Raw genomic sequence first — 115311 nt, 5'->3', positions numbered from 1 at the left:
CGGCCTTGAGCCAGTGTCTTAAGACTGAAATGCCTGGGCCTTTTTCCTCTTGGAAACAATCCAAGCTGATGAGGAGCTTAAACAGTCCTGTCTGGCGAGAGAGCTTTAGACCCCCATCCTTGGACCTTATCAGAGTACTTGCCTCTCTGAAACATTTGCCGTACGAGTGTAGGGCATTGGACAGGTGTCTTACACGTAACAGTGTTTGTTCCAACACGGAGTACTTACCTCGAACTACTTTCTTAGGAGTATCTGGGATCTCCTCCCAACCGACCAGAATTTTGTGTAGTTTACCCTACTCCCGTTTTCTATGCGGGGTAACCTCTGGCGGAGTGATACGCGCCATGAGGCGACCCGGGGTCAGAGAGCATGCTTGCTCAGGTCTCGAGCTCCAGTAAGTTTTCTGGTCGCATCGCGATAACATCTCGACGCTCTCTCCTTACCCAGTGCGACCCTTTGTGTCTTACGCGGTCCCCACGTGGTCCCATTGTGTTCATTCCATACCCTTTCCCTCTGTATTTGTCGTGTAGGGGCAGCTTATGTTCTCCTACAGCCACGTGTCCGGAGTGCGAGTCCTGGAACGAGGTACAGTGGGTCCGCTACGGCACCAAGAAGAAGAAGGCGTCCAAGAGGTTACCAAGGAAGCCGAGCCTCTCCTCGCCGCTTGCTTCTCCCGATGCCTCGTCAGATAGAGCTTCTCAGCCGCCTTCCCCTACCCAGAGTAGGGGACGAGGTAAGTCAGTTGCGGGGAAGAGGCCCATTGCTCTTCCCCAGGAGTCTGAGATTTCTGCTAGTGGGGATGATTGTCGGTCCAGGCAAGTGGGGGGCCTGAGGGAGGGACGGGAGTGTGTTCGGAGGACGGAGTCCTGGTGCCAGCGGGGCCCGTCTCTTCCGATGATCCTATGTGGGGAAAGGCTGCTGCAGCCTCCTCAGTGGCCGCTGGAGAGGCCCCCCGCATCTTTGCCCAGTGTCTCTTCGGCTCCATCCGCCCGTCGGATGTAGACGTTGGCACACGTAATCTTTACCTCGCCTTGCCCCCCCGTAGAGGAGCTTCGACAGTTAATCTTCACACCGTCCTACTCGGGCTCCAGGAGAGGGCGTTCAGGCCGTGCCTCTCAAAGGAGGTAGGAGGGGAGGCCCCCTACTCCGGCTGACGCCTCATGTGGGGGGATGCCTCAAACGATCTTGGCAAGCATGGCGGGACCACGGAGCGGATCCGAGGACTGTAGCAGTACTGAAGGAGGGGTACAGGTTGCCCTTCCTAGCGGACCCCTCCACCCCTGATCCCAGATCAACAGGCGGAGTGGTTGGCACCCAAGGACCCCTTGAGAGTAGTAGCATTGCAGGAAGAAATCTCGGCAATGCTGGTGAAAGGGGCAATAGAACCAGTCAAGAACCCGGGTCCAGGGTTCTACAGCAGGCTCTTCCTGGTGGAGAAGGCGACAGGGGGCTGGAGACCGGTCATGGACCTCTCAGCCCTCAACAAATTCGTGTACAAGATGGACACTCTGAAGTCGGTCCTAGCGGACTTGAAGGAGGAGGACTTCATGATGTCCATAGACTTCAAAGACGCTTACTTCCAGGTCCCTGTCCATCCCTCCAGCAGGAAGTACCTAAGGGTAGAAATGAGGTACCCAAACGTTGCAGTTCAAAACCCTCTGCTTCAGACTGTCGACAGCCCCTCAGGTCTTCGCAACAGTTTCGGCCTGGGCACATGAACAGGGCACCCGCCTGATTCGGTACCTAGACGACTGGTTGTTGTTTTCAGCCTCAGAGGAAGTACTGAGGGAGCAAGGCGCGAAGTGCCTGCAGTTCTGCAACGTCTTGAGTATCATCATCAACCTGGAGAAGTCCCAGCTGATACCCTCCACCAGGATGGCCTACCTAAGGTTGGTCCTAGACTCCCAGTGGGAGAGGGCCCTCCCCTCCGCGGAGCGACTGGACAACCTAGAACAGATACTCTGGCCCTTCCTGTCGGGCCAGCCCAGGAGAGCCAAGGACTGGCAAAGACTGATAGGACTCCCCGCACAAGATAGTCCCGGTGTCCCCGGAGACGAAGGAAGTTCTGGAGTGGTGGCACGTCAGAACGAACACCCTCAAGGGAATGCCCTTCGCAGCCGACCCTCCGGAGATGCTCCTGTTCACGGATGCATCCAAGGAAGGCGGGGGTGCCCATTTTCTTGACAAAACGGCAAAAGGGAAGTGGGAAGTCGAGGAGACGAACCTGCACATAAACGTGCTAGAGATGATAGCCGTACAAAGGGCGTGCCTAGAGTTCATCCGTCTACTCCGGGGAAACACCATGGCTCTGATGTGCGTGGTGGCCTAAGTGAAAAAGCAAGGAGGACTTAAGTCGAAGGAAGTGTGCAGTCTCACGTTGGAGTTCCTAGAATGAGCCGAAGTGGAACAAATCAATATTTCAGCCAGGTTCATTCCGGGGAAGAGGAACGTCCTGGCCGACGGCCTCAGCAGGATGGGTAACGTGGTCCCTACACCCAGAAGTGGCCAAAACCCTCATCCTGAAGTGGGGCTCGCCGGTGATAGACCTCGTCGCCACGAGACTAAACGCACAGCTCCCCATGTTTTGTTCTCCTGTGCCAGATTCAGCAGCAGCGTTCGAGGACGCCTTCCAACACACTTGGGACAACCTCGGCGTCCCTCCCTTCGGGATGCTCAGACAGGTCCTCAACAGGGTGAGACGGGCGGCCAACCTGTGGATGGCTTTGGTAGCGCCCTGGTGGCCGGAGAGAGTGGTTCGCGGATCTAAAGGAACTGGCACGCCTTCCACCTTGGCCACTTCCAGACAGACCAGACCTTCTCCGGCAGCCGCACTTCCAAAGGTTCCACGAAAACCTTCGGTCCCTCCGCCTTCACGTGTGGAGGTTATCGAGCGTCTCCTGAAAAAGGAAGGATATTCGTCGAGGATGGCATCGAGGATGTCAGGGTACCTGAGACATTCGTCAATCGCAGTGTACCAGGCGAAGTGGGCTACCTTTACTAAGGGGTGCTCCTCGAAGAACATCAGGCCGTTAGGGGCCTCCATTCACGAGATAGCAGACTTCCTGGTCTATCTCAGGGACGAAGTGGGCACGTCCATCCCAGCCATTAAAGGAGTCCGGGCAGCACTGGGCCAAGTCTTCCTCCTGAAGGGCATCGACCTTGGTACCTCCAGACATATCTCGATGCTCATCAAGAGCTTCGAGCAGTTGTATTCCCCCCAAGCCGATAGAGTGCCCCAGTGGGATGTGGGTAGGGTACTGAAGATGCTTTCGGAACCTCCCTTTGAGCCTCTCAAAGACATTCTAGACAAGGAGCTCACCCTCAAGACAGTCTTTCTGTTAGCTCTAGCATCAGCAAAAAGAGTAGGTTAGATTCATGGCCTGTCTTACGAGATCTCACACCCGAAGGGCTGGCGAGAAGCTACCTTCAGATCCTTACCCTCCTTAGTAGCAAAGACTCAGAATCCAGCTGTTTGGGACCCCAAGTTTGAAGGGTTCTCAGTGCCAGCTATCCCGCGTTCGGACAACCCGAGGGACTTGCTTCTGTGTCCAGTCAGGGCAGTACGGAAGTACCTAGAGAGGACGGCCAAACTTCGCCCCGAAACCAAGAGTGTTCGTCTCCTCAAGACTAGTGAAGAAGCCGGTCTCCAAAATACGATCTCCTTCTGGCTACGCCAGGTGATCATTTAAGCCTACAGCAGTGCAGGGGACCCCTTCAAGGAAGGCATAGACCCCACGACATTAGAGGACTGAGTACTTCGTTGGCCTATGAAAGAAACATGGCAGTGGGCCAAATCCTGAGGACAGGTACATGGTCTAGACAGTCTACCTTTACGGCTCACTACTTAAAGGATTGTTCTGGGAGATCCTTGGACGGGTTCTCTCTCGGTCCCATGATTTCCACGCTCCAAAAGATTCAAAGGTGTATCCCGGGAAGCCGCAGGCGGTAAGGCCAAGATACACAGGATCCTTCCCTACCCCTTTTTTCCCCTATCACCTTCCCCTATATGACCCTTAAATCCTTTAACTACCATGAGATACACTGTCAGTGGAAGAATGCATCTCCAAGGTTTTTTGCAGAGGTGGGTTACTTAGACACTGGAGGAGTTTTTTGCGTAGTTTTCCCTATTTTCTCGTGTTTCCTTGGGGGTCAGCAGAATCTAGCCTCCTATCTAGGTTCCTTTTCTCTCCTCATCACGGTCTCTAGGTCCAGAAGGCCACTCCCACCTCCTAAGGTGTAAGTCTCCTAAGAAAGTAGTTTGAGGTAAGTACTCCGTGTTGGAACAAATCACAAATTTTAAGTAATTTGTATTGCTTTCGGGTTATGGCCCGCCCATCCTGCCCCGAATGCCTTGCAGAACTTCATAGAAACCTATCAATCAAAAACTTACTGGAGCTCGAGACCTGAGCAAGCATGCTCTCTGACCCCGGGTCGCCTCATGGCGCGTATCACTCCGCCAGAGGTTACCCTGCATAGAAAACGGGAGTAGGGTAAATTACACAAAATTCTGGTCGGTTGGGAGGAGATCCCTGATACTCCTAAGAAAGTAGTTCGAGGTAAGTACTGTTAGGAAAAATACAAATTACTTAAAATTTGTGATTTTCTGGCACTTGCCTTTGTGAAAAGGGAAGGCAAACTTCATGGTATACCAGTCATTCCGAGAGATGGAAGAAGGTCTTGACATCCTTTGTGCCGGAGTTTGTGGCCAAGACAAAATCCAGCAACGTATGACCCTGAGGTTCAAATCCTTCTCAGTTTCTTCCCTTAAAGATACAACTAAGCAATTGAGATGACCTACTAATCAACCTGCAAGGGCGCTAAGACGACGCTACCTCAAGAGAACTCAGGTCTTTAGACCAGAGCACATGAAGCTTTTCCTTGGGATGGTCAAGATGAAGCCGCTGATCTCCAAGAACACCATCTCCTTCTGGCTTTGTGAAACCATTGAGTGTGTTTATCTTTCCTTGATAATGCAAGCCCACAAAGTCAGAGGAACTGGCTCCATCCCCCCCTTCAGGAAGAATCTGTCTATGGCACTAGTGCTGAAGGCAGGAGTTTGGAGACGCCAGATAACCTTTACCACCCAATACCTGGGGGAGTATACCTGCTCAACAGGTTGTGTAGCAAACCTAGCTCCCTCACAAAACAAGAAACATCTTGTCTAAGATAGTGGTTGCGGCATAAGTACAGGCATGAGAGTTAAGTGTTCGGCCCCTTTTACTTCATTCTTCCCCTCTCTTGGGCTTGTAGAAGTTGCAGCGTTAGAACTGGAACAGACGAGCATTGAAGGTAAGCTACCCAATAGAGCAAGTTTCTTGACATTGGTTTGTATTGAAATATCTCCTCCATCCTTCTTATAATGCAGTATTTGGACACAATCCATTAGGATTGAGATTCTCCTAAGACCATCCACTTTCCTTAGTGGAGGTCTCTCTTAACACTTCCTACATCTCTATGCTCATGTAGTTATGAGGTTGAACAGGTGTCCTGATGTTTGCTCCTCTACAGGACTAGAGTACATTGAAATTTCCTAGGCCAGGAAAACCAGCCAGTTTCTTTTTATAGGAATTTCCACACCTCCTCAGGATAATTCTCCTATTAAAGGTTGAAGGTTTGTATTACGTATGGGAACAAATCAGAAATTTTTATATCGATTTGTATTTTTCCTAACCATACAAATCAGAGATCTTTTAAGTTGCATTACCTGCCTCAAGCACCTTGCTAGTCCTAGGCCAAAGTGGAGGTAGTAATACCTGTTGGGTGGGGAGGGCTACTTCGCCACCCAACAGCCAGCTGTGTTTACCTTGTTAAAAGCTTAACGGTCAGTTCCAGCTTCTCTTAAGTCATACTCCCCTATTAAAGGTCTCGGGTTTGTATGGTTAAGGAAAAGAAAAATAAAAAGATTTGTGATTTCATGATTAAACCTGGAAATACAGCTTTGTTTCCTGGAATATGCCTTGTGGCTAGTGCATTATTTGCCAGTCAAGTCTTCAGATGCGTTGCATATGTCACAGAAAAATGGCTTTCTATGCACCCACTCAATCTAAAACAAAATGCTTGTGAATTTCTTTCAGTGCAAATGCTAAATGAATGAATATGCACATTTTCTTGCAGGAAATTGAGACGATGAATAAATGAAGATTTGTATCTACAATAGAAGTAACAGCACACATTCTTTGAAAATGGAAAAAAGGGCAAAATCAACCTGAGGAATCACCAATGTCTGGCTAGGAAAGAGTGACTGTAGATACCCTTCATATTTGGATTGAATGAGGTAATTTGTAAAATGGGAAAACACTTGTTCCTTCAAGAACACAAACCATCGCTCTTTAATATGATTATGATTTTGGCTTAGCTAGAAACAGCCATTTAACTTTTGATGAGTTAGCAGTAGTTGCCGGCGTGTGGAGAGTAAGCTCCCAACAGTCAGCTCTGTACCGACTTTGATTTTGGCTACAACCAGTACATACGTGCTCTTGTTGCCTCTCCGATTTTGACTTTTAATAAGTGTGCAGGTAAATAGTCATGTTCTAGGTGTATAGATTAAACGAAGACGACAAAAATATCGAGCTGCTTCCCTACAAATGGTAAATGTTTGACAGTTTTATGTGTAAAGCTGCCATTATCCACATCATCCTTGTTCCTCTTGGGCTGGATGACTGTTTGGTGTAATTCCCTTGTTAGTGTGGCCCTACGATGTGAACCTAAAGAATTTGCTATTCCCTTTATATCACAAGGAGTGTTAGAAGAAGGCTGTTATAAGGAGGTTTTGCTGCCACCGAGTGTTAAATGGGAGGGAGTCTGCTGCCCTTCTACTGCCCCTGCAGTGTCTTCCCAACCCTGGGGAATTTGTCAAGTGTGTAGCACCTGGTAGTGTTGTCCTTGTTTTAAAGTCTGTGGTCTTCTTTCCCGTGGGAGCATCGTCATTTGCTTGAAGAACCCCATAGAAGGTGAACTTACAAGTTCCTCCTCCTCTGCCTCATCTTCGTTAGATTCTTCAGAGGCTGCTACTTCTAGAAGACAAAGTAAAAAATATCATTGAAGAACATCAGTCAATAGTTGCCTACCCATAACGCTGATGTATCTCTCCCCGCATGTATGTGGGGAGAAGATACAAAAACGAGAAGCAATCCATCCCATACAGGTGTCTCTGTACTGTACGTGGTACAGGTGCTCACATTCTCATTACCCGTGCTTAGTCTCATACCGAATTGAACACACTGTCTGTCTGGATGAAGGGTGCCACATTCCTGGAGGATCGAAAGATTTCTTGGAGAGAGAGAAGGGGGAAGGCAGTGTGCCAAAAACTATCCCACCAGCAAGAAGTATTGGATCGTGGTTCAAGTGTACGCAACTACAGTACTAATGAAGGGTTCCAACAGCTGGACCTGCTAATACTGCTACTTCTAGCCTGAAGGATTAGATGTTACGAAAGTTCATGAAGACTAATAACCCGGAGTCTGGTGTGACTTGACCGAACTCTCCATGTACGCGAGGGAGGGACGATGCGAAGAGAACTTAACCATCCGGGAAAGTTGTATATGTACATGGTACAGGTATTCATATGCTTGATACCGGTGCTCGGCCCTGCACTGGACTGAACACTATCGCTGGAGATGAAGGGTACCGGCCTCTTACCCCCTTGCCTCCTCGACAATCAAGGTACACCTCAGGATCTGACCCCCTGGGCTTTTGGCCATAAAGAGAGAGAAGCTCGTTAATTGTGGAAAAAGAGCCCTCTACTATTGTTTTTGCTCATACGAGCGACGGGATAATCATGCTCACACAAGCATAAATGCAATCCAAGGTCCCTGTAAGATTGTTCACCACTTGATTGGGTACATTAAGATGGTTTCATCACGTGAGAGTCTTCATCAGGAATGTTCCCCAACGCTTACTCACACGAGATCCGAATCACTCGTTCCTTCCCAGCGAACTTGTATAAGCAACGAGATCCCCTACCATTGCATACATGCCATCGACAGCAAGGTACTCTACACTACTTGGTACCAGCGTCTCCTGCTTGCTCTTCAAAGTCTAAAGTATGTAGTAATGCTTGCTTTTCAAAGTCTAAAGTATGTAGTAATTCGTCAAAAGATCGAACAAGATCCTGCCTCCTGCAATCTATTGACAATGGAGACTCTACGTACAAGAAAGTGCGAACCTGTCTCTTCTACCCATTGATCCTCAGTGGATGTGCCGACGGCATGGACACCAGTGGAGAGACTCGAGTATAAAAGATACTTGCTCTAAGCACTTGGGTCTACTTCACGGGCAGCCTCAAAATGACCTGTATCGACCAGTAGTGTGTGGCAGTTGCCTACTATACCACAACCCAGGATTCGGCAAATCCTGAGATGCAAGCAAAGTACAGTACACCAACTTTGGCATTCAAGCACGAAGGCCAGTGGGCCAACGGTGTACTGATAAGGGAGGACTCTGTTGCCCCGCTTTGCCAAGCAAGTTCAGCGAGAGGCGTTTTACCTGAGGAACGCCCCAATGCTGAAGGTTCCAGGCCTTTTCCCACCAAAAAAACACGGAGGAAGGCAAACTATGATACCCTTATTCATTGTACAGTTACCTTTAAGGGTCCCGGCCTTTCAAAGGAAACAGGGATGAGAGCTTTTAAACTAACCACGCTTTTCAAATCAGCATTGCAGAGATGTCTGGAGCCTGATCTGCCTCGAAGAAATGTGTGGACAATGTTCATCCTGGCCAGTCCAGGAAGGGTAGTAGAGGTAGGAAGGGAAGCTTTGATAATTCTCATCAATTGTTTGGAGTTATGAGTTCTTCCTTCATGTGCTGAGATTTCCTTTTACAGTACTCTTTCCATTTGTGGTTCAAGCTTCTTTGACCAGCCCAAGTAATCCAAACAACCTAGAATAAAATAAATTTAGTGCATGGCACCCAAAGAGTAATCCTACTTCATGACTTCTACTAAAATTTTGCATAATTAAATAAAAAAGTAAGCACTCGCAAAACATCATAGTAACAAAATCAAGAAATCTAATCCAAATAAAACACTACCGATATTTGACCCTCTTCTTGCCATCTAACCTTGTCAATTTGATTTCTTGGTGGAACTACAGACATGGCAGGGTTGGTCGCTCGAATCGACTTTCTCCATCAACCGCTACTAGTTGAATCTCCTTCCCCATCTACTGTATATCCTCACCTCACCACATATATCTGATCTGCTGATGCCAAATACTCCTTCCCATCCATTGCTTGGTTCCACATCTTCTCTTCTTATTATATGGCCATAGTATCTCGGACAAGCTTCCCTAGCCTTATCTTTTACATTACATATACCACACATTCTTCTTAAATATAGACTTTCTCCTTTCCAGTAGTGATATTCCAGCAATCCATCTCACCATCCTCATCTTGGTTCTTTCCAACAGTCACTCCTCTCCTTTTAACTGCTTTTAATGCTCATGTTAGTTACCCACATAATAGTACAGTCCTGATAACAGTCTTATATTATTATTACAAGCTAATCTACAACCCTAGTTGGAAAAGCATGATGCTATAACCCCAAGGACTCCAACATGGAAAAATAGCTCAGTGAGGGAAGGAAATAAACTACAAAAGTAATACACAACTAAAATATTCTAAGAATAGTAACATCAAAAAAGATCTTTCATATATAAACTATAAAATCTTCCAAAAAAAAACAAGAAGAGAAATAAGATAGAATAATGTCCCCGAGTGTACCCTCAAACAAAAGAACTCTACTCTAAAACAGTGGAAGACTATGGTACAGCCTTAATGAAATTTTCTAGTATAACTCTGGTTACTTATCTCCAGTTTTTGCCATGGTGCTTTCACTCTGTCTTACCGCTTTCTCAGTACAAGAGCTCAGTCAGTCATATGGCCTAAACTCGTAAATTGAATAGGGAGAGCTAAACATGAAACACCAAGGAAAACAAAAATACAGTCTGAAAAGAAAAGACACTAGAACAAAATGAAATTCAGAAATTTGCCTTTTATGTAGAGGCTTGGAAAAAGAACCTTAATTTTGCAGAGCATTAGTTTTTAACTGTATATTAACATTCAGAAATATTGTTTCGATAGTTTGTGATGCACTGGAATGCTTTTCAATAAAACAAGCACCTCATGCTGATTGTTACATCTTGTTTTTCATATAACCTTTGTTATTTTATTCTTGTCAATTAATTTGTATTTATTAATTTTGATTTCAAGGTCGTAGTTTGTAATTATAATAGTTACTGATTCTCTAGGTTTTACCGATTGCTGTACAACATACGCCCACCTTTTCTCTCTTGGGTCACATAATGAAATCCTGTTTTCTTATAAAGATGGCATACACACTTTAATAAACTATCATATTAGCCGATATAACATTTTCTTAACATGCAAATTGCATGATTATTTACTTTTTTAATTCAGCAGAAAAAAAACCCACAATGAAATTTTCCTTCAATTGATGCAAAATCAACCACCGTAGTTTCTGCTACTTTGTTGTCTTTCCAGCCTTTTCTTCTATTTGACTAAGAATTATTTTGTGCTCCTTCTTCATTACCAACCTCTTAAGCTTTGGCTTGGGCCGTCTGAAATGAGAAATAAGTGACAAAATATTGAGTTTAATGCTTGATAATTCGCAAAGAATAGAAAAAAAGGCTCCAAATTAACATTATTCAATAAAAACAAGCATGCTGTCCTAATGCACTAGCATAACATAATATTACACTAACACACTCGTACAGTACCGAGCATGATGGTACCGTAAGACTATCACTACGGAACATAACGCAGTCACTTTTTCAAAAACATGTAATGTTCTTTCAAGTGCTGGAGACCATAGATTTAGAGGTAATTTTTCAGCTGATACACTCATGACTTCACTGTTAACTTGGCAGGACAAAACCTTCCTAAAATGTATTAGTCCCATTTTTGGTGCCCTACAAACTACTATAAGCTAGATCTTTTTGACTGGTTTGTTTCACTTTTGATCTTCTCTTTATGTAATACCAATTCTGCATATTATCAGGTATAGTATCACAATATAAATATTCAAAACCTCTCAAGAATGATACAGATCCTTCCAATTTGGTAAAGAATTAGCCTATAGTGTAATTCTCAAGAAAATGCTTCTGAGAACAAGTAGGGCAAATTTTCTTTTTAAAAGTACACTATAGAAGATTCTAAGACCTGTCAATAAGAAAATTCAATGTTGTACTTACTTGGCTTTAAGGCGAGGTTCAATCAGGTTTCTTCTCTGTAAATCCTTGAATCTTTCTTCAATCAAATTGCAACCAGATCGGGCTAATCTCAATGAGCCCTTCAACTCTGAGCCTAAACTGACTGCGATATCTTCAGCCTGGAACCTAGGATGTAATTGACAGAATACAATGTTAGTTTACATTCTGACTTGGTGTTGTATAGTCATTGCAATTACTTTCAAATTTAGCATATAAAAAACTAGAAACAAAATACCTTTATATATAGTCTCAATGATCTTACTTCAACAGCCTATAAAGAGAATTATAAGGAAAAAATCAAATTGAGAATAATAATGATACCACAACCAAGTGACTTACTTCTCTTTACCAAGTCGAAGAGGTTTACTTTTCTTTTGCTCATGGTATGATTTCCTTGCTGCCTGACGACACTTCAGTATTTTTTCATTTTCGTCAATTTCTTTGTTGTAAGTTTTGATTCTGTAGGTTGAGAAAAGGACATATGAAAATATTTATAGTAACTTATATTACAAACCCATCAATTATGAATAGCCCTAATTTGCAATCTTGAAAATCCTTTCCAGTCTTGGAGGCAGAGTAACCAACGATTAACATTAGAGGCACAGGCTCTATTGGTAAGTATGAACTAAAAGCATCATTCTATTACATGCTGTAATAACAGGTCAAAAACGAAGGACAGTAATTTCTTGATATCCAGAAATAAAATCATCATTAAGAAAACGAACTTGATTTCTACTCCATGTTATAAATAACAAGGCTGATTAGTTTTAGATACGGCTGTACATGCTAATGGCCCATCAGCTAAGTTACTTCTGCTATGACATACTGTAATTCTGTTTACCTTAGGACATTACAATTCAAAGCTCTTTAAATGTTATATTGTAATATAAATTGGTGTTTTTACAGTTTCTCTAACTGATATTGATTGATCATCTTTGCATTTTGTAATAAGATCAGTCAAAAATGGAAATTGTTATTTTTTCTTTTACCAATGTTCATCTGATCTCCTTTGATAATTGTAATGTATGTTCTGATACTGGATAAAACAAAGCTTTAAAAATGCTATTTTGCTCAGTAAATTTATGATGATAGGGAATAAAACCACCTCCTTCACCATTCTATCTTGTGGAGATTCACAATACAAGAAGCTATTTAGAACATCCCTTGTGTAAATCATGAAGTTATTGCATCCAAAAAAGTCTCATGAGATTCTTCCATCTTTCTAGTAGGGTAACAAACAGAGTGAAGTACTGTAACAGACAGTCCTTTCGTTACTTCAACAGCAGGGGCAAGGACCACAAACCATGGTGCAGTACATCTTCCGCTACAGATAAAATATAACCCACAGTCACTGACTGTCCTAACCCTTGTGCATAAATTTGTCTATGCGCAGATTGTTAGTAACTCTCACCTGTGAGGCTTCTGCTTCAGACGCATAAGATTAAGACAGCAAAATAAATGACAACAGCCATGACAGATTCTTGGAGACATATCCTTTGCTTATTAATTGAAATGAGTGTTACCTCTTGACAAATTTCATTCTTCAAAGAAATGTTGAGAAGCTCTCACAAGGCAAAAAAGACACCAAAGCTGGAATGGGGGCGATTAGATTGGCTGTACGATCTTTATATCCTGGTGGTAAAATATGGAGCAAAAGAAAAACCATAACTATCCGTCAATGTGTGGCTTATATTCATACACCTAGAGGGGGAAAAGACTAACAAATTGGATGTCCTCGTGGCTAGGTGACGAAGGAAAGACTCCCTAGTCAATTCGTATGGAGCCCTAGTAACTAATCTAAGAATTAAGGTATTCCATTTTGGGGGGCTAAAGAGTCCTATTATGACCCTTCTCAGTGTTGGAAAAGTTATGTTTAGTCCATGGAAGCTGTTGCCTGAATCCAAGCAATGGAATACTACACCAAAAGCTACTATTAAAGGCATAGATGAAAGGCGAAAATCTGCTTTATGTGGTATACAGAAACTACAAGGATCAATATCTTTCTCACTACAAAACCCAATAAATCTACTCCACTTGTAATATATTGGAATAAGTGATGACTGCAGTAGATGCTCAACAGTTTCCAGGTGTGAAGGCAAGCAGATTACTATGAAATTTGTGAAAGAGTGGGACTTTAATAGCTTCCACTGTGAAAGTGAGGCACTCCTATAATGGAGCTGCAGGAGATTAAAGCAAACAAATCTTGCTGAAGTGACAAGCCATTGATTTACACCGTCCTCGTCTAACTGGATGATTTTGTCTTCATTACAAGCTTTATGAATGAACCTCTATGCTGTCCCAACTATACATCAATGGAAGTCTATCATCTTGGGCTTTTTATGATTTCTTGGGTTTTTCTACGTCTTCGAACCACTTCCTTTATATCTACAGCTTCCTGACCAAACATTTCCCATTCCCTCACATCACATGTCCAAACCATCTCAATGCTTAAATTCAGTTTGTAATACTTAACTTCATTTACTTTCAAGAAAAAAATTAAAAAGCATACCTAAAAATCTATGGAAACTAAAACTTATCATTAGCATTACAACCTTACGTTGAAAAGAGGAATGCTATAAGCCCTCATAGAACAATGACAGTATATTTGTGCCACACCAAAAGTGAAAACTACTTTAACCCTGGATAGGTACGGTCCTCGGACACCCCTTTAAGGGTATACTCGGACGCGAACGACCCCGACGCCAAAAAAAATTCTTGAAAAATCAGTTTTTGCAGTAACCTCCTTTTTTCTTTTGCCAAAAAAAACTTCAATGAATGCTTAAAACAACTGTAAAGATAAATACTACTCATCTGCAGAAAAACTATTTATTATAAATATTTTAAAAAATTAAGTAGAAAAAAAAAAAGACCTGACATAAAAATTCATAAAAAAAAAGTTTATACATATATACACAAATCCTTTTAGGAATTGATTCTTGAATGTTTAGGACACATCTTGATGTATTTTGGATGAAGTCAGACCCATGGAGGTGAAGATCTGAAATGAGAAAAAAAGGGTAACTTTTTTTGGCCAAAAAAAATTGTCCAAATTTCATGAATTTTTTTGGGTACCCAAATGAAATAGGAAGTGGCTAATTTTTTTAGGGAATAAACATATGTTATCCTAAAATAGAAATATGTAAAAAAATCTTCATTATTTTGTAAATTACATTTATATCAGGGGCCATATCTAAAGGTAATTTTTTGAGTACTTGGAAATTTCGTAAAAAAATACATATATTTAATATATAATATGATATTTATGCAGGAAAAATATACCAAAATATCACAAATTCTATAGGGAACAAGAATATATATAGATAGGGCAGCTTACGCTTCGGATATGTCCACAAAATGGCCGCCAACCACACTGACTCAGACTCCCTAATCTGCCACTTGAAATGTAGGAAGGGTATGTCAATTTCAAGGTGTTATTTACTAATCTAATTATTATTGGATATGCATAAAAATTGTATGGTGGGTTGCTGGATAATTGTCGATTATTTTACGTTTATAAAATTAAAATTCTGACCCAAAAAAATTTTTTTGAAGGGAAATAAAATCGAAAAAAAAAATGTAAAACAATATTTTAGCTAAAAAAATTTGATGATATTCAATCAAAAAAAAAGTAAACAAAATTTTCCGACAAATAAACATCTAGAGGAATCATTACTCTGTGATAGTTCCTTAGTACGTAGTAATTTTGAAAGAATTGAGAAAAAACGAAAAAATGGCAATCACCGGAAAATCGAACACATACCTATATATACGCCATATCTGGCTAAAAAAAAGATAGGCATGGGTAGCCAGATCATCTAAAAACACTTTCCAACACTATAAAAATATAAGTTTTGCGACACTACTTGCCAATTCCTTACGGTAACATGACTAAGCAAAAAAATGCAAAACAAATAAAAAGGGGGACTCGTGGAAAAATGGCCATTCTAATATACGGCATTTCAGAAAAAAAAAATTTCAGCCACGTGCTAGGCAAACCATCAAGGCATATTTTCCGACAAATAAACATATAAATGAAATATTACTCTGTGATAGTTCCTTAGTACGTAGTAATTTTGAAAGAAATGGGAAAAAACGAAAAAATGGCAATCACAGGAAAATCGAACACATACTTATATATATGCCATATCTGGCTAAAAAAAAAATAGGCATGGGTAGCCAGATCATCTAGAAACACTTTCCAACACTATAAAAATATAATTTTTGCGACACTACTTGCCAATTCCTTACGGTAACATGACTAAGCAAAAAAATGCAAAACAAATAATAAGGGGCACTCGCGGAAAAATGCCCAACATTCTAATATACGGGATCTCAGATAAAAAAAAAGACATGCACGTGTTAGCCCAACCATCAAGGCACACTTTCTAACACATAAACATGAAAAAAAAATCAATAATATACGGCAATTCCTTACTACGTAGTAAATTTTTACAAATATTGAAAAAAAAACAGAAATTGGCAACCGCAGTTAAATACCCAATATACCAATAACTACGTCGTATCTGACAAAAACAAAATCACGCATGGGTAGCCAGATCATCTAGACACACTTTCCAACACTAAAAAAGCAAAAGTTTTACGACACTATTTCGCAATATCTTACGGAAAAATGACTTGGCAAAAAAATGAAAAAAAATGAAAAAGGGACACTCGCGGTAAAATGCCCGACATTCTAATATACGACATCTCAGATAAAAAAAAAGACATGCACGTGTTAGCCCAACAATCAAGGCACACTTTCTAACACATAAACATGAAAAAAAAATGAATAATATACGGCAATTCCTTACTACGTAGTAATTTTTACAAATATTGAAAAAAAAACAGAAATTGGTAACCGCAGTTAAATACCCAATATACCAATAACTACGTCGTATCTGACAAAAACAAAGTCATGCATGGGTAGCCAGATCATCTAGACACACTTTCCAACACTAAACAAGCAAAAGTTTTACGACACTATTTGGCAATATCTTACGGAAAAATGACTTGGCAAAAAAATGAAAAAAAATGAAAAAGGGGCACTCGCGGTAAAATGGTCCTCGTGGTGATGAACGACATTTTAACTAAAAAAAAAAACATGCACATGGTAGCCAAACAATCCACCAAGACTTTCCACAACTGATAACCTATACAAGTTGCACCATTCTACGACAATTTCATAATACGTAATAACTTTGATAATTATGCAAACTACCTCAGAAGGGTAAACTCGGACGCGAACGACCCCGATGCGTCTCAGAAATCGGGGAAGGAGTACAGCTACAGCAATGCACATCTGGACACTACTAGAGCGTGTAGGGGAGACACCTCCTGCAGGTCGATCACCCACAAATTCAGTCACAGGGGTGAGTCACGTGAGAAAAACCTGTTTTTTTTTGACGCTCGGGGTCGCAAACGACCCACCGTACCTATCCAGGGTTAATGACTGGTTTCTAATTTTTGCCAGAAACAAAACAAAATACAATATCACTTCTTCAAACATGAAAATCATTTAAAAATATACCAATGCTTGCATTATATTGTACAGTGAGTTAATTCTTCTAAGAAAGACCTTTGTGATATCTCTCGACTACCTGTAGTTTGAAGAAAGAATTCTTACCTGTAAACATTACTCTCTCTTATACGCCTTTCCTTTGCCAACTGCATCTTCCTTTCCTTGAACTTTTGATTAAATTCTTTCTTCCTCTGTTTCTGTGTCTTCCTTTCCGTCGTTCTCTTTCCAGTTACGGTTGCTTCACCTTCTTCTTCCTTAAAAGATATTTAAACAATTACTTTTGGCCTAATCAAGTCCTAGGTTATTAATGTTAACCCTTTTACCCCCAGGCTATTTGGAAATTTCCAACCCTTAACCCCCATGGGGTTATTTTTTTTCAGGCATATTTTGCAGTATATTTTTTAAAAATTGCTCTAACAGCCTTAACTTTTGACATAGAGAGGTCAGGTTGGTCTCATTCCCTTGGAAAATGCCTGAAGTTTCTCAAAAAATTATCAAAAATATGCAAAAAAAATTTTAAATAGCATTTTTTTGCAAGGACGTACCGGTACGTCCATGGGGGTAAAGGGATGAGTTTTGTGAAACGTACCAGTACGTCCTTTGGGGGTAAAAGGGTTAAGACAGCGAACATAATCTGAAATTGCATGTTTTACAATTTGGGAAGTGAAAAACACAATAGAGAAACATTGCTGCTTACTTTCTTGACAAAAATTAAATTTAATTTCAAGATTTCCAGCATTACATTTACTATTTTATGATGTTTTTTCTGTTTTCACATACATCTAGGATTTTCACTTACAAATCAAAACCCTAACCACTTAATCAAAGAATATTGAAATGATATTTTCATAATAAAATAAATTTTTGAATATACTTACCCGCTGGTTATATAAAAGAGCTGAAGTCCCTGACGCCAGGGCAGAAATTCAAATCTCGCGCTATCGAAGATACGCCAGGTGTACCAACCGCACCCTAGCGGTAGAACAGGTGGAACTACACACCAACTCCAGTTCTTCCATGCCTCATAGCCATACCATAGGTAGTCTCTAGAGGGGAGGAGGGTGGGTGTTAAATTTATATAACCAGCGGGTAAGTATATTCAAAAATTTATTTTATTATGAAAATATCATTTTTAAATATAAAACTTACCCGCTGGTTATATAAAAGAGCTGATTGACACCCCTTGGTGGCGGGTCAGAGACAGCTACATATAGAAAATTCACTTAAGGGTTACATACAATAAACTTAAGCAGTTCTCACCTGATAAGGAAGCTGACAGCAATGATACTCTGCCTCATTTCGTCCGCTATCCTTAAGAGATCCAGTAATCCACTCGGGCTGAAAATCTCTAGGAGCTGTCAAACGGTACAAACACCTATAACATGACAGAACCTCAACCAATACCCTTGTTCCGGGTGCACTCAAGGAACAAATTGACCACCTAGCCAAATCAAAGATTGCGGAAGACTGACGCCCAATCTCCACAAACAACCATAACAAACGAGTTCCAAGAGATAGAAAAGGGGTATTAGGAAAAAAGGGAACGTAGTGGTAGATCATTCACCTACTATCGCATTAGCCGCTATAAAAGGACCCAACGTAAAAAAGTCCTCATAGCGAGTCTGAACATTCTTCAAATAATGGGATGCAAAAACAGACTTACTTCTCCAAAATATTGTATCCATCAGACTTTGCAGAGAACGGTTCTGTTTAAAGGCCACTGAAGTCGCTACCGCTCTGACTTCATGTGTCTTGACTTTGAGGAGCCTCTGATCCGACTCATCACACTGAGCATGAGCTTCTCGAATCAACAATCTAACGAAAAAAGAAAAGGCATTCTTAGACATGGGCATCGAGGGTTTCCGGACTGCACACCACAGAGCGTCTGAGTTACCTCTCAGATTCTTAGTTCTGTCCACATAAAACCGTAGAGCTCTAACTGGACAGAGAACCCTTTCCAATTCACCGCCAGCCAAATCAGAAAGGTTAGAAATCTCGAAGGATTTGGGCCATGGTCGAGAAGGGTTTTCGTTCTTGGCCAGGAACCCCAGTTGCAAAGAACAAATGGCTTTCCCATTCCGAAAACCAATGTTCTTGCTTAAAGCATAAACTTCACTAACTCTTTTCGCAGTGGCGAGGGTAACTAGAAAAAGGGTTTTCAAGGTTAAGTCCTTAAATGAAGCCGAGTGTAAAGGCTCAAATCTGTCACTCATGAGAAATTTAAGGACAACATCCAAATTCCAGGCGATGGGAGCTGTTTGAATCTTCTTGGTCGTATCAAAAGACCTAAGTAAATCTCGTAGATGTTTATTATTAGAAAGGTCTAGGTTCCTGTGTCGAAAAACCGTCGCCAACATACTCCTGTAACCTTTAATAGTCGATGACGAGAAGTTATGCTTAACTTTAAGGTCCAAGAAAAAATCTGCTATTTGGGAAAGCGATGTACTGGAAGAGGAAATCGCGTTAGTTCTACACCATTCCCTGAACAACTCCCACTTGGACTGATACACCTTGATGGTTGAAGACCTTCTTGCCCTTGCAATTGCCTTGGCGGCCTTCTTCGAAAATCCTCTAGCTCTAGCGAGTTTTTCGATAGTCTGAAGGCAGTCAGACGTAGAGCTCGGAGGTTTTGATGATTTCGGGCCAAGTGAGGTTGTCTGAGAAGATCGGGTCTCATGGGAAGGCTTCTCGGAACATCCACCATCCATTCCAGTACCTCTGGAAACCAGCTCCTTGACGGCCAGAACGGAGCTATCAAGTGTCATTCTGGTCTCCTCGTGTGAAATGAACTTCTGAATCACTTTGTAAAGGATCTTGAACGGAGGGAAAGCATAAACCTCCATGTGTGACCAGTTCATCAGAAAAGCGTCTATGTGTAAAGCTTCGGGGTCTGGAACCGGAGAGCAGTAACACTCTAGCCGTTTGGTCTTCGCGGTGGCAAAGAGATCCACGAGAGGTCGACCCCATAACCGCCACAGACTCTTGCAGATGTCCGGGTGCAGAATCCATTCTGTGGAGAGAACCTGACCTTTCCTGCTGAGTCTGTCTGCGCTCACATTGTTGACCCCCTGGATGAACCGCGTCAAAAGAGTCACCTTCCTTTCCTCCGCCCAGATGAGGAGCAGTCTTGCAATCTCGAACAGAGGCCAAGAGTGGGTCCCGCCTTGTTTCACAATATAGGCCAGAGCTGTCGTGCTGTCCGCATTGACTTGGACCACCTTGCCCCTGATCTGCTTTTCGAAGCCGATGAGAGCTAGATGAATAGCTAAAAGCTCTTTTTGATTGATGTGGAGAGAGGTTTGCTCCACCGTCCAAGTCCCCGAAAGTTCCTGCTTCTCTAGAGTGGCTCCCCACCCCGAATTGGAGGCGTCGGAACACAACACGAGGTCTGGGTTCCTCTGAAGTAAAGACAAGCCTTCTTTCAGTCTGGGCTCGTTGTTCCACCATTGAAGATGAGACTTGATGGAAGTCGAGATGGGAATGCAATCCCTGTCGAGGCTGTCCCCTTTCTTCCAATGGTGGTTGAGATGAAACTGAAGAGGACGCAAGTACAACCTCCCCAGGGTCACGAACTTCTCTAACGACGAGAGAGTCCCCAGAAGACTCATCCAATCTCTGACGGAGCAAAGATCTCTCTTCAGGAACGTTTGGACTTTTAGGAGGGCTGCTTGGATTCTCACCGACGACGGAAAAGCCCGAAAACTCCGACTGTGAATCTCCATCCCCAAATAAAGAATCTCCTGGGATGGAATGAGTTGTGATTTTTCCGAGCTCACCAGGAGACCCAGTTCTCTGGAGAGATCCAAAGTCATCTTGAGGTCCTTCAAACAACAATCGGCTGAGGAGGCTCTTATCAGCCAATCGTCCAGATACAGAGAGGCCCTGATTCCCCTCGAATGCAGCATGCTTGCCACGTTCAGCATGATCTTGGTGAACAATAGAGGAGCCGTGCAGAGTCCGAAACAAAGAGCCCTGAACTGGAAGACCTTGTTTCCGTCCATGAACCTCAGATAACGTCTGCAGCTGGGATGAATCGGAAGGTGGAAATAGGCATCCTGAAGATCTAAAGAGACCATCCAATCGTCCTTCCTCACAGCTGCCAGAACTGTTTTCTGAGTCTCCATAATGAACGTCGAGTTCTGGACGTAACCATTTAGCACACTTACGTCCAGAACCGGTCTCCACCCCCCGGAACTCTTGGGTACTAGAAAAAGGCGGTTGTAAAACCCCGGAGACGTAACATCCTGCACTTCCTCTATTGCTTGTTTCTCTAATAAAAGAGACGTCTGTAGAAGCATGGCTTGCTTCTTGGGACCCTCTCTGTATTTGGGCGAAAGATCCACTGGATCTGTGACTAAAGGAGGATTGGTCAGGAAGGGGATCTTGTAGCCTTCCTTTAACACCTGGACGGACCAGGGGTCCGCTCCATTCCTCTCCCAAGCCTCCCAAAAGTGAGTCAACCTGGCCCCCACTGCTGTCTGAAGGAGAGGGCAGTCAGACTTTACCTCGGCCGGACTTGCCCCCTCTGCCTCTAGGCTTCCTTCCTTCTGGTTTAAAAGAGCCTCTTCCAGAGGACTTCCCACGAAAGGACTGAGGTCGAAACCCAGAAGAAGATTCCTTAGGTTTACGAGAGGAGAATGACGGAGGCAAAACTTTCCTAGTCGAATGAGTAACTAAGTCATGTGTGGCCTTCTGCGTGAGAGCAGTAGCCACCTCGCCTACCAATTCCTGAGGAAATAAGGAATTAGACAAAGGTGCGAAAAGAAGGCCCGTTTTCTGATAGGGAGACACTCGTGGCCCTTTTCTTGAGAATTCCAGCTGTAAACAAGGCAGCAACTTCGTTGGAGCCATCCCTCACACCTTTGTCCAAGCAGGACATCAAATGAACCAAACCACTAGTGTCCGTTTCCGTCATATCAGAGACCCTCTTACTCAAAGCCCCCAAAGCCCAGTCCAAAAAATTAAAAACTTCGAAGGCCCTGAAAAGACCTTTAAGCAAATGGTCGAACTCTGGAATGGACCACCAAATCTTCGTCTTCCTTAAGGCAAGACGACGAGAAGCATCTACCAAACTTGAAAAATCCCCTTGAGCAGAAGAAGGAAAACTCAAGCCCAACACTTCACCAGTCTCGTACCACACACTAGATTTAGAGGCTAACCTAGCGGGAGGAAAGGCAAAGGCCGTCTTGCCAAAAGATTTCTTGGAGTCCAACCAAGAACCCATTAACTTCAAGGCCCGCTTAGAGGATCGAGAAAGAACCATCTTGGTATAAACTGGAACCTTAGTAGCTTTACCTAAGATGAATTCAGAAGGCGGAGAATGAGGGGCCACAGGGGTAAAAGAATCCGGGAAAATTCCAGTCAGAATAAGCATAAACTTGCGAAGGTCCACAGCATGCTGATAATGCTTCTCCTCCTCATTCTCAGAGACTTCCTCAATAGGATTATCCTCATCCGACTTTTCCTCTGGTTCGTCTTCTGGCAGTGCAGCAACAGCCGCAGCCTGAACCGAAGGAACAACGTCTGGATGGGACTGCCTGTCAAGGCCAACATCTGTGCCAATCTGATGGGGAGAAGTAGAAGTAGATTGATGCGAAACACGGACGTGTAGACGATCATCCTCAACCAACAACTGCCTAGACCGCTTAGAATCCGACTGCTGTTGAACAGAAGAACGCTTGAAATCAGAAGGTAACTGTTGAAGATCGCCGCGAGGTCGCGTAAAGTCCGAGGACTGTTGCTGCGAACGATCAAAGTAGTCAGGATGTCGACGCTGCAAACCAATGTTTTGACGCGACGCGTCCAAAAGTTGTTGCCGCGGGCGATCCACTACTTCAAATTGTTGACGCGTCTCGTCCACTTGTCGACGCCGATGTTCTTCCCCGCGACCAGAATACGAAAACTGGTCAACCAAAACTCTCTGACGCGACTCATCAAAATCAACCTGGCGTTGAACACTATGACTGGGAGACCGCCTAAGTGATAACTCGTCAAGACCAGATACCATCGAACGTTTGTGCGATAACTGGTCTGACATCGAACGCCCAGACACAACGCCAACACCTGGTTGATAAGAATCCATCAACGACGAGAGTTGTTCCTTCATAGACAAAAGCGCAGACCATTTCGGATCAACAGAACTCCTCGGAAAAGATAGTATTTCTATCGGCTGCTAAGGACTCAACTTTCTCACCAAGAGACAAAATAGCAGTAAACATGTCCTTCATAGTAGGTTCCTGATCTACCACCACAGGGGAAGGAACAGGATTAGGAACAGGTAAATTAGGTAAGGCTCTATCCACATATCGGGAAGAACTACGCCTAACTCTATCTCTCTCTAGTCTCCTAACATAACGATCGAAAGTAACAAAATCATCATTAGTTAAGGAAAGACACTCATTACACCTATCATCTAATGAACAAAATTTACCCCTACATTTTACACAAATAGAATGAGGATCAATAGATCCTTTAGGAAGTCGTGTACGACAACCCTCACTAACACACCTACGCTGAGCAGGGGAGGAGTCGGCCATTTTTAAAGCTAACGTGAGAGACCGACAAGCAAAAAGTAAGGGAAAAAGCAATAAAGAAAATCTCAAACAAAAAGATTTCAAGATAAGAACCAAGGAAAATTAATCAACGATAGCTTAAACTCAAAAAAGAACGTTGTACATCACCAAACAACTTCCCAAGAGAGTAAAAACACGAGAGCGAACTTCTATATGTCAGTCAGCTATGACGGCAGAGAGAAGAACTGGAGTTGGTGTGTAGTTCCACCTGTTCTACCGCTAGGGTGCGGTTGGTACACCTGGCGTATCTTCGATAGCGCGAGATTTGAATTTCTGCCCTGGCGTCAGGGACTTCAGCTCTTTTATATAACCAGCGGGTAAGTTTTATATTTAAAAATACTGTACTGTACTGTACTTCACGCCAATGGCTATAAAAATCACATATTCTTAAAACAATTTGTATTTTCCATAGCTATACATATCTGTGAAAGAGTGGGACTTTAATAGCTTCCACTGTGAGAGTAAGAGAAACTGGTAATTTAGAGGAGGAGTGGAAGTTAGCAAAAGAAAATTTTGTTGGGATTGCAAGTGATGTATGTGGCAAGAAGGTTGTTGGAGGCAGCATGAGGAAGGGCAGTGAATGGTGGAATGAAGGAGTGAAGGTAAAAGTGGAAGAGAAAAAGAGGGCTTTTGAAGAATGGCTGCAGAGTAATAGTATAGAGAAGTATGAAAAATATAGAGAAAAATGTGGAAGTAAAGTGCAAGGTACGTGAGGCAAAGAGGGCAGCTGACCTGAGGTGGGGTCAGGGACTGGGTCAGTCATATGAAGAGAATAAGAAGAAGTTTTGGAAAGAAGTGAAGAGAGTAAGGAAGGCTCGCGCAAGAATTGAAGAGACAGTGAAAGATGGAAATGGAAGGTTGTTAAAAGGAGAGGAGGCAAGGAAAAGGTGGGCGGAATATTTTGAAAGTTTGCTGAATGTTGAGGATAATAGGGAGGCAGATATAATTGCTGTTCCAGATGTTGAGGTGCCAGTGATGGCAGATGAGAATGAGAGAGAGATTACAATAGAGGAAGTGAGGAGATCACTAGATGAAACGAGAGTAGGAAAAGCCTCTGGTATGGATGGTGTGAAAGCTGAGATGTTGAAGGAAGGGGGTGTGACTGTACTTGAATGGTTGGTGAGATTGTTTAATATGTGTTTTGTGTTGTCAATGGTACCAGTAGATTGGGTTTGTGCATGTATTGTACCACTATATAAGGGTAAGGGAGATGTGCATGAGTGTTGTAATTCAAGAGGTATTAGTTTGTTGAGTGTAGTTGGAAAAGTGTATGGTAGAGTAATGATTAATAGGATTAAGGATAAAACAGAGAATGCAATCTTGGAAGTACAGGGTGGTTTTAGAAGAGGTAGGGGTTGTATGAATCAGATTTTTACAGTTAGGCAGATATGCGAGAAATATTTAGCAAAAGGTAAGGAGGTGTATGTTGCGTTTATGGATCTGGAGAAAGCATATGATAGAGTTGATAGGGAAGCAATGTGGAATGTGATGAGGTTATATGGAGTTGGTGGAAGGTTGTTGCAAGCAGTGAAAAGTTTCTACAAAGGTAGTAAAGCATGTGTTAGAATAGGAAATGAAGTGAGCGATTGGTTTCCGGTGAGAGTGGGGCTGAGACAGGGATGTGTGATGTCGCCGTGGTTGTTTAACTTGTATGTTGATGGAGTGGTGAGAGAGGTGAATGCTCGAGTGCTTGGATGAGGATTAAAACTGGTAGGCGAGAATGATCATGAATGGGAGGTAAATCAGTTGTTGTTTGCGGATGATACTGTACTGGTTGCAGACACAGAAGAGAAGCTTGACCGACTAGTGACAGAATTTGGAAGGGTGTGTGAGAGAAGGAAGTTGAGAGTTAATGTGGGTAGAGTAAGGTTATGAGATGTACGAGAAGGGAAGGTGGTGCAAGGTTGAATGTCATGTTGAATGGAGAGTTACTTGAGGAGGTGGATCAGTTTAAGTACTTGGGGTCTGTTGTTGCAGCAAATGGTGGAGTGGAAGCAGATGTACGTCAGAGAGTGAATGAAGGTTGCAAAGTGTTGGGGGCAGTTAAGGGAGTAGTAAAAAATAGAGGGTTGGGCATGAATGTAAAGAGAGTTCTATATGAGAAAGTAATTGTACCAACTGTGATGTATGGATCGGAGTTGTGGGGAATGAAAGTGATGGAGAGACAGAAATTGAATGTGTTTGAGATGAAGTGTCTGAGGAGTATGGCTAGTGTATCTCGAGTAGGTAGGGTTAGGAACGAAGTGGTGAGGGTGAGAATGGGTGTAAGAAATGAGTTAGCAGCTAGAGTGGATATGAATGTGTTGAGGTGGTTTGGCCATGTTGAGAGAATGGAAAATGGCTGTCTGCTAAAGAAGGTTATGAATGCAAGAGTTGATGGGAGAAGTACAAGAGGAAGGCCAAGGTTTGGGTGGATGGATGGTGTGAAGAAAGCTCTGGGTGATAGGAGGATAGATGTGAGAGAGGCAAGAGAGCGTGCTAGAAATAGGAATGAATGGCGAGCGATTGTGACGCAGTTCCGGTAGGCCCTGCTGCTTCCTCCGGTGCCTTAGATGACCGCGGAGGTAGCAGCAACAGGGGATTCAGCATTATGAAGCTTCATCTGTGGTGGATAATGTGGGAGGTTAGGCTGCGGCACCCTAGCAGTACCAGCTGAACTCGGCTGAGTCCCTGGTTAGGCTGGAGGAATGTAGAGAGTAGAGGCCCCCTTTTTTGTTTTGTTTCATTGTTGATGTCGGCTACCCCCCAAAATTGGGGGAAGTGCCTTTGGTATATGTATGTATGTATGTATACAAATCTGAGTCCTTTAATTCGGTCAGCGCAAGCTGGAGGCGGATATTAGACCTTTGTTAACGAGTAGTCAACTAGCTGGTGAAGGGTGCAGGTGAGAAGATCACCCTACTGTTACTGCCAGAATAGCTTCACTTTTGACCTTTCAGCTCAGGACTGAGATTGTTGGTTGAGGAGGGAAGTTAGCTTAAGGACTCTGGTTTGTAAAGCTAGGGAAAATACAAATTACTTGTAAAAATTTGTGATTTGTTCCTATGAGGCAAACAAACCCTCATCCTTTAACTAGGGAGACTCAATGCTTGGTGGTCTGGAAGCCCCCTTAGAACAGAACTGGATGGTTCATTTAATTTACTGGAAGTGACAACTACCTGGTCATGTACAGGAGCTTGGTGGTGCCTCCAGCAACCTCCTAAACGTCTTTCATAGGGATGGAAAGACTGCTAGGGCCTGGCCTGTACATGGATACACATACTCAATCAAATAAAGAAACCCTTCCCCCTATGGTGATATCAGTAATAAATCATATATCTGTATGATGATCAAGGGGTTGGTATAAAATTTCACCATCCTCCCTCTCGTTTAAGGGAGATGGGGGAGATACTTATTTAGCTCTAAAGAAAGGATCTCTGGAGTGAAACTTCCCAGCATCAGGTCCGATCCAGCATGTAACGATTTGACAGCTTTGTCTCCGAGAGGGGGACAGAAGAATGAAGAGGAGCCAGTTATTCTTCCATTCATTTCAAACTTACATATACATATTACCATAGATGAGATGCTTTCAGTCCTGTGTAGGAGCAAGGCTGGTTACCCAACTAATCACACAGCCACCAAAAGACCAAGTACAAAGGTGTCTAGAGACTTGTGGCCCATACAGTACTCCCGTGGGTAGAAGGCCTTGAAGGTGGGCAGTCTTTTCTAGACCCCAGCCTTCCTCACTTTAAAAGCTATAATGGGCCCTATCCCTGACTTTGTGAGCTCTAGCTCTAGCTGGTACCTTGACCATCTCGTCAGGTGAGGCATACGCTTTACAGATCATCTCACACAGCCAGAAGGACACTGTGTCCCTTCACGTCTCTTTGTTAGTCCTTCCAGTGGGAAAAAAAAAGTAAAGACTGCCTCGGTACTTTCTTGGGCGTTGCTAAAACTGACACCGGAGAAGGCTTAGCTCTCTTCTTCCCATCAAAGCAGACAGTTGCCACTACACAGAAGACAATGATCTGTACATGGTACATGGGGATGATTAAAAACAATCACAGCCCCTACAAGAAGCAGAGAGAGAGGATCTATAGCCAGTTTAGCCATAAACCAATTGCAGAATCCACTCTTTCCCCAGAAAGTATGAATCTCTTGCATGATCACATCCATCATTAAAAGCCGTCACTTACTTTCTGGGAAGTAAAAGAAAAAGATCAAACCCTATGGATACGCTGCATCAGCTTCTCACCTGTGCACACCACCTGTTGTTAACTACCTCATTAACAAATTCAGCGGCCATTCCAACTCCACTGTAGACATTTCCCTATTTCAAAGGACGAAAGGTTTGTGCACATGTTGGAACTAATCATCTTAATCATCATTATTGTCTTCATATTCAGTTCAGTACTGTATAAGCTTTAATATAACATGCACAGTATGCACATGTTCACTGTACGTACTGTATATATTTGTACATATATAGTATACATTTATAAAGTACTGTACTATACAGTTATTTCAATAGTGTATTATACAGTGCACTATCTTTGTGTTTTTATACTACTGTATACTGAATATATACGTATACAGATATCACTATATGCAGTAGGTGCATATATACTGCAAAGCATATAGAAAATGTGTATAGAGTGTAGGTACAATTGTATTTTGCACATACAAATCCGATAATTTATATATCTGGAATTTACATCTCATATTATCGGCAGAAATCCATATCCATGGTGTGTTTTGGGGTCCTCTGAACATAATACACGTGGATAATTCACGGCAACTGTATTTCATTGCCTATAACTTTATATATTCAATAAAACTTGCATCTAAACCCTACATTTTCAAAATATGACACACTAAAACCTACCTCTTCTTCCTCCTCACTTTCCTCTTCATTATTATCATCTGCTGTTGGTAATCCTTCAGACATTTCAGCAAGCCAAGATTCTTGTGTTGGGGCTTTATCTATTGTGGTATACATCTTTTTAGTGGCACCATCGTACCTCTCCTCTATACGCTTATTTTTACCCTGCTGCCTTATGGCTTTTTCTAAAACGATTTGATGGTCCTCAAACGTTGGATTGTATGACTGACCTGTAATTAAGAAAATATTTTACATATTAATTCATTCATTCCTTTTTTCTGGGAACTATTTTTTGTGTAATATAAAGTATGGAAACATTGTATAAACAGTAGTACAGGTGTTCTTTACAGAGACCCTTCAGCCCCAGTTACATTGACTTCTGCCTTTAACCTTTCCTTCATTCCTTTGAGTCTCTTACCACTTACCTCATCAACATCTTCAACTTTACTTCATAGGAATTCCAGTTTTCGTCAAATAACAAATCTTTTGGATGTGCCCCACAAGTCTTCAAGTAGGACTCTGGTCTTATTAAAATATTTATGGAAAATATATCTTATTCCATGATGTAGTGTTGACAAAGTACATCTAACTGTTGCAAATCTAGTTACGCTGATATTTTTAATTAAACCACTTCACAACACTTGGTGTAATTAAGAAGATTAGACCATGTTAATGATACTATTTAGTCAACAAGCTTTTAATTATTCCAAGTACGAAGAACCAAATTTTTCATACTTTGGCTCTATTCAATACCTAAACCATCTTCTGACCTACAATATCAAGCTTTCTGGTATGTCTCCTTTTCTATATCCCTACCCTAATAATGTTAAGACATTACAGCCAAAGTAATTTGTAATCCTTACACCTAACTGCCTTATTTAGTACAGTATTACATAACTTTTCCCATTTAAAAGCACATCTCACATTAATCAGCACCCCAATTATGTAATCATCATATAGCAACATCTCATTGTTAATCCCCCCATATTCTAACATCCTTTAGTTCTCCTCATCAACATTCAATAACTTTAAAACATCAAACAAATCAGACTGAATTCTAGTGAAACTGCAGCTCTTCACAAATCATCTATTTAAAAAAATAGTACAGTGGAACCTCTACACACGAACGTATCTACATCCGAATTTTCCAACATCAGAAGTAAAATTCAAGCAAATTTTTGACTCTACACCCGAATTTTATTTCGACACACGAAGTAAGCAATTTTCGTCGTACCGGTTGTATCTGAATTTTTTGACACACGAAGTACAATTCGAACACGTTCCTACTCTACACCCGAATGTTTTTTTCAACACCCGAAGTAAACAATACTCGTACGCGTAGTCGGTGCTCATAGCGCCTAAAGTGTTTTTTATTTCCCCCGATAGAAGGCAGCACTTCGACCTCGGAGGGACCCTCAATTAGCGCGGCTCGGGTCAGTCCTCTGTTCTCGTCGGCTTCTTGCGGTTGTGCCCTGTGCGTTCTGCTATTAACTGTGTTTTAATCGTGATTTTTTACGTGCATCCTTTAACGGTAATTTACGTAAAGTATGGGTCCTAAAAGGCTTAGTTTTGGTAGTGGTAGTGGTGAGAAAAGGAAGAAGGAAATGCTTTCTTTAGACGTAAAGCAGGAAATTATTGAAAAACATGAGCGTGGCGTCCGCGTGAGTGAACTTGCTAAACAGTATGGCCGTAATATGATGACGATCTCGACAATCCTTAAACAGAAGGAAGCTATTAAAGCAGTGAAACCTTCTAAGGGGATCACCATTATTTCAAAACGCCATAGCCCTATCATAGAAGAGATGGAACGACTTCTGCTAGTGTGGATCAAGGACAGAGAGATCGTTGGCGACACCATCACCGAGACCGTCATCTGCGAGAAGACGCACGCCATCTTTACGGACTTAAAGGAGGAGAGCTCTGGGGGTGATGCTGGGGAGAGTTCAACCGAACCTTCCTCAGATGATTTCAAGGCATCTCGTGGCTGGTTTGAGAAATTTAAGAAACGGTCCGAGATTCATTCAGTTGTTCGCCACGGAGAGGCTGCTAGTGCGGACACAAAGGCTGCAGCTGACTTTGTCAAGAACTTCAAAAGGATCGTGCTGGAAGAAGGCTACGTAGAGCAGCAAGTGTTAAATTGTGATGAAACCGGGCTGTTTTGGAAGATGCCCAGTCGAACCTACATCACCGCCGAAGAGAAGAAATTGCCTGGGCATAAGCCAATGAAGGATCGGTTGACTCTTGCCCTATGTGCCAACGCTAGCGGGGACTTTAAAGTCAAGCCCTTACTGGTTTACCATTCCGAGGACCCTAGGGCCTTTAAGGCACACAACGTCGATAAGGACCAGCTTCATGTTTTCTGGCGATCCAACTCGAAGGCCTGGGTCACTAGGCAGTTCTTTGTGCAATGGGTTAACCAAGTTTTCGGCCCTTCTGTGAAGAAGTATCTTCATGAACAGAAATTGCCTTTAAAGTGCCTGCTATGCCTCGACAATGCACCCGCTCACCCCCCCGGACTTGAAGATGATATCTTCGATGAATTTAAGTTCATAAAGGTGCTGTATCTTCCACCGAATACCACCTCTATCCTCCAGCCCATGGACCAGCAAGTCATCTCTAATTTTAAGAAGCTGTACACCAAGCACTTATTTAAGCAGTGCTTTAATGTCACGCAAAGCACCAACTTAACTTTGCGTGAATTTTGGAGGAGCCACTTCAACATCATGCACTGCTTGAATATCATAGATCAGGCTTGGGTGGGATTAACTCAACGGACCCTCAATTCTGCCTGGAAGAAGCTGTGGCCTAATGCAGTTTCTCCCCGAGATTTCGAAGGTTTTGACCCCGAACCTGATCCCGTGGTGGGTGCAGCGGAAGACGTAGAGGAAATCGTCTCCCTTGGCAAGTCCATGGGTCTGGAGGTCGACGCAGATGACGTTACGGAACTCGTCGCCGAACATCACGACGAACTTACCACAGAGGAGCTCAAGGAACTCCATGCTATGTCTGAGCACATGAGTGATGACGAGGAAGGGAGCGAGGAGGTAGAACATGTGTTAGGTTCGGCGCATATAAAAGAGGTGTTAGGAAAATATCAAGACGTGGTCGACTTCATCGACAAAAACCACCCAAAAAAATTGCAGGTTTGTCATGTAGTTTCGCAGTTCGATGATGTTTGCCTAACTCACTTTCGAAACATTCTGAAAAGCCGTACCAAGCAACTATCTATCGATAATTTCTTTAAAAAAATACGAAGCGAACTCGTGATGAAGAGGATGTAAGTGATTCGAAGAAAACGGCAAAGAGTGAAGCGGAAGAAAGTGAAACAAAGAAAACGGCAAAGAGTGAAGCGAAAGAAATTCAATCAATTCTAAGTGTAGGGAGTGAAAGTGATTAAAATTAATCATCAAAAAATAAAAAAGAAAATGTAAAAAATGTTATTTTTATTAGTAAAATAAATTTTTGAATATACTTACCCGATAATCATGTAGCTGTCAACTCCGTTGCCCGACAGAATTCTATGGAGGGATACGCCAGCTATCACAATACTAGAAGGGGGTGTACTTACCAGCGCCACCTGTGGCCAGGTACTCAAGTACTTCTTGTTGACACCTCCTCAATTATTCCTCGGTCCACTGGTTCTCTATGGGGAGGAAGGGAGGGTCGATTAAATCATGATTATCGGGTAAGTATATTCAAAAATTTATTTTACTAATAAAAATAACATTTTTCAATATTAAACTTACCCGATAATCATGTAGCTGATTCACACCCAGGGGGGTGGGTGAAAACCAGTGTACAAGATTAAAGGATAGCTAAGTATCCCATATTTCATATAACAGTTATCTCAAATAACAATGAAATAATAAGTACCTGGTAAGGAAGTCGAATTAAACCGTTACTCTGCCTCTTTTTTAAGTTCGTCTTCCTTACTGAGCGCAGCGTTCCTCTTGGAGGCTGAATCAACCCAAAGGTGCCAAAGTATATGGGGTTGCAACCCCTACTAAAGGACCTCTACAAAACCTCTAACCCAGGCGCTTCTCAAGAATGAATAGACCACCCGCCAAATCAAAAGGATGCGGAAGGCTTCTTAGCCTACCGTAACAACCATAAAAACAACAATAAAAGCATTCAAGAGAAAGGTTAAAAAAGGTTATGGGATTAAGGGAATGTAGTGGCTGAGCCCTCACCTACTACTGCACTCGCTGCTACGAATGGTCCCAGGGTGTAGCAGTTCTCGTAAAGAGACTGGACATCTTTCAGATAAAATGATGCAAACACTGACTTGCTCCTCCAATAGGTTGCATCCATTATGCTCTGCAGAGAACGGTTTTTATTAAAGGCCATCGAAGTAGCTACGGCTCTTACTTCGTGGGTCCTTACCTTCAGCAATGCAAGGTCTTCCTCCTTTAAGTGAGAGTGGGCTTCTCTAATCAGAAGCCTTATATAATATGAAACCCCATTCTTGGACATGGGCCTCGAAGGTTTCTTGATGGCACACCATAAGGCTTCTGACTGTCCTCGAAGAGGTTTAGACCTCTTAAGATAGAATTTGAGAGCTCTGACAGGGCAAAGAACTCTCTCTAGTTCGTTACCTACCATGTTGGAGAGGCTAGGTATTTCAAACGATCTAGGCCAAGGACGTGAAGGAAGTTCGTTCTTTGCTAGGAATCCAAGCTGAAAAGAACATGTTGCAGATTCGGTCGTGAAACCAATGTTCTTGCTGAAGGCATGAACCTCACTGACTCTCTTAGCTGTTGCAAGGCAGACGAGAAAAAGAGTCTTGAGGGTAAGGTCCTTGAAGGAAGCTGACTGGAGAGGTTCGAACCTAGGTGACATAAGGAACCTTAAGACTACGTCTAGGTTCCAGCCTGGAGTGGATAGACGACGCTCTTTAGACGTCTCAAAAGACTTAAGAATGTCTTGAAGGTCCTTGTTGGAAGAAAGGTCCAAACCTCTGTGGCGGAGAACTGAAGCCAACATACTCCTATACCCTTTAATCGTAGGGGCTGAAAGGGATCTCTCATTCCTAAGATGTAGAAGGAAGTCAGCTATTTGGGTCACAGAGGTATTGGTAGAGGATATTGAATTGGCTCTACACCAGCTTCGGAAGACCTCCCACTTAGACTGGTAGACTCTACGAGTGGAAACCCTTCTCGCTCTGGCAATCGCACTGGCTGCCTCCTTCGAAAAGCCTCTAGCTCTAGCGAATCTTTCGACAGTCTGAAGGCAGTCAGCCGAAGAGCGTGGAGGTTTGGGTGCAACCTGTCTACGTGAGGTTGACGTAGAAGGTCCACTCTTAGAGGTAGAGTCCTGGGGATGTCGACTAGCCATTGAAGTACCTCTGTGAACCATTCTCTTGCAGGCCAAAGGGGAGCAACCAGCGTCAGCCGTGTCCCTTCGTGCGAGAGGAATTTCTGCAGAACTTTGTTTATTATCTTGAACGGTGGGAATGCGTACAGGTCGAGATGGGACCAGTTCAGTAGAAAAGCATCCACATGAACTGCTGCAGGGTCTGGAACAGGGGAACAGTACAGCGGAAGTCTCTTGGTTATGGAGGTGGCAAACAGATCTATGGTAGGTTGACCCCACAAGGTCCAAAGTCTGTTGCACACACTCTTGTGGAGGGTCCATTCCGTGGGAATGACCTGATTCCTTCTGCTTAGGCGATCTGCTGAGACGTTCATATCGCCCTGAATGAACCTCGTGACCAGAGTGAGGTTTAGACCTCTTGACCAAATGAGGAGGTCCCTTGCGATCTCGTATAGGCTCCTCGAATGGGTCCCTCCTTGCTTGGAGATGTAAGCCAAGGCTGTGGTATTGTCTGAGTTCACCTCCACCACTTTGCCTAGCAGGAGGGACTTGAAGTTCAACAGGGCTAAATGAACTGCTAGTAGCTCCTTGCAGTTGATGTGGAGTAATTCCTGTTCTTCGTTCCACGTTCCCGAGCATTCCCGTCCGTTCAAGGTCGCACCCCAGCCCGAGTCCGATGCATCTGAGAAGAGATGAAGATTGGGGGTCTGAATAGCCAACGAAAGACCCTCCCTGAGAAGGAGGTTGTGCTTCCACCACAGGAGAGTGGTCTTCATCTCTTGGGTGATTGGGATAGAGACTGCTTCGAGAGTCGAACCCTTGTCCCAATGAGCTGCAAGATGGAATTGAAGAGGGCGGAGGTGGAGTCTCCCTAGCTCGACGAACAGGGCCAGTGATGAAAGGGTCCCTGTGAGACTCATCCACTGTCTCACCGAGCAACTGCTCCTCTTCAGCATGCTCATGATGTACTCTAGGGCTTGGCTTATCCTGGGGGCCGAAGGAAAAGCCCGAAAATCCTGACTCCGAATCTCCATTCCCAGGTACACAATGGATTGGGAGGGAATGAGTTGAGACTTTTCTATGTTGACTAATAGACCCAGTTCTCTGATTAAGTCTAAAGTCCAATTGAGATTCTCCAGACAGCGACGACTCGTGGAGGCTCTCAACAGCCAGTCGTCCAAGTAGAGGGAGGCTCTGATGTCCGATAAGTGTAGGAATTTTGCTATATTCCTCATCAGATGAGTAAAGACCATAGGAGCTGTGCTTAGGCCAAAACACAGGGCTTGGAATTGGTAGACAACCTTTCCGAAAACGAATCTCAGGAAAGGTTGGGAGTCTGGATGAATAGGAACGTGAAAGTAGGCATCTTTCAAGTCCAACGAGACCATCCAGTCCTCCTGCCTGACCGCTGCTAAGACCGACTTCGTCGTCTCCATCGTGAACGTCTGCTTGGTGACATACGCGTTGAGCGCGCTGACGTCCAGCACCGGTCTCCAACCTCCTGTCTTCTTGGCCACAAGAAAGAGACGGTTGTAGAAGCCCGGGGATTGATGGTCCCGGACTATAACCACTGCCTTCTTCTGCACAAGTAGCGACACCTCCTGGTGCAATGCTAGCCTCTTGTCCTCTTCTTTGTAGTTGGGAGAGAGGTTGATGGGCGATGTGGTCAGAGGTGGTTTGAGGCAGAATGGAATCCTGTAACCGTTCCTCAGCCAACTGACAGACTGGGCATCTGCACCTCTCTTCTCCCAGGCTCGCCAGAAGATCTTGAGTCTGGCTCCTACTGCTGTCTGGAGATGCGGAGAGTCAGTTTTTACCTTTAGATGTCCTGGAGCCTTTCCTGGACTTGCTCCTGTAAGAGTCTGGACGGGAGCTTCCTCGGCTGGGGGCTCTACCACGAAAGGGCGGTATGAACCTCGTAGCAGGGGTATCAGCCACTGGTGAGCGATAAGTCTTGGGGACTGAGGTAGTAACCTTAGACTTACGAGCCGATGAGGCTACAAGATCGTGTGTGTCCTTTTGTATCAGGGCAGCAGACAAGTCCTTAACCAGCTCTTCAGGGAAGAGGAACTTCGAGAGCGGAGCAAAAAGGAGTTGTGACCTTTGGCAAGGTGTAATGCTGGAGGAAAGGAAGGTACACAGCTGTTCCCTTTTCTTCAAAACCCCTGATACAAACATCGACGCAAGCTCACCAGATCCATCCCTAATGGCCTTATCCATGCAGGACATTAATAGCATGGCAGAATCCTTGTCCGCAGGAGAGGTCTTCTTGCTGAGGGCCCCCAGGCACCAGTCAAGAAAGTTGAACATCTCAAATGCTCTAAACAGTCCTTTCAGTAAGTGATCAAGGTCTGAGAAGGTCCAGCAAACCTTAGAGCGCCTCATTGCAGTTCTCCGAGGCGAGTCCACCAGACTTGAGAAGTCAGCCTGGGCAGAGGCAGGTACTCCCAAGCCTGGTGCTTCTCCTGTGGCATACCAAACGCTCGCTTTCGAAGTGAGCTTGGTCGGCGGGAACATGAAAGAAGTCTTGCCAAGGTGTTGCTTAGACTGCAGCCACTCTCCTAAGATCCTTAATGCTCTCTTAGAGGACCTTGCTAGGACTAGCTAAGTATAGGAGGACTTAGCTTGTTGTATGCCCAGCGAAAACTCAGATGGCGGAGAGCGGGGAATAGCAGAGACAAAGTGGTCTGGGTAAACCTCCCTAAGCAGAACCAAGACCTTACGAAAGTCAATAGACTGTGGAGAAGGCTTGGATTCATCCACGTCTGATGAGGGATCCAGGTGTGCCTCCTCATCATCAGACGCCTCATCACCAGAGTGTAGCGAAGGTATCGGACAAGAATGCTGAACAGCAGAGTCAGAACGAGTAGGAACAATAGTAGTGGTTTCCTCTTCAAGTAACTGTTGAGGGAGAACCTGAGGCTCAGACTGCAAAGGCTGAATAGCAGACGAAGCAGAAGTAAGGCGCATGGGTGGAGGAGGCTGACTCCTAGCATGAGTGGTTGAACCCAAGGATTGCGCTTGCTGAGCGGTTGGTGGAAGCGGAGTAGCAAGTTCCTGTTCCTGTGGTGTGAGCGGAGCGTGATGAGGTTGAGGCTGCGCAGAACAAGGTAAATGTCTCGCAAGCTGAGGCTCCTGAGGCGCAAGGCCAAGGTGTAGTGGAGCTTGCCTTGTGGATGGTTGAGCTCGCTGCAGCGAGAGCCGAGGAGACTGACTCATGGACGGGAGAGGTTGTTGTACCTCAGCCAAGAGTTGCACCACTGGTGGAGCAGCAAAGGGAGGCGGAGGAAGAGAGGTATAATCCTCCTGATCCCATAGCAAAGGTTGCCTTAAAGAAGGCGGAGGCTGAACACCACTGGGAACAGCAAACTCAGACCGTGGCTCAACATCGTACGCCTGGCAGGTGGTACTGCGATCAGGCGGAGCAAGCGCAGGCGGAGCGAGCGCAGGCGGAGCGAGCGCAGGCGGAGGGAGTGTAGGCGGAGGCGGAGGTGCAACACTCTCAGCCCGACACTCACGCATCAAGTCCGAAAGCTGTGCTTGCATGGACTGTAGAAGAGTCCACTTAGGGTCGGCAGAAACTACAGTAGGCTGAGGTAAAGCCTTAACAGTCGAGCTCTGTTGTGGCAGAACCTTACTCCTCTTGGGCGGAGTGCAGTCGACAGATGACTGCGGCGAGTCAGAGCTGAGCCAATGACTGCAACCTGGCTGAGCACTCGCGGACTGGACTCTGCGTTTAAGTGGTCTCGAGACCTGAGACCAACGTTTCTTCCCTGACAGATGATCAGCGGACGAGAAAAAGACGGGCTCAATCGTCTGCGGGTGGGAGTGACGGTCTTTGGAAGACACGCCCGCAACCACCGAGGATACTTCTGTGCGCCTAACAAGGCCTGCCGAACCCTTATGCCCTTCGACATTGCTTCTCCCCTGGGCATGGGAGCTTGCAAGAGGTCCCGGACTGGGAGGACGACTGGCTCGCACAGAAGAATCCTCACGCACCACACTGGCACTGACACTAGCACTTGGCACTGCACTGACACTAGCACTCGTCACAGCACTGGCACTAACTCCTCCCACTGCACTCTTGACCTTAAGTTCCTTAACTTCGGCCATCAGAGACTTATGGTCACTTACCACTGACTCTACTTTATCGCCTAAGGCCTGAATAGCACGCAAAACAACAGACATATCAGGCGGAGGGCAAACAGTAGGTTCGGGGGTAGCCACTACAGGGGTAGGAAAAGGTAGGGGATCATGAGGTGAGGAAAACAGTGAAGAGTGAGAAGAACTCCTCCTAACTCTACCTCTCTCTAACTTAGATGAATATTTTAAAAGACGGACAAATTCCAGTTCCGAAAGTCCGGCGCATTCCTCACATCGATTTTCTAACTGACAGGGCCTGTCCCTACAGTCAGAACAAGCGGTGTGAGGATCTACCGAGGCCTTCGGAATACGCCTATTGCAAGACCTACATCGTCTATGGGAGGGGGCTTGCGAAATGTCAGACATCTTGAATCCAAAGAGTTAGCCAAAGGGGTTTCCAAAATCAAGCAAAAGATCGTTAACCGTTAATCAGGACTATATAAAAGCTATCTAGCTAATATAAGAAGGTTTCCAGTAATGCGACAGCCGAAATCTGAGAGAATACTTCACCAATTAGCCGTGAACAAACTCGAAGATCATAAGCGTATCCCAGAACGTCTTGCCGGAAGCACGACAGAGGAATAATTGAGGAGGTGTCAACAAGAAGTACTTGAGTACCTGGCCACAGGTGGCGCTGGTAAGTACACCCCCTTCTAGTATTGTGATAGCTGGCGTATCCCTCCATAGAATTCTGTCGGGCAACGGAGTTGACAGCTACATGATTATCGGGTAAGTTTAATATTGAAAAAAAATAAATATAAAAATAAAAAAAAAAAGTTATGTTAAAGTTCAGTTAGTGTAAGTTAGAATAAGTTACGGTAGTGTAAGTTTATCGTAGTTAACCTCTCTACCTCCTCGCCGCCCGTCCGTCTCCTCTCTGCGTAGCAAGACCAACAACACCTGCGCTGGAGTTTCTAAGGTAAAGTGACGCTAAAAACCCGTTTCTTATTTATCATTTTTTGCTAATTCTTCTTATTTACATGTCTATTATCTAATTTAGTGTGCATTATTCTCATGGGAAATTATGTGTAGTAGTTTATTAAGAAGTTATCATAGGTTTTTGGGCTCAACCACGGATTAATCCTATTTCAATGTATTCTTATGGGAAAATTCGTTTCTACATCCGAAGTTGGTTCTGGAACGGATTAAATTCGTATGTAGAGATACCACTGTAATTCAGTCATCATCCAATTTTCTCTTTTTGTCACTACCCTTCAGAAAACTTTTCCTTCCAGTCTTTGTTCACAATCTCCGCACCCACGTTATTAAATTTGATCTTCCTTCTCCTACTTCCAAAATCAATATCAACAATTCCTCCTATTGTGATTTTTGGTGTAGAGGAGTACCATTTATTACACTGTACATACTAAAGCTTCTTGCAGTGTCCTTTCTTCCACCAATTTTACTAGTTTCTACTATAACCTTTATGCTTCATCTATCCCCTTTTACTAACTTGCATTTTTCTTCTATCCTTCTTGCTATCTTCACATCTCAACTGACAGTAAATACTTTAGACGAGACCCATATGAGAATTATATATGAATTAGCTTTTATTGATAAACTACAGTACATTGACAACCGATGTTTTGTATTAATGAATAATTCGTTCCATTTATCTACCAACTACTCTCGAGGCAATATTTTTTTTTTTTTTTTTTTTTTTTTACATTTCTTCAAACTACAAATTATAATAACAATTTGTATCTTTCCTAGCTATACAAACTTGAGTCATTTACATGGGTTACTCCTAGTCTTTTCTCTACGAACAGACAAAGAAAATTGGTTTGATTACATCATACTTAGTTGCTAAGAAACCACTGCACATGCGGCATAGAAGGCCCGCACATGACGCTTCTCCACACTCACCTGGTCAGAGATAAAGTTGAGGTACGTCCTCCTAACTTCACGACCAGAGTATTGTGAGGAAGTGGCATGAGCAGGCGTTCTCGACACATGCACATTGGTTGCTTAGTAACTAAGTATGATGCAATCAAACCAACTTTCTTTGATTGTCTGATCATAGAGAAAAGGAGACTAGAAGTAACCCATGTAAATGACTTGGAAGTTAGCGTCTGCGTGAGAGTAAATATTCTTTTAATTATACTCCCTTTCCTTCTACACCTAAAAGATTTTTCAATCTTCAATGGGTCTCTGCCTTAATACTTCTAAAATATTCCCAGTAATTCATTTCTGTGCAGTGCTGAATTATCAAAATCTAATTAATTTTCTATCCGCATTCTGCAAACTTTCTCTACCAGAGTATTTTCATTTAAATTTTAATCAAAATACACCATGACAGAGTATTCTTCAAGTACAAATACTTATGTAATTACTGATGCGTAACAAGAAAAACTGTGCTTTGCTATATCTTTTTACCAAAGCATTATAATAACACAAAATTACACAAGAATTACTAGGTCTTTTAGACTAAAATATAATTACAAATTACTTTATGATATTTTAACTAGAACAAATCAAACTTACCAGGTTCTGGTACTTTCACGGCTGGAAGGGCTGAAGTTTTCTGGTACCTCACCCCTGGTACTTTACAGGTTTTCTCTCTGGAGTTCTTGTTGTAGAAATGCGTTATCTGTTCAATGAAGTCTTCGTCTACTCCACTCTTCTTGCAATAGTTTACCAATTCATTGTCTGTTGCAATAAAGTATTAAGAATAGATCATGAAATAATTAAAATGCAACCTATAAATACGAATTGGGTCAAAGCATGTGCTTAGGGTAACTATAAGATATTTTATTCATAGTATAAATATGCACCAGTATTAAATACTACTTGGTGTTCCTTAGGACCCAATTGCACAGCTTTTTACCTTTTACTTAATATCCATAGCTACTGGCCTCCTCCAGCCAACCACCTGTCAAAATTATTTACTTTTACACTGTTAAAATTTTCATTTCATTATCATGCAAGAATAAATACCATGGGTATGCCTAATGACAACTTAGAAATGACCCAAACTATCAAAACAAATAATCTGCATGGATACACTACTTCTAACGCTATGTCTTGAACAGAGCATCTTAACCCTTTTACCCCCAGGCTATTTGGAACTTTCCAACCCTTAACCCCGGGGTTATTTTTTTTCAAGCACATTTTGCAGTATATATATATTTTTTAAATTGCTCTAACAGCCTTAATTTTTGTCATAGAGAGGTCAGGTTGGTCGCATTCTCTTGGAAAATGCCTGAAGTTTCTCAAAAAATTATCAAAAATATGCAAACAAAAATGTAAATAGCAGTTTTTTGCAAGGACGTACCGGTACGTCCATGGGGGTAAAGGGATGAGTTTTGTGAAACGTGCCAGTACGACCTTTGAGGGTAAAAGGGTTAAACAGTACTGAAGACTTTTTGTATTGTACCATATATTTCCGCGTATAAGACGACCTTTAGATAAGACGAGGTTGAAAATTAGGGCAAATTCGAATCAAGTTATCTCGTATCTGTAGTACAAAATGACTGCTAAATTACAAAACCATCTGTGTATAGGCAACATTTTGCAGCGACAGATATCTTAACAAATACAGTATTACACTTACTATCAGATGCCCAATTATCCTTATTCCAGTCCAATAACATTCCTTTGCTTATTCTCAACGGTCTAGATTTCTGTGGAAGTCCTGCGCGTTTTATTTTCATTTCTTCTCTAGCTGCATAATTCTTTTTCTTGGCCCTGACTTCCAACTTGCTCTGTAGCTGTTTGAATGAAGCATTTAGTTTATCTTCTCTCGTTCTGAAAAAAAGGAAATACTATAACCAATGAAAAAACAAAACAGAACTTTATATAATGACTATATTCTTTATGTGGTTTACAATAAAGAAAGAGTTTGATGAATGAACAGTAGTAGTAAAACAATGGTATACATTCATAAAACAAACATTAAGTTGATAGTACTCCTCTTTTAGACAATGGGTTTGTTTTCAAATATGACAAATTCGGAGATAATTTGTATTTTTCCTAACCATACAAACCTTAGCTATTTACATTGGGTTTACTTTCGGCGTAGCTGAAATTGACGAGCCATTAGATTTTAACGAGGGTTTACTACCCCGCGCTAGTTAGCAGGGGTAGGGGGAGGGGTAGCTTGCTACCCCTCCACCCCCCCCCCACACACACCGGTGAAATGTCTCACTTCACTTAGAGGTAGGACTTGACTTGGGGGACAGGGCTGGTGGGCAAAGATGTGTAAATAGCTAAGGTTTGTATGGTTAGGAAAAATACAAATTATCTCTGAATTTGTCGTTTGTTCCGTAACCGAAATATAAACCACACTATTTACTTAGGAAGGGTGGAAAGTCCCCAGCCATACTGGCTTTGGCTTACCCGGGGACTCAGAATCCGAGTGAGTCGCACTCGAGAAAAGGAGTCCCCGCACCTCACAAGTTCTTTGCTCCGCAAGGAAACGTGTGGCCTACATAAGCTTGTGTGTGAAGGAAGAAAGTGTGACCCGTCCTAGGCAGTTGACCTGGAGATCCAGAAGGAACTCTGGGTTAGGACGTTCCCAATACCACCTCGTCAGGGTATGGGGGACGCGACAGTATTGTCTCAATACTTGGAACACAAGGAAGCATGGTTTACCTGCAGAGGTTTGAAGTTAGCTATGCAGAGACCAGGATGCTGCCTCCCCAGTAGAGGGGACGATGAAGAAAGAAGTAAGGGCCAGACATACTTCTTCCGTTCATGCAGTCTAAAACCTGGTAACAATGCCCTCAACCTTCTGCTACCTGTCCAAAAAGGAGCCTGAGGTTAGACCAGCTGTTGTGTAACCACCACAGAGCGATAGAAACGTATCGATACCCCTGTGGGTCACGTCCTGCAAGAAGTGGGCTGCGAAGGTCATTAGACGCTTCCAGACTCCAGCTTGTAGCACCTGCGTCACAGAGTAGTTCTTCTTGAAGGCGAGGGATGTTGCGATGTATCCGACATCGTGCTGTAGGGCGACGTGACGGGGGAGGGTCTGGATTCAGGTCGAGATGAATGCCCTTGAGTCCGAGCTGAAAAGGTATACTGGTGACTCTCCCGTGTCCTTCCTGTGCTCCCAAACCGGCTTGCACGTGAGGACAAACTGCAGCTGTTCTCAAAGATAACCCCTCGGTTCCTTTACTGGCAAGAAGGAGAAGGTCTGGGTCATCTGATACAGAATGGAGACTCGAAATCTTGAAGGAGTCGAACCGAAGGTCCGGGACTCCAAGATTCTGAGTCTAGAAAACAACTCAGGAGCAAACATGACAAATTCGAAGATAATTTGTATTTTTCCTAACCATACACACCTTAGCTATTTACATTGGGTTTACCTTTTAGCGTAGCTGAAATGGCGAGCCATTAGAATTTAACGAGGGTGTATTACCCCCGCGCTAGTTAGCAGGGGGGTAGGGGAGTGGTAGCTAGCTACCCCTCCCCCCCTCACACACCGGTGAATTGCTTCACTTTCACTTAGAGGTAGGACTTGTCTTGGGGGACAGGGCTGGCGGGCAAATATATGTAAATAGCTAAGGTGTGTATGGTTAGGAAAAATACAAATTATCTTCGAATTTGTCATTTGTTCCGTAACCTAAATACAAACCACGCTATTTACATTGGGTGACTTACCCCTTAGGAAGGGTGGAAAGTCCCCAGCCATACTGGCTTTGGCTTTACCCGAGGACTCAGAATCAGAGTGAGTCGCACTCGAGAAAAGGAGTCCCCGCACCTCACAAGTTCCTTGCTCCGCAAGGAAACGTGTGGCCTACATAAGCTTGTGTGTGAAGGAAGAAATGTGACCCGTCCTAGGCAGTTGACCTTGAGATCCAGAAGGAACTCTGGGTTAGGACGTTCCCAATACCACCTCGTCAGGGTATGGGGGACGCGACAGTATTGTCTCAATACTTGGAACACAAGGAAGCATGGTTTACCTGCAGAGGTTTGAGGTTAGCTATGCAGAGACCAGGATGCTGCTTCCTCAGTAGAGGGGACGATGAAGAAAGAAGTAAGGGCCAGACATACTTCTTCCGTTCATGCAGTCTAAAACCTGGTAACAATGCCCTCAACCTTCTGCTACCTGTCCAAAAAGGAGCCTGAGGTTAGACCAGCTGTTGTGTAGCCACCACAGAGCGATAGAAACGTATCGATACCCCTGTGGGTCACGTCCTGCAAGAAGTGGGCTGCGAAGGTCATTAGACGCTTCCAGACTCCAGCTTGTAGCACCTGCGTCACAGAGTAGTTCTTCTTGAAGGCGAGGGATGTTGCGATGTATCCGACATCGTGCTGTAGGGCGACATGACGGGGGAGGGTCTGGATTCAGGTCGAGATGAATGCCCTTGAGTCCGAGCTGAAAAGGTATACTGGTGACTCTCCCGTGTCCTTCCTGTGCTCCCAAACCGGCTTGCACGTGAGGACAAACTGCAGCTGTTCTCAAAGATAACCCCTCGGTTTCTTTACTGGCAAGAAGGAGAAGGTCTGGGTCATCTGATACAGAACGGAGACTCGAAATCTTGAAGGAGTCGAACCGAAGGTCCGGGACTCCAAGATTCTGAGTCTAGAAAACAACTCAGGAGCAAACATGACAAATTCGAAGATAATTTGTATTTTTCCTAACCATACAAACCTTAGCTATTTACATTGGGTTTACCTTTTAGCGTAGCTGAAATGGCGAGCCATTAGAATTTAACGAGGGTGTATTACCCCCGCACTAGTTAGCGGGGGGGTAGGGGAGTGGTAGCTAGCTACCCCTCCCCCCCTCACACACCGGTGAATTGCTTCACTTTCACTTAGAGGTAGGACTTGTCTTGGGGGACAGGGCTGGCGGGCAAATATATGTAAATAGCTAAGGTTTGTATGGTTAGGAAAAATACAAATTATCTTCGAATCTGTCATTTGTTCCGTAACCGAAATACAAACCACGCTATTTACATTGGGTGACTTACCCCTTAGGAAGGGTGGAAAGTCCCCAGCCATACTGGCTTTGGCTTTACCCGGGGACTCAGAATCAGAGTGAGTCGCACTCGAGAAAAGGAGTCCCTGCCCCTCACAAGTTCCTTGCTCCGCAAGGAACCGTGTGGCCTACATAAGCTTATGTGTGAAGGAAGAAGTGTGACCCGCCCTAGGCAGTTGACCTGGAGTTCCAGAAGGAACTCTGGGTTAGGATGTTCCCAATACCACCTCGTCAGGGTATGGGGGACACGACAGTAATGACTCAATACTCGGAACACAAGGAAGCATGGTTTACCTGCAGAGGTTTGAGGTTAGCTATGCAGAGACCAGGATGCTGCTTCCCAGTAGAGGGGATGATGAAGAAAGAAGTAAGGGCCAGACATACTTCTTTCGTTCATGCAGACTAAAACCCGATAACAATGCCCTCAACCTTCTGCTACCTATCCAAAAAGGAGCCTGAGGTTAGACCAGCTGTTGTGTAGCCACCACAGAGCGATAGGAACGTATCGATACTCCTGTGGGTCACGCCCTGTAGGAAGCGGGCTGCGAAGGTCATTAGACGCTTCCAGACTCCAGCTTGTAGCACCTGCGTCACAGAGTAGTATTACTCGAAGGCGAGGGACGTTGCGATGTATCCGACATCGTGCTGTAGGGCGACGTGACGGGGGAGGGTCTGGATTCAGGTCGAGATGAATGTCCTTGAGTCCGAGCTGAAGAGGTATACTGGTGACTCTCCCCCGTGTCCTTCTTGTGCTCCCAACCCGGCTGCACGTGAGGACAAACTGCAGCTGTTCCCAAAGATGACCCCTCGATTCCTTTACTGGCAAGAAGGAGAAGGTTTAGGGTCATCAGATACAGAATGGTGACTCGAAATCTTGAAGGAATTGGACCGACCGAAAGGCCGGGACCTGTAAGTTTACTTGTGAACGAAGGTTCTGGAGTGGGAGGTGAGACCTTCCGGACTCACCAGTGGTAGCTTATACACCCCCCCCCCGAACCCCCTCCAACCGGCGGCGCGAGCCCTAAACCACGCCCCCTTGGGCGGAGTTACCAGGGACGAGCGGGTTGACTCGGCAATGGAAGTCACATTTTTGAAGTTGTAATAGAACAAAAAATAACACAGAAGTGGTTGAGCTTACCTTGGTTGTGCAAGTTATGAGGGAATTACTGTGAAGGTGCAAATTGTTGGACATAAAGGTCTTTTTACTAGTAAATTCAATCTTCTTGTGCTCTCTTGGCTGCTATGAATATTGAAAGATTCCAGTTAGTTTGTTTTCTGCGGAATAATAGTGATTGTATGTGTGTTCTTGTATATATAACCTACTCTGTTGAATTATGAAGTTGTTAGAATATTCCCTCCTAAGTCCATGGTCTCCTCGGCTCACGGGGGAAGGGTTGGAGGGTGACCCAGACCTTGAGTCCGGAAGGTCTCACCTCCCACTCCAGAACCTTCGTTCACAAGTAAACTTACAGTTCTGGAGAGGGAGGTCTCAACCTTCCGGACTCACCAGTGGTAGCTAGGCAGATGCTTCAGGGGGCTTGAAGATGAAGTCCAGCGACCACAGCATCGAAAGCTCCCTGTAAGCCGAGGAGAGCATAGTAAGAGCTGAAGACAGAGTCGCTTCTCCAATTCATTCTGGACATGATTTCTTGTATAGATAGTCCATTGTATAGCAGTCTTGATGAAGCTTGACCCCTTATAGAGTGGAAATTAGTTGACTGTTTAGTTGCATTTGGGTCGGCTCTGAAAACGCACTCCCTAAAAAGTTGTCTCATTTTTTTGTAAGGACATTATCTTGAAGTGTTCATCTAGCCATATGTGGTCTTTCCTGTCTATGTTCCTTTCCATACAGACTTTGTTTGTGTATTCCAAATAGAAGTTCAATTGTCTGACTGGACATATTTTTGGTCTGTTAGGAAGCTTCCTAAAGCTGATCTCTATTGGCGTGTAGTTGTTCTTTTGGTTTTTGGCCATGAAGGAAGGGTGGTTCCGTAAGACAATGTGTTCTGGGGTGAAGGTGCTCCTGGAAATGCAGAGATTGTTAAATTGATTTGCTCTTAAAGGGCAAGCTAAGGCTACTAGGAACAAGGTTTTCTGTGTCAGTAGTAAGGTAGAGTTATCTCTCGTGGTGTTGAGAAACGAGATTACTTTGTCTAGATCCCAGCCAGGGAACTGGTGAGAATTGCTAGGCTTCCTTCTATTAACTCCAGATATCATTGCTTTGACATATTTGTCTTCTGCAAGACAGTAACCTGGGAAATAACCTGACAAGATAGGACCTAAAGCTGCTCTGTAGCTCTTCAGGGTATTGTAATGAATGAATGATTTAAAGTTTTCAGGCATCCTGACATCTAAGGTTCAGGGTATTGTAAGACAGTCCCTTGTCTATAAGGTGATTGAAAAATAAAATAATTGCTAACAGGGGGAATTTGTTGTCTCTTCCATACTCCTTGTGAATGAAACTTTTAAAAATGTTATATAGGTTTTCATACTTGTGCAAGGAGCTGTCCCTCAAACTGATAGCAATTTTGGAGCAAACCTCAGGTGGAAAGACATTAGGGAGCTGATCCTTTAAATTTTGAAGGCAATCAAAGTTGATTGGGGCTTTGCTGAGGGTGAGATACAATCCTTGAGAACTATCTGGTAGTCTTCGATCTTCACAATATATCGTTTGTGCTGCTTCGCGACTGACCTCACTAATGGAATCCATGGTTCCGTCCCCTGCGATATGGTGCAGTAAAGCATGTTATTATTGCATTCTTTATAGATTTTAAAAGCTATTTTGTGTATTAAGAATCCTGGTGGAAAGGCATAGAGAGGTGTTGATCCCTTCCAGCTAATCGTAAGTGCATTATTGCTGATGGCTTTTTGGTTTGGAAGAGATGAACAAAACTTTTTGCACTTAGTATTGAAGCCATTTGAGAACAGATCTATTTCCGGGGTGAAATTGAAGTCAGAGCAGATTAAGGAGAATAGCCTGTCACTGAGGGAAGTTTCTGTGTGAATGGAACCCAGGTCCCTGGAAAGTGAGTCTGCGATGGTGTTACTTACTCCTATGATCCATCTGGAATTTATCTGTATGTTGTGATCCTTCATGGTACTAAGTATTTTCCTGACCAATTCATGAGCTAACTTGTTTCTGATACTACCCTGTTTCCTTAGCCAACAATTAGTAACCTTTGAATCAACATGTATTAAGACTACTTTGTTGTATAACCTTGTGGTGAAGTGTTCCAAAGAATAGAAGCAAGCTAATAACTCTCTTACATTGATGTGAAGGGAGGATTCTTCATTTGTCCAAGTTCCATTTATTGAGAGCATATTACCCGCTATTACTAATGCACCTCCCCAACCCTGGTTGGAAGCGTCCGTGAAAAGTTCTGCATCCATTTGTGGTTTTGTAATGTTAACCCCTCTGTACATCATTCTCTGTTCCCATGGCTTTAGGTATTTTTTGAAGGTGTGGGGAATGATTTTGTACCCTGATTTAAAACAACTGTGGTATGTGGAGATATTTAAGATGGAATCTTCCCAAGCTTGTATAGGATGCACTGAAATTTAAAGCTCCGATTAACATTTGATAGGAATGAAGGTCAGATTTAACAGAGTTGGAGAAAGCTTTGGCCAATTCGACACACTTCTCTATGTTTTTCCCACTGGGATTCATAGTTTTCTTAATCAAATTGTAATGCACTCCTAAAAATTCAATTCTTTGAGTCGGTTCAATTGTAGATTCTTTAAGTGAGATATTCCATCCTAAGTCTGACAAGATCTTAATGACTAACTGAATGTGATTTTTACATTTTAAATAATCTTTTGCTAATATAAGAATGTCATCGAGATAGTTGAATATTAAGATGTTATATGAAGTTCTAATATACTTGATCACCGTGTACATTATCTTTGAAAAAAATATAAGGTGCTGTCTTTAGTCCAAAGGGTACCACAGTCCATTTGAACTTCCTTTTACCTAATGTGAAGGTTAAAAATTTCTGGCTACTTGCATGTAATGGAATGTGCCAATAAGCATCTTTTAAATCTAGTTTGCAGGCCCAAGAATTTAGATGTAGATAGGGAAATATAGTATTGGCCTTGAGCATGGTAAAAGAAGGTTTTTTAATCATGGTGTTGAGCACCTTCATGTCAAAGATTAGTCGTACTGTTCCATCTGGTTTTAATTTATAAAATATGTGGTTGGAGTAGTAAAGGAAGTTCTGGGGATCTGCTCTATGACACCTAGTTTTAGCAGTCTGTCACATTCTCTTTCCAATATTTTACGCTTATTAATTGAATAAAATCTATCTTTACCTGTTCTTTTTAATGACCTCTGGGCTTTTAGTTTATTATTAAATGGAATTCTCACCCCTTCATTGATAATTTTACAAGCAAAAGAGGCATTAGGAAGCTTTCTCCAACTATCAATATTCTTTAGTAATGACTTACCTATCCTATTCTCTGGGGGGCTCTGGGAGGAGTTATTCATTGGGTTTGAGGCCAAAGGCAAGGTCTCTTTACTTCTATCCTGATTTATAGCATTTGGCCCAATGTCATGATGGTCTGGTGCAGAGCAAAGCTCGTTATTATCTGGTGCTAAGCAAAGCTCATTAACAACTGGTGCTGAGCAAAGCTCGTTATTAACTGGTGCTGAGCAAAGCTCATTAACCGGTGCTGAGCAAAGCTCATTATTAACTGGTGCAGAGTAAACATCGTTATCAACTGGTGCATAAAATACTGGTGCTGAAAAAATCTCTCTTTGAACTGATGCGGAGCATGGCTCAATTTCTAGGGTCTTTCTTTTCTCTGGCTCCTGAACTATTAGCTTGTCCATTTTGTGACCTCCCCCCCCCCCACCTCGCCTATTACCTCTTCTAAGCGGCTGAGACTTGAATCTAAAGTTAGGGTTACCTTTGAGGAAACTGAACCTTCTTCCCTGAAATCTGCCCCCAATGTTGAATTTCCTACCCCTGAAGTTTGCTGCCCCTCCTCTGAGGAGGGGACCCTTGTGAAAGCAGGCAGCAATGGCTGATTTTTGGTCTTCAGTTAAATTCCAAACTTCTTTAATGTCTGCTTTGATTATAAGATCTCTTATCTCTTCCTTGAGGTATCTAGGAAGTGCTCTGCTTCTGAAATTTCTTATCAAATTTTGTATGAGGTCTATGCTCCTTCTTAGGGGACCAATAATAATCTTGGACAAAAAATCAATGTCATTTACTTTGGAGGGGTATACAATGTGTACCAGTGCTGCATGCCCTTGAAAGGCAGAAATACTCATTTTAATATTTTCTATGTCATAAAAAGATTTTCTCGTGTAGCTGTCATCAAATACCTTACCTTCAGGCCAGAAACTCAACTTTGGAGTATTAATTAATTTAAAAAAGTCTGAGAACTCCTTATTTTGACTACTAACAAAGAATTTATCACGGTTATCACTATGGCCTTCACTGAAAGTTAATGCTACTAGTGAATTATTCAATTGAATTTTCCCTTCTCTATGAAAAGATGGTTCAGCTTTGAAATTGGTGGAAATATATGAAGGAATGGGTTTATGGAAGGTAAGAAGGTTGAAATCCTCGTAATCACTTTCATCTCCATTATTATAAAAGGAAAAGAGGTCTAAATTTGCACTTTCAGGTAATTCAGGTGATCGTCTTGAGCGCTTAGTAGGAGGGGGAGCCTCATTCTTCTTAGCAGGTGAACCACTTCTGCCGAGATGAATGTTTTAATATCAGTGAATTATTTACCATAGATTAATTTAAATGTTTGTTCAACAGGTATAGTAAATATGGACAGCAGCGGACCTAGAAGGCTGAAGTCAGGCAATGGGGTTCACGACTCAAATAGCCCTCTTAGGTTAATTCAGTGCCATATTTAAGTGAATGATAAGTTTATATCTGTTATTATTAATAATCTAGACCTGCCTCATATGTAACCCTTATCATATGTAACCCCAGGGCCTAGGCTAGTGTCGATAGGTTTAAAGCGAGAAATGTAAACTCAAACTTACCTGTGGTCTAGCCTACTGCCTATTAAGCTGCGTGCTTTCGATGTGTCAGGCAAGCAATTTGTTTTGTATACCTAGTTATAATTTTGTTATATATATAAATTGGAGTATTTAGTTTGTTTACTCCAATTATTCGTGTTGTAATCATGCACATGCTTTGCTTAAGCTACTTACGCTATGTTCGGAAATGCCTGCTTTAAGCATTCAAATCATAACAAACTTACGTATGGGGGCCGCCATTTGCATTTGTGACGTCATGAGTCTAAATCAGCTGCTTTCCATATGACGTTTTTGTTGTAAACAGAATTTAAAACCTTACCTTTTCTGAATAATTTTCATGAGTTTGATTCTGTTGGAGTAACATATTTACAATATCAGAATTAGAAGGCATATCACTTCCTGCAGTCGATTGTGTTCGTTTTTCGTTACTGATTACGTTCTCCTCTTCGCTGGAGTCTTCGCTAAGCCGATGCACCTCCACGGAGGTAAGAATTTGCCTAGCCATAATTAAGCCGTGGACTGAGATATTACTCTGGTTGCTGAGTGCAGAATAATGAAAACCAGCAACTATATGTTAGGAGCAGCGGGAGGGAAAAGAGGAGAACGTTCTGAGGAGAACGTTCTGTGCCGAAGTCAACTTCAGAAATGTGACTTCCATTGCCGAGTCAACCCGCTCGTCCCTGGTAACTCCACCCAAGGGGGCGTGGTTTAGGGCTCGCACCACCGCTTGGGGGGGTTCCGGGGGGGTGTATAAGCTACCACTGGTAAGTCCGGAAGGTTGAGACCTCCCTCTCCAGAAGTAAGGGCCTTCTGGAGGAGCGAATCTTGACTCGTCTTCCTCCACCTCTCAGCTGTCCGTTCTATGTCCTTGGGCTCGAACAGGCTTCCTCCAAGGATGGAGGAGTGTCTGAGCTTGCTGACATCCATAGCGGGGACCTTCGGGTGGAACCTCTCAGTCACCGTGTCACGGCGCTTGAGAATCGAGTTAGCCCATAGGTTGGTGACCTGGTGAGCTAAAAACTCGATAGAGAGCGTTCCCGAGAGGAGGAAGGTCTCCAGGGCCTTCTTATTGCTCTCCTTGGACAAGTCCTCAGAGTGCAATAGGATGCCCAGAGACCCTAGCCAGACATCCAGCCATGAAGTGGCCTGCATGGCACACTTCGCGACCTTCTCCTGGCTCAGGACCTCCGACGCTGTGAATGTCACCTGCCGGGCGTTGAGTTTCTCTACAGAGAGACCCCTGGTGAGCTCTTCCACGGAGTGGTGGAGGGGAAGAGCTAAACAAGGCTCCTCCATGATCTCGAAGTACCTCCTCTGCTGTACGCGAGGAGGTGGGAGGAGCTTGTTCCCGGCAGAAGAACGGCTGGAGGAGGCAAGCTCGGAAAGCTAGCCCTCGACCTTGTCCCTGGCGCTCTTCACCCCTTGGGACCAGGGCAGGGCTGCACTGGTCTTGGGGGGCTTCTGAATGCCATAAACCTGGTCCAGGACCATATCCTTGCCTTCGCGAGGGGCGGTCTCGGGATCCTTGAAACTATTGAGTTGCCTCATTAGTCCAAGGACCTGCCAGAAGGCGTGCTCCGATTCTCGCTGCTCTCCTCCTTGTGGACTGGCAGCTAAGTCTCCTGTTCCATTCGCTCTTCATGGGGGGGACACGCGGACATTCTCCCGGGGAAGGGCTGGCTCTGGACGAAACCTCGATGATGATTTGGGTAACGTCTTGGAGTCCTTGGGCTCCCTCCTGGGAGGGATACAGGACTACAGCAAAGTGGTCTGGAAGGTACTTCCTACGCGAGCCGTTTCTCTTCCTTGAGGTGGGGTTCCCCCCATTGGTGCTGTGGGAAAGTGTCTCACCTCGCTGGATTCTCCCGAGGACGGGAAAAGTTCGTCCACAGGAGAAGGAGAAAACGTCTGCGAGGGGGAAGGGGCCTTCCCGACGGACCTCTTGGGAGCCAGCTTAACCCGGGGAGTCACCGCGAAATCCACTCCTCTCCTTCTCTTCAGTGGGGGCGAGGAAGCCTTTGGTTTCAGTCCCAGATCAGCGAGGGCTGGCTTCATAGCCTGCACCACCGCTTTCATCAGGGAACCGAACCAAGGCTGGCGGCTGACTGACGCAGTGTCAGCGATCCCCGCTGGAGGGAAGGGGATCGGTTGATCCTTCGGAGTGGATACTACAGGGCCTGTCTGGAAAGAAGAAAGGGAAGAAGAATGTTGTCCGGACCTCTCTCATGACTCTTCTTGCTTCTGGACGCGTGCTCGGTGCTTCCGTGATGGCGATCGCGAGGATGATCTGGAAGTATACGGCCCTGGTGCCTCGCAAGGCTGGGCGCGCTGCGAAACCCGGCGGGAATCGCGCTGGTGCTCGCGCGATGGAAGGATCACTGGTTCGCGCTGGCGATCGCGTGGTGGCAGGATTACCGGTTCGATTGATTGATTAATTGATTGATTGAAAGTTTTCTGGCATCCTGACATCTAAGGTCATTGACGCCGATACCATTTACTGTATATGAAAATTAAAAGAGAATTCGATTAAAACCATAAAAATTAAGAAGCCATAACAATAGTTAAATAGTTTTCAGAAGACCTGCTTCTGAAATAAATCTAAAAATTCCGCTCGCATAGTAAGACACATCATGTCCAAGAATCTTGGCAAGGATAAACCTGCCATCCTCACCTCGAGCCTCAAACAGATATCTATTTCTTAAGTTAGTAAAATTAGGGCATTCGGTCAACAAATGCCTCACTGTTAAAGGTACTAAACAGTCCTCGCAATACGGTTGGTGTTGGCCCTTCAGCAGAAACTCGTGTGTCAACCGTGTGTGACCAATACGGAGACGACAAAGAGTCGTCTCCCATTTTCGGGGTATCATGTTATACCTCCAAGGTGATATGATATTTGTTACTTCCCTCATTTTATTGCCATCTTGACTATCCCAGTGCTGTTGCCATTTATCACAAACCAATTTCTTGATGCAAGGTAGGAAATCGTTATATGGAATGGGATACCTCCTTGGTAGCAACTCGGATGCCGCCAGTAAATCTGCCTTCTCATTCCCACACACACCTACATGTGCTGGAACCCAACAAAATCGAACTGTTATACCTTTCCGTCCAATAATAAAAAGCCATTCTAAAATCTTTAAAACTAGAGGGTTACTAGAATTAAAAACTTCTAAAGCTTGAAGAACACTCCTTCATCACTAAAAATTGTAAAATTACCCTCCTTTTCCAAAGCTATTTTCTCAATAGCGGTTAATATGCCATACAGTTCGGCAGTAAATATGGAAGCTGTTAGAGGAAGTGCACCTCTACAATTAAAATCATTACTATGTACTCCAAATCCAACGCCAGCATCAGATTTGGAGCCATCAGTATATATAAAAGTCGATCCTCTATGTTCTTCAACATGTTCCATAAAAAGAGACCTGGATTCTAAGTCAGCCAAATTCTTCTTAACTCCAATAAAGTATCTACAAAAAGATATGTCAGGTAATTTCCATGGAGGCGTTGATGATACCTTGAATGGAAGCACCTTATTTCTAATTATATCCAGATTGTTTAATAATTGTTTAGCCCGAAACCCAAAAGGTTGAGGAGATTTTGCGTGCAACTCAAAGTAGGTTGAGTGCCTTACAAGGCTTGCAGTCTGAAAGGCTGAAGAATTAGGGAGTCTTTGCAATCTAAACCAATACCGAATAATAGACGACATTCGGTAAAGGTCCAGAGGCAACTCCCCAGCATCAACAAGGAGACTTGTGATAGGGGAGGTTCTAAAGGCTCCTGTGGACAATCTAATGCTAGCATGATTTATTGAATCTAGTATTTTTAACCGGCTTGGGGTTGCTGAGGAGTATATTTCGCATCCATAACTAATTTTGGAAAATATCAAGGCCTTGTATAATTTTAAAATTGTATTGCGGTCTGCCCCCCATGATGTATGGGACAATACTTTTAAAAGATTCATAGCTTCAACACATTTAGCTTTTAATGCTTTTAAGTGAGAAACCCATGTAAGCCTACAGTTAAATATCAACCCTAACAATTTTGCTTCACTTGCACATGGGATCCGTTGACCTTTGATGTATATATCTGGGTCTGGATGTACTCCCCGTATACGACAGAAATGGACAATTGTAGTTTTACTTGTTGAGAACTTAAATCCATTCATATCGGCCCAATGGATAATTTTATCAATAGAGAGTTGGATTTTTCTCTCAACCATTGCCATTCTGGCCCCAGCAAATGATATGGAGAGATCATCCACAAATAATGTTGCGAGAACATCCCGGGGAATGACTGAGGATATCCCATTAATTGCTAGTGCAAAAAGGGTTACACTCAGCACACTCCCCTGAGGAACTCCTTCTTCCTGGCATTTACTCTGTGATAGAGCTTCCCCAACTCTCACTTGGAAAACTCTATGTGAAAGAAATGACTGGATGAATAGTGGTAGCTCACCTCTCAATCCGCACTCATGGATTCTTTTAAGTATACCGTATCTCCATGTGGTATCATATGCCTTTTCAAGATCAAAAAAGACTGTCACATGGTGCTGTTTGGAAGCAAAGGCTTCACAAATGGAGGACTCAAGTTGTATCAGCACATCAGTCGTTGAGTGCATTTTCCTGAATCCACATTGAATGGGTGATAAAATATTCTTCTTTTCAAGGTACCAAATCAGTCTTGCATTGACCATCTTCTCCATGATTTTACATAAACAAGATGTCAATGCAATAGGTCGGTAGTTTGCTGCTAAAAACTTGTCCTTACCGGGTTTTAAAAAGGCTAAAATAATGGCTAGTTCCCAAACACTTGGATAACTATGATCATGCCATATTCTATTAAAAATGCTTAAAATAAATAACTTTGTATTAAAAGATACATGTTTAATCATTGCATATGGAATTCCATCGGGTCCAGGGGCTGTATCGTTACAAGTAGCAAGAGCAGAATCAAATTCTCTTTCAGTAAAAGGAGAATTGTATGACTCTTGCTTTCTTGTTGTGAAGTTTAAAACTTTCTTTTCTTCATTGCTCCTATACTGGTGACCAGGAGCTGCTTCACACTTGCACGATACATTTGAGAAATGGTCAGCCAGGGCATTGCTAACTTCGGTTGCTCCAGTCATATACTGGCCATTTATCTTTAACACTGGTGGTGGGTTTGGGGTGAATTTGCCTGCTATCTTTTTGACTTTCCTCCACACAGATGATGTTGGTGTTCTACTGTTAATGGAGGAAACAAATGACATCCAAGACTGGCGCCTAGCTTCTTTCATGGCATGGCGGAACTGTGCTCTACATTTCTTGTATATGACTAAATTCTCCTCATTACGGCGCATGCGCAATCGAGTTAAAGACTTTCTTGTGGCTCTGTGCAGGGCAGTTAGTTCTGATGACCACCAGGGGATTGGTCGTCGTCTGAATATCCCAGTTGTTTTGGGAATGGAATTCACTCCTGCTGTGTGAAGAGTTCCATTAAGTAAGTCTATGGCATCATCAACACTTTCAAACTGCTCTGCATTTCCTTCAATTTCACTTAACTCCCGAAATCTATTCCAGTCCGCCTTATCAAGATTCCATCGAGGCGATCTTTGTAAAGGTGGACCATTGTTGGTGTTTATAATGATTGGTGCATGATCACTAGTATGCCAATCATCTAATGTTCTCCAATTAAAATCGAGAAGACAGTTAGAGCTTGCAACTGATAGGTCAATGCAGGACAAGGTACCTGTCTGTACATGAAAATGTGTGGGCTCTCCTGTATTGAGGAGTCCGACATCTTCATTCTCCAAAATTGACGATATAATATTACCCCTTGCATTTGCTAAAACATCCCCCCATAAAGGATGTCTACTATTAAGATCTCCTAGTAAGAGAAAGGATTGTGGGAGTTGTTTAATCACCTCTACTATATTATCATATGAGATGTTATCATTTGGAGGCAAGTAAAGAGAACAGATTGTGTATTTTCTCCCTATTTCAATCTGTACAGCCACTGCCTGCAGAGGGGTACAGATAGACAAAGATGTTTGGGGAACATCTCGACGAACGTATATAAGACTTCCCCCATGGCTCCCTGCTCGTTGATCATATGGTGTCCTATAGCTAACATACTCTCTGGGACAAGGAGTATTAGCATCGAGCTTGCTTTCTTGTAGACATACTGTTATAGGGGAGTGCTCACGTATGAGGAGCTTAAGTTGTTCATATTTCGCCCTTAAACCCTGGCAATTCCATTGCAGAATGGAGGAAAAAACTATGGTTTATTTTTTGGAAGACACCTTAGATGAAGTCTTCCCATTGGCAATATTTGATCTAACAATATTTCCCGGAGGTAACTCTAGAGAGGATCTTGATATAGTGGGTTTTGTGTTTCTCTTTTTCTTTGTGTCCTTTTGATCTAATTGTTGAGGAGGATGGTGGACCTCAACTTGAATTTCTGATTGGTTCAATTTACCTTCTAGTTGTTCAGAAACATCAGCAGACAAGATATCATATTTATTGGAAGTCGTGACTTTAATGTTTCTTATGGTAGGAGGCAAGAGGGAGGGAGGTCTCTCTCTTTTTCGATTAAAAGGTTGTGATCTGTCAGGTTTTTGCACCTTCCCCACTACGGGTTCACCAGGTAAATTGGTTTCAAGTGCAACCTCCATCAGATCAGGCAAGGAAACGGCCTGTGAGAGGTTTGTACTATTGTTTAAAATCGGAGTAGTTGGCTTTTGAATAATTTTCAGATCTTTAAGTATCCGTTTTGATTTTTCTACAATTTCTGGATATAGATTTTCGATGGGACTTTCAACCTCTTTAACTACTTTCATTTGTTTCTTTATCTTAGAAGTAGAGATATAATTTTCGTCTGTGTGGTTTGGCAAGTTTTTCTTCAGAACCATTGAAAAAGGTTGCCCTGGTCTTATTTGCTTTTCAAGAGCTCTTTTACAAGCCTCTTTAAAAGTAACCCTTTCCATGGTCCTAATGGCCTGGATTTCTTTTTCAAAAATAAACTTTACACAGCTTTTAGATGTAGCTGGGTGTACTTCCCCACAATGTATGCAATTAGGGTTTTCTATGCATACTCCATGACTACTTTTTCCACAGTTGGCACAAACAGCTGGCTTATTGTTTAGTTTTTCTTTACATTTCTGGCTTAAATGGCCATACATTTGGCAATGATAACATCGCAATGGTGACGGGATATATGGTTTTACCTTCAAAGATAGCCAACCAGCTTTTAAAACATTTGGTAATCGGCATTGATCAAATGTTATAATCAGAGTAGCAAGAGGGATACGTTGTTCTCCAACTCTCTTTCTCATTCTGACTACTTTAACTACTCCTTGATTTTTCAGTTCATCCTCTATTTCTTTTTCCTCTATATCCAACAATTCTGGAGCATATATCACACCTCTACTCTGGTTGAAGGTAGGGTGCGAAACGCATTTTACGCTATGACCATTCAATGTTGTAAGTGTTTTTAACCTTTCACCTTGTAATGGGGACAGTGTCTCTATCAAGAGACTTCCATTTCCCTGGGGTAAAATTTTTGGCTGCCCTCCACATAAAGTAACTATTTCCCTATTAGCTTTAAAAACATTTATACGCTCATTTCTTCCGTTTTCAAATTCCAAGACAAAAAATTTTTCATAATTCACTACTTCATAGTGACCAGGTAATACTTCTACTTTTCTATATCTTTCTGTACTGTCATCATTTTTCACTCTTTCTCTCTTCTTCTCTAGCGTTTTATTATTCACATGACGTGAATAAGGTTCTAACGTTACAATGTTAGAACCCGAGTTGGAGCTGTCTGTACCGAGGTCCATGTTTGTATTTTCCAGGTCGTCAACAGAGGGGTGGGTTTTTTGGTTGTGAGCAAGCCGGGTTATCCACCTCTTATCGGAGGATGTCAGTCCTCCTATCGCATGTGGCCCAACACGAGAAGAGGCTTCAGCGGGGACCAGTCCTCTATTAGAGAGGGGCTGCCTCTCTTAAGGTGGGCGTACACTGGTCAGTGGGGGTAGTTAGCCCCTCCCACCGTCGACTCCAATGCCTGGCGTCACCCATTACCCGCAAATATGGGTGACTTAAAACCGGATCACTGGAGCCCGACTCTTAACAGACTTGGTCTGCACCCAATGGGGTCTGCCAGAGGGTGATGGCGTCTAAATTGGCACAGGTTGAGATGGAATGCAGTCCATCCCACACTCTGCCAAATCCAAAGCATCATCCAAAGTAAAATCGAACATGCCAAAGTCGTCAACAATATCGAGCCCAAAAGGAAGAGATGGGAGAAAAAAGAAATAATAAAAAGTAAAAGAGAAAGTGCTGAATGATTTAGTTGGATCGACAGCTGGGCACCAAGGTCCAATGGGAAGTAGTTCCCACTGTTCATTAGAGCCCAGCTGCTAATCCCTAAGCCCCCCATCCTCATCAAGGCTTCAGCATCTGGGGGGTTACCAGGTCGAGCTGGCGCTCGCGCGATGGAAGGATCACTGGTTCGCGCTGGCGATCGCGTGGTGGCAGGATTACCGGGTCGAGCTGGCGCTCGCGCGATGGCAGAATCGCGGGGTCGCGCGCGGCCGACCGTTGGCGCGCAGGCGCGTGGAGATGAGGGCGCGCTGGCGACTTGGCGCGTGGGCGCGCAGGCAAGGGTGTGCGTGAATGCACAGGTGAGAGCGAGTGCCTGGGTGATCGCTGGCGATCAGGAGAATGATGGCGCGTAGGTGAACGATGGCGCGTAGGTGAACGATGTGGCCTAGGCAAGATCAAGCGCGTTGGCGAGCGATGTCGCGTTAGTGAGTGACGCGTCGGAGATCGATGACGCGTGGAACGCGTGGGCGACCGACCGCGTACAGGTGAGTTGGCGCGTTGACGAGTCGGAGCCATGGTGATTATAAGCGTGGGCGCGTTGGTGAGCGCTCGCGCGTAGGCGAATGCTGGGGCGTAGGATGGCACGCCGTGGCTGAAGGTCTCGCCGGTGAAGTCTCGTTGGCGGGCTCAGGAACTGGTTCGTGGGCACGCGGGCACGTATGCACTTTAGTGCGCGCTGGAGACTGGAGCGCAGGCGGTGGTCGACTCGCAGGGGAACGCTGACGAGGCAGAGGAACAATGTCCTTGCCTGCGCCCAGATCCGAAGATCGTGGGCGCGCGGGCGAGCGTTGGCACGCTGGGCGCGCCGTAGTGCGCTGATGCGCCGGAGGTTGACGGCGCTCAGGAGACTGTCGACGCGCAGGTGAGCGCTGGCGAACAGGGGCGCGTTGGCGATCAGGAGAGTGCTGACGGTCAGGAGAGCGCTGGCAAGAAGAGTCTGACGACTCATATGCCGTAGAGCGCTTGCGCGCAGGGCGCTGACGAGCAGGAGAGCGCTGGCGAGCAGGTGAGCGCTGGCGAGCAGGAGAGCGCTGGCGAGGAGAGTTAGGAGACTCTACGGCAGGAGAGCACTGGCGAGCAGGAGAGAGCGGTGGCGCTTGCGTGCTACAGAAGGGCGCACAGGTGAAACCTGGCACGGTAGGGCCTTCCCCACATTGTGAGAGAGGTCCTTCTGCCCCGAAGGGACCGGTGCTTGCGTAAGCAAGGGAGATCTGGCAGGCACAGGAGATCGCAAACAATCAGCAGAGAGGTCCAGAGGAGTTACAGCTACGGTCTGCTCCCGACGAGAAGAATCCTTCACAGGGGACGACGAGGATGACGACCCGAAGAGGAGGCGCCTCTTGACTCCCTTGTAAGGAGAAGGAAGGCCTCGGCGACGAAGAGGAGGGGGAGCCTTACAGCGAAGACGACCTCGTGGCAGGGTATCAGCATCGTCGGTCCTCCGAAGAGGAGTCTCTGTTAATGCAGTTCCCCGAGAGGGAGCAACACTCGCAAGAGACCGTTGGGCCCAGCTTCCCCCTCGAAGGATGTTTGGAGGGGGAACCTGGGCCTTCAGCAGCAACAGCAACAGTAGCAGCAGGGGTTTGACCCAGCCCGTCGGACGCCTCTGTCACAACAACGTCGTCAATAGCCAAAGGATCTACCTCTGGTATTACCAGCGACTGTTGGACAGCTGCCCCCAACTGGATCAGATCAAACAGGGCTTCCTTGGAGGGCGAGCCCTTAAGCCCCAAGGAAGCCCAAAGCTGGAAAAGATCATCATTAGACACAGTTTGGTCGTAGTCTACAAAATCAATAATATCCTCCCCCGGAGGAGGAGGGGGAGCTGCCTCGCTATGGGAGGCAACGCCCTCTTCCACACACCGAGTTTGGGAAACAAAAGAAGGCCCTACGCTACCACTCGGCGGCCTCTCACGAGAGACCGAACGAGTGGGAGCTTCGGAGGAGGTTCGGGCAACGGAAGAAGAGTCCTTGGAGCCTTCCTTCCCCTGGGGGGAAGAACGGTCTCTCTTAGAACTCTTCTTACGCCGCCGCGCAAACCTCTCCCACTGGGAGGTAGGCCACTCCCGACATTCCATACACAGATTATCACAATTACACCGTTTACCTCGACACTACGGGCAAAGGGTGTGAGGGTCTGTCTCAATCGCCGACATAAAAGTTCCACATGGGCGATCGGGAAGTCCAGGGCATTTCCGCAGGGTGGAAAGCAAAGGCAGAGGCCAACTTCAAACAAACACACACTGGAAGAAAAAGCAAACAAATTAAGGCTGTCAATATGCGAGGAAGGGACAGAAACGTCTGTACATCGTCCGAGCCAAAAGTGAAGTGAGGCAGCTCACAGGTGTGTGGAGGGGGGAGGGGTAGCTAGCTACCCCTCCCTACCCCCGTGCTAACTAGCGCGGGGGTAGTTAAACCCTCGTTAAAACTTTAATGGCTCGTCATTTCAGCCACGCCGAAAGGAAACCCTATGTAAATAGCGTGGTTTGTATTTCGGCTACGGAACAAGGTATATTTAAAAGGTCTAAATCCCTAAAGATAAAAAAGAAGATAAATTTAAAACTAACTCATTTTACAAAGGCAGGGCATGAAAATTGTAGGGCTACAACTAACACATTTTGTGGAATAATTTTCACTGATTGGTAAGCTATGTGCATAAGAAACATAAAACCTACAACAATTGGCTTCTGTAACAAGAACTACAACCAAAGCTCTACTCAACTTGACTGCTCTATGAAAAATTCTATAACCCACTTCCACAACATTATCTGACAATGTTGTGGAAGTGGGTTATAGAATTTTTAAGCTTGATAACAGAGGCAAATAAAGGGTCATAGATTAAGAGGTACGTTACTGTAATTGCTGATCTCTACATACTTTTCCTTGTGTGGAGTTTTGGCACCTTGTAAACCCTTCAAATACTGGTGGGAGCGAAGTTGTTTTACTGTCTTCTTGTTTTTTCTTGGCTTAAAACCTCCATCATGACCTGGTTTGGTATCTACTGCAAATGTCACTGGTACGACAGCTAAACATTGAAAAAAAGGAAGAGGCATGATTCACAAAATTAATATAATATATCTGTTTTATAAACATAAACACTATTTCATGAATTAATCTAAAATATGCAAATGGTGAACTGAATTCAACTACAAGTTAGCAAAAAAATATGACAAATATGACAAATTCGAAGATAATTTGTATTTTTCCTAACCATACAAACCTTAGCTATTTACATTGGGTTTACCTTTTAGCGCAGCTGAAATTGCGAGCCATTAGAATTTAACGAGGGTGTATTACCCCCGCGCTAGTTAGCGGGGGGGTAGGGGAGTGGTAGCTAGCTACCCCTCCCCCCCTCACACACACGTGAATGCTCACTTTCACTTAGAGGTAGGACTTGTCTTGGGGGACAGGGCTGGCGGGGCAAATATGTGTAAATAGCTAAGGTTTGTATGGTTAGGAAAAATACAAATTATCTTCGAATTTGTCATTTGTTCCGTAACCGAAATACAAACCACGCTATTTACATTGGGTGACTTACCCCTTAGGTAGGGTGGAAAGTCCCCAGCCATACTGCCTTTGGCTTTACCCGGGGACTCAGAATCCGAGTGAGTCGCACTCGAGAAAAGGAGTCCCTGCACCTCACAAGTTCCTTGCTCCGCAAGGAACCGTGTGGCCTACATAAGCTTGTGTGTGAAGGAAGAAGTGTGACCCGTCCTAGGCAGTTGACCTGGAGTTCCAGAAGGAACTCTGGGTTAGGACGTTCCCAATACCACCTCGTCAGAGTATGGGGGACGCGACAGTATTGACTCAATACTCGAAACACAAGGAAGCATGGTTTACCTGCAGAGGTTCGAGGTCAGCTATGCAGAGACCAGGATGCTGCTTTCCCGTAGAGGGGATGATGAAGAAAGAAGTAAGGGCCATACATACTTCTTGCGTTCATGCAGACTAAAACCTGATAACAATGCCCTCAACCTTCTGCTACCTATCCAAAAAGGAGCCTGAGGTTAGACCAGCTGTTGTGTAGCCACCACAGAGCGATAGAAAACGTATCGAAACTCCTGTGGGTCACGCCCTGCAGGAAGCGGGCTGCGAAGGTCATTAGACGCTTCCAGACTCCAGCTTGTAGCACCTGCGTCACAGAGTAGTATTACTCGAAGGCGAGGGACGTTGCGATGTATCCAACATCGTGCTGTAGGGCGACGTGACGGGGGAGGGTCTGGAGACAGGTCGAGATGAATGTCCTTGAGTCCGAGCTGAAGAGGTATACTGATGACTCTCCCCCGTGTCCTCCTTGTGCTCCCAAATCGGCTGCAACTGAGGACAAACTGCAGCTGATCCCAAAGCTAACCCCTCGATTCCTTTACTGGCAAGAAGGAGAAGGTTTTGGGACATCAGATACAGAATGGAGACTCGAAATCTTGAAGGAATTGGACCGAAGGGCCGGGACCCCAAGATTCTGAGTCTAGCCAACAACTCAGGAGCAAACCTGAATGTTGCCTTCCCCCCTTCCTTAGAAATGGCGGAGTCGTACGAGACCAAGAAGATTGCTTACACACTGAGTGAGCAGGAGACCCAAGACGGAATACAATCAGAGGCCTGTCGTAAAGGGTCTTGAGAAGATCTCTTAAGGGACTAAAAAGTCCGAGCCATGCTCCAAGTTGGAGGTCTCACTCCGACTAGGGCAGGGACGTTCATAGCTTCGCATGAGCGAGGAAAGATCCAGCGGGAAGGAAAAAGTCATTCCTTTAAGCCTGAAGGTCAGGGAAAGGCTGAGCGACAGGCTTCATTGCCGAGAGCGGAAAGGAGTTTCCTCCCGCCGAAAGGCAATAAGATCGTTATTGCTGGAGAAGAGGCCTCAAGGGAAGAGGTATATCTCCCACGGCACCAACCACCAAAGACTCTTCACTTCGCCTGGAAGACCCCTGCGGATGACTATCGCAGATGACGCGACCTCCGTCCCGCGACTGTAGCTGGTTGTCTCTTCTTGAAGAGGAGGCGTAGCGTCTCCAGGCGTGAAGCCGAAGCGACGCCCCGGCTCGTGAAAGATGTTGCAGTGTGGTTGTTTGAGTAGTCTGTGCCGTGGGAGAAGCTCTCCCGGGAGTTCCGTCAGGGGAAGCAGAGGGTCCAGAAACCGTTCTGCGCATAGTCCCAGTGGAGCTCTCCCATTGAAAGGTTGACAGACAACCTGGTCTTGTTGAGACCCATTCTCCACAGACAAAAAGGAGGGAAGACGCAGGCGTCGAAGTTGTCCCACCATCACCGGAATGCATCTTGCCAGAGTCTCGGGGTCTGAGACTGGGGGGAAGAACAGCGGAAGCTTGAGGTTCCAAGCTGTCGCGATCAGGTCCCCCAGACCAGGACTTGCTGGTTACTCAAGGCCAAAGACCCCCAGGTACAATCTCTCTACGAGGCTCTGCTCAGATAGTCGGAGAGAACATTCCTCTGCCTGGAATGAGAGAGCCGATGGTGGTATTGAGAGTATCTCAATCATCTCGGTATCTCTACTGCAAGATGTGAAGGTGTGAAAATGCGTCCCCTGCTGGTTAGAACACGCCAGAATCATGAAGTCGACGTGCACGGAGCGACTCGGCAGGAGCTGTAGGATCTGTAGAGGGGCCAGACTACGGCCCCTAAGCCTGCCTGAATGATGGAGAGGTATCCTTCAGGTCCTGACCATAGGCCTGGACCGGAACATGCAACCCCCCCTTTTCTTTGACGAGGCCGAGAACAGCATCAAGAATGTGGGGAAAGGACGAGAATATCCACTCCCATCAAGAGGTTCCATAGGTCAACACCCATTGCAGGTCTAATAGTTCCGCTGGTCCCATAGGGGCCAGAAAGTCCGGTTAATCGTTGCCTGAAACCACCGGAACTTGGACCGCCCCACATGGAACTTATCCTGAGGCGACCATTCGGAACTATAGATGGGTCAATGAGGAAGGGAGAACTAGGAAACGTTCCAAGGTAGGGCTGAAAGCTCTGCTTGACTGAGAACAGGTACTGCGACTCTCCTCAGCCTTGCCACAGTCAACTGAAGGGAAGGCTCGGAGGAGGTGGCAACAGAATCTGGCGTCCCCAGGTGGTCACCCATCCAAGTACCGACCAGACCCGACGTTGCTTAACCTCGCTGGACGGACGAGAAGCGGGGTCTCCAACGTGGTAAGGCCGTTGACTCAATATCATGGCCAGATACTCCAGATGTTGAGGCAGAAGAAGAGAAGGCTCCAAGCAAAATACCATGAACCCCCACTCATGGTAAGCATCCGGAAGCTTGTCCCGGCACTGAAGAAGGTCGAACCCGAGCCTACCGGAGTTGACCAGACCTCCAAAGAGCGAAGGAGGCGGAAGCCTGCACCTGAGCGGCCATGAGGAAAGCAGGGAGAGTTCTCTGGGGAAAAAAACCTGCGATGCCACGGCGGGATCGCCACACTGCATCTTAAGCAGGAATACCTGCAGTCTAGGCTGAATTCCACGAGCTTCCTGGAAGATGGATGGAATGGAAACTGAAAGCACCCGTCCTTCCGATCCATGGTTTAAGGAGTCCTGTCGCCTCGTTACCAGTCTGATCGATTCTGCTGTTCCACGCTGGACGAAGTTTGTTCGACAAACTTGATCAGGGCTGAGAGGTCGACTACGGAACTCCCGTCTCAGATACTTCCTTACAAGAAAGGATCGACTGAAGAAGCCGGGGGTGAAGCCGTCGATGATCCTATGGAGGACCTTCTCCTAAGGTATGGATCATTCTGCCCAAACGGGCAAACTCTTGCCGACCCTATGGCATAGAGGTTCAGAGACACTGAATTCGCTGACAGAGACGGCAGGCGCGATATCCTTGGCTGATCATGGAGATTGTGCGGGAATGGGCATTGGGAAGCTGTCATCCGGATGAGTAACCTTAGGCATCCTCCCAGCGTGAAACCTGCAAGGGGGGGGGTGCCAATCCTAGAGTTCGTGAACTCTGCCGCTCCCTCTAGGCCTATGCCCCCCCCCCCCCCCCACCCCGGGAGCCTCCCGTGCCATCTGTTCCTGACAGGAGGAAACTGCAATTGGACACCTTGTCTCAGTTGTCGTAGCCGATAACTTAGGCCGACGTGGTTGAAAGAAAAAGGCGCTGGAGACCTGCAGAGTCTGGAAGAAAGCGCCTTGGAGAAGTGAAAACGGAAGTCGACTTCCTCCGCACAACCGCTGTCTATGTCTCTGTCCTTGAGCACAAACAAACTCTTCTCAAGGATGGAAGGGTGTCTGAGGTTGTCGACATCCACGGATGAGACACCCGAAAGGAAACCCTCGGTCAGCGCGTCCAGATGGTCCAACATCGAGCTTGCCCGCAAGTTAGATACTTAACGACGAAACGCCAAGGTGCCTGAGCCCGAGAGGAGGAAAGTACCCATGACCTTCCTGTAGCTTCCTTGAACCAAACCTCGGGCCGTAACCGAGGAGGGAAAGGACCTGGTAAGCCCCTTACACGAGATGGAGAAGAGGAAGGGGTAAGCAGTCACCCCTTGGCCGAAGGAGAAATCTCGAACGGAAAGCCCCCGCCAAAAATCCTTCCAAGGAATGACCGGGAAGAGCTAACCCAGGTTCTGGAAAGAGGAGTGTTGCTCAGACCTCCCTGAAGATTCTTCTTATTCTTGCATGTGCCATGCTCTGCGTTTACGGGGTGAGGCCGTGTTCTGGAAATACGCTCCAGAAGAACTCGCCAGGCTGGCCATGCTGCGAAAACCCCAATGGGAATCGTGGTTGCAATCGCCCTGGAGCTCGCACGATGGTAAATCAATGATTTGCGCGTGGGCGAACGTGGAAGCGCCCATGCGCGGTCACGCAGGATTGATTGATTGATTGATTTAAAGTTTTCAGGCATCCTGACATGGTCACGCAGGAACGCAAACGAAGGTGAGCGAAGGAGAGCAGAAGGAGGGCGAGCGTGGTAGGAAGGGCGAGAACTGGTGGTCGGCGAGCGATAGTCCATAGGCGAGCAATGGATACTGCAAGAATTAAGCCGACGTTCGTGCGAAGAAACACTGTAGATTCGCGCGACGCAACCCCGTCGGTCCGCGCGACGGAACCCCGTCGGTCCGCGCGACGGAACACCGTCGGTCCGCGCGACGGGACACCGTCGGTCCGCGCGACGGAACACCGTCGGTCCGCGCGACGGAACACCGTCGGTCCGCGCGACGGAACACCGTCGGTCCGCGCGACGGAACACCGTCGGTCCGCGCGACGGAACACCGTCGGTCCGCGCGACGGAACACCGCCGGTCCGCGCGACGGAACACCGCCGGTCCGCGCGACGGAAACCGTCGGTCCGCGCGACGGAAACCGTCCGTTCGCGCGATGGAATACCATTGGTTCACGCGCGGGCGAACATTGGAGAGCATGTGCGCGGTCGCGCATGAGCGTAGACGTGCAGGCACGTGGGCGTGCGGTCGTGCAGGAACGTGGGCGTGCGGTCGCGCAGGAACGTGGGCATGTGGCCACTCAGGCACGTGGGCGCGTGGGTGAGCACAGGCGGCCGGGAGACCGATGGCGCATCGGCAAGCGATGGAGCGTTGACGAGCGATGGCGCGTTCTGCGAGGCGATAGCCCGCAGGAGAGTGACGGAGCGTTGGCAAGCGATGGTGCGTCGGCAAGCGACGGCGCGTTGGCGAGCGGTGGTGCGTTAACAAAATGCTAGCGAGCAGATGAAGAATCGCGCGGGTGCTTTGGCGATTGCCAACGCGAGAGAGACTAGTGATGGTTAGCGCGCATCGCGCTAACAGAAGGCGCGCAGGGGCATCAGGAAAGTGAGCGCTGAAGCCAGCTGTTAATCAGGCGATCCTAGACGGTCAGAAAACCGTTGGCACCCATTGGTGCGTGGCAAAGAAGGGCGCGCAGATGTGCACTGGCAAATGAAGAAAGCTGGCGCACAGAAGGACAGAAGAAAAGGTGAGCGCTGGCGAGCAGGAGGAAGATCTACGGCAAGACTCAGCTACCGGAGATCGTGGTCCACAGCAGGCGAGCGCTAGATCGCTACTGATGGTGGTCAGGGGAACTGACACGCGTGGCAGATCGATGGCGATCGTTGACGCGTAGGAGATCGCTGGCGAGCAGGTGAACGTTGACGCGTCTAAGGTCGCTGGCGAGCTGATGATCGCTGGCGAGCTGATGATCGCTGACGAGCAGAAGGCAACGCATGGAAGCCTGCGCATAGAAGAAGAGTCCTTGACCCAGACCTGAACCGAAGTTCTAGATCGCGAGGGCGAACGTGGGCGCACAGGGCGCGTAACAGGAACCAACAGGAACAGCAGAGATGATCATGAGAGCGCTGACGAACAAGAGAACGCTGGCGAACAGGAGAGCGCTAGCGATCAGGAAGCGCTGATGAGCAGGAGAGCACCTGTGCGCAAACACTGAGCAGGAGCAGGAGAGAACACAGCAGAAGGGCGCGCAGGGGAACCCTGACACGCAAGGGAATAACCCCCGTGGGAGGCAACCCTTTGCCCCGAAGGGATCGTTGTCCGTCGGGAGACAGATGTCCGTCGGAAGACCGTTGCCTGTCCACCGGGAGACTGATGTCCGTCGGAAGACCGTTGCCTGTCCGCCGGGAGACTGATGTCCGTCGGGAAGACCGTTGCCCGTCGGAAGACGAGGTCAGACTGCTGTCCATCTGCACCAGGGCGGAAGATCAAGAAGAAGGAGTTGTAGGCTGCAAACGGAGATTCAAAAAACGCCTCTTAGCACCCTTATAGGGAGATGAGAGGCCCTTACGACGAGTAGGACGGTGAGTCTTACGGCGAAGGAGGCCAACAGCAACAGCAGAAGAATCCTCCGAAGAGGAGTCTCTATGAGTGTACTCTCTCGCGAACAAAAGAGAAACACTTCGTAGAAGACACTGGTCAGCCAGTGACCTAAAAGGAGCAATCCTCCGAAGAGGGGCTCCTGCATTTGCCCAGCCCCTTGAGCGAAACTGCAGGTGTGACCGCTCAGCACCAAGAGCATAGTCGCACGAAAAAAAAAAAAAAAAGGCAAGAGAAGAACCCCCCAAAAGAGGAAAAACTCAAGCCTGGACAGGAAAAACTTCCCTCGTAAGGAAAGTTACCCACCCAAGGAGGCAAGCCTCCTAAGAGTTCTAAAATGAACTGGAGAGATGTTAATCATCACGGGAGTACTTCCAGTAGAAGGAGGCACGCCCCTGACGAAAATCCAAAGGGGAGGCAGCAACAGCCGAATCCCCAGGCCTCAACAAGACAGCTCACACCGTTGCCATATTACAGAAACAAACTGGATCGGTAACTGTAAAAAAAAAATAAAACAAAAATCATTAGTACACATTCATTCCCTGTAACTATTTATTAGAAATTATATTTTCGGCAGAGCGGAAACTAGCAATATGACAAATTCAAAGATAATTTGTATTTTTCCTAACCATACAAACCTTAGCTATTTACAGAGGGTTTACCTTTTAGCGCAGCTGAAATGACGAGCCAATAGTTTTAACGAGGGTTAATTACCCCCGCGCTAGTTAGCGGGAGGTGGGGAAGGGTAGCTTGCTACCCCTCCCCCCTCCACACACCGGTGACTTGCTTCACTTCACTTAGAGGTAGGACTTGACTTGGGGGTCAGGGATGGCGGGCACATATGTGTAAATAGCTAAGGTTTGTATGGTTAGGAAAAATACAAATTATCTTCGAATTTGTCATTTGTTCCGTAACCGAAATACAAACCACGCTATTTACAGAGGGTGACTTACCCCTTAGGAAGGGTGGAAAGTCCCCAGCCTTACTGACTTCGGCTTGCCCGGGGGCTCGATCCCTTAGTGAGCAGCACTAGAGAGAGGGGGCCCCTGTACCTCAAGTTCCTAGCATCGCTAGGAAATAGTGGCCTACATAAGCAGTGTGAGGAGGAGAGTGTGACTCGTCCTATGAAGTTGACCTTGAGACCTTCAGATAGGAATTCTAGGATAGGACGTTCCCAATACCACCTCGTCAGGGTATGGGAGACGCAACAGTATTAAGCTTGATACTAGGAGCACAAAGAAGCATGGGTTACCTGCAGAGGTCGAGGTCAGCTATGCGAGGACCAGGATGCTGCTTCCCCAAGAGAGGGGAGAATGAAGAAAGAAGTAAGGGTCAGACATACTCTTTCATTCACGCAGACTAAGACCGAGTAACAACGCCCTCAACCTACTGCTACTTGTCCAAAAAGGAGCCTGAGGTTAGACCAGCTGTTGTGCAGCCACCACAGGGCCGATAGAAAACGTATCGAGGCTCCTGTGGGTCACGTCTTGCAGGTAGTGGGCTGTGAAGGTCGTTTGACGCTTCCAGACCCCAGCTTGAAGTACCTGCGTCACAGAGAAGTTTCTCTTGAAGGCCAGGGATGTAGCAATACCCCTGACATCGTGGGCCCGAGGGCGACGTGACGGAGGAGGGTCAGGATTCAGGGCATGGTGGATAACCCTTCGAATCCAAGCTGAGATGGTGTTCCTGGTGACCCTCCTCTTAGTCCTGCCTGTGCTCACAAACAAAGCTCGCACATGAGGACGGACTGCACCCGTTCTCTTCAAGTAGTGCCTCAGACACCTCACTGGACATAGTAGCAGCTGGTCTGGTTCGCTTGTTACAGAACGGAGACTCGCGATCCTGAATGAGTCGAACCGAGGATCCGGCACTACAGGATTCTGAGTCTTGGCAACAAACTCAGGGACGAACCTGAACGTTACCTCCCCCCATCCCCTTGAATGGGCGATGTCGTACGAGAGACCATGAAGTTCACTAACCTGCTTGGCCGAAGCCAAGGCGAGTAGGAAAGCCGTCTTCCAAGACAGGTGGCGATCGGAGGCCTGGCGTAATGGCTCGAACGGAGGTCTCTTAAGAGACCTGAGGACTCAAACCACGTTCCAAGGAGGGGGTCTCACTTCCGACTGGGGGCAGGTAAGCTCATAGCTACGTATGAGTAAAGAGAGTTCTAGCGATGAAGAAATATCCACGCCCTTCAATCTGAAGGCCAAGCTTAAGGCTGAGCGATAGCCTTTCACTGCCGAGACAGAAAGGCGCATTTCTTCCCGCAGATACACGAGGAAGTCCGCTATTGCTGGAATAGTGGCATCGAGTGGAGAGATACCCCTTCCACGACACCAACCACAAAAGACTCTCCACTTTGTTTGGTAGACTCCCTCAGAGGACCTTCGCAGGTGCCGAGACGTTCTCTCCGCAACCTGTTGCGAAAAGCCTCTCTCCGCGAGGAGACGCTGGATAGTCTCCAGGCGTGAAGCCGAAGCGAGGCTACGGCCCTGTGAGGGACGCCGGAGTGGGGTTGTCGTGGAGGAAGCTCCCTCGGGAGTTCCGTCAGGAGCTGCAGAAGGTCCGGAAACCATTCCGCGTGATGCCATAGCGGAGCTACCAGAGTCATCGAACAGTTGACCGATAGTCTGGTCCTGTTGAGCACCCTTCTCATCAGACAGAACGGTGGGAAGGCGTACACGTCGATGTTGTCCCACCGTTGCTGGAAAGCATCTTGCCAGAGTGCCTTGGGGTCCGGAACTGGGGAGCAGTACAGGGGCAGCTTGAAGTTCAAGGCTGTCGCGAACAAGTCCACAGTCGGGGAACCCCACAAAGTCAGGACTTTGTTGGCTATCTGAGGATCCAAAGACCACTCGGTACTCACTATCTGCGAAGCCCTGCTCAGACTGTCGGCGAGCACATTCCTCTTGCCAGGAATGAAGCGAGCTGATAGTGTTATCGAGTGGGTTTCGGTCCACCTCAGTCTCTACTGCAAGATGGGATAGCCGTTGCGAAAAAGTGCCTCCCTGCTTGTTGATATAAGCCACTACCGTGGTGTTGTCGCTCATCACCACCACGGAGTGACCCGCCAGGGACCGTTGGAACTGCTGAAGAGCCAGAAAGACGGCCTTCAATTCTAGCAGGTTGATGTGTAGGCACTTTTCTGATTCTGACCAAAGGCCTGAGGCCCTCTGGTTCAGAACGTGCGCCCCCCACCCTTCTTTTGACGCGTCCGAAAACAGAGTCAATTCCGGGGGGAGGACGAGAAGACTTACTCCCTTCCGCAGGTTCTCGTCGACCAGCCACCACCGCAAGTCCGTCTGTTCCAGAGACCCCATTTGGATCAGAATGTCCGGGGAATCGGATCCTTGATTCCACCGGGACTTGAGCCGCCATTGAAGGGATCTCATCCTGAGGCGGCTGTTTGGAACCAGACGGGCCAGAGAGGATAGGTGACCTAAGAGACGCAACCACGATTGGGCGGGAAGTTCTTTTCGCCTGAGGAAGGGTTCCGCCACCCTCCTCAGTCTTGCTATCCGGTCGTCTGATGGAAAGGCTTTGTGGAGATTGGTGTCTATTAGTATGCCTAGATAAACCAGTCGTTGGGACGGCTGCAGAGAGGACTTCTCGAGGTTTACTACGATCCCCAGATCCTGGCAAAGATCCAGAAGCCTGTCTCGGTGCCGAAGAAGGGTCGACTCCGAGTCTGCTAGGATCAGCCAATCGTCCAGATAACGAAGGAGACGAATGCCGTTCCTGCGCGCCCAAGATGAAATCAGGGTGAACACTCTGGTGAACACCTGAGGAGCTGTGGAGAGACCGAAACACAGCACCTTGAACTGGTAGATCTTGTTGTCTAGGCAAAATCTCAGGTACTTCCTGGAAGACGGATGGATTGGGATCTGGAAGTACGCGTCCTTTAGATCCAGTGTGCACATGAAGTCTTGTGGTCTCACCGCAAGTCTGACCGTGTCTGCTGTCTCCATGCTGAACCGGGTTTGCTTGACAAACCTGTTCAGAGCTGAGAGATCGATGACTGGTCTCCAGCCTCCAGTAGCCTTCTCTACAAGAAAGAGTCGACTGAAGAAGCCTGGGGAGCCGTCCACGACCTCCTGGAGAGCACCCTTCTCGAGCATGGTCTCGACTTCGGCCCGAAGGGCCAGCCCCTTTGCCGATCCCGTGGCATAGGAGCTCAACGACACTGGATTCGCTGTCAGGGGAGGTTGAGATGTTGTGAACGGGACGCGATAGCCTTGGCCGATCACTGAGACCGTCCAAGCATCGGCCCCGTGTTGCTGCCACCTGCGGACGCAACGCTGAAGGCATCCCCCCACAGGTGGACACGCAGGGGGACTGCCACCCCTAGGGCTTGCGGCCGCGGCCGCCACCCCTAGGAGTCTTGCCTCCCCTGGAGGACTTACCGCCCCTCTTGACCTTGGCTGGAAAGGGCTGGGGCTTAGACACCACCTTCTTAGCTGCCGGTGCCTGTTTGGGAGCCTTACGAGGCTGTTGCTGCTGTTGTGGCGGGGCTGGAGGCTTATAGGGCCGAGTTGTAAGGGCCCTATGGAGGAGGGAGTCCGTGCTGGATTTCCTCCACCTCTCAGCCGTTCGCTCCATGTCTTGAGGCTCAAACAGGTTCTCCCCCAGAAGGGAAGCATGTCGGAGCCTACACACATCCACGGCGGGGACCTTCGGATGGAATCTCTCGGACACAGCATCACGACGCTTCAACACCGAGTTGGCCCACAGGGTGGTAACCTGGTGCGCCAAAAACTCGATGGAGCGGGTGCCCAAGAACAAGAAGGTCTCCAGGGCCTTCCTATTGGTCTCCTTGGACAAGTCCTCCGATCGCAATAGGATGCCCAGAGATCCTAGCCAAAAGTCCAGCCACGAAGTGGCCTGCATGGCACACTTAGCGACCTTCTCGTGGCTAAGGATCTCTGCCGCCGAGAACGACACCTGCCGGGCAGAGAGTTTCTCAAGGGGAACTCCCTTCGCCAGCTCCTCCACAGAGTGATGGAGAGGAAGAGCGAGGTTGTGCTCACCTAGGATCTCGAAATACCTCCTCTGCTGAAGACGAGGAGGAGGGATGAGCTTGTTCCCGGCAGTGGAACGACTGGAGGAGGCAAGAAGCGCGAGCTGAGCGTTGGCCCTAGCCCTGGCACTCTTCAGCCCCCGAGACCAGGGCAGAGCCGCACTGGTCTTAGGGGCCTTCCGAACGTCAAACACTTCATCCAAAATCATGTCTTTGCCTTCACAGGGGGGCGATGACTGGATCCATAAGCCCGTTAAGTTGCCTTATCAGGCTTAGTACCTGCCACAAGGCATGTTCGGATTCTTGCTGTTCTCCTCCCTGCGGGCTGGCAGCTAAGTTTCCTGCCCCAGGGATCTCTTCCTGGGGTGACACGTGGACATTCCCCCTGGTAGTCGTGGGTTCCTGACGAATCCTTGCAGAGGATTTAGGGACGGTCTTGGAGTCCTTGGATTCCCTCCTGGGAGGGATACAGGATCCCAACAACGAGGTTCGAGGGGCCCCTTCCTCACGAGACGATTCTCCTGCATGAAGCGAAGTCTCCCCCCCTGGTGCCGAGGGGAAGACTACCGCCCCACTGGACTCACCTGAGGAAGGAAAGGCCTCGTCCACGGGAGAAGGAGAGAGCACTCGTGCAGGAGAAGGGACCTTCGCGACCGACCTCTTGGGAACCAACTTCGCCCTGGGGGAAGTCACCACGAAGTCCACTCCTCTCTTTCTCTTCAGCGTAGGAGAGACAGCCGTTGGTTTGTTACCCTGGTCGGCGAGTGCTAGTTTCATAACCCTCACTAACGCCCGTGCCAGAGGACCAAACCAAGTCTGTTGCTCCAAGGACACAGAGTCCGAAATCCTCGCTGGCGAGTAGGTGATCACTGGCGCGTAGGTGATCGCTGGCGAGCCGGAGATCGCTGGCGAGCAGAAGGTCGACGCGTGTCATGTGAAAGGACAGGTGGCGCGGCGAGGGCAGGTGGCACTGCGCGTTCACGAGCAGGAACTGGAAGATCGCTGGCGCGTTGGCGAACATGTGCTTTTGACACACGCGCAGCACGATGTTGCGTAGCCACAGGATCAGGCAGATGGTGAGCAGGGAGCTCAGCAGGAACTGTAGGATGGTCAGAGACCGCAGGGCGATGGTCCTCAAATGAGCGCTGACGCTCAGAAGAGAGCTGACGAGCAGGAGAGCGCTGGCGAGGAGGGCGAACATCAGGAGAGAGCCGACGAGCAGGTGAGCGTCGGCAAGCAGGAGAGTCTTGACGAGCAGGAGATCGCCGACGAGCAGGAGAGCGCTGACGATCAGGAGAGCGCTGGCGAGCAGGAGAGCGCCTGTGCGCTAGCACTGCTCGTGGAAGGGAAGGATCCCTTAGCCCCGAAGGGACCGTTGCCCGTCGGGTGACGAGTTCTCCAGAAGGCGAAGATCTGGCAGGAGATGGTGAACGGTCTGCAGAGAGGTTCAAGGAAGACGGAGCTGTAGGTTGAGGCTGACGAGGAGAGTCCCCCTCGGAGGATGAAGACCCAAAAAGGCGCCTCTTAGCACCCCTGTAAGGGGAAGGGAGGCACTTGCGGCGTAGCGGACGGTGAGCCTTACGGTGGAGGCGGCCTCGGGGGAGATCGTCGGGACCATCGGTCCTCCGAAGGGGAGTCTCCGTCAAAGCACTTCCCTCAGAAGGAAGCTGAGCAGCAGCAGAGACCGAAGGACTCACTTCCCCCTTCGAAGGATGTACGGAAGGGGGAGGAGTGCCTTTAGCACCATCATCCGCAACAGCACCTGCGGCGGATTGCCCAGCCACGTCGGAGGCCTCTGTCACCACGACGTCGACAATAGAAAGAGGGTCTACCTCTGCTACCGCCGGCGACTGCTTAACAGCGGCCCCCAACGAGACAAGGTCAATAAAAGCGACCCTGAAGGGCAAGCCCTTAAGCCCCAGGGACGACCAAATCTGTAAAAGATCATCATCGGTTAAGGCATTATCAATAACCTCCCCCGGAGGAGGAGGGGGAACCGCCTCGCTATGGGAGGCGACGCCCTCTCCCCCCACCCAAGGTCGGGAAACCGAACTAGGGCCTGCGCTACCACTCGGCCGACTCTCCTTAGGAGGCGGACGAGGGGGAGCTTCGGAGGAGGTTTGGGCGGCGAATGAAGAGTCCCGAGAACCTTCCTCCTTCAAGGCTAACCCCGAAGGAGAACGGTCTCTCTTGGACTTCTTCTTACGCCGACGGCCAAACCTCTCCCACTGGGAGCCAGACCACTCCCTGCACTCACGGCACATGTTCTCCTGGTCACACCGTCGGCCCCGACATTGAGGGTAAAGGGTGTGCGAATCCGTAGTTACGTCCGACATGAAAGTCCCACAAGGACGACCGGCAACTCCAGGGCATGTACGCATTGTAAAGTAATAATAATGAAGGTCAACTTCCAACCAACACACACGCTGAAAAGAAAAAGCAGAAAATTAAAGGCTGTCACGAGGACGATGAGCAGACACATCTGATCACCGCCGAGCCAAAAGTGAAGTGAAGCAAGTCACCGGTGTGTGGAGGGGGGAGGGGTAGCAAGCTACCCTTCCCCACCCCCCGCTAACTAGCGCGGGGGTAATTAACCCTCGTTAAAACTATTGGCTCGTCATTTCAGCTGCGCTAAAAGGTAAACCCTCTGTAAATAGCGTGGTTTGTATTTCGGTTACGGAACAAAAGACTTTTAGCGAGGTATTAACTATCCTACCGCTACTTAGCTGGGGGTTGTGGCTGGGGTAGCTGGGCACCCTACTCACACACCTGTGTTGTCTAGTTACTTTATATTGCAGGCAGGACTTACTGGTTGACAGGTGATGGTGGGCCAATTTGTATAAATAGCCATAGGTTTGTATAGTTAGGCAAAATGGTTTATATTTGTGTCGGGACAATAAATGAATTAGTGGCTTAGATTACTTATACCGTACAAACTTCATCATATTATCTTCTAAAGTATATGATGTCTATATTTAAAAACTGTACATTATGCACTTACGTTTGTTTTCAGTATCCTCGCCAATATCTAAAAACATCAATTCTTTGTCTTCTTTCTCTTCCAAAGGACCCCTGTAAAGAGAAAAACACAATATGATACCTACACAAAATTTCAATAAAAATTCCTATCATCAATTCATATTATTACTAAATCTTGGGCCAAATTATTGGATTACAAGCAGTTCCCAAACTTAAACATCGCTAAATTATGACTGGTAGATGCAAAACAACTAATCTAAAAAAAGAAAATTTGTATTTTTCCTAGTTTTACAAACTCAAGTGCTTTCATGTCTTCAGCAGAGCTGGAATGGTCATTGTAATTGTTAATGAGGTAGTTAATACCTACTCTCCTGTCAGAGACTTCACTTTTGATCTTCAGGTCTGGTCTGAAAGGAGTGGTAGAGGTGGGAAGTTTAACTTTAAGGTATGTTCCTACTTGTATACACAGCTCTCGTCCTCTAAAATAGGGAGACCCACTTATTGGTGATTAGAAAGTCCCTCCTGAACTTAACTGTTTTGGTTCTTCTTCTTCCCTGGAATATGCCAATCTCCCTGGTCCTTTACAAGAGCAAGGTAGATGACTCCAACAACCTTCTATAAGTCCATTGTACAAATGAATAGGCTGATAGGGCCTGACTCTTATTGGTTATGTACCTAGTACCTGATTGATGAAGAAATCAAATACCTGATGCATGATTGCTATTATTATTAATTGCTCAGCTACAACCCTAGTTGGAAAAGCAAGATGCCATAAGCCCAGAGGCTGTAACAGGGAAATCAGCCCAATGAGGATAGGAATCAAGGAAAAATAAAATATTTCGAGAACAGTAACATTAAAATAAATATTTCCTATATAAACTATAAAAACTTTAACAAAACAAGAGGAAGAGAAATAAGATAGAATAGTTTGCATGAGTGTACCCTCAAGCAAGAGAACTCTAACCCAACACAGTGGAAGACCATGGTACAGAGGCTATGGCACTACCCAAGACTAGAGAACAATGGTTTGATTTTGGACTGTCCTCCCAGAAGAGCTGCTTACCATAGCTAAAATGTTATTTTTATTAGTAAAATAAATTTTTGAATATACTTACCCGATAATCATGTAGCTGTCAACTCCGTTGCCCGACAGAATTCTATGGAGGGATACGCCAGCTATCACAATACTAGAAGGGGGTGTACTTACCAGCGCCACCTGTGGCCAGGTACTATAGTACTTCTTGTTGACACCTCCTCAATTTTTCCTCGGTCCACTGGTTCTCTCTGGGGAGGAAGGGAGGGTCGATTAAATCATGATTATCGGGTAAGTATATTCAAAAATTTATTTTACTAATAAAAATAACATTTTTCAATATTAAACTTACCCGATAATCATGTAGCTGATTCACACCCAGGGGGGTGGGTGAAAAACCAGTGTACAAGACTAAAGGATAGCTAAGTATCCCGTATTTCATATAATCAGTTATCCACAATAACAATGAAATAATAAGTACCTGGTAAGGAAGTCGACTTGAACCGTTACTCTGCCTTTAATAAGATCGTCTTCCTTACTGAGCGCAGCGTTCCTCTTGGGAGGCTGAATCAACTCAAAGGTGCTAAAGTATACAGGGCTGCAACCCATACTAAAGGACCTCATCACAACCTTTAACCTCGGCGCTTCTCAAGAAAGAATTGACCACCCGCCAAATCAACAAGGATGTGGAAGGCTTCTTAGCCGACCGTACAACCCATAAAAAGTATTCAAGAGAAAGGTTAAAAGGTTATGGGATTATGGGAATGTAGTGGCTGAGCCCTCGCCTACTACTGCATTCGTTGCTACGAATGGTCCCAGGGTGTAGCAGTACTCGTAAAGAGACTGGACATCTTTGAGATAGAATGATGCGAACACTGACTTGCTTCTCCAATAGGTTGCATCCATAACACTCTGCAGAGAATGGCTCTGTTTGAAGGCCACTGAAGTAGCCACAGCTCCCACTTCATGTGTCCTTACCTTCAGCAAAGCAAGGTCTTCTTCCTTCAGATGAGAATGTGTTTCTCTAATCAGAAGCCTGAATAGTAAGAAACTGAGTTCTTAGAACTTGGAAAAGAAGGTTTCTTGATAGCACACTATAAGGCTTCTGATTGTCCTTGTAAAGGTTAAGACCTTTTTAGATAGTACCTAAGAGCTCTAACTGGGCAAAGTACTCTCTTCAGATCATTCCCCACCAAGTTGGACAGGCTTGGGATCTCGAACGACTTAGGCCAAGGACGTGAAGGAAGCTCGTTTAGCAAAAACCGAGCTGCAAGGAACATGTAGCCGTTTCAGATGTGAAAACAATGATCCTGCTGAAGGCGTGGATCTCACTTACTCTTTTAGCTGTTGTCAAGCACACGAGGAAAAGAGTTTTTAATGTGAGGTCCTAAAAAGAGGCTGATTGGAGAGGTTCAAATCTTGATGACATAAGGAACCTTAGGACCACGTCTAGATTCCAGCCTGGAGTGGACAACCGACGTTCCTTTGAGGTCTCAAAAGACTTAGGGAGGTCCTGTAGATCTTTGTTGGTGGAAAGATCCAAGCCTCTGTGGCGGAAAACCGCTGCCAACATACTTCTGTAACCCTTGATCGTAGGAGCTGAAAGGGATCTTACTTTCCTTAGATATAACAGGAAGTCAGCAATCTGGGTTACAGTGGTACTGGTTGAGGAAACTGCATTGGTCTTGTACCAGCTACGGAAGACTTCCCCTTGAGACTGATAGATTCTGAGAGTGGATGTTCTCCTTGCTTTGGCAATCGCTCTGGCTGCCTCCTTCGAAAAGCCCCTAGCTCTTGAGAGTCTTTCGAAAGTCTGAAGGCAGTCAGACGAAGAGCGTGGAGGATTGGGTGTACCTTCTTTACGTGAGGTAGACTTAGAAGGTTCACTCCTAGGGGAAGAGTCCTGGGAATGTCGACCAGCCATTGCAGTACCTCTAAGAACCATTCTCTCGCGGGCCAGAGCGGAGCCAACCAACGTCAGCCGTGTCCCTTTGTGAGAGGAGAACTTCTGAAGTACCCTGTTGACAATCTTGAACGGCGGGAATGCATACAGGTCGAGATGGAACCAATCCAACAGAAAAGCATCCACGTGAACTGCTGCTGGGTCTGGAATCGGAGAACAATACAACAGGAGTCTCTAGGTTATCGAGGTAGTGAACAGATCTATGGTTGGCTGACCTCACAGGGCCCAAAGTCTGCTGCAAACATTCTTGAGAAGGGTCCACTCTGTGGGGATGACCTGACCCTTCCGTCTGAGGTGATCTGCCATGACATTCATACCGCCCTGAATGAACCTCGTTACCAGTTAGCTTTCGATCTTTAGACCAGATGAGTAGGTCCCTTGCGATCTAGAACAACTTCCACGAAAGAGTCCCTCCCTGCTTGAAGATGCAAGCCAGGGCTGTGGTGTTGTCAGAGTCCACCTCCACCACTTTGTTAAGCTGGAGGGACTTGAAGTTTATCAAGGCCAGAATAACCGCCAACAACTCCTTGCAATTGATGTGAAGTGTCCTTTGCTCCTGATTCCATGTTCCCGAGCATTCTTGTCCGTCCAAAGTCGCACCCCAGCCCGTGTCTGATGCGTCCGAGAGGAGACGGCGGTCGTGTTTCTGAACAGCCAAAGGTAGACTTCCTTGAGAAGAAAGCTGTTCTTACACCACGCGAGAGAAGACCTCCTCTCTTCGGAAACAGGAACTGAGACCGTCTCTAGCGTCATGTCCTTTATCCAGTGAGCAGCTAGATGATACTGAAGGGGGGGGAGGTGGAGTCTCCCTAACACGATGAACAGGGCCAGCGATGAAAGTGTCCCTGTTAGACTCATCCACTACCTGACTGAGCATCGGTTCCTTCTCAGCATGCTCTGGATGCATTCTAGGGCTTGGAAGATCCTTGGGGCCGACGGAAAAGTCCGAAAAGCTCGACTCTGAAGATCCATACCCAAGGAGACAATGGTCTGGGATGGGACGAGCTGAGACTCCTCAAAATTGACCAGGAGGCCCAGTTCCTTGGTCAGATCCATAGTCCATTTGAAAATCTCCAGACAGCGACGACTTGTGGGAGCTCTTAAAAGCCAGTCGTCTGACGGAGCCGGACACAAGATCATGGTACTGCTGCACAGTCTGTGAACTGTCAATCATGGGTAAGCGAGGAAGTACAGTGACAACCCGAATCTGTCTAGACTGTCTGGGTCGTACAGACAAACTCCTTATCGGGTTGCTGAGGTTGCCGCACTGCGTCACAACAAGTCACTTCTGTTGGTTGTTGAACGTCTTCCCCGTGACACATTGACTCCGTAAACAAAAAATCCTCTAACAAGGACTAAGCTTGGACTGCATGTCTTGCAACACAGCTCAAGGTCTATGGGAGCAGGTGTGGTAACAGACGGGATTAGAGACTGAAGTGGAACCATTACCTTCCCTGGAAGCATGTTATGCTTAAATAAAAGTCCATAGGAGGCTATGCAGCTAAAGGCTCCCTCCAAATGACAGAGTCCTCAAGGGAATATCAGAAGGAGGGAGAAAAGAACTTTCTCATCTACAGGGACCATATCCTAGAAAAGCTAAGTTCTCTCAGTGAGGGTTCACTGGTGCAAAAGCAGCAGACTAGAAGGCAACGTTATGAAACTGCTTGACAGTCTAGTGAGTTGGCAACAACCAAAGATGTGTGACTGAGAAGCATGCGGTAAGGTATGCAGAGCATGTTGTATGCAGAGTATGCTGTATGCAGAGCATGCTGTATGTAGAGCATGTTGTATGCAGAGCATGCTGAATGCAGAGCATGCTGTATGCAGAGCATGTTGTATGCAGAGCATGCTGAATGCAGAGCATGCTGTATGCAGAGCATGTTGTATGCAGAGCATGCTGTATGCAGAGCATGCTGTATGTAGAGCATGTTGTATGCAGAGCATGCTGAATGCAGAGCATGCTGTATGCAGAGCATGTAGTATGCAGAGCATGCTGTAAGCAGAGCATGTAAGGTAAGCAGAGCGTGTGCATGGCGTTTAACATTTCTCAGAAATTCCATGACCAGTGCTAGAGTGCTTTATGCATGCTTGCATGGGGTTTTAATATCAACATAATATATACCTTACATTCATAACTCATGATTCATATTTTTGCCATATTTTGCGAGATTGTTAAAAATATATTGCCAGGAATACAAATATATTTTTATAAGTAATACAAATAACCTCCATTATCATAAGGTTTGAAAATGGAGGTAAGGTATGCTGAACAGCAGAGTCAGAACGAGCTGGAACAACAATAGTTGTGGTTTCCTCTTCAAGACTCTGTTGAGGGAACACCTGAGGCTCAGTCTGCAAAGGCTGATCAAAGGAAGTAGCAGAAGGTAGGCGCATGGGTGGAGGAGGCTGACTCCTGGCATGAGTGGCTGAACTCAAGGGTTGCGCTTGCTGAGTGGTTGGCGGATGCGCAGGGCAAGTTCCTGAGGAACGAGTTGAGGTTCCTGCGGTGTGAGCTGAGAGCGAAAAGGTAGTGGCTGCGCAGAACGCAGTAAAAATCTCGCAAGTTGAGGCTCCTGAGGCGCAAGGCTAAGGTGTTGAGGTGCTTGCCTTGAGGAGGGTTGAGCTCGCTGCAGCGAGAGCTGAGGAGACTGACTCATGGACGGGAGAGGTTGTTGTACCTCAACCGAGTGTTGCATCACTGGTGGAGCAGCAAGTGGAGGCGGAGGAAGAGAGGTATAATCCTCCTGATCCCATTGTAAAGGTTGACTTAAGGAAGGCGGAGGCTGAACACCACTGGGAACAGCAAACTCAGAACGTGGCTCAACATCGTACGCCTGGCAGGTGGTACTGCGATCAGGCGGAGCGAGCGCAGGCGGAGCGAGCGCAGGCGGAGGGAGTGTAGGCGGAGGCGGAGGCGCAACACTCTCAGCCCGACACTCACGCATCAAGTCCGAAAGCTGTGCTTGCATGGACTGTAGTAGAGTCCACTTGGGGTCGGCAGAAACTACAGTAGGCTGAGGTAAAGCCTTAACAGTCGAGCTCTGTTGTGGCAGAACCTTACTCCTCTTAGGCGGAGTGCATTCAACTGATGATTGAGGAGAGTCAGAGCTAACCCAATGACTGCATCCGGGTTGTTGAACTCTAACTTCGTACGTCTGGCATAGGTCTGGACTTTACGTTTAAGAGGTCTTGAGACCTGAGACCAGCGTTTTCTCCCCTAAATTTCTTCTGCAGACGAGCAAAATAAGGGCTCAATCGTCTGCGGGTGGGAGTGACGGTCTCGGTAAGACACGCCCACAACCACCGAGGATACTTCTGTGCGCCGATCAAGGCCTGCTGAACCCTTCTGCCCTTCGACATTGCTTCTCCCCTGGGCTTGGGAGCTTGCAAGAGGTCCCGGACTGGGAGGACGACTGGCGCGCACAGAAGTACCCTCACGCACAACACTGACACACTTTGCGCTAATCACTTATCACTTTGATTTTCTGTTTGCACTTATTTCACTGAACTCGAAACTTTAAGTGGTTTGTACCTGAAACACGCAATTCTATCCTTTCTCAAAAGTTAGTAATTGCGAAAACAGAATTACAATGTAACAGAAAAATCTAATGAAAGATAAATAATTCAGTGGCTGGAAAGAGACTAAACACTAGATCACTCTAGAAACGTTTACCTTCTTCCCCTAAAGAGACTAGGGAGAAGAGCAAAAACGATAACAACGTTACTCGCTTGAATGAAACGTTTATCCTCCTCTTTCTCCCTCCGTCTCTATCTCTCTCTCTCTCCCTGAGAGAAGAGCCCAATCATATATATCGTTAAAACATATTATTGTTAAAGGAAAAAAACTGAAATATTTCCCAAAATGAAAAGTTCCTTTATTAGGATTAAAACCATTAAGTTAAGAAAGAATGAACAAAACGCTAGACACGGTTACTCTTACTGCAACGCGAAACCGTGAAAATTCTTTCTCTATCGTAACGATAGAGCGCAAGTTGAACGTTCTGAACGTCAACAACTGCAGAGACAAAACAAAACGTTAGTTCAACTTTGAAAACAGTACGAGACTATCAAAGAAATTCTTTCAAAGACATTAAAATAGCATAATATGTTAACAGGTAAAACCAAAATGACGGGCTCAATGTTAATTAACTTCGGTACCAAGAAAAGACCGCCTACTATTAGGAAGGTCGAATATAAACAAATATAAAAATTAATTTTAATAAGTTTATAATAAAAGGAAGTTAATCGAAGAGGCCTATAAGAGGCGGAGAGATATAAAATAAATCTATAACTTTTGTTAAGCAAAATTAAGAAAGAGAGTCTATACTCTCTTAGACACCAACACTTCCGTCTAAGGGAAGGGTCGGCCATTTAAAGGTGAAAGAGAGTTCATACTCTCTTCGTCACCATAATTAATCAAATTAATTCCAAAAGCTAACTAAGCTAATATAGAAGTTTCCAGTAAAGCGACAGCCGAAATCAAAGAGAAATACTTCACCAAAGTCGTGAAAATACTCCAAGAACATAAGCGTATCCCAGAACGTCTTGCCGGAAGCACGACAGAGGAAAAATTGAGGAGGTGTCAACAAGAAGTACTATAGTACCTGGCCACAGGTGGCGCTGGTAAGTACACCCCCTTCTAGTATTGTGATAGCTGGCGTATCCCTCCATAGAATTCTGTCGGGCAACGGAGTTGACAGCTACATGATTATCGGGTAAGTTTAATATTGAAAAGAGTCTTTTCTAACCTTACCAGGAAGAAAGTGGCCACTGAACAATTACAATGCAGTAGTTAACCCATTGAGAGAAGAACTGTTTGGTAAACTCAGTGTTGTCAGGTGTATGAGGACAGAGGAGAATCTGTAAAGAATAGGGCAGACTATTCGGTGTATGTGTAGGCAAAGGGAAATTGAACCGTAACCAGAGAGAAGAATTCATTGTAGTACTGTCTGGCCAATCAAAGGATCCCGTAACTCTATAGCAGTAGTATCTCAACAGGTGGCTGGTACCCTGAAGACCTAATGGGTAGGTATTCCTTCAACCATCCTCCCCCCCATAAAGGGAGGAGGGGATCAACTATATTCTTTACAAATCCAATCTAATAAGATTGCTACTAAGAAACGTAACTTAACTGCCTCAATGTCCGATAAAGGGTGTAATGGTACGAATGGTTCACCCTCAAGGAGGGAAAGGAGAAGAAGCAGAAGAGCCAGTCATTCTACCTTTGCTTCGGACTTACAATGAACATGATACCATAGACAAAATGCTTCCCGTTTTAGTAAATTTTACGATAAGTTTAATTACAACCAACTTAAACTAATGACTTATAGCTTTGTAATGTATCAGTAAATTGTAAGGTTAATGCTGTGAATATTTTGGGATTCCTAATGCAAAATATAATGCATATTACAAACACTATGGATTTCCGTCAGAAACCGATAAAAAAAACGTTCAAAACACCTATAATTACACCATATTTCATTTTTCTTTTAATCATAAAAGATATTGCTAAAATATATAAATTTATCTTAGAATTGGAAAAACAAAGGTAGGTAAGTGAAAAGTTTGGGGTGTATGTATGATGATGACCATGTCCCATATTTCCCTTATTTTCAACCCTATCGCTAAGAATACAGCAGTCTACAGGGAGTTGCACCTATTAGGTAAGTAGGTAAGGAAATGGGTAATAGGTTAGGTTGTTAAGTTAGGAGTGAAAGTTGGGAAAATTATAGATCCAGTCAGTTTAAGTTAGGTTCCTGGTTCCTCATTGCTCACTCCGCAAAATAAGTTTGCGGGCACTCTATCACTTTATAGATGGGTGCAGAGCTTCTAAGCTTATTCTTATTACTGTAATTAAGCTTATTTTATCTGTACCATAAATAAGGTAATGATGAAATTCTCAATATGGAGTTTTTATGATAAAACAAAGTTTTATGAATACTTACCTGGCAGTTATATATACATAGCTAATAATCTCTATTTCGGCAGAATTTTTCTAAACGTGGCAACCGCCTTGTGGTGGTTGGGTGGTAACACCCGTTAAAGGGTGGTAGGAGGAATCATTCCCGTTTTCTGTTCTTCAGTTCATCTATGCCCGACCTGTCTCCTGAGGGGAGGTGGGTGGGCCTTCGAATGTATATATAGCTGCCAGGTAAGTATTCATAAAACTTTGTTTTATCATAAAAACTCCATTTTTATGAATAGAACTTACCTGGCAGTTATATATACTGTACATAGCTGATTAACACACTTGGAGGAGGGTGATAGACAGTAAACATCGTTGGGGAAACAACCAAAAAGGTAGTAGGATAAAAAAACACCTCGATTCCTTACCTGCTAAGGTAGCTGACTTCAAAAGTTCCTGCCTCTTGAGTCGCTTTCCCTTAGGAGTGTCAGCCAGGATGTGACCTGCAGTGCTGAAAACACTCAATCTAGTCTGTCAACGGGGTGAGACCAACAATCTGACTAGACTTCAGGACTACCTATTGCCCAAAATAAAAACTGCAACCTTACCAAAACCAACCACCTAACTTTTGCAAAGTAGATAAAAATTATCTAACTAGACTGAGGTGACTGTACACAAGTCGAAGTCCTCAGACAACCAATAAAAACACCAACCTACGCACAAGTATACAAAACTAAGGTTGAGGGGAGGTAGTAACTCCTTTGCCTAATACAGAAGCCGTAGCTACGTATGGGCCCAAGGTATAACATTTCTCATAATCAACTCTCACCTCTCTGAGGTAATGAGAGGCGAACACAGTTGCTCCTCCAGAATGTCGCATCCATAATTTGTCTTACCGACATGTTCTTGCGGTAAGCAAGCGAGGTCGCAATGGCTCTCACTTCGTGAGCCTGCACTTTTAAAAGTCTGAAGTGTTCCTCCTCACACAAGAGATGCGCTTCTCTTATAACTTCCCTCAGGAAAAAAGACAAAGCGTTCTTGGAAAGGGGCTTCTGAGGATCTTTCACAGAACACCACAGGGAGCTAGAAGAGCCTCTCACATTTTTCGTGCGAGACAAGTAGGTCTTGAGGGCTCGTACTGGACAGAGGAGCCTCTCTTGCTCTTGACCCACTAGGTTGGTCAAGTTAGGAACTTCAAAGGTCCTTGGCCAGGGCTTAGAAGGGTTCTCGTTTTTAGCGAGAAAGTCTAATCTTAAGGCACAAACTGCCCCATTCAGATTGAAGCCTACTTGTTTTTCAATTGCATGGATTTCACTGACTCTTTTAGCTGTTGCTAAGGCCAAAAGAAAGAGGGTTTTCTTGGTAACCTCCCTAAGGGGAGCCTGTGAGATGGGCTCAAATCTCTTGGTGCACAGAAATTTAAGAACCACATCAAGGTTCCAAGAAGGGGGCTTTAACTGGGCCTGCTTGGTTGTCTCAAAAGACTTCAAGAGGTCATGTAAGTCCTTATCGCGAGACAAGTACAAGCCTCTATGCCGACAGACTGAAGCGAGCATACTTTTGTACCCCTTGATAGTGGACACAGCCAGCTTAGCGTCCTGCCCGAGGTACAACAAGAAATCTGCAATCTGGCTCACAGAGGTAGTGGATGAGGATATCTTGTGCTTCCTACACCAAGCCCTAAAAGTCTCCCACTTGGACTGGTAGACCCTCTGTGAAGAGACCCTCCTCGCTCTGGCGATAGCTTTCGCAGCTTGCGCTGAAAATCCTCTCGTTCTAACGAGCTTCTCGATAGTCTGAAGGCAGTCAGATTGAGAGCGAGGGGGTTTTGACGATACCTCTCGAAGTGGGGTTGTCTGAGCAGCCTTGGACTTGCAGGGAGGCTTCTTGGAAAGTCCATCAACAAGTCCACCACCTCCGTGAACCATTCCCTCATCGGCCAGAAAGGAGCTATCAGGATCATTCGTCCCGAATCAAGGAGAGCGAATTTCCTGACTACCAGATTGATGATCTTGAACGGGAGAAAGGCATATGTGTCCATCCCCGTCCAATCCATCAAAAAGGTGTCTACTGCTATTGCCTCCTTGTCCGGAACCAGGGAGCAATAGTTGGGGATCCTCTTGGATAAGTTGGAGGCGAAAAGATCGATGAGGGGTCTCCCACACAGCCTCCAGAGACTCTGACAGACCTGTTGGTTGAGGGTCCATTCTGTGGGAAGGACCTGCCCTTTCCTGCTGAGCATGTCCGCCCTCACATTTCTCTGTCCCTGAACAAACCTCGTCAGCAGACCTATCTTGTTCTCCTTCGCCCAAAGAAGGAGCTGCCTTGCTGTCTCGAACAGAGACAGAGAGTGAGTCCCTCCTTGCTTCCTGATGTAAGCAAGAGCTGTGGTGTTGTCTGAGTTGACCTCCACAATCTTCCCAGACACCAAGTCTTTGAAGGCCTTTAGTCCCCGAAAAATGGCCATTAGCTCCTTGTTGTTGATGTGCCATTCCAGCTGAATTCCTTCCCAATAGCCTGAGACCTCCTTGCTTCCTAGTGTTGCCCCCCAACCTGACTCTGATGCGTCTGAAAACAACACTAGGTCTGGGTTCTTCTTGTGTAAGGAGATCCCTTCCCCTAACAAGGCTGGATCCAGCCACCACTTCAGAAGATTCTTGACTACTGTTGGAATGGGGAAGGAAAAGGAGTCTTCCTGCGTCTTTCTGTTCCATATTTTCGAAAGAAAGTGCTTAAGAGGCCTTAGATGGAGTCTCCCCAGAGAGACAAACTGTTCGAGGGAGGATAGAGTCCCCAGCAAACTCATCCACTCCTTCGCTGAGCACCTCTTCTTGTCCAGGAAAGTTCTGACTTTTACGAGACACTTGGTCTGTCTTTCCTGTGAGGGAGAAGCCCGAAAAAGAACTGAATTCAGAACTATCCCCAAATAGAGAATAGTCTGATTCGGCTTGATCTGAGACTTCTCCCTGTTGATGACCAGGCCTAGATCTTGAACCATCATAAAAGTCTTCAGTAAATCCTCCAAACATTTCTCCCTCGATCGTGAACGAATCAGCCAATCGTCCAAATAGAAGGATATCCTTATCCCCTCCTGATGCAGCCAGCCTGACACATTCGCCATTATCCTGGTGAAGACTTGAGGAGCCGTGCTGAGACCGAAGCAAAGAGCTCTGAATGGAAGCACTTGCCCTGCATTACAAATCTCAGGTACTTCCTTGAAGTCGGATGGATGGGGACATGGAAATACGCGTCCTGCAAGTCGAGGGACACCATCCAGTCCCCTGGACGTACTGATGCCAGCACCGACTGAGTCGTCTCCATGGAGAACTTTGTTTTCTCCACAAAGACGTTGAGAGAGCTGACATCCAGGACGGGTCTCCATCCGCCCGAGTTCTTGGGGACTAGAAACAGGCAATTGTAAAAGCCTGGGGAGGATAGATCCCGAACCGGCTCTATCGCTCCCTTGTCTAGCATTTGGTCGACTAGGTCTATTAGGGCCTTCTGTTTCCCCGGATCTGTGTACCGGGCTACTAAGGCCAGCGGAGCATCTGCGAGAGGAGGTTTCTTCAGAAAGGGGATCTTGTATCCTTCCTTGATGACTGAGAAGGACCAGGTGTCCGCCCCTCTCCTCTTCCAAGACTGCCAAAAACCTGAGTCTTGCGCCTACTGTCTGGAGGAGACAAACTTCATTTTCTGGGGCGAGGTCTGAACGAACCCCTGGTAGATCTTGGTCCTGATTCTTGCCTTCTTCCTCTAAAATCTGGTCTTGAAGAAGTAGTCCTGCCCTGAAAGGGCTGCTGGAATTTCTTTTCCTCCCGTTTCAAAGAAGAAGGAGTGGCTGCCAAGGGTTTACGAGCAGAACGAGATAAAAGGTCTTGGGTGGCTTTTTGGGCCAGTGAAAGCGTAATGTCTCTAACCAGGGACTCAGGAAAAAGATGTTGAGACAGGGGGGCGTAAAGAAGCTCAGACTTTTGCGCAATGGTAACAGACCTTGAATTAAAAAAGCAAAGCAGGGCTCTCTTCTTTAGGATACCAGCTGAGAACAGCGCAGCCAACTCATTCACCCCATCTCTGAGGCCCTTGTCCATACAGGACATAATACAGGTAAGGTCCCTAGTTCCTTCCATCTGGTCAGTTTTCCTTGCCAGAGTCCCAAGCGACCAGTCCAGAAAACTAAAAACCTCAAAGGCTCTAAAAATACCTTTGACGAGATGATCCAGCTCCGACATCGACCACATGACCTTGGCCGAGTTGAGAGCATGCCTTCTAGCAGAGTCCACTAAGCCAGAGAAGTCACCCTTGGAGGAGGAAGGCACTCCCAGACCCAAAGGTTCCCCAGTCTCATACCACATACCCGCTTTTGAAGCAAGACGAGCTGGTGGAAACGAGAAGGAAGTCTTAACTGCTTGTCTCCGCTCCTTCATCCAATCATCAATCTTTGCTAGAACCTTCTTTGCGGAAATCGACAGTTTCATCTTGATGAAGGCCGACTGTTTCTTGGCCTTCTTTCTGTTAAATTGGGATTGAGGAGATTGAGGGGCAGCAGGTTGGAATTCCTCTCCCAAAAGTTCAAGAAGGGAGCAAGAGAGAACTTTGTAATCTCCAGCAGCGTCGGCAGGTTTATCATCGTCATCAGAAACCTCCTCGAGGTCCTGATCCACATCTGCAACATCCTTCGAACGAGAAGAAGGTTCCTTAGAATCCGACAATGGCAAATCAAAGGAATCGTCCTGCAAAAGATGGGTTGCATCCTGGAGCCCAGCGCTATAAGAATCCTTGGAACGAGAGGCAGTATCGTCCCGAAGAGGCAGGCTGGTATCGCCCTGGCGCCTAGAACGAGAGGCAGTATCGTTCTGGTGCCGAGAGCGCGAGGCGGTATCGTCCTGGCGTCGAGAACGAGAGGCGGTATCGTCATGGCGTCGTGAACGAGAGGCGGTATCGTCCAGGTGGCAAAAACTAGGGGCGGTATCGTCGTGAACGAGAGGCGGTATCGTCCTGGCGTAGTGAACGAGAGGCGGTATCGTCGTGGCGAAGCGAACGAGAGGAGGTATCGTGCTGGTATCGTGAACGGGAGGCGGTATCGTCCTGGCATCGAGAACGAGAAGCAGTATCGTTCGAGATAGTATCGTCCCGGTATCGAGAACGAGAAACCGTATCGTCCTGGTATCGAGAAGTATCGCCTTGCGAAAGCACACATTCCTCATCCTGGCGCAGAGAGGGAGAAGTTTTCTTTAGAGAAGAACTCCGTTCTCTCTTAGAAGCAGACTTCTTAATAGGTAACGAGTCGTCTTTACGTCTATCAGACTGGGCGTGAGGGCGGCTAAATGCTTGCACTAACGTAAAAAGTTGTTCCTGCATGACAGACATAAAGGATTTAGCAACATCAGCTGGGTCTTGCGGCCCCGAAGGGGAGGGTTGACGAATAACACTTTTAGAAGGGGGAGGATCTTCGGCAGTAGGCTTAGGCTTCGCCCTTTTCACAGGCACGGAGTCGAAATCATACTCCGACGGACAAGGTTCATAACTGCTAGAACCGGGAGAGAAAGAACGAGACAGTTCATCGCGGTTCCATCTCCTCTTAGGAGGTCTTGACGCTTCAAACTTCCATTTACGTCTGGGCGAATTCGGAGAAGAAATTAACACATCCGACACGTCTTTTCCGTGACGGTCAAGAACAGCCTGGGAATCGGCAACAGGGCTGTTTGAGGCAACGGCTGACCGAGGGTACGTATCTCTCACCCCCTTTCGGTCATCGACGTACCTTCTCCCTTGGTCCTGGGAGCTTGGTAGAGGTCTAGGCCTAGGGTAATGACAGGTTCGGTCAGTCGCCACCTCCACTGCACTAACACAAGCACTTTCACTATCCTTACCTTTAAAGGCCTCCAGTTGTTCTTTAATAGCCTTCAACTCGGCAGCCAGGCTAGCGTACCGAGGGTCATCCGCAGATACGGATCCTGTAGGAGGTGCAGGAGTTACTAACTCAAGGGAAGGATCAACTTCCAAAGAGGAATCAATTATAGGTTCAAAAGATAAATCTACACTAAGTTCGTCTTCCTTACCACTAACAGACTTAGACTTAGACCTAGAAGCTCTCCTAACTCTATCGAGCTCTAGTTTACGCACATAGCGCTTCATAATCAACCAATCCTTTTCATCCAAAACTTTACCTTCCCCGCACCTATTATTAAGGGCACAAACAAAACCCCTACAATTCAAACACACAGTGTGAGGGTCTACCGCCATTTTCGGTAGTCTCACCTTACATTCCTCATTCGCACAGACACGGTAATGACTTTTTCACTCATAAAGAAACCAGCAAAAAAGCAAAGAAATAACAAAAACACGATTCCCAAAACCCCAAATCAGAGTACTTCACCAAATAGCAGACTGGTACACCGATACAGGGAAAGCGAAAAAAACCTCTTAATGACGGACCAACGTGTTGTCGATCCGGCCGGCAGAGATGAACTGAAGAACAGAAAACAGGAATGATTCCTCCTACCACCCTGTTACGGGTGTTACCACCCAACCACCACAAGGCGGTTGCCACGTTTAGAAAAATTCTGCCGAAATAGAGATTATTAGCTATGTATATATAACTGCCAGGTAAGTTCTATTCATAAAACTTAAATTTCATCTCATTCTATCTTTAAATTAGTTGTGATAACACCTTGCTATCATCAGTTTTGGCAACCTATTCAAAGGAAATGCCCTACTTATAAATACGACCAGATCCCTGCTAGGATTTTGCGTCTAGTTTCATTAATTGTCCTAATTTTAGGCATGAAAATAAATGTTCAGTAGTTCTATGAACACAAGCTGGATACTATCAAATCCTGTCCAGAATTCAACTATGGTTATTTATCAAATATTTACCTAAAGACAGATCTTACAACTCATGGCCTACGATGGTGACTTGGCCAGGATAATGATTGGACCTGGGGGTGTATGTATGATAGCGGCCACCTGTATGTATTACGTCTAACTTAGAATATGGCAGTGTACAGAGGGTCACAGGGGGGCGTTAGTCCCCCCCGTTAGGTAAGGACACGGCTCGTAGGTTAGGTTAGGGGGGAAAATTTAGGTTAGTTGATGTCAATTTTTTATCCAAATGAAAGGAAGTGGCCGCTGATGTACAAAGGCTCCTATTTACCGAATGACAGACCTTACAACTCACTGCCTACGATGGTTTCATACAAACAGTAATGACTTGGCAAAGAGAGTGACTGGACCTGTTGATACAGCTTAATAGTGTGATAGGAAAAATTCACGACGCTTAAATAAGTAGGCTTTTCGGAATAAATTGCCTAAAATCCACATTGTTTTAATTACAGTAAGACTAGTTTACTGAAATTATAATTTCCTGACGTCACAACACCAAAGTCACAGTGCCTAGTGGTTATAACCAGTAGGGAAAACAGCTTACCCATATCTCTCCTCTCTCCTCTGTTCTTCCAAATGGTCCTCGACATCTTTAATCTGGGTTTTCTTTCTCCATGCCTTCTTCTTGTTCTTGTTAAATCTTTTTCTTTTGCCCTTCTCGGCAGGATTTACGATTACCTTCACCATGCTGGGTGATAGTAAACACGAAAGGCTGATATGCCTGATGTTGAAGAACTTTTTGCGACTTTGTGGCTGTAAACGCCGTTACCACTTCTGTAAAACCTAGTTTTTGTAGAAAAAGTATTGTCTCATTTATTTTTGTGGGGAATTGGAAAATGTTGATATGTAGAGCGAAATATTCTGCTATTTACTCATAAGTAGTGGTAGAAGGATTTCATTGTTTATTTTTTATACTTCAAATATAACATGTTTTGTGAAACACTTTATACTGGAAGGAAGTAATTAGGAATAAACACGTTCACCCTCACTGCAGAGGTTTATTGTAAAATGTTTTCATTTATTGACATTTTGTAGAAAAAAATAAATTTATAATGGATAAAATTTTGCCATTAAATATAACATTCATTCTAAAGGTAATCAAAACTTGTTTCTGAAATTTTATTTAAAACGCATTACCGAATATTTATTAACATAAGCTACTAACGCCCCCTTATCTTGAATACTGTGAAAATAAGGTATCCAAATGTTTACCTTAGTCCCGAGCTCAATAAGGCACTAGGGAAAAGCAAAATATGTCTTGAAACCTTACAGAAATGTTAATAAAATGAGTTGGGCGAAAAAGAAAAATCAATTATGTGGAAGAAGTCAAGAACAAAGATGGTTGAAAAGAAAAGAAGGCCAATGGCAAAAGACCGAAGACCCATAGCTCTATTAAAAATTTCTTATAAAATATTCATGATGATGGTGAAAGAGGAAGTAGAAAATCACATAAGAATGACTGAAGAAGACAATGAATGTCAAGCAGGATTTACAGGTGGAGGCAGGATAGAGGACAATATCTTTATATTACAGTATTGTGTAGAAGAGAGCTATAGTAACAAGAAACCTCTAATAGTAACCGCGATAGACTTTAGTAAAGCATTTGACTCTGTAAAAAGGGAGGTAGGCCTACTAATAGAAGTTTTAAAAGAATATAGAATTAACACCAAAATCATAAGTGCAATTGCAGATATTTATCAAGGAGATACTACGGGCATTGACTTAGGAGAAGGATAGAACAAGAAATGGTTACGAGTGGAATTAAACAGGGTTGCACAGGATCAACTTCACTTTTTAAACTAAATACGTATATTGTCATGAAGAAAATAGAAGAGGAAGGAAACGGTTCCAGAAATCAATTAATAAAGGTAGAATCATTATTTTTTGCAGATAGTGCCTTAGTAATTGCACAGGATATACATAATGCAAAGCGTAACATCCAGATATTAGTAGAAACTGGTAAAAAATGTGGGTTAAAATTAATAAAGAAAAGAGTAATATTATGACTAACAATATGAAAGAAAAGCCAGATAACATAGAGGGAATCAAAGTAGTAGAAAGTTTAACATACTTAGGAATAAAGCTAGATAATAATAGGAATAAATTTAAAACTCAGGAAAGGGTAATGATAGAAAAGGCACAAAAATTAGCCAATCTAACATATTCAGTTATAGAGAAAAGTTGCAATAAAGTAATGGTAGGAAAAACGTTCTGGAAAAGTATTGCTTTACCATATATTTTGTATGGAACAAGTATTATAAATCTAACAGAAACTGAAATAGAGAAACTACAAAGAATGGAGTATACAGGAAGATTTTAGGTGCCACTAAAAGCACAGCTAATACTGCTCTAAGAGGGGAGATAGTTGCATCTTCTATGAAAGCAAGGGTGGTGGATGGGAAGCTGCAGTACTTAATTCGTACCCTGAATAGAAAGAAGGAAATATTGAAAATAATTATCCAGGATATTCAAGAAAAAGAAGGAAGATGGTGGAAACAACCTGCAAAGTATTTGGAAGAATTAAGTTTAGGCATAAGACAGATAAGAAGAATGAACAAGGCAGAAATAAAATCGGAAACCATAAAGTGGGATACTGAAAAGTGGAAAGAAGAAATAGAAAGTAAAGTGAGCTTAGAAATATATAGAACGTGGAAGAAAGAAATTAAAGAGTTAATTTATGACAATACATTTGCTTCAGTGATATTTTTTAGAGCAAGAACTAAGACGTTAAAACTAAATGTTGTAAATAGACACAATGAGGGGAATGTAAACTGTAATTTTTGTGAAAATGAGGAGGAAGATTTGATACATTTTTGTTGTTTTGCCAGGAATATAGAAAATAAAAGAATGAAGTAATTGAGTTACAACAACCATACGACGAAGACTTAAAGAAGATAGTAGGATTATTTTCATTTAGTGAAACAAATATAGAAAAGAAAAAAGAAGTATTAAACCTGATGTGGAAGAAAAGACAAAACAGTACAAGAAGATAAACTTTGGAGGCGCCGTTGTAAAGGCTGTGTCTTGCCCCAGAACCTGAACCTGAACCTGATTCTAGTGTTACTGCTGTTATGATGCATTACAGGCACAGTATTATAATTGACTATATCAAAAATGTAGTTTAAGAAATTACGAACAGGGCTGCCGAAACGTGGAATTTACGTCATCGATACGGCTAATCTGCTCCACATCTTGATCAGATGTAGAATCCGAGTGTTAATGAATTCCACACTTTGTGAAGAGATGATGTATGTGATTAAAATGCAATAAAAAGTAATAAATAATTAATATGAGTGTTTTATTATTTATTTTCCCCGTGATATCCATATAAAAATTACAATAATTGTAAAGTCTATGAAAGTGTGGATGCTACGGGACTAGGGGGCTCAGTGGAGTTCAGCATTTGATGTTGCCGACTCATTGAAAGACTGATTCTTGAATCAGTGTTGAGGGAATTAATTGCAATTGCCGCTCAACAGTTGCCTTTTGACGTTATCCGTGTGTGTATTAGTTATATTGTAAAATTGTGCGTATTATAACACATAGACAAATCATTTAGTATGATATCCTCCTCAGTTCAATATAGTGTAACTGACAAACGTTATCAAGTGAGAGAGGTGAAACTAGGTCTAATCAGCGACACCGCTGAGCGTACAGTTGCCTAGTGTGGAGAATCCGGCAGCCCTGATTACAGGCACAGTATTATAATAGACTATATCAAAAGTGCAGTTTAAGAAATTACGAAATATAATAAGCAGAGGAGCAAGATTGATAACAGGTATTCCAGAGAAAATATTACTCCTGTACTAATTGAATTACAGTAGAGTTTAATATATGTGCAACAATCCATTAAGTTACGAGGACCGAACGTCTAAAACATCTTAGGAAAATTGCTACAATTCGTACAGCCAACGAATTGTGTAGACACGAGAATAGTTACGGATAGTTTCAAATTATTGGAACCAATATATGTATGCTATAGGCCCCATAGCTTTCAGATTTGCAGCCCCAAGACTATACAAGGTCCCACTAGACATCCGAACGACTTATTAAGGCTTTAAAGAAGAAACTAAAGACTTTCTTGTTATCTAACTTCTTCGATAATGTGGATTCGACAATTAACACGGAATACGCCTTGGATGACTCGAAATACCTGAGAATGTAGATGACAAGCAGGTCTGTTAGGTCCTGGTGACACGACTGGTAAACAACCCGTAAAGTAAGTAACTTTTCCTTTTGTTTTCAACAATTAATAATAAACAGATACAACAACAAATTTACTTTTGCATTTCATAGTACAAAATAAGCAATGCTAAGAATGGGGATTTAAGGGACGTTGTAAAACCCATTAGTTAGGGTTTTATTATAGTTACGGACGGGGAAAACTTTCCGGTAAATTTGTATTGTATTACAGGGTGTGATTTTCGCACAGAAAATATATGATTTCTTTTAGTAAATAACGTGATTTAACCGAATTTGACCTTCATTTCAACCGGAATCAAACAGATCAACCAACCCGACTAACTTTAAGTTGACGAATTGGTTGATGCTATTACTGATGAAATGAAGGTGAAAAGCGGTTAAATCACGTTATTTACTTTGGGAAATCATATATTTTCTGTGCGAAAATCACACCCTGTACAAATTTACCATATAAATATTATCACTGTTGACATATATGTTGTGTTAAAATATTTAAACATAAGCACTTGTTCAACGATGTCACTTCTCTTACGAATGTACTGAGAACAATAATATTAGCAACGTTACCAATGATTCACAGTGCTACCAACGATGACGAATGGTACACAGAGTTACCAACGACACGATGACATTACTAGCGGTAGAAATGCTAAATATTTTCATATGTATTTTAAATAATTTTTCCATATAACTATTACACAATCAATAAAAAGTACAGAAAGGGCACAGAACCTAACAAACCCACCTAACCTTGCCTAGAAGTACCCCGGTCACAAAACACATATAATGACTATTGAGGAATGACTTTTATAAAGAAAACAACGAAACTTGTGGGTCACGGGAGGCTGAGACTGACGGATTAACTTCTATGACTGGGATGTGGATGGGTGGGGGTCATTGGGGTCTTGTGGGTGTACCTTTATAGGCAGTAACGGTATAACCACAACGACGTTTGTTCTTAGTTTTAGGTATGATGGATTCAGAATTGCAATAAAACACGTGAATGTCTTTCCTATAAGATGAAACACAACGGCACGTAATACTGCAGACGTTACAAGTTTCTATAACTTCCTCCATCGAAAAATAGGTAAAAATAAATCGCACTTGAAATGACGAACGTCTCAACAGGTCAAAGGTTACAACCCAAAAGGCATTGGAGGAAAGGATATGAACAGACCGCTCAAAGAGATAAAGGAAGGGGGGGGTAGGGAGATATCTGAATAGGCCTAAGTTGGTGATTGGTTAAGGGAAAAACAAAGAACACTAGCGGGTAAACATGAATGAACTAAATAGGGAAACTAGTCCAGAGAAAGTATTTATGGGACACAGTGGAGTGAAAAGGAAATAACCAAAGAAAAGAAATAAAAACAATATAGGAAGGTAAAATGGAATGAATGATAAATAATATTGAATGGGAATATAAAATGGGGTGATTTTACCGTGAATGAACTGGATAGGGAAACTAGTCCAGAGCAAATATTTATGTGAAAACGGGGAGAGAAAAGGAAATAACCAAACAAATAAACCCAATATAGGAAGATAAAATGGAATGTATGATAAATAATATTGAATGGGAATATAAAATGAGAAAATAATACGATAATAAAAAGAGTAATTGGGGGAGGAGGGAAAACTTCTGCGCAGGGGAGTGATATTTGCGCAGACCGAAAACTGGTATGCATGAACGTACGTACAAATGGGGTTGATCTACATCAGACGTTGGCAGCACTGGTTACTGTATTTTTTCATGAAATAATCTTTGAAACGGCTCCTCCAAAGTATATCCAGTTATACTATTTTGTATTTCCTTACGGTTGTAATACATACAAGAAGGTAATGTATAGAGAAGAAAAGGCTTGTTTTTCGATTATATATAGATTCCCCAGTATGTTTCCCCCACCCAAAACCCCGAGTTCCCACTGGGGGTCCCCCATTATCGGAGGATATAGATGTATATATATTTCTGAAACTATAAATTTGCGACGGGAACGAGTGTTATTTTCGAAGAGAGCGTAATTTTTCCTATAAGAAAAAGTAGTTGATTTCCTAGGTTACATTGCCCTGTAATACACTGTAATCTTATTAACGAAATGGAATTAGATTTATGCTTATTAACGGAAACTTGGTTGCAGGGAAATATTAGTGATAACTCAAAGATTCAGGAGATGACGCCGTGTACTCATGATTTCTATCACGTACCAAGAAAGGACAAAACTGGAGGAGGAGTGGGTGTCTTTGTGTCGAAAACTTTCTCTAGGGTTTCTATCATGAATGAAATAGTATTTGAAACGTTTGAATATATCTGTTTAAAACTGACAAGAAACAATAAGGTAATGAATATAATATCATTATATAGACCACCAGCGAGTAATATGACTAAATTCATTGAAGAATTTAGTATTCTTGTGGGTGTGGTGGACGATATTAAAAATACATTAATTGGTGGAGACTTCAACTGTTGGGTAGATGATGAAAATGATAATAAGGCTAAAGAACTCAAGGAAGTATTTGAGATGTTTAATTTAATAAACAGTGTTTTGGTATCAACGTCAGTAGGTGGTCATACACTCGACTTGGTCATATGTGGAAAAGACTCAGACCTAATAAAAAACCTTGAAGTGGAACCAGACTTTGAGATCTCAAAAACACATAAACTCATCACCTTTAATGTTAATATAAATTGCACCAGAGTATTGAAAAAATGGATCACATATAGGGAACGGGAAAATTTTGATGCTGAGAATTTTATTGAAGCTAGTGTAGCGCAAATGTCTTGTGTGAACACACAATGTGAACATATGGTAGACATAGAATGTGTTGGGTGCTATACTAAGAAATACAACGACAATTTTGGAAAAATGTACGATACCATGTGTCCCATAAAGAATAAACAAATAGTGGTACGCGAAAATGTTAGATGGTATAATAGTGAGCTATTAAAGGCAAAAAGACACAGACGAAAGATGGAAGGTAGATGGAAAAGAGCCAAATCCTTACAAGCCAGAAATCTATATAATAAGGCCAGAAATGACTATAACATCCTGTTAGAAAAAACAAAAAGAAAATTCTACAACGGCGAATGTAAAAAAACTAATAACATGAAGGACTTTCACAAAAACCTTGATGATTTGATGGGATTAAAGAAAAAATATGTCTTGCCTGACAATGTTTGTGCAGAGAGTTTTGCTATATTCTTTAGTGAAAAAATTGATAAAATCTATAGAGGCTTCCCCCAAAATCACTTGGAAGGACAGTCAGCTATGCCAGTGAAGGAGGGAAAGAAGTTAATAAAATTTAAGGAAATAAATATGTGCGACTTGTTAAAGGTTATGAGAGAGATGAAGAATACATATTGTGGAAACGACCCTTTCCCAAACAGTTCAATAAGTGAAGCTCCAAACAAACAAGTTGTATATAATATTTACCTGAACATAATTAACCTAAGTATATCGCAATCCTGTTTTCCTAGCTGTGAAAAAACTGCGTTGATCAAACCAATTTATAAAGGGAAAGGTGATGTAAACGAGCTAAATTCATATAGGCCCATTTCAAATTTATCCTACATGTCAAAGCTTATTGAAAAAGTCATAAGTGAGCAATTATGGGCGCATATTGACGAGTTAGAGGTATTCCCGGAAAATCAATCGGCCTACAGAGCTAATCATTCTACAGAAACTACTTTGTGCTCAATAATGAATGATATGATAGGTCTTCTTGATGGGGGAAAGTGTGGAATTTTAATTATGTTAGATCTTAGTGCTGCTTTTGACACTGTTGTGCACGAGTACTTACTTGACGACTTAAAGTCTATTGGAGTGACTCAGGAAGCACTGAAATTTTTGCGAAGTTACTTAGTGAACAGGAAGACTATTGTAGAAGTTTCTGGAAACCGATCCAATGAGAGAATTCTTATGAAGGGTGTACCACAGGGTAGTGTCCTGGGCCCTATCTTGTTTAACATATATACTATCGAGCTATCACACATCTTGAAAAAACAAAAAGTGGGTTTTAAACTATATTCAGATGATACTCAGTTTTACCTCTCAATTTCAACAACACAAGATACAGGGAAGAAAATTGATGAGATAATGACTGAAATAAAAACATGGATGCAGAGGAAAAAGCTCAAATTAAATGATGATAAAACAGAATGTATGTTCTTTGGCACAAGGGTGGCTTTGAAGAATTACCAGTTAATTCAAAGTATAAAAATTGGTGATGCTGATGTTGGGATTGTGCCTGTTGTGAAAAATTTGGGTGTACTGATAGACTGTAATTTGTCAATGAAGGACCAAATTGTGAACACAGTGAAAGTGTGTAACTATCACCTGAGAAACATAGCATTTATTAGAAAATATTTAACAGAGGGCAGTACAAAAATTTTAGTGATGAGTCATGTAATATCAAGGCTTGATTATTGCAATTCTCTGTACTACAAATTGCCCAATACACTACTAAGGAAGCTTCAAAATGTGCAAAACCGGGCGGCTAGACTGATAAAAGGCATTAAATTTCGGGAGAGAATAACTCCTGCACTGATCGATCTACATTGGTTACCTGTTAAGGCTAGGATTGAATTTAAAATTTGCTTGTTGACTCACAAAGCACTTACAAGTGATAAGCCTAAATATCTTCGTGATTGCTTGGTCCCCTACCCTGAAGCTACCAGCGCCACTGTAAGAGTTAGACATGCAGATGACCCACATAGACTATTCGAAATTAGTGTGAATCATGCAATAGGAGGAAGAACGTTCAGTTATGCTGCACCGAGACTCTTTAACGACCTTCCACTCGATGTCAAGAATAGCACAAATGTGGCTGCCTTCAAGAAAAACCTGAAGACTTATCTTTTTAGAAAGTGTTATAATAGTGACCTGAAAACTATTAAGCCTGAATACAAATGCTAGCGAAATAACTGATAACGATACAGAGCAAAATATTAACTGGAAAGGAATTATTTTTTCATACACCAAGGCCCGCCTGAACAGACCTTTAGTGTTTGATGGAGGGCGAGAAATAAACCTCTAAAAGTAAGTAAGTAAAAGTATGAAACCAACTTTCCTACTAAAAAACAGTTTTGTTCCGTAACTGAAATACAAACCACGCTATTTACATTGGGTATTACTTTCGGCGTAGCTGAAATGACGAGCCATTAGATTTTAACGAGGGTTTCCTACCCCGCGCTATAGTCTATTTTTTATAGCGGTGCATATTTGCACCCACTCACAGGGGTGCCCTTTTAGCTCGGAAAGGTTCCTGATACCTGATTGGTCGGAAGTATTTTTGTCCGAACACCTTCATTGTTCTCGAATAATTACCAAGTAATGTGATTTGAAACTTATTTATTAACCTATATTTCTCCATCAGATATATTTTTTGTCAATAAACAATGTGAAAGAATAAATATATTATAAAGAATCGTCTTGGTAAGTCTAAATTTAATACTGTAACACAATCCGCCGAAGTCAACGACAGCAGCTTGTTTTCGGATGCACGCTTTGTAATTTTGTAATTTTTCACATATTTTAACGCAAATTGGGATAAATTACACTCAGCATAAGTTAAACATGTTATTATAAACTTTCTTTGAATACCAGAATTTACCAAAATCATGGAATTGATAAAACCCGATATTTGTGAAAACTTATGGGGAGGCAAAAGAACAGCCTGTAGCGGCCTGGTGGGAAAACGATCCCTTCTGACTTGTAGACGCAATTTTTTTTTTTCTTTCGTAATATAGTTCAGCCTATTCCTTTCAGTTTGAATAGTCTTGCATTGTCTCTCTTCGTATTATTTTGCTTAGTATTTTCCCACATTCCTGTTCCTCACATAATATCTATCTATTTTCCCCGATATCCCTTCTTTCATATAGGCCTATGTGATATCCGCACTACGATTCCTTATGTTTTGTACCTTACGTCAGTAAGCATCTAAATAATAATAACAACATAAATTTTATACTGTGTAGAAAGTATAACCTATTCTGTAAACCTGAAATTAAGCATAGTAATTTTTCTTTATTCCCGCCTCTACACTATTTTAATGAGACTAGCACGCGCTTCCCTTCAAGCCATCACTTTCGACAGAGGATAAGAAATACAGTAAGGAATCGTAGTGCGGATATCCCATTTATGAAAGGAGTGATATCGGGAAAATAGATCGATATTAGCTGAGGTACAAGAATGTGGGAAAATACTAAGCAAAATAATACGAAGAGAGACAATGCAAGACTATTTAAACTGAAAGGAATAGGTCAAAATATATTACGAACGAAAAAAAAAAAAAACTGCGTCTACAAGTCAGAAGGGATCGTTTTCCCACCAGGCCGCTACAGGCTGTTCTTTTACCTCCCCATAAGTTTTCACAAATATCGGGTTTTATCAATTCCATGATTTTGGTAAATTCTGGTATTCAAAGAAAGTTTATAATAACATGTTTAACTTATGCTGAGTGTAATTCATCCCAATTTGCATTAAAATATGTGAAAAATTACAATATTATAAGGCGTGCATCCGAAAACAAGCTGCTGTCGTTGACTTCGGCGGATTGTGTTATTAAATTTAGACTTACCAAGACGATTCTTTATAATATATTTTTGTTCCGTAACCGAAATACAAACCACGCTATTTACATTGGGTTTACCTTTTAGCGTAGCTGAAATGGCGAGCCATTAGAATTTAACGAGGGTGTGATACCCCCGCGCTAGTTAGCGGGGGGGTAGGGGATTGGTAGCTAGCTACCCCTCCCCCCCTCACACACAGGTGAATGCTCCACTTTCACTTTTGGCTCGGACATGGACAGACGTCTCTGTCTTTGTCCTCGCTTGGCAGCTATTGTTGTTCTGTCTTTACTTAATCACTTACTTTTTTTTACTCAATATATATGTAAACATTTTCTCATGTTTATGTATATATTTGAGTATAGAAATCAGTAAGTTTCCTTTCAGAGTTTGTGCTTGTGTGTGTAGTGTACGATATCTCCGTGGGGCCCTCGGCAGTTTAGGCCACCATGGTGTAATTTTATGGGTCGCGATCGAGTTTGACTTCGGTCTTTCTCTCTCTCTCTCTTGAGGTCGTTCACCCTTTTACTACGTTACTACGCCTTTTGTAGCTTCCTTCCCGTGTGGGGGGGTTGCTACGCCGTACGTTTTGTCTCAATTAGTTTATGAATCTAATTGTATTTGTTGATTTTTCAGCTTTGTAGAACGATTCCTTTCGGGGTTTTCGTTCTTTCTTTAGTGTTCATTCATTTTTAAATTACATAATTACATAGTTACATAATTATAATTGTTATAATTCTGTGTTGGTTACAGCTCTCCTTCCGTGAGTGTAAGTGGTTGTGAGGGCACGAGCCTGTTGTGTAATTCTTGTTTTCCTTTCCCTCGGGATTCCTCTTCGGAGCCTTCCCGGGGGAATGAATGTGTACTAATGATTTTTGTTTTATTTTTTTTTACAGTTACCGATCTAGTTCGTTTCTGTAATTTGGCAACGGTGTGAGCTGTCTTGTTGAGGCCTGGGGATTCGGCTGTTGCTGCCTCCCCTATGGATTTTCGTCAGGGGCGTATCTCCTTCTTCTGGAAGTACACCCGTGACGATTGACAGCTCTCCAGTTCATTTAAGAACTCTCAGGAGGCTCGCCTCCTTGGGTGGGTAACTTTTCTTCCGAGGGAAGTTTTTCCTGTCCAGGCTTGAGTTTTTCCCCTTTTGGGGGGTTCTTTTCTTGCCTTTTTTTTCGTGCGACTATGCTCTTGGTGCTGAGCGGTCGCACCTGCAGTTTCGCTCAAGGGGCTGGGCAACTGCAGGAGCCCCTCTTCGGAGGATTGCTCCTTTTTGGTCACTGGCTGACCAGTCTCTTCTACGAAGTGTTTCTCTTTCGTTCGCGAGAGAGTACACTCATAGAGACTCCTTTTCGGAGGATTCTTCTGCTGTTGTTGCTGTTGGCCTCCTTCGCCGTAAGGCTCACTGTCCGCCTCGTCGTAAGGGCCTCCCATCTCCCTATAAGGGTGCTAAGAGGCGCCTTTTTGAATCTCAGTATGCAGCCTACAACTCCTTCTTCTTGATCTTCCGCCCCTGGTGCAGATGGACAGCAGTCTGACCTCGTCTTCCGACGGGCAACGGTCTTCCCGACGGACATCAGTCTCCCGGCGGACAGACAACGGTCTTCCGACGGACATCAGTCTCCCTACGGACAACGATCCCTTCGGGGCAGGGTTGCCTCCCACGGGGGTTCTTCCCTTGCGTGTCAGGGTTCCCCTGCGCGCCCTTCTGCTGTGCTCTCTCCTGCTCAGTGTTAGCGCACAGGTGTTCCGTCGCGCGGACGGACGGTGTTCAGTCGCGCGGACCGACGGTGTTCCGTCGCACGGACCGACGGTGTTTCATCGCGCGAACGTCGGCTTAATTCTTGCAGTATCCATTGCTCGCCTATGGGTTATCGCTTGCCGACCACCAGCTCTCGCCCTTCCTACCACGCTCGCCCTCCTTCTGCGCTCCTTCGCTCACCTTTGTTTGCGTTCCTGCGTGCCCGCGCATGGGCGCTTCCACGTTCGCCCATGCGCAAACCATTGATTTACCATCGCGCGAGCACCTGGGCGATTGCGACCGCGATTCCCGTTGGGGTTTCGCAGCATGGCCAGCCTGGCGAGTCTTCTGGAGCGTATTTCCAGAACACGGCCTCACCCCGTAAACGCGGAGCATGGCACATGCAAGAGCAGGAAGAATTTTCAGGGAGGTCTGAGCAACATTCTTCTTTCCAGAACCTGGGTTAGCCCTTCCTCCTCGTCATTCCCTGGAAGGGTCTTGCCAGGGAGCTTTCCGTTCGAGATTTCTCCGTCGGGCAAGGGGTGACTGGTTTAGCCCTTCCTCTTCTCCATCTCGTGAAAGGGGCTTACCAGGTCCTTTCCCTCCTCGTTTGCGACCCGAGGTTTTGTTCAAGGAAGCTACAGGAAGGTCATGGGTACTTTCCTCCTCTCGGGCTCAAGCACCTTGGCGTTTCGTCGTCAAGTTTCGAACCTGCGGGCAAGCTCGATGTTGGACCATCTGGACGCAATGACCGAGGGCTTCCTTTCGGGTGTCTCATCCGTGGATGTCGACAACCTCAGACACCCTTCCATCCTTGAGAAGAGTTTGTTTGTGCCCAAGGACAGAGACATAGACAGCGGTTGTGCGGAGGAAGTCGACTTCTGTTTTCACTCCTCCAAGGCGCTTTCTTCCAGACCCTGCAGGGCTCCAGCGCCTATTTCTTTCAGCCACGTCGGCCTAAGTTATCGGACCGGCTACGACAACTGAGACAAGGTGTCCAATAGCAGTCCCCTCCTGTCAGGAACAGGTGGCACAGGAGGCTCTCCCGGGGAGGCATAGTCCTAGAGGGAGCGGCAGAGTTCACGAACTCTAGGATTGGCACCCCCCCTTGCAGGTTTCACGCTGGGAGGATGCCTAAGGTTACTCATCCGGATGACAGCTTCCCGATGCCCATTCCTGCACGATCTCCGTGATCAGCCAAGGATATCGCGCCTGCCGTCTCTGTCAGCGAATTCAGTGTCTCTGAACCTCTTTGCCATAGGGTCGGCAAGAGTTTGCCCGTTTGGGAAGAATGATTCATGCCTTAGGAGAAGGTCCTCCATAGGATCGTCGACGGCTTCACCCCCCCGGCTTTCTGCAGTCGATCCTTTCTTGTAAGGAAGTATCTGAGACGGGAGTTCCGTAGTCGACCTCTCAGCTCTGATCAAGTTTGTCGAACAAACTTCATCCAGCGTGGAACAGCAGAATCGATCAGACTGGTAACGAGGCGACAGGACTCCTTAAGCCCTGGATCGGAAGGACGGGTACTTTCAGTTTCCATTCCATCCATCTTCCAGGAAGCTCGTGGAATTCAGCCTAGACTACAGGTATTCCTGCTTAAGATGCAGTGTGGCGATCCCGCCGTGGCATCGCAGGTTTTTTCCCCAGAGAACTCTCCCTGCTTTCCTCATGGCCGCTCAGGTGCAGGCTTCCGCCTCCTTCGCCTTTTGGAGGTCTGGTCAACTCCGGTAGGCTCGGGTTCGACCTTCTTCAGCGCCGGGACAAGCTTCTGGATGCTTACCATGAGTGGGGGTTCATGGTATTTTGCTAGGAGCCTTCTCTTCTTCTGCCTCAACATCTGGAGTATCTAGCCATGATATTGAGTCAACGGCCTTACCACGTCGGAAACCCCGCTTCTCGTCCGTCCAGCGAGGTTAAGCAACGTCGGGTCTGGTCGGTACTTGGATGGGTGACCGCTTGGGGACGCTAGATTCTGTTGCCGCCTCCTCCGAGCCTTCCCTTCAGTTGACTGTGGCAAGGCTGAGGAGAGTCGCAGTACCTGTTCTCAGTCAAGCAGAGCTTTCAGTCCTACCTTGGAACGTTTCCTTATTCTCTTTTCCTCATTGACCCGTCTAAAGTTCCGAACGGTCGCCTCAGGATAAGTTCCCTGTGGGGCGGCCCAAGTTCTGGTGGTTTCAAAGCAACGATTAACCGGACTTTCTGGCCCCTATGGGACCAGCGGAACGATTAGACCTGCAATGGGTGTTGACCTATGGAACCTCTTGATGGGAGTGGATGTTCTCGTCCTTTCCCCACATTTGTGATGCTGTTCTCGGACTCGTGAAAGAAAAGGGGGGGGGGCATGTTCCGGTCCAGGCCTATGGTCAGGGCCTGAAGGATACCTCTCCATCATTCAGGCAGGCTTAGGGGCCGTAGTCTGGCCCCTCTACAGATCCTACAGCTCCTGCCGAGTCCCTCCGTGCGCGTCGACTTCATGGTACTGGCGTGTTCTAACCAGCAGGGGACGCATTTTCATACCTTCGCATCTTGCAGTAGAGATACTGAGATGATTCGAGATCCTCTCAATACCACTATCGGCTATCTCATTCCGGGCAGAGGAATGTTCTCTCCGACTATCCGAGCAGAGCCTCATAGAGAGAGTGTCACTGGGGGTCTTTGGCCTTGAATAACCAACAAGTCCTGGCCTGGGGGACCTGATCGCGACAGCTTGGAACCTCTAGCTTCCGCTGCTCTTCCCCCTAGTCTCAGACCCCGAGATTCTGGCAAGATGCATTCCGGTGATGGTGGGACAACATCGACGCCTGCGTCTTCCCTCCTTTGTTTTCTGTTGAGAATGGGTCTCAACAAGACCAGGTTGTCTGTCAACCTTTCAATGGCCCTGAGAGCTCCACTGGGACTATACACAGAACGGTTTCCAGACCCTCTGCTTCCCCTGACGGAACTCCCGGGAGAGCTTCTCCCACGGCACAGGCTACTCGAACAACCACACTGCAACATCTTTCACGAGCCGGGGCGTCGCTTCGGCTTCATGCCTGGAGACACTACGCCTCCTCCTCAGGAAGAGACAACCCGCTACAGTCTCGGGACGGAGGTCGCGTCATCTGCGATAGTCATCCGTAGGGGTCTACCAGGCGAAGTGGAGAGTCTTCTGTGGTTGGTGTCGTGGGAGAGATACCTCTTCCCTTGAGGCCTCTTCTCCAGCAATAACGGAGTTATTGCTTTTCGGCGGGAGGAAACTCCTTTCCGCTCTCGGCAGTGAAGCTTGTTGCTCAGCCTTTCCCTGGCTTTCAGGCTGAAAGGAATAGACTCTTTCCTTCCCGCTGGACCTTTCTTCGCTCATGCGAAGCTGCGTACGTCCTGCCCCCAGTCGGAGTGAGACTTCCTCCATGGAGCATGGTTCGGACTCTTTAGTCCCTTAAGAGATCTTCTCAAGAACCATTACGTCAGGCCTCTGATCGTATTCCGTCTTGGGGGACGGTGCTCCTACTCACTCTGGCCTCGGTCAGTGTGTAAGCAATCTTCTTGGTCTCGTACGACTCCGCCCTTTCTAAGGAATGGGGGAAGGCAACATTCAGGTTCGCTCCTGAGTTGTTGGCTAGACTCAGAATCTTGGGGTGCCGGCCTTCGGCCCAATTCCTTCAAGATTTCGAGTCACCATTCTATATCTGATGTCCCAAAACCTTCTCCTTCTTGCCAGTAAAGGAATCGAGAGGTTAGCTTTGGGAACAGCTGCAGTTTGTCCTCACGTGCAGCCGGGTTGGGAGCACAAGAAGGACACGGGGGAGAGTCACCAGTATACCTCTTCAGCTCGGACTCAAGAACATTCTTCTCGACCTGAATCCAGACCCTCCCCCGTCACGTCGCCCTACAACACGATGTCGGATACATCGCAACGTCCCTCGCCTTCGAGTAATACAACTCTGTGACGCAGGTGCTACAAGCTGGAGTCTGGAAGCGTCTAATGACCTTCGCAGCCCGCTTCCTGCAGGGCGTGAACCACAGGAGTTTCGATACGTTTCTATCGCTCTGTGGTGGCTACACAACAGCTGGTCTAACCTCAGGCTCCTTTTTGGACAGGTAGCAGAAGGTTGAGGGCATTGTTATCAGGTTTTAGTCTGCATGAACGAAAGAAGTATGTCTGGCCCTTACTTCTTTCTTCATTTTCCCCTCTACTGGGAAGCAGCATCCTGGTCTCTGCATAGCTGACCTCGAACCTCTGCAGGTAAACCATGCTTCCTTGTGTTCCAAGTATTGAGTCAATACTGTCGCGTCCCCCATACCCTGACGAGGTGGTATTGGGAACGTCCTAACCCAGAGTTCCTTCTGGAACTCCAGGTCAAGTGCCTAGGACGGGTCACACTTCTTCCTTCACCCACAAGCTTATGTAGGCCACGCGGTTCCTTGCGGAGCAAGGAACTTGTGAAGTGCAGGGACTCCTTTTCTTGAGTGCTACTCACTCGTATTCTGAGTGCCAGGGTAAAGCCAAAGCCAGTATGGCTGGGGACTTTCCACCCTTCCTAAGGGGTAAATCACCCAATGTAAATAGCGTGGTTTGTATTTCGGTTACGGAACAAATGACAAATTCGGAGATAATTTGTATTTTTCCTAACCATACAAACCTTAGCTATTTACATATATTTGCCCGCCAGCCCTGTCCCCCAAGACAAGTCCTACCTCTAAGTGAAAGTGGAGCATTCACCTGTGTGTGAGGGGGGGAGGGGTAGCTAGCTACCACTCCCCTAACCCCCCGCTAACTAGCGCGGGGGTATTACACCCTCGTTAAATTGTAATGGCTCGCCATTTCAGCTACGCTAAAAGGTAAACCCAATGTAAATAGCTAAGGTTTGTATGGTTAGGAAAAATACAAATTACCTTCGAATTTGTCATATTCTTTCACATTGTTTATTGACAAAAGATATATCTGATGGAGAAATATAGGTTAATAAATAAGTTTCGATTCACATTACTTGGTGATTATTCGAGAACAATGAAGGTGTTTGGACAAAAATACTTCCGACCAATCAGGTATCAGGAACCTTTCCGAGCTAAAAGGGCACCCCTGTGAGTGGGTGCAAATATGCACCGCTATAAAAAGTAGACTATAGTTAGCAGGGGTAGGGGGAGGGGTAGCAAGCTACCCCTCCCTCCCTCACACACCGGTGAAATGTCTCACTTCACTTTTGGCTCGTACAATGGACAGACGTGCCTGTCTTTGTCCTCGCTTGGCAGCCATCATTTGTTTTGTCTTTACTTAATCACTTACTTTTCTTTTACTCAATATATATGTAAACATTTTTTTGTGTTTATGTATATATTTGAGTATAAAAATCAGTAAGTTTCCTTTTCAGAGTTCGTGCTTGTGTGTGTAGTGTACGATATCTCCGTGTAGCCCTCGGCAGTTAGGCCACCATGGTGTAGTTTCATGGGTCGCGATCGAGTTTGACTACGGTCTTTTTCTCTCTCTCACTTGAGGTCGTTCACCCTTTATTACGTTTTACCTTTACTACGTCTGAGTAGCTTCCTTCCCGTGTGGGTGGGGTTGCTATGCCGTACGTTTTGTCTCAATTAGTTTATGAATCTAATTGTATTTGTGGATTTTTCAGCTTTTGTAGAACGATTCCTTTCGGGGTTTCGTGCCTGCACGACCACACGCCTACGTGCCCGCGCGGCCGCACGCCCACGTGCCCACGCGCTTGCGCGCCCGTGCACGTGTGCTCCAATGTTCGCCCCGCGACCCAACGGTGTTCCATCGCGCGAACCGACGGTGTTCCATTGCGCGGACCGACGGTGTTCCATCGCGCGGACCGACGGTGTTCCATCGCGCGAACCGACGGTGTTCCATCGCGCGAACCGACGGTGTTCCATCGCGCGAACCGACGGTGTTCCATCGCACGAGCTCCGGCTCGTTTCCTGCAGTAGCCATTGCTTGCCTACTGGTCATCGCTCACCTGTGAACTATCGGATTCCGACCACCAGCTCTCGCCCTTCCTACCATGCTCGCCCTCCTTCTGCGCTCCCTCGCGCACTTTCGTCTGCGCTCCTGCGTGCCCGCGCACGGGCGCTTCCACGTTCGGCCACTCGCGAACCATTGATTTACCATCGCGTGATCGCCAGGGCGATTGTGACCGCGATTCCCGTCGGGGTTTCGCAACATGGCCAGCCTGGCGAGTCTTCTAGAGCGCGTATTTCCAGTACACGGTCTTCACCCCGTAAGCGCGGAGCATGGCACATGAAAGAGCAGGAAGAATCTTCATGGAGGTCTGAGCAACATTCTTCTTTCCAGAACCTGGGTTAGCCCTTCTTCCTCGTCATTCCCTGGAAGGGTCTTGCCAGGGAGCTTTCCGTTCGAGATTTCTCCGTCGGGCAAGGGGTGACTGGGTTAGCCCTTCCTCTTCTCCATCTCGTGAAAGGGGCTTACCAGGTCCTTTCCCTCCTCGGTTGCGACCCGAGGTTTTATTCAAGGAAGCTCCAGGAAGATCATGGGTACTTTCCTCCTCTAGGGCTCAAGCATCTTGGCGTTCCGTCGCCAAGTTTCGAACTTGCGGGCAAACCCGATGTTGGAGCATCTAGACGCAGTGACCGAGGGCTTCCTCTCGGGTGTCTCATCCGTGGATGTCGACAAGCTCAGACACTCTTCCATCCTTGGGAAGAGCTTGTTTGAGCCCAAGGACAGAGGCATGGACAGCTGTTGTGCGGAGGAAGTCGACTTCCGTTTTAACTCCTCCAAGGCGTTTTCTTCCAGACCCTGCAGGCCTCCGACGCCTCTTCATTCAGCCTCGTCAGCCTAATTTATCGGATCCCGTCTACGGCAGCTAAGACAAGGTGTACAATAGCAGTCCCCTTCTGTCAGGGACAGGTCGCACAGGAAGCTCTCCCGGGGAGGCATAATCCTAGAGGGAGTAGCAGAGTTCACAAACTCTAGGATTGGCAACCCCCCTTGCAGGTCTCACGCTGGGGGGATGCCTAAGGTTACTCGTCCGGATAACAGCTTCCCGATGCCGATTCCTGCACGATCTCCGTGATCAGCCAAGGATATTGCGCCTCGCTCTTACCATCTCTCCGTCAGTCAGCGAATCCAGTGTCACTGAGCCTCTATGCCATGGGGTCGGCAAGAGGTTTGCCCGTATGGGCAGAATGATCCATGCCTTAAGAGAAGGTCCTCCATAGGGTCGTCGACGGCTTCTCCCCCCGGTTTTCTTCGGTTGATCCTTTCTCGTAGGAAAGCCTCTGAGACGGGAGTTCCGTTGTCGACCTCTCGGCTCTGATCAAGTTTGTCGAACAAACTTCGTCCAGCGTGGAACAACAGAGTCGATCAGACTGGTAACGAGACTGCAGGTCTCCTTATGCCCTGGATCGGAAGGACGGGTACTTCCAGGTTCCATTCCATCCCTCTTCCAGGAAGCTCTTGGAATTCAGCCTAGGCTACAGGTGTTCCTGCTTAAGATGCGGTGGGCGATCCCGCCGCGGCATCGCAGGTTTTTCACCAGAGAACTCTCCCTACTTTCCTCATGGCCGCTCAGGAACAGGCTTCCGCCTCCTTCGCTTTTTGGGGGTCTGGCCAACTCCGGTAGTCTCGGGTTCGATCTTCTTCAACACCGGGGCAAGCTTCCGGGACTTTACCAAGACTAAGGGATCATGGTAATTTGCTTGGAGCCTTCTCTACTTCTGCCTCAACATCTGGAGTATCTAGCCATAATATTGACGCCTTCTCCGAGCCTTCCCTTCAGTTGACTGTGGAGAGGCTGAGGAGAGTCGCAGTACCTGTTCTCAGTCAAGCAGAGCTTTCAGCCCTACCTTGGAACATTTCCTGGGTCCCTTTTCCTCATTGACCCGTCTAAAGTCCCGAACGGTCGCCTCAGGGTAAGTTCCCTGTGAGGCGGCCCAAGTTCCGGTGGTATCAAAGCAACGATTAACTGGACTTTCTGGCCCCTATGGGACCAGCGGAACGTTTAGACCTGCATTGGGGGTTGACCTATGGAACCTCTTGATGGGAGTGGATATTCTCGTCCTTTCCCCACATTTTGATGCTGTTCTCGGACTCGTCAAAGAAAAAGGGGGGGGGGGCATGTTCCGGTTCAGGCCTATGGTCAGGACCTGAAGGGTACCTCCCCATCATTCAGGCAGGCTTAGGGGCCATAGTCTGGCCCCTCTACAGATCCTACAGTTCCTGCCGAGTCGCTCCGTGCGCGACGACTTCATGGTACTGGCGTATCCCAACCAGCAGGGGACGCATCTTCATACCTTCGCATCTTGCAGTAGAGATACTGAGATGATCCGAGGTCCTCTCAATACCACTATCGGCTCGCTCATTCCGGGCAGAGGAATGTTCTCTCCGACTATCTGAGCAGAGCCTCGCAGATAGAGGGTACCTGGGGGTCTTTGGCCTATAGTAACCAGCAAGTCCTGGCCTGGGGAACCTGATCGCGACAGCCTGGAACTTCAAGCTTCCGCTGTTCTTCCCCCAGTCTCAGACCCCAAGACTCTTTAGTAAGATGCTTTCCGGTGACGGTGGGACACCATCGACGCCTGCGTCTTTCCACCATTGTTGTCTGTGGAGAATGGGTCTCAACAAGACCAGATTGTCTGTCAACCTTTCGATGGCCCTGAGAGCTCCGCTGTGACTATACGCAGAACGGTTTCCGGACCCTCTGCTTCCCCTGACGGAACTCCCGGGAGAGCTTCTTCCATGGCACAGGCTACTCAAACAACCACACTACAACATCTTTCACGAACCGTTGCATCGCTTCGGCTTCATGCCTGGAGACACTACGCCGCCTCCTCAAGAAGAGTCAACCCGCTACAGTCCAGGAGCGGAGGTCGCGTCACCTGCGATAGTCATCCGCAGGGGTCTACCAGGCGAAGTGGAGAGTCTTCTGTGGTTGGTGTCGTGGGAGAGATACCTCTTCCCTTGAGGCCTCTTCTCCAGCAATAACGGAGTTATTGCTTTTCGGCGGGAGCAAACTCTTTTCCGCTTTCGGCAGTGAAGCCTATCGCTCAGCCTTTCCCTGGCCTTCAGGCTGAAAGGAATAGACTTTTTCCTTCCCGCTGGACCTTTCTTCGCTCATGCGAAGCTGCGAACGTCCCTGCCCCCAGTCGGAGTGAGACCTCCTCCATGGAGCATGGTTCGGACTCTTTAGTCCCTTAAGAGATCTTCTCAAGAACCATTACGTCAGGCCTCTGATCGTATTCTGTCTTGGGGGACGGTGCTCCTGCTCACTCTGGCCTCGGCCAGTGTGTAAGCAATCTTCATGGTCTCATACGACTCCGCCCTTTCAAGAGAATAGGGGAAGGCAACATTCAGGTTCGCTCCTGAGTTGTTTTCTAGACTCAGAATCTTGGAGTCCCGGACCTTCGGTTCTACTCCTTCAAGATTTCGAGTCTCCGTTCTGTATCAGATGACCCAAACCTTCTCCTTCTTGCCAGTAAAGGAATCAAGGGGTTATCTTCGAGAACAGCTGCAGTTTGTCCTCACGTGCAGCCGGTTTGGGAGCACAGGAAGGACACAGGGGAGAGTCACCAGTATACCTCTTCAGCTCGGACTCAAGGACATTCATCTCGACCTGAATCCAGACCCTCCCCCGTCACGTCGCCCTACAGCATGATGTCGGATACATCGCAACGTCCCTCGCCTTCGAGTAGAACTACTCTGTGACGCAGGTGCTACAAGCAGGAGTCTGGAAGCGTCTAATGACCTTCGCAGCCCGCTTCCTGCAGGACGTGACCCACAGGAGTATCGATACGTTTCTATCCCTCTGTGGTGGCTACACAACAGCTGGTCTAACCTCAGGCTCCTTTTTGGACAGGTAGCAGAAGGTTGAGGGCATTGTTATCAGGTTTTAGTCTGCATGAACGAAAGAAGTATGTCTGGCCCTTACTTCTTTCTTCATCGTCCCCTCTACTGGGGAAGCAGCATCCTGGTCTCTGCATAGCTGACCTCAAACCTCTGCAGGTAAACCATGCTTCCTTGTGTTCCGAGTATTGAGTCAATACTGTCGCGTCCCCCATACCCTGACGAGGTGGTATTGGGAACGTCCTAACCCAGAGTTCCTTCTGGAACTCCAGGTCAACTGCCTAGGACGGGTCACACTTTCTTCCTTCACACACAAGCTTATGTAGGCAACACGTTTCTTTGCGGAGCAAGGAACTTGTGAGGTGCAGGGACTCCTTTTCTCGAGTGCGACTCACTCGGATTCTGAGTCCCCGGGTAAAGCCAAAGCCAGTATGGCTGGGGACTTTCCACTCTTCCTAAGGGGTAAGTCACCCAATGTAAATAGCGTGGTTTGTATTTTGGTTACGGAACAAATGACAAATTCGGAGATAATTTGTATTT

The 115311-nt window shown here is 45.6% G+C and overlaps 1 protein-coding gene and 2 pseudogenes across 1 annotated transcript; 1 reads left to right on the top strand and 2 right to left on the bottom strand.

Moving 5' to 3' along the window:
- Positions 1-10309: 10309 nt before the first annotated feature.
- On the bottom strand, positions 10310-93202 carry LOC137648793 (ribosome biogenesis protein NOP53). The gene is made up of 10 exons (XM_068381938.1): positions 93026-93202; positions 76721-76791; positions 61802-61949; positions 41186-41379; positions 40117-40281; positions 28180-28406; positions 16849-16997; positions 11565-11684; positions 11208-11351; positions 10310-10574 (listed from the first exon to the last, which is right to left on the bottom strand). The coding sequence occupies exons 1-10, from the start codon at positions 93166-93168 to the stop codon at positions 10478-10480; spliced, it is 1458 nt and encodes a 485-aa protein (XP_068238039.1). The 5' UTR covers positions 93169-93202; the 3' UTR covers positions 10310-10477.
- LOC137648945 (5S ribosomal RNA) lies at positions 64982-65100 on the bottom strand (annotated as a pseudogene).
- A 13641-nt stretch (positions 93203-106843) lies between the features above and the next one.
- LOC137648958 (5S ribosomal RNA) lies at positions 106844-106962 on the top strand (annotated as a pseudogene).
- The last annotated feature ends 8349 nt before the right edge of the window (positions 106963-115311 follow it).

This window comes from Palaemon carinicauda, chromosome 10 (assembly GCF_036898095.1).
Source record: "Palaemon carinicauda isolate YSFRI2023 chromosome 10, ASM3689809v2, whole genome shotgun sequence".
Classification (NCBI taxonomy): Eukaryota; Metazoa; Arthropoda; class Malacostraca; order Decapoda; family Palaemonidae; genus Palaemon; species Palaemon carinicauda.
This window is presented reverse-complemented; position numbering and strand designations above follow the sequence as displayed.

What these genes read in the sequence shown, in the direction of transcription:
- LOC137648793 (XM_068381938.1), bottom strand. Translation starts at nt 93,168, where the DNA reads ATGGTGAAGGTAATCGTAAATCCTGCCGAGAAGGGCAAAAGAAAAAGA. An exon ending in AGGAGAGAGGAGAGATATGG is followed by an intron (nt 76,792 to 93,025) that starts GTAAGCTGTTTT and finishes TTCTCTTTACAG; the next exon opens with GGGTCCTTTGGAAGAGAAAG. An exon ending in GGATAATTGGGCATCTGATA is followed by an intron (nt 40,282 to 41,185) that starts GTAAGTGTAATA and finishes TTATTGCAACAG; the next exon opens with ACAATGAATTGGTAAACTAT.